The 138,931-nt window shown below is 53.2% G+C and overlaps 6 protein-coding genes across 10 annotated transcripts; 4 read left to right on the top strand and 2 right to left on the bottom strand.

Annotated features, from left to right (window-relative positions):
- Positions 1–38,875: 38,875 nt before the first annotated feature.
- On the top strand, positions 38,876–41,606 carry METTL27 (methyltransferase like 27). 3 transcript variants are annotated; one of them, XM_066201780.1, is made up of 6 exons: positions 38,876–39,101; positions 39,176–39,304; positions 39,384–39,519; positions 39,631–39,723; positions 40,217–40,474; positions 40,741–41,606. In XM_066201780.1, the coding sequence occupies exons 1-5, from the start codon at positions 38,931–38,933 to the stop codon at positions 40,453–40,455; spliced, it is 768 nt and encodes a 255-aa protein (XP_066057877.1). In that variant the 5' UTR covers positions 38,876–38,930; the 3' UTR covers positions 40,456–40,474; positions 40,741–41,606. The 3 variants fall into 3 exon arrangements, with proteins under 3 accessions (XP_066057877.1, XP_066057876.1, XP_066057878.1); XM_066201779.1 differs by having other exon boundaries at positions 40,602–41,606; XM_066201781.1 differs by lacking the exon at positions 39,176–39,304 and having other exon boundaries at positions 38,884–39,101; positions 40,602–41,606.
- A 486-nt stretch (positions 41,607–42,092) lies between these two features.
- On the bottom strand, positions 42,093–42,776 carry LOC136299891 (claudin-4-like). The gene has a single exon (XM_066201894.1). The coding sequence runs from the start codon at positions 42,774–42,776 to the stop codon at positions 42,132–42,134; it is 645 nt and encodes a 214-aa protein (XP_066057991.1). The 3' UTR covers positions 42,093–42,131.
- Positions 42,777–45,467: 2,691 nt separating this feature from the next.
- Positions 45,468–46,115, bottom strand: LOC136299879 (claudin-4-like). The gene has a single exon (XM_066201876.1). The coding sequence runs from the start codon at positions 46,095–46,097 to the stop codon at positions 45,468–45,470; it is 630 nt and encodes a 209-aa protein (XP_066057973.1). The 5' UTR covers positions 46,098–46,115.
- A 7,090-nt stretch (positions 46,116–53,205) lies between these two features.
- Positions 53,206–54,298, top strand: CLDN3 (claudin 3). The gene has a single exon (XM_066201828.1). It carries the CDS (start codon positions 53,275–53,277, stop codon positions 53,917–53,919), a length of 645 nt encoding a protein of 214 aa, XP_066057925.1. The 5' UTR covers positions 53,206–53,274; the 3' UTR covers positions 53,920–54,298.
- A 770-nt stretch (positions 54,299–55,068) lies between these two features.
- Positions 55,069–58,881, top strand: ABHD11 (abhydrolase domain containing 11). Of its 2 annotated transcripts, none has more exons than XM_066201809.1 (6): positions 55,069–55,169; positions 55,979–56,114; positions 56,213–56,386; positions 56,818–56,988; positions 57,094–57,275; positions 57,556–58,881. In XM_066201809.1, the coding sequence occupies exons 1-6, from the start codon at positions 55,069–55,071 to the stop codon at positions 57,692–57,694; spliced, it is 903 nt and encodes a 300-aa protein (XP_066057906.1). In that variant the 3' UTR covers positions 57,695–58,881. The 2 variants fall into 2 exon arrangements, with proteins under 2 accessions (XP_066057906.1, XP_066057907.1); XM_066201810.1 differs by having other exon boundaries at positions 55,096–55,169; positions 56,209–56,386.
- Positions 58,882–62,562: 3,681 nt separating this feature from the next.
- On the top strand, positions 62,563–124,727 carry MTMR4 (myotubularin related protein 4). Of its 2 annotated transcripts, none has more exons than XM_066202209.1 (19): positions 62,563–62,641; positions 83,333–83,409; positions 93,725–93,814; positions 96,342–96,437; positions 97,080–97,162; positions 97,361–97,527; positions 99,316–99,412; positions 110,221–110,334; positions 115,579–115,775; positions 115,997–116,125; positions 117,166–117,277; positions 117,700–117,895; positions 118,346–118,531; positions 119,326–119,496; positions 119,606–119,760; positions 120,096–121,305; positions 121,638–121,748; positions 122,003–122,091; positions 122,501–124,727. In XM_066202209.1, the coding sequence occupies exons 2-19, from the start codon at positions 83,407–83,409 to the stop codon at positions 122,676–122,678; spliced, it is 3,384 nt and encodes a 1,127-aa protein (XP_066058306.1). In that variant the 5' UTR covers positions 62,563–62,641; positions 83,333–83,406; the 3' UTR covers positions 122,679–124,727. The 2 variants fall into 2 exon arrangements, with proteins under 2 accessions (XP_066058306.1, XP_066058305.1); XM_066202208.1 differs by having other exon boundaries at positions 96,321–96,437.
- Positions 124,728–138,931: the final 14,204 nt, after the last annotated feature.

Here is a 138,931-nt window from a genome sequence, read left to right as displayed (position 1 = left end):
CCCAGTGAGCCGTGACATGTTCCCTGTGAGCCTCATGTTTCTGGGGAGCCTCACTGTGCTCCTGGTGAGCCCGGTGTTCCCAATGAGCCTCATGCTCCTGGTGAGCCTCACTGTGTTTCTGGTGAGCCTTGCCGTATTCCCAGTGAGCCTTGTATTCCTGATGAGCCTTGTGTTCCCAGTGAGCTTCACCATGTTCCCAATGAACCTCACCATGTTGCTGCTGAATCTCATGTTCCCAATGAGCCTCATGTTCCCAGCGAACCTCGCCACTCCACAGGACCATGTGCCTCTCTGATCAGCCCGATTATGATGGTGGAAGTGCCCTCCATGTGGGGACATCTTTCCTCCTGTCTAGGCATCCCACACTGGCAATGCCAAAGGGCTGGGACATGCCCTAGGAGGGTCCTGGCTGTCTCCTGCTCCCTGGTGTGGTTGGTGTGGGCAGGATCACCCCTTCCTGAGGTGAGAGACGCCTGTTCCAACAGATTCCGGACACCCAGACACCCTGTCCTGCTCTGCTGCCCAGGCCAGGAGTGACAACAGGGCTGAGGGACATCTCTGAAGAAGCAGCAAGAGTTTGAAGACCATTAGGAGCTCTCAGCAAAGGAATAAACTCCAAGCCTCTGATGTGGGTGCAGAGAAGTTGTCACTGCAGTGAGAGGCTGGGTACAAACACACCCCACCAGAGAAGACCCTGGCACCAAGAGCTGGGACATGTCTTGCTGTGGACAGGGCATCTTGTCCACTACATGTCCAGTGCACCTCAAGGCTGGGTCTCACCTGCAGCCAAGCATTACCTCAGTTCTTGGGCCATGTGCACACACTGAGCCCAACCTCAGGACTCCTCAGGCTTCACCTCACTGCAGGAAGGGCTGATGGGGCTGTTTGACTCCTGAGACACCCACCCCATGCTCCTCTCATCTCCAGTTAGGGGTCCTCAGGCCACCCAGCACTGGTAAGTGTTCTTCTGTCTCATCCGACCCCAGGGGAAGAATCTGGACCCAGGCTGAGACAGCACAGTCACACCTACAGCATCCCAAGCCAGGGCCGTGCCTTTGAAGTGTTTTTTCCTTCAGAAACACAGCCAGGAGGAAAAGTGAGAAAGCCGCCGCACGAGAGTTGGTCAGAAACATTTAGACAAGACATTTCTCCATTGGAATGTGCTGGCTCATGGAGATGTTTTGTGGAGACGGTTTGATTGCAGTTGAACACTGCCAAGAAACTGCCAGACCTGCTGCCTGGCAATGCTCCGCCTCCGGAGCAGCTGCCTGGGGCACGGGCAGGCACCCAAGAGCCTGCAGAGTCTGCGAGCCCCAGGTCTTCACTCACCGCTCCAGGAGAAGCTCAGCTCCCATGGCTGGCCCGGGTTTTGGCTGGAGGACAGAGCAGCAAGAGTAGTAGCATGAAGTCAGCGTTCCCAGGAATTCCCTGGACCTGGGCGTCAGGGCAGCCGACTTCGGATCCGGGCGCCCCCACCCTCCCAAAAAATCTGTGGACATGACAAACTGTGTATTGGGGTCATTCTATGTCCCAACAAAACCAAGGCTCCAAATGTCAGACTTCTGTGGGAAAAGAGACTTGGTTTGTGCACCAGACCCTGAGAGGGTCTCCCTTGACCCAGCTGCTCTGTTGGTACCATGTTCCAGCAGCTCCAGCAGCTCCAGGAGCTCCATCTCCAGGGAGAGCTGGGGGGACCTGACAGGAGAAAGCTGTGCCCTTGTCTCTCTGCCAAAGGAATGGCAGTCTTCTCCAGACAAGCTTTGGGTAAAAGGTGTGGAAAAGCTGTGCTAAGCACCACTATGTGCGGAAATCCTTCCTTCTGACATGAAAGGAAGGTCCACATGTGGCTGTGGCAGTGAAACAGGGACTGGATCCCCCTCCAAAAGTGCTTCTCAGCACAGGAGAAAGCTTTCCCTGCCCTTGGTAGGAAAACAGAGACTGCAGTTTGTGGCCAAGATTGGGGTGTTTGTTCCAGATGAAGTGTTGACTCTGGAAGGGCCCCAGCGTGGGGACAAGCACAAGAGGTGGGGGAGCGCTGATTCTGGAGGCTTTCAAACCTCAGGTAGACAAAGCCACAGCCACCGTGACTGAGTGCTGGCAACAGCCCTGATGTGAATCAGACTGGTCTGGAGCCCTCCAGGGGCCCTCTCCCACCAAATCTTGGGGGGTTCTGGAGAACTACCCCAAGGGATGCCTTCAAAGCTGGACCTTTCCTGCCAGGAGATGCAGGTGCTCTGCAAGCAGGATGAGGATCATGTCTCAGGCATCTGTTTCTCCACAGGCACAGTCCTGCCAGCTTGACTTCAGTCAGGGCAGCCCCAGACCAGGCAAAGGGATGGTGTTCCCTTCTAGAGGGACGGTGTTCCATGGGACAGGGGTGGATGTCTGAGAGCTGAGCATGATGACGGCGTGGGACAGTCTCCAGCAAACACGAGGGCTCCGTGATGTCATTGGAGAGGCAGTGGTTGTGTCAATGCACTGGGCTGTTGTGGGACAGGTAATTGAAGCCGGCCCCAGATTTCAATCAGAGACTAAACAATACAAAAGCCACATGGCACACGTGGAGAGGAGTGGAGCTCTGGCCAGCTGACAGCCCTCAGAAGCAGCTGAGCTGAGGCCCATCACTTGCAAGAGAGTTCCCGCAGTCCCAGTCCTCCGCTGTTCAACATGAAGACAACATGATTAATGTTAGAAATGATTAATGGCTGAAAAACATGATTAATGTTGGCTGCGGATGGCACAGGCTGCAGTGGGAGAGAGCAGCCACTGTGCCCTGGGAGCAGCAGCATTTTTCTAGCCACATGTGAAGCCACTCTGGAAGAAGCAGGGTACAGACTAGGGGCTCTGGCCCCATATTTGCAGACTGAGGGTCAAGTTTCCCCTTTCCACAGGCTGGGCCTCCATGCCTGGAGGCAGCTTGAGGGTCTGGTAGGTGATCACAGCCCCCAAAACAGCGACACAGAGGAGCTGGGGAAGAAGCAGGAAGGCTGTGAGTGTCCTGATGTGCCCCCACAGAGGGCTGGGCTCAGCTCCCACCCATCCCAGGGGAGAGGGCTGGATGGAAGGTCTGGGAAGAGCCATAGAACTGATTATAGAGAGAAGGAGAGAGAATCAGAAGCCACAGAACTACAGGGGACACTTTGTGATGTCCACAAATGTGTTTTGATGGGCAGAACATGAGGGTTCCATGTCTTCGTTTGCAGAGGGGTGTCTGCAATCCTTAAAGGACTGACTGCACCAGGCAGCCCCTCTTGAAGCCAAGGAAAAACTGGGTCCCTGGGAAGTGACAGGGAGGGAAGGTCGCAGGTACAGCAGGGTGAGCAGGAACTTGTGCCCCAGCAGGAATGTGGGAAGAAACAGCTCGCTGTGGTCAGATGTCAGTGCTGGAATCCCTCATGAGATAAACGGGTTACGAGGTCATGCAAAATCCTTTGGAGGACCAGCAGGACAAGGATTCAGAGCGCAACATCTGTCACGTGAAATGCAACAGCTTTTCTCCCAGCAGCGGTGCAAGGGCTGGAAACAAACAGCTCCTCCTTGGAGCACCGGCAGATCCCCAGAGGTCCCAGTGCCAGGGGAGCTGGGCTGGCACTGAGCTCCAGGACGGACCCTGTGGCTATCCTTGGAGCACAGACCCCTGCGGAGCAGCGGCCACCCACCATCCCCTCCGCCGGGCAGGGGGACATCCGAGTGCCGGCGTCGCCTCCCCGGAGAGCGACCGGGACCAAGTCGGGTCCCCCCAGGCCAGCGGTGACCGTTCCCGGGAGGTGGCCGTGGGGATTAGCCGCAAATCGCAGCCCGGAGCGACGGCCGGGTCAGCCCGGCGTGGATCAGCGAGGCTTTGCCGGCTGCCCCTCGGGGATTATCGGGACCCAGGGACGCGCTGTCAGAAATCGGGATTCCTCCCTGCAGGAGCGGCGAGCTCGGCCGAGCCGTGCCCCGCGGAGGGCTGCTCGGGGCAATGTCCGGAGGGATGTGCAGCTACCTGGGTGGGGAAGGTTCCCCCTCCCGGGGACGTGCAGGAGCCGTCGTGGCAGCGGTCCCCGAGGCCCCGGCTCCCCGGGGGTGGCCGGGCTGCCAGCGGGAAGCAGACGTGCGTGTGCGGGGAGGAATGTTTGCTCAGGCAGGTCCAGCCCCGGCGCTATTTCTGGTCCCAAGAGGCCCCGAGGGAGGGCTCTTTATCAGGGATAGACTGTACCAGATGGACTTGGCATCTCTAAAAAAAAAATAAAGCTCATTTTGGGGGATAGGTGGGGGTTTTTTTGGACAAGGCAACTGCGAGGAAGGCTGAAGGAGAAGGAGGTGACACGGGACCATTTGGGCTGTAAGGGACAGGACAGGGGGTGCTGGAAGGGCAGCACAACAGCCAGCAGAGCTCCCTGCAATACGTTTTTGGAGCCAGGTCATCAGAATCCCTGAAGAGCAAGAGGCACAACAAGGAATACGGTGGGTCAAGAGTTTCAGGAGAGCCAGGTGACACAGAGAGCTGGATTCAGGAAATAGGCCCTGTGTGATGCTGCAAGAAACTTTTGCACTTCAAGAGGTCCACGGGACTGTGCAGGAAGAGGAGACTTTGTCCTGGTGGAAGCCTCTGAGGCAAAGACTGGCTGCAGGTATCACCCCGAAGCCAGCAACGAGACATGGCTGTGTCAAAGGGTCAAGAGCATGCTGGGGTGACCAAGGCTGGGCTCCTGGATCCTGGGCGATGGGATTTGCCACCTCTGTGCTGCTGCTGGTCCACCATGTGCCTTTGTCCTCTCCCTCTCCTGGGAAGCATGGGGTGGAGCTGTCCACAGGCCTCCATGAAATCCCTTTGGGTCCTGGAGGCTGCTCACTATCTCATCTTCTGTCCAGCTATGTGCTGGAGTGGCTGCTAATGTTTGGTGGGAGGATCTGGAGCACTCAGAGGAGGGGACAGAAGTTCTACATGGCCTCAGGTCACTGGAGGCACTCCATGGTTGGGGATTTATCACAGTTTGCAAAGGAACAAGACCTAGGCCACTGCCATGGGAGGTCTCAGGCGGAGATTAGGTGCCTTTTAAGTGCCCCTGTGGAACTGGGGATGTCTCTGGCCCCTGGGGTGGGTTCCTGGAGGATTCACACTGGGCAACTCAAGCATGCGGTGGGGCTGAGACAAGCTGGACTGCTCCCAGGTCATGGGAAGGCTAAAACAGGAGACACCTACTTTTATCACTCTGGGAAGGAAGGGTGTGAGACCCCACCTTGCTGCTGTGAGGCCAAGAGGACACAAGGCACGAGAAGGAGCTACAGGGCTCCAAGTTATGTGACGTTATCAGCCACGGGATGTCCTGGCTGGCAGGTACCCGAGCCTGCGCCTGGGACGGACACCCAGGCAGGGAACGGGGCCAGAGAGGCACTGGGACAGTGATAACAGAGGTTCTGGACCACCCATCTGCAATAGCAAAGCCTGGGTGAGAGCTGGGTCTCCTTTGGGAGCTGAGCTCATGGCAGGGATTGTGGGAGCAAGTGGGGGATGTGCAGGGACAGCAGCCACCCCAGGACAGCCCATGGCAGGGCAAGAGCTGGCACAAGTCAGCTCCTTTCAGGAAGGTTCACCCGTGCAGCTCTCCAAGACTTGTTCTCTGGCACCAGGAACCAACTTCCAGGAACTCCTGGCTGCCTGAGAAAGCCTCAGCTGCCTGCATGTCCAGCCATTTAAGGAGTTTGTCCTCTCCAGCTGAACTCCCTCTGCCCTCCCCAAGCTGCCTGGATGGCGTGGGCACAGCCAGCAGTGCGCCAGCACAGCTCGGGCACAGGCTGTCTGCTCTGCCAGCACTGCTGGCACTGCTGGCACAGGCAGGGTGAGCCTACAGCACCTGGGCATCAGAGGGAGCAGAGTGGAAAACTTTGGACAGGGATTTGAAGGCTTCCAGTCCTGAGCACATGGAGAAGGAGTTGAGGTGCAGCGAGATGACACTTGGAGCACCACAGAGCCTCAGGACTGCCGGGTTGGGGCTCAGAGCAGGATAGCACTTGTGGGTGTGTGTGACCACCTTCTCCTCGTCACACATGGGTGGACACGGTCCCTCTGGTGCATGTCTGGATGCTGCCACGCCAGTCCTGGGGTGTGTCTGTGTCCTGAGAGAGGGCAGCACTCATACTCACACTAACGCAGATCCTTGTGCCTCTGTGTCTGTGTGTGCTGCATGGCTGCCAATGCTGGGCAGGTGTGTGTGAGCAGGGACGTGCTGCTCCCCTCCCGTGTAGGGCTCTGCCATGGCCACAGGAAGCTGGTTACACTCCTGTGGGATGCTGGCCAGGGTCACCTGCACCCTGCAGTGTGCCCAGCCAGCTCCCCAGCACACCTGAACCCTCCAGCAGCAGCTGGATTTGGGGCAGGGAAGGCACAGACCTGCTGTGCTGCCTGAGACCCTGCCAGTCCCCACGTGTGGCCTCATCCCCTGCCAGCCCTCCAAGCAGTTGTCACTTCCAGCAGAAATCTCAGGGTTTCTGTGGGACACGGCTTCCTCCAATTGTTCCTGAGCCACTGGGCTGGGCACGGGGCAGCCTTGGCACCGGGGACACCAGAGCCAGCACTGAGCGAGGTGGGGGAGAGAGATAAGGAAGGGGCCCAGACACAAAAAACCAGCAAGGCCAAGGCTGCCAAGGCACATTGGTGCATTCAAGACATACACCTTCCAAAGGGACACCTTGTCCTTACAGGGAGGTCAGGGCCAGAGAAGATCCTTGCTATGCCCTGGTGCTGTTGAAGACAAAGGGACAGTGGCCTTGTGTCCTGTTGGTGCTGTAGGGCTACACAGCAGGGTTAGGGTGGCACAAGAGGGTGGAGCTGAGAAGCAGGGACAAGCCATTCATGGAATCACAGAGTCATTGAGGTTGGAAACGCCCTTTAGCATCATTAAATCCAGCCATTCCCCAGCACTGGCCACCACTACACCAAGTCCCCAAGTGCCACATCCACATGGCTGTTAAATTCCTCCAGGAATGGTGACTGCACCACTGCCCTGGGCAGCTGTGCCAGGGCCTGACCACCCTTTCATGAAGAAATTTTCTCTAATACCCAACCTAAACCTCTCCTGGCAGAACTTGAGGTTTTTTCCTCCTACTTCTTGTTCCCTGGGAGCAGAGCCCGACCCCCCTGGCTGTCCCCTCCTGTCAGGGAGGTGTGCAGAGCCACAGGGTCCCCCCTGAGGCTCCTTTTCTCCAGGCTGAGCCCCTTGCCCAGCTCTCTCAGATGCTCCTGGGGCTCCAGACCCTTCCCCAGCTTCATTCCCTTCCCCGGACATGCTCCAGCCCCTCAATATCCTTTCTGTAGTATGGGGCCCAAAACTGCCCCCAGGACTGGAGATGCCTCAGCAGTGCCAGCACAGAGGGACAGTCATTGCCCTGGTCCTGCTGATCTCTGCTTCTCAGCTTGTGGCACAGATCTCAGGGCTTGGCCACCTCTCCCAGCTCCTTGTAGAAGTGACCTGAAGTAGTCTGACATTTGAGCAGTTGGATGGGAGGATCCTGTGCCATGAGGCTGCCTGGACCTCAGCCCCTGGCAGGAGTCACCACCCCATCCCAGGGGGCACTGCAAGGACAGCGAGTGCAAGGCTGTAGGGCAGCCCCCAGCACCAAGGGGGTTTGGAGGTGGGTTGAATCCATCCAGCCATGAGCCATTGGCACAAGCCAGGTGCAGGGAGTCCAGCCAGCAGAGACCGTATCCCCCATGTTTAGAGGCACAACTCATGGAAAAAGTGACCTGTGTGCTCCAGGTTTGTTTTGTCATTGTGTCTTGTACATTTTCTGAGGTTACTTTGGATTTTGATCAGCAGTTGGGAAAAAAAAGTTACTAAAAACCATTTCATTGAAAACTGCTTATTTTGCATGACTTGTTATAACTGAGCACCTGGGTCTTCAGCCCATGTGTGACTCGCTCCACGTGACAAGGTTTCAGTCGAAGTCACTCTGGGTCTCCCACTGGGATTTTCTGTCACCTTGAGCAGAAACCCAAGGGCAGCAGCAGCTCTCCAGCTTCCCAAAGGGCTCTCCAGCCCTGGCACAGCTTCCCAGGGTGGTGGTGGAGTCACCACCCCTGGAGGGAATTAACAGCCCTGGGGATGTGGCCCTTGGGGACATGGGTCAGTGGTGGCCTTGGCAGTGCTGGGGATGGTTGGACTCAGTGATCTTAGAGGTCTTTCCCAAAATAAATGTTTTTGTGATTCTGCTGCCCCACAAAATAAATTTGTCAGTGGCCAGGGATCCAGACTCTGGTATCCAAACCCTGGGATCCAAATTCTGGAATCCAAACCTGGAGATCCAAACCCTGTGCTGCCCCATCCCCAGAGAGCTGGGACCAGACACATCCCACAGTGCTTTCCCCAAGTATTTTCTGGGGAAGTATTTTCATTCCCATCTATTCCTTCACCACATTCCTGTTCAGCATCAGGAATGTGTCCTTTAGTACTTGCTCTTGTCTCAGCCCAACCTCTCCATGCTGCCAGAAGCTTCTTAGGGGGCTGGAGATGGCGCAGCAGTGCTTGGTCCTTCTGGCACAATTTGGGCATCCCATCCCATCCCATCCCATCCCATCCCATCCCATCCCATCCCATCCCATCCCATCCCATCCTATCCCATCCCATCCCACCTTCACTTTCTCTGAACACTGCCAATCCTGTCCTATTCATTGCTGGACAGTTTCTCATGCACAAACAACTCCTGATACTCGGGGTGACTTCTGGGCAAGGAGTCTGCTCTTCCTGCAGAGCCAGCCATGGGCTGTGGGAAGGTAGAAAGTCTGGAAAGACCCATCCTCTTCCAGGAAGTTGTGTTTCCTAGGCTGCTGGGCCCCAAGGTCCCCTCATGCAGGTAGTGGCCTCCTCACCCTGTGTGCCAACCCTGCTTCCCCAAAAGCACCAGAAGCTTCTTGGGAGGGTTGAGGTCCTGATCCTGCTTGTCAGAGGTCTGCAGGAACAGCCCTGGTGCAATGGTGTCCCCAGTGTGGGATCAGCCCCCGGGAACCTGCCAGTGCCTCCATCCCGGCCTGAGCTGGCCGAGGGCCCAGGCGGGCAGGGGGGAAAGGCTGCAGGAACTTGATAACGGTGTGGAGGGTGGGGACATGGGGCCGGCTCCAGGCTGCCCGAGGACAGCCCTGGTCACATCGGGGTCCCAGGGCTGGCAGCAGCTGAGGGGTGCTGGGCTGGGGGGTGGAGGCTGGGAATAGGCACAAGCCTGGCTCTGGTGCGGTGTCCTCGCTAAGCAGAGAAAGGATCCCTGCAGCCTGGGCTGCCTCAGGTGCACCTGCAGCAGTGCCCAGAGGGCAGCCTGTGCTCAAGAGACATGAAAGAGCTAGAGCAGAGGGGTCGTGCTCTGCCCAGGCACCACCTGCATGATTCCGTGTCCTGATCACAGGATCCCATGGTTTGAAGCTACAAGGGACTTTCTCTGGAGCATGATGGTCCCTGAGCTGTCTCAGACACCAGAGCTTCTTCCTGAGCCCCTCAGAACATGCCCCCCAAGATTATCCCCACCCTGGTGCTACACTGTCCATGGGCAATAGTTGGCCAAACAGCCCAGCAGCAGCTAGGTGCTTAGCCCTTCATGGGCAAGGGGATAGACTGACACCAGAGAATCGTGGAATCATGGTACGGTTTGTATTAGAACAGAACTTAAACTCATCCAGTTCTATGCCCTGCTCTGGAAGGGGCACCTTCCACTATCCCAGGTTGCTCCAAGCCCCATCCAGCTTGGCCTTGCACACCTCCAGGGATCCTGGGGCAGCCACAGCTGCTCTGGGCAGTCTGTGCCAGGGCCTGCCCAACTTCAAAGGGAAGAATTTCTCCCTGACATCTAATCCCAACCTCTCTTCTTTGGTCCCCCTAGTCCTCTTTCTCTCTGCCTGTGTTAAAATTCCTCTCCATCGTGCCCTCCATGCTCCATCCCTGCTAGGGCCATGGCTGGTGTACTCCTGCTGCCCTGTCCCGACAGCACATCCCCATCCCGGAGGGGTGCCCTGCCCGTGGTGCCGGACAGCGGCCGCGCTGTGTCCGTGGCTGCACGGCACAGCCTCTTATCCGCTCCAGCAGCCGCAACAGCCGCAGCTCCCGAGCCTGCCCGGCTCCTTCTGTGACCCAGACAGGCCCTGCTGCGAGGGAACAGGGGGTCAGGGGCCACAGGAACATCTGGAGGGAGGCGCAGCCCATTCCGCACCCGAGGGGCTCCCCATGGACAGGCAGCACTTGGAGGTCAGGAGTGCCAGGGCTGTGCCCCAGCCCCAGGCCGAGCTGGCCCGGGGCCGTGCTGGCAGCGTCCCTCGGACACAGCCGCTCGAAAGACTCCCGGCTGCAGCGCACAACTGCTCATCGACCACAGGCACATCTGGAGCCGCTCACGCAGGTCCGACAGCTGCCCGTGGAGCACCAGGCAGCAGAGGCAGGGGCTGTCATTCTGCAGGGGCAGGGCAGGCTGGGGTGTCACTGCACCTCACTAGAGACACCCCAGGACACACTGCTGTGCCCACCCACTCTCTCAGAGAGAAGCCACACGAGGAGTGGCTGAGGTCACTTGGAATGTTCAGCTGGAGAAAGAAGAGACTAAGGTCAGACCTCACCAGGTGCTGCAGTTTCGTGCCAAGGTGAAGCTCCAATTTCTGCTCCCTGTGAGCAGTGACAGAACCCAGGGAACGGCTGGAGCTGTGTCAGGGCTGGGTATCAGGTAAAAGTTCTTCCTCCAGAGGGTGCTGGGCACTGCCCAGGCTCCCCAGGGAATGGTAACGGCCCCAAGGCTGCCAGAGCTCCAGGAGTGTTTGGACACTGCTCCCAGGGATTCACAGGGTGGGATTGTTGGGGTGTCTGTGCAGGGCCAGGAGTTGGATTGGATGATCCTTGGGGGTCCCTTCCCACTCGGGATATTCTGTGATTCTCTGAATCTTTGGTTCTATGACTCACAGGATCTCTTCCCATTTCCCCAGGGCTGCAGAGTCTGGCTGAGCAGCATGGCAGGTCAGAGTGATGCCACGGCAGCCACCCAGGACAGGGGAACAGGCTGCCAGCACCCCCTCAGTGTCCACAGGTGTCTCCTGGAGGAACGCATGGGAGGGGTGGGCAGGAATGGAACAAGGGACTCAAGCAGACTGAGTAGGGAGGAAGCAAGGCATGGGCACGTGGCTGGGAAGGGTCAGCCTGAGTAGCCCAGCACTTGTTGGACCTGGATGTTTTGTTTCAGCCATCCCTCTGGAGCTCAGGATCCTCCTCCTCTCCTGCAGGCAAAGTGCACTTTTCATGGAATTCCTGCGTAGTCCCAAACAAGAAGCCCAGAAGATCCCAGGCAGGCTTTGGAGCATCTCCTGGAAATGGTGACCACAGGATGAGGGACACATGGGTGAGTGGGGCCACCAGCAGAAGGGCAACATGCCCCATCCCCACTCCTGCCCAGCAAATCCACCAGCAGACCAGTAGAGTCCCAGCACAGCCCTTCTCTCCACTACCCCTCTTTAGGCACCCTGCCCTTTCCCCTTGCCAAGATTCCCATCCAGGCAGGGTCTTCCCACACATGCCTCCATCAGGGAATGGAGCAGCCACCTGGATGCCCTCGTGGAGCCTGGAGGGTCCATCAGCTGCTCTTGTCAGTGCCACATGCAGGACTTCTGTGTTAGACCAGCAAAGACACCAGTTACACCTTGATGCAGACCCCAAGGTGAAACCAGCCCTGCCCCTGCATTTTTCTCTCCAAGGAATGTCTGTCTGCTTCAAAGCAAAGGTCCTCCATCCAGGTGCTTTCCCCAAGGCACTCTGGGCAATTTCTATCCGGCTCCAGCCCAGGGAGGCTCCTGTCTGTGCTCATGTTGGAGTTTGTGCTGTTCACAGCTGGATTATCTCCAGAGCATCTGCTGAGCACCAGCCCCTCCCCAGCCAGGGGTGACCACCACTGCCCACCAACACTCTGGTGAGGGAAGGGGAGAAAGGGAGTGGTGTCCCAGGGCTGGAGTCAAAAACATCACTAATGAAGCATCAGTAGCTCATCAGGGGAAAGCGAGGCTGTTTCCAATTAGTTCAGATCTAGATTAGGCAAGAGAGGTGAGTAACAGCGTGGGCTGGACCCATGTAAAGTTGTTGGCTCAACTAAACTAAAAAATAAACTGGGAAAAGGGAAAAAAAAAAAAAGGAAAGAGAAGAAATACCATATTCAGGTTTGGTTTGTTTATTCAGAAATAGAGAAAATTAAAACATAAGTACTAGGACAAAATACGCCAGCTCTAAATTCTGCCTGAGATGATGATTTTATTAGCAAAGAATCTGGATCTCAAGTTATGTCTCAAAACAACACAAAACCAGATGCAGAGGTCAGTACTCTCCTGTCTAATAACAATGCTTTCAGCGATATCCTTAAGGAAGAGATGGACTCATCGGCATTGCAAGAGACTTTTAAAACAAATTTGGAGAGCAAAACAACAAGATTTCACTCTTAGAATCTGAAGTTCAAGTTGAGACAGAGCATAATGGAAGCTCTGTTCCAAATACAATCTCATGACATCACAAAGACTCAACATTTAACATCAGCTGCTTCCCAAGTAGTTTGAAAAACGGAGATGAAGTCACAACTCATCAGCTAAAGCCATCTCATAGGAAAAACCAGCAATATTCTGAAAAAAAAGGGGGCTTGAAGTCTCAACCTAAAGCCATTTCCCAGGGAAATAATTTCAAAATTAGTAGGAAATAAAGTAGGTAGAGATAAGACAAATGTCAAAAAAAATAAAACTCTTGCAGCAAAATCAAGTCCTGTGGAGAAAACACTCTCGCTAGCCACCAAGGAAAAGATATCCTGAAGGTGAGCAGGGGCAGAGCTCAGCTTTCCAGGTCTGCAAGAGACTACCCAGCTCCAGAGAATGAAGAGCTGAATGAACAACATGACAACAGCAACCGACAAAACCCTGGGGAAGTGGTGAAGTTACCATCCCTGGAAATGTTCCAAAAAACGTGTCAGTGTGGCACTGGGGACATGGTAAGTGGTGGCCTTGGAAGTGCTCGGGGAAAGGTTGGGCTCAGTGATCTCAGAGGGCTTTCCCAACCTTAGCAACTCTACGATTTTATGATTGAAAGAAGGAACTCAAAAAATAAAGCACAAAGACTGTCACAGGAAAGGTTAAGAAATCCTGCAAAAAAAACCCCCAAGTATGGGGGCACTGGGACCAGCTGGCATCTCTTATTTGTCTGCAAATCTTGTCTTCATTGCCCTTGTTTGTGTGCAAACCCCAAGTGTTTTGCATTTAATTGGAAAACATTCCAGGAAGTCATACAAGGGGGTTGCAAAGTGACACCCAGGAACAAAAATGGAGACAGGGAAATGAGAGACTGTGTCCATGGAGAGCAGTGGCTCTAGACAGATGTGATGTGGACAACCCCATGATTATCCCGACGCATGTGAGTGGCCTGCAAGTGCTGTCAGTGTTTTACTGCAGCTTGCTTAACCCAAAATGACAATTCCAACCTGAAACTGCAGTCAGGACACAGCTCATGGCTGACAGAACATCTCCCAGGAGGACTCCTTGGCTTTTCGTGCTCTTGTCTGTCCTGGAGGAAATGTTGATGAGATTCCACCACAAAAAAATGCCATTATCAGTCCCTGGCATTTGAGATCCCAGAGCAACACACCACATACCGAGATACCAAGACCTTTTGGGGTTTGGAACAGACAAATACGGCACTAAAACCATGATAAAGGCTCCCAGAGGGAGTGGGAACAGAGTATCCAATGCCATGGGAAACCCTCTCTTATCTTTAGAGAAAGCTACAAGTACATGGCATTTGGCATTTTGGAAAGTGTTTATCAGAAATGCTGATGGCAGATAGAAGCTCCTTTAACTATTGAAAGAAAGAAGTTTAAAAAACCCCGATTTGGACACTTTGTATTTCCTGTCATGTTTTACATGCTCAGCTCTCCCAGTCCAGCCCCTGTCCCAGGGGTCTGGCTCTGACAATGACCTCTCTAATAGGAACCCACAGAAACCTTTTCCCAACTTAAAAATACCCCCACTTTGCCTGGAGAGGGAAGGAGCCCAGAAGATGGGAGGCGACCACTGTGCTGGAGGCACCAGGCAGCTGCAGGGTGGCGATCTGTGCTTGGCATCATTCAGATGCACCAAATTCAAGGCCATGAGACCTAAACATGACTTGGACATCAGGGGCCTGAGAGTGTTGTCCTATGACCATTGAGCCAGGAATGATCTCTTGGCTTAAGCCCCCCTGCTGGAAAGGCAGCCAGGCTTCCTACGGAGCAGAATCCAACCTCTGCTCTCTGCAATTAGTTCCAGTCATGGTCAGTGTTGAAATATGTGCTAATCCACACTTGAGCAGACCTTGCCTTAACTCCCAGCTTTTGGGTCTCGTTATTTTAATTCCTCTGCTGAATAAAAGAGCTCCCAAGTACTTACTTGGTGTTTGGATTTTGCGAGGCTGATGCAATCTTGTGTCTGTCCCTCACCCCTTCCTGATGTGTGAAGCAGGCAAATTTGAACGACAGCTAGTGGCTTTATGAAGGAGCTTGTAAGGATTTGGGCCAGGTCAGAAAGGGCCTGGAACAACTGGGCTAGTGGAAGGTGTCGCTGCCCATGGCAGGGGTTGTAATAAGTTCATCTTTGTTCGGGCACCGGCTGTGAGGTAAGGGTCTGAAGTGACGCAGAGTCCCCAGGAAGATGCAAAGGACAGCTGCTTTATTGTAAAAACCAGGCCTTTTTAAGCAGGTAGCCACTTATCAGTTACATACTTTTAAATCATAACAAATTATCATAAAATAATTCAACCAACCACCATACACCACGATGTGAATACACGATGGTTACATAACATTTTTCTACCCCTAAATCAGCTGAGTAACTTTCCCACAGTCCATTTCTACTTAGCTGAAGTAATAAGCCTGAGTCGTGATTTTACAAGGCCTTGCCTTTGTAAGATTTTATCTATACGCAACACATCTTTAAGGTTCCTCCCGACCCAAACTATTCGATGAGTCTGTAATTCTTAAATCTTTTTTAATTGGGCAAATATGTGTCAGGAATGAAGGTCTACTGGTTTCTCTTCCTACCCATAAAATTTCTCCAGAGAAGGATGTGTGAAAAGCTTTCATTGGTGCCCACAGCTTTATAGAAGAGATGATCCTGGAGGGGTTCCATTACTCAGACCTCCATTATCTCAGTTAAAATATTGACCCAGCAAGAGACATCCCCTTGGCACTTTGTGCATGGAACAGGACAGCCCTGTGAGTTCCTTATCACATTCTGATGCACCATCCTGCTTCTTCCACCCAGCCCGGGCACCCGAGATCCAGCTGCTGCCTCCTGCTTCTCTGTGCGTGGTCCCTCGTTCCTTTTCCATCATAGGAGCCACTTGTACCCCAGGGACAGTCACAGAACTCAGGGCCAGACTCTCTCCCTTCCCAGGACTCTGGTGCCAGTCTGCACTCCAGATCCGTGCATGCATCACTGCTTTTGCAGAGGGGATTTCCAGGATAAACAGTTGAGATGAACTCATGGAAATCTGGGGCTTGTTAACCCTGGTTAACGACCCCTGGCACGAGCCCGGGCACTGGGAAGCCCCTCAGGGACAGGGTGGGGTTGGGGAGGGCTGCTGGGCACAGGGGCGGTGCAGGTGACCGGGCAGAGGGGCTGGCAGGGCTGGACGTCCTGTTCTCCAGCCCAGTTAACAGCACCTCGGAGAATGAGGTCATTGGAGTGGCCAGACAGTCTGGGAAAACACTTTCACAGCTCCAGGAGGATTTCCTTTTTCCTCTTTTCAATTGTTTCTCTGTGCTGCCTCCCTCTGCTCCCCCCTCTCCATCCATGTCCTCAGGCCTCCTTTGCACTCAGGCAGAGGCAGCTGCTGGATGCTTCTCACGTTTTTTCCTCGGGGAGGCAGGAGAGGAAGAGCCCTGCAGAAAGGCCACCAGGGTGCTGGGGGACTCTAGCTGCTGCAATGGGCTCTGCTCTGCCTGTGCTCGCACGTGGCTGTGGGAAGGAGGGGGCCACAGAGCTGCTCCTGGAAGCCTCGGGCCAGCCCCAAGCCTGCCCCACCCCTGGGACTGATGGTGGGGTGGCAGGGATCTCAGCTCTGTCCTTTTCCTCCTCTTGGTCACCTGTTTGGGACAGTGAAGTCTGCTCAACATGGCAGGCAGAAGAACCTATATATTTTGCCACCAAAAATATGAAAGTCCATGAAGATGGGAGTCTTCAGAGTAAATATCAAAACAAATCTCTTGCACCAGCATTTGCCAGAATTGCAATTAGGTTCTCTTTGCTTCCCCACTGTAGCTCTAGACTTGTCCCTCCAGGTGCATCCGTGGATCCCTCCTGAAGTCACCTCAGGAATCCTGTGACCACAGCTGCTGTTGTCCCCTGTACCATACTCACCTTCCTGGCTCTCCACACACAGTGATGCTCCCACTCCTCTGACATCCCTCCAGCCCCAGCACAGCCCCGAGTCCTCCCTGCTCCATGAAAAACTCCTGGGAGGGACCTCAGAGTTCCTCTCCTGTGTACCACTGACCACCACGTCCCCCATCCACACAGGACAGGTGGCCCCTGCCCTGAGCAGGTGATCGGTGATGCAGGACCAGCCTAGAAGGGAAGCCCCATCTGGGAGGGAGATAAATTTATCTCCCTCCCAGGAGAGAAACTGAGTGTTGGGAAGGAGGGAGGAAGGGTCAGGGTGTGAGAGATGGACTGGGTTGCAGAGCAGTACAGTGAGGCTGCCTGCATCTCAAAGCAGGTTCCCTTTGCCCCAGCGGGCCAGGATTGGGCACTTGGGAAGAATCCTTGGCTGATCCATCACAAACTTGTCCCTCAGGTTTGGGACATGACACAGCACCCACAAGGTGTGGACTGGCTGGTTTTGGGCATGGGAAGGACAGTGTTTGGAGAGCCTGTGGCTTTCTCAGGGATCAGTCTGGCTTTGGGGCACATCTTCATTCAGACATTTAAAGGGAACATTGAATGAGCAAGACACCAAATGAGAGGCACCCTCAGGACTTGGTGTCTGACACTCACCCTGGGCAGAGAATGCCTGGACAGTCCTGGGCCAGACTGGCCTCAGAGGGGAGATGGGCCTGCAGGAAAATCCACACCCCGCAGTCACCATCTGATGCTCCATGAGGCATCCAGGGGAGGAAGGTCTCCAAATACACTTTTCCAAAGGAGCTGCCAGACTTGTCTGTGGCTTCACCATGGCCCCAGGCTTTTGCATTCCCAAGCCACTGCTGCCTTATCCATTCTGTGCCGCAGTGTTTATTCCTGTCAGCACCCACCATCCCTCCTGGCTTTGGAAACTGCTCCCATGTGCAGCGTCACCCTCCCTGGCCTGCTCCACGCAAGAATTCCAAAGGGACTTTGCCAGGCTGCCATAGACATGACCTCAGGCCAATGTGCAACTTGCTCCAGAGGTGCCTGTTTTCCTCTGTGGGGAATCCACAGAACAGGGATACACAAACCCATCTGATATGTTCAAAGAATTACTGAGCATCTGCAAGGAGAGGGAAAGAAAAACAAACACACGGATAAAAGGATTCCTAGAACATGACAAAAAGGAAAGAAAAGGAGACAGGGATGAAAAAGGCCACCCAGACAGGTCTCAGGCTTTTCTGGGAGCCCACCTCTTCCTTGATGAGAGGGACCTCAGCTCAACCTGTCCCAGCCTGCCTGTCCCCCTTGTTCCTCCTGCTGGGAACATGCACTCAGACAGGACACAGGGTACAACTTCACAGAATCATGGAATGGTTTTGGTTGGAAGGACCACAAAGGTCATCTCATTTTACCCCTGCCATGGGCAGAGATACCTTCCACTGTCCCAGGTTGCTCCAAGCCCCATCTAACCTGGCCTTGGACACTTCCAGGGACGGGACATCATCAGTGAAAAGCTCCTTTCTGCAAAGCATGGACACGGCTCCTTAACTCCCAACCTTTGCCCTAACCACTTGGAGCAGCTCATGGATCTACAGTTCTAAAATGTGCCCGTTTAGTATCCACCCTGAGCAATTCCCCTTTGCTTTCTTTCAATGAAATACTGCCCAGGGCAGGCTTTTCCTGCTGTCCTTGGCATCAATCACATCAGGCACATCCATCCATCTTCCAGTCCTCCAGGGCTCACTCCACTGACATTCAGAAGTCTTCTACATATTGTTCCTCAGCTCCTTTTCCTTGTCCCAATATCAAACATATGGTTTCATCCATCAAAAAAAAACCCAATGTGGACAACTTGTGATCTTCCAGAATAACCAGAGGAGCTACAGCTTTCACACTGCCCAGGGAGAGGATGCTGAGACCAGCTCAGATCCCTCGGGAGATGTTCAGAACTGGTGTACACACTCCATGCTGTAGTGCTGAGTGGCCAGGCAGGGATAACACCCAGTTCCTGAGCTGTGGGAACACCCATGGTCCCCAGGAAGGAGTAGGGCTGGGCCTGTTAGTCCCCAGGAAAGCTGTGTTTGGGAGCCTGAAGTCCTGCTTGCCCTGGTGGATCTCCCACTGCAACTCTGCCTTCCCAGGGAGCACAAACCCTGCTGAGGGAGGGATGGGTTGAGTGGCGTCACCTGCCCTCAGGTGTCCTTATCGCTGGGGGTGGAAGTCACTGCTGTTTGCTGCTGTGAGGGGGCAGAGAGGGATCTCTGGGTCACAGGAGAGAGGGATGAGGGAGGATGATCTCCTTGGTCCCTGAGACTGAAACAGCAGGAAGCTCTCAGGTCTGGTTTTCAGTCTGGATGTGGTGAGACAAGGAGGTGCAGTTGGGATGGATGGGAACCAGCAGGGAAATTAGGCTCTCCAGGGAAGGGAGAGAAACAGACCTTTCCATGGCTTCAGCCTTTGGACAGACAAATGACAACGGGCCTGAGAAGTGTCCATTTGGGATCAGGGATCCTAGGGCAGATGAAATTATAGGACCAGCACAGTGCAGGAATTAAAACAGGAAAGGAGCAGCACCAGAGGCTCTGGGATGTGTGGAGAGCTCAGATGCCCATGCACCACCCCAGGGCTAATGCCAGGTCCTGGTCCAGATCCAGGATCATGTCCATGCAAAACTCCCCACACCCAGTTCCCTAAGTCCAGGTCTCTGCCCAAAGCCAGATCCATGTGCGGGTTCAGATCCATGCCCAGGTCCATGACCAGGTCCCCATGTCCAGGTCTATGCTCATGTCCACCTACTTTGACCTCATGAAAGTGAGACCACCCGGAGCCCTCTCCTGGGAGGGAGGGCACGGGGAGGAATCCTGCCTTGATGTGCCAGCACAGGGCACCCTGAGCACACCAGCCCTGGCTGGAATCAGGGCACGGCTGGCACAGGACGGGGACTGAAGCTCGGTGGCTCTTGCTGGGTTCCACAAACATTGTTGCTGCTGAGTCCCAGGCTGAGCTCTGGAGTTAGCGAGTGCCAGGACCATTAATAGTGCAGTGACAGTGTTTAAATTGGAGCTGCCACCAGCGCAGACACAATAACTCCCGGTGCCCGAGGAACTGATTAGCCACAGCCCCGGGCTGCATTTTCCATCACCCTCTGCAGAGTGAGCGAGGGATTGGCTGGGGGGGGTGAAGGGTGAGAAATGGACCTCTGGGGCTTTGGTCCACCCTGCCATCACCAGGCCCTTCCCTGAGGCTGTGCCCTGTCCTCTCTCCCTCATGTCCAGCTGCTGAAGCTCCTTGTGCAGAGCTCCAGGGCTGCACTGACACTTATTGTCGAGTGTTTACTGTCATTGCCGGGGAGACATTAGTTCAGATTATGTCAAAACAAAGTTATTCCAAGCTCAATCCTAGAGAAAAATATTATTGTAAGCACTGATTGGCGAGGGGCAGCGTGTCCACCGCCAGCAGTCCCAAAGCCCAGGGGGTGGGGGGAGATAGGATCTTTGTTTTCCATCCAGGCTCCCAGCCAAGAGCAGCCAAAGCTGAGGTAGAAGAGAGATTTTGTGAGGCAGCCAGGAATTCAGGTCAAAGCTTCATTTTCTCCAGAAAAAAAAAAAAAAATCCTTTAAACTGTAAAGAGAAAGTCTTGTTCCAGTCCCAGCCTTGGCTAGAAAGTGTATGTGCCATATTGTCCAGGAATTGAATGTAAGGAATTCAGATATGCCATGTTATCCAAGAATCACATGTAGGAAATCCAGGGGTGACTTGTTATCTAGGAATCACATGCTGGGAAGCCAGACGCAGCCTGTTAGACAGAGATCGTATGCAAGGAATCCAGATGTGGCACATCAGATGGGGGCTGGATGCAAGGAATCCAGATGTGCTGCATTACCCCAGAGCTGCAGGGAGGGGTGAGAAACAGGCAAACACATAGAGGCTGCACCTACTTTGGGAGTTCAGGTACCCAGCCGGCCTTGGCCTTAGCTCAGGAGCAGATGAAAAGCCAAAAACAGGCTCAAAAGCAAGGGCTGCAGTTGGGGACAAATCAGGGAAAAGCCCACAGGATGGGGGACCTGGTGGCCAGCATGGAGCAGGGCAGGGAGGAACGGGCTGGGGGTGGAGGTGGGGTCAGAGGTCAGCTCAGGGGATGGGGTCAGCGGGGAGTGGGTCACACGGTGGATGGCCCTTCTCACCCGTGCTGGACAATGGCCCCAGGGCCACCAGGAGAGGACCAAGAGGCACCTTGAGCACAGCTGGCAGAGGGAAGGGGATGCACCAAGGGGAAGTTGAGATGTAAGGGTATAAATGAGCCCTAAGAGGTGCAAATAAGGACAGCAAAATGCAGACAAAGTCTCAGGAGAAATTCCCAGACAGTGAGATAGAGTGGTCAGTGGACACCTCTCCCAAGGCTGGAAGGGGATGGATGGGAGCTGTGGAGCAGCTCCCTGGGGAGGTGCAGGGTACAGAGCTGAGAGCCCTGCCTGGGCAGGGGCCCAGTGCTGAAGCCTGAACCTGGGAAGCTCAGTCTCAGTGGGTGTCACTGAGAGCACCCCGGGTCCCATCCCAAGCACAGCTCCCTCAGCCAGGGTCAAGGGCAGGTGGGAAGCTGCCTCCACACAGGTGAGCCAGCATGGGTGCCACCACCAACCCAGCACCCCAGGAACCCTTCACAAACCTGGGAAGTGCTAGGAGAAAAGGAATCTTCCCCAACACCTGTCCCCTGGGGCACCCCTGGTTTGGAACTCTTCAGAGACGCAGTCCCTTCCCATGCTGCCATGACATCTCCCCACGAGCTGGGCAGAGCTTCAAAGCAGCTGGTACCATCTCCTGGCAGTTGAGGCTCATCTGGTCTCATCCCCAAGGGATATAGGAAATAGGGAATAGGGAATGGGGAATGGGGAATACAGGTCCATGACCCCACTGCTGGGGTGATTCGGTGCCAGCCTGGCATCCAGTGCTGTGGATCCAATGCCTATGATCCAACGCTTCCCATAAAGTGTGCCCTGGGGCTCAGGTGCACGACTCTGACACATGCCCTCCCCTCCAGGATGCGGTTTCTCATCTGCTGACCTCTCAAGGTCTCTTTTCGTCCTGCCCATTGAACGACTGCCTCAGAAACAAAGCTCTGGGTGGCTCTGGGGACCGGCCAAAGCATGAGCTGTGCAAATGGCACCAGGCAACATGCCTGGCATTATTCCATCATGAAAATGGCCTCTTCAGAGCCCTCCCCTTCCCCAGAGTTCCTGCAGGAAGGGGCACCTACAGGGTGGAGGTGGAATGTGCCCCAGCCACAAGGGTGCACAGAATCAGCACATTCTCCCTTGGGTTTAGGGAGGATTGAGCAGACGAGGAGGGAGTGGGCAGTGGTGGGACCGCAAGGGTACCCCCAGGCACAAGGGCAGCAAGCATCCAACTTTACCCTGCGTGTCCTGGGAAAGATCCTGATCCTGCCCATGCCATCCTCTGGGTGATTCCAGGCAGGTGGGAGGACATTTCTCACACACAAAGTGAGCACCTTCTGCAGACGCACAGGTGGTGTCAGTGCCACCAGCTGTACCCTTGTCCCCAGCATCGTCTGCTGCCTGTCTGTACGGTCACCCTTGGTGGCTGAGATCTCTATCCCATAACAACCTCCATTCCTCTGCACTGCCTTGTCCATCTCCTGTATTATATCCAATGTCCACCCCCATCCAGGTTTCATGGTCCTCTGTGGTGGCCTGTGGTCTAAGCAGCTCTTTGCTGCTGGACATGGAACTGGACCCACTTTCCTGTGAGCACCTGCTCCTTTCTTAGCTTGGTGCCCCCTACCAAAGGGTTAAGCCCTGACCAGAGGGGGCAGTTGGGGGATGAGAGTCAGGTTCTGCTCCCAGGGAACAGGGACAGGACAAGAGGAAACAGCCCCAGGCTGTGCCAGGGGAGGGTCAGGCTGGATACTGGGGAAAACTTCTTCACAGAAACAGTGATCAGGCACTGGAACTGCCCAGGGCACTGGTGGAGTCACCACCCCTGAAGGGATTTAACAGATGTTTCAATGTGGCACTTGGGGACATGGGTTATGGTGACCTTGGCAGTGGTTGGGGAATGGTTGAACTTGATGATCTCAGAGAGCTTTTCCAACCTCAGTGATTCAGTGATTCTGAGATTCTAAGCAGCAGTACACACTCCAGCTGGTTCTCCACAAGGGCCACAGAAGAATGGGATGAACACCTTGATTTGGTCCTTGCCAGCAAAGCTTACCTGGAGAATTTCTCCACAACATGGCCCGGAGCCTGACTCACAGAAAAACCTTGTGCAGCAGAGCTCCAGGTGGTGGTGAATCCACCCAGGATCTAGAATCTCCTCCAGTGCCTGGTGACCCTCAAAGAGTAGGAAACTGCAGCTTGTTTCAAGGCTGAGCTTGTCTAAATTAGATTTGCAGCCAGTGGGCCGTGGTGTGCATTTGTCAACACTCCCCAAAGCGTCCCCCACCAGGAAATATCTTTATGTGCAAGTACCTATAAAAATGGTGACATCACCGCCTAGGCTCCTTCGAGCAAGTGGGACAAACCACGCCCTGCATCCTGCAGTTCATTCGCAGCCCCTGGGACCAGAGTCCATGACAAGTGGACAACCACGTCCGGCTGCAGGGCCCCCTCCCTGGGCCATCAAGTCCTAGCTCATGGCAGGTATCCAAGCCCTTGGAATTGTCTTTCCAAGACTTGTTCAATGTCAGTATCAGCATTTCAGGGACTCTTCCAGCAGCTCATTCCCAGCTCCAGGGTATCAGCGAACCAGGCCTGTTGGTCTGCGGTTGCACAGCCTCCCTTGTTACAGATGTAATTGCTTTGCCCTGGTCTCACTCATTACAGATTTAATTACTTTACCCTGCCAGGATCAAATGTGTCTCTCTGCTTTGCCCCAGCACAGGGTGGAGTCGTCTATTGAACACTGACCAGTTTTCTTGTCAGGATTAGGCCCCATTTGTCTTACGTAAGGCTGGGATTTGGGGTTGGCTTCACTTGGTTGTCCTAAATGTATGTTCTCAAAGGATTCTAACTGCCATCAGCCAGTGACAGCTCACTGATTTCTTTGGCTTTCCCCCCTACCACCAGCAGTTCTGTACATAGCTGGAGGCCTCCCTGTTCCTCATCCTCCTTGGGTTGCTCCTCCTTTTCCAGCCCATGCACTGGACTCCTGGGTTTTGACACGCACCAGGCTCTCAGCAGAAACCTCTGTGTTGGAGTTGTCTCTTCCAGGACAGATGGCAGTGTCCCATGGGCCAGATGGACTCTGCTTGAATTGCCAACCGAGGGTATTCCATCACCACTCCTGCAGCCTTTTCCTGCTTCTGTCCACAATCAATCTACTGAAGCTGCTCCCAGGTTGATGGAGTAGTCCAGCCAGGACATTGGTGCTCTGCTGGCTCTAAGGCAGATCCCTCTTGAGGCCTTCACCAGCTGCCATCATCCTGCTGTCCCAGGACATGCCACCAACATCTCTTTTCCCATCCAATGGCCACTCAGCTCCACGCCACCATCCTCCCCCCCATGTGACACTGCCTGTCAGCATAAGTCACCACTCCAGAAATCATGGCAGAGGCAGATGGATGAGGAAGAGGGGAAGGCACGCTGCCCTCTCCAAGGCAGCAAAACAAAGTCAACACTTTGGCCTTCATTCAGTTCCTTGCCTCTGCCCCAGATGCTGGCCAGGCCCCCGCCTGGTTCCCACCTGCTGCAGCACTCGGGTAGAGTGGTCCTCCCCCTGCAGCTGCAGGCCACCACACTTACACGTCCAAACCGCCTCTGACAGCTTCTTCCCTGGGAGAATTATTTTGGGCTATGAAATCATGGCTTTTGGGGCACTGTTGAGATGTCCTTGAATGAGTCCCAGTTTTTGCTAACACCTCCCACTCTAAATTTACAGTCCCAGTCGGTCACGCCAGCAATTGTTTCAAATTTTAGCAAATTGACCTTTTAGATGTCCAAATAAACACTCTGTTCATTGATGGCCAAGGCAAGCACAGTCGTGCTGCTCTCTGGTGCCTATGGATCCCCCATACCAAGCCCAGGAATTCACCTGTCATCAGCAAAGCCCCCTCACTCCTTAACCTGACAGTGCCCACAGCTCTGTGCAGAGACCAGTTCTTGTCTGATTTGTAGGAACTCTGGAGAAGTTGTGCTGCTGACTGCACAGTGTAGCCCTTAAGCCTCTACCCAGCATCTCCAGGGAATGACTTTCCCTCCTAGAGCCTTTTCTGCAAGCTCTAATCACCTGAACGACCCTGTCTGATGAGAGAAGGGCTGCCTGCAGGGCTGCCTTTGGAATCCAGGGCCATCAGCGATGTGTCAGCTCCTGTCCTGCCCCTGGGCTAAGCCAGCACATCTCCCTGAGCCGCTGCTGCCTGGGGGTCGCAGTGCTCATCCAGCCTCTCTTTCAGCTGTTTCAAGGCTTGAACAGACCCTCCTGGCAAGAGCGTTTCATTCATTCCTCCTCTCATTTTCCCTCCTTGTGAGGCACTTAAAAACTTTACCTTTGAGGCTGGGGTTTTTATTCATTATTCACCTCGGAATCCTTTCGGAATCCTTCGCCACATTTCTGGCAGCCTTGGGTCCCCAGTCCCTTCCAGCCACTTTCATTCCTGGAGCCGGTTTGTTTGCCGAAACTCGCACTGTTTCTGGCCGTAGTTTCACTGGACTGAGCTGCCACTACATTTGCAACAAGTGATGGGCAACAGCAGAAACAGACTTCGTGTTTCTAAATCCAGTTATTTTGGGGACTGATGCACGGTGCTGCTGTGGCTGAGGTCACTATCCCACCTTGTGCACACAAGGGACAGTCCCCTGCTCCATCCCGCCTCGTGCCCTGCTCCAACACTCAGATGCTCCAAACCTGTGCCAGGGGGCTCAGCTCATCAGCACAGGTCACTGACAGCAGGCACCACTCAGCCTAGGGTCAGCCCTCTGCCCATACCATGCTCCGGGGCCTCTGCGGTCTTCCATGGCGGGATCATTTGTGGGAGGACCATTGACAAGGTTTGAGTGCCACACTGGCACTGGGCACATTTTGGAGGTGATGTGGGTCATCCCTGCGTGTTGGTCATAATAAGATCTGCTGCTCCAGGAGGTGCCAGTCCAGCGCTGGCTGTGTCCCACCCCCAGGTGACCCAACTGGTGCATCAGCAGTGACATGAACTTCCAAGTGATATGTGCTCCAAGCACATTCCACAGACCATTCCCTCTCAACCCACCTCCCACAGCAATGGGATGTCTCCACGGGGATCAGGCAGAGCAAGGGTGTGGGCATGTCCTTCCCATGGAGCCACATGTCCAGAATGAGGGTCAACATTATACCAAGCTTCCTGCACCGTGTGGAAGGGGGCCAGATCCCACCACTCCAAATGGGTGTTGCTGACACATGTTCCCACAGGTGGAAGGACAGAGACCATAGCATCCCTTGGATCTCCTTCCCACCCGGCAGAGGGGATGGGAATTGCCACTGGCTTCAGCTGGTCTCCTCCCGGAGAGCCCCTGTCCCGTGGGACAACCCCTTCCCCTTGAAGATGCTGTCAGACTCGGGCCCTCGGGAGGAAGACACAGGTCCAGAGGACAGGGTGACCCGGGCTATCCAGGCTGCAGAGGTGTCCGGGGGACTCGTGGATCCCGACAGACACCGGTGCCAAGCTGAGCTCCCCATGGATGTGGAGCAGCTCTGCTCCAGGTGTCCACGGCACATCCGGCACGGCGCAGCCCCCGGGCACCGCACGGGATTTCGGAGGTGCCGCCAGGCGCCGGTGACTCATGGGATGAGAACAGGCAGTTCCGCGGGACGGGGGAGCCCGGGGAGACAACAACAGTCTGAGATTTATTCCACAAAGCAGCCTGAAAACAAACCCGAGGAATGTTTGTTCTTTTTCCTCTGTGGCAGGGAAATAAAGCCCGATTGTCTCCCGCCTGGAAATGCTGGCACCCCCACACACGGCTCCTCCGCGGAGATAGCGGCCGCAGCCGGACACTCCCAGCCCTGAGTCAGGGCTGCCCCGCCGTGGTGTGCGCGGCAGAGGAAGGCAGATTTATGGAGTGACTGAATCCCTGGGCCGGAGCCCACTGGGAGAGGTCACACCGAGCCACGGGAGCACCTGCCACAGCCGCGGACACATAGATTTTCCTTCCGCCCAGCACAGCCCCCGGGCTACGAGTGATGGACACACACGAGGAGGGAATCGCCACCCCCTGCCCAGAGCTGTTCGTCCCCTCCCCCTGGGGATGCATTGGTGGCAGAGGAGGGCGGGGACCTGCCGGGGTCCAGTCATGGTGGGTCCCCACCTTCCATACCAGCTGTGCTCTCCCTTGACATTCTCCCCCAGAACCCCACCCTGCACTCGCAGCATCCCCAAACACCCTCCTGGCTTTAGAGAGGCCAGGCAAGGTAACACTTGGGATCTCACTGATCAAAAAACACCCAGCCCAGCCCAGATCTTCCTTAAGAGCAGCCAGCAGTGCTGGAGTCACTGGGTGAGATGTCAGAAACCATGAGGACTTAGGACACACCCAGCACCGTGCCCAGTCACCCCACAGAGAGCATAGAGGCGCTCCAAAACCCAGCTGGTGTCACCCTACAGCTGGCGTTACCCTACAGCTGGTGTCATCCTACACCCCATCCAGATGCTCTCTTGTTCCTCCAATTCTCCACTTCCAAGGGCTGCCAGCCTCCCATCAGAACCAGTGCTGAACCATTCCCCACGGCTGCTCCCTTTCTGGGAGCAGGAACACCAGCCCTGAGACTGGTGCAGGTGGGACCGGTGTGGGGAGGGGGCAAACACCGCTGGGAGCAGGGGAAGGGCAGGGCTGGGCAGCATGCGGCCGAGCAGCTCCTCAGAATTCCAGCACATCTCGTGCAGCCTCAGCGGGCCCAGGCTGGGGAAGTGGGGGATGCGCTTCCCCCAAGGAGGAATTGGAGCCACTAAAAGCGGATGGCAGGAAGGTTGAGTCACAAAGCTCCCAGGTGAGGAGACAAAGGACTGTGAGCCCCCCAACAGCCTTAGGATTTCTAGGGGTGGACAGGGATGAAGGGGGTACTGTGGGCAGTGCCAGCCCATGGGCCCACTGCAGCCACCCCCAGCTCTTGTTTTCCACATGCCTGGCAGGGGCCCTGCTCTTTGATCCTGCCTTGCAAGTTTTTCCAGCTTTGACCTCAGTCCCACTGCAGAACACACAGCCTCTGCAGGCTTGGGAGGGCTGGAGCCCATCCCATTCCCTGCCCTGTCTCACAGGGCCCAGCCCTTTACAAATCAAGAATGTTTATTTAATTTTTTTTTTAATGAAACAAAAACCCCCTCACATACAGTTAGGGAAGCCCTGAGACAACAAACAAACATGAGTGTGATACTGAGCTTCAAAAGGGCAGGATGAACCAGTCTGTGCCTCATAAAATAATGAGTGAGTATTAGGAAAAGATCCCTAAATACCACAGATAAAAAAAGCAAAAGCATCTGGCACAGAACATTTGCAAAGAACATCTCTTGCCTGAGAAACTTAATTGTTTTGTCAGGAAGAATTACTGGAAAAGGCCAATTAGAGCTGGATTTTGGTTCAGTGCCTGGCCTGATGGCCCCAAAGATTAGCACCCACACGCATCTCGGTGTCCGGAGCGCTGTCACACCAGCTCTGGCCCAGCGTGTGGAGCAATGCCTGGGAACTGCCAGGGACACAGGGATGTTCCCGGTTTGTGTGACCACCAGCCATCCTAGGAGGGGGTCAGGGTCCATTCCCAAAACCCTGCGGACACTGGGACCAGAGAGGCTGGGCTGCTGCTGTTCAACAGGGAGGTGTGAGAGCAGCAAAGTGAAGCCCTTGAACCCGGGGTTCCCAAGGCTGGTCCATGGGGAACATCCTCTGAAGGGTCTGATCGAACTGTGGGGATTGACCCTGAGATGAGAAGAGGAAGAGGAGTCTTCACCACGATGGGGCAGTGGGACCATCCCAGGGGCACCAGGCACCGTGTCTGCGATCAGCCTGTCACGACCTGCTCTGGCACCTGTGAGAGGATGTGCAGCTCCATCAGCTCCATGAATCAGGACCATCCTGGTGCTGGGTCACATGCCAGAGCCAGATGAGGGTCACATCCCAGGGAAATGTCCCAGCTTTAACCGAGCCTGCAGTGAACAGCTCAGAGCTCAGCAGGGAGGTCAAGGTCCCACGGTAGACCCATTCTGCATCTTGTCCCCTCCTCTTCTGCAAACCTCCTTCATGATTTGGACCTTCTTTTACAGCCCTGCTTGGTGCCATCTCTCAGAGCCTTCAGCCCCTCAGGGGCTGTCACAAGCTTTGGTGTGCACAATCAGAAAATTCCAGAGTGGCTGAGGTGGGGGCACTGTGGAGGTGTCCAGCCCAGCCCCACTCACCCCAGCACAGCAGTTCCAAGGCAATGATGTTGCCTGGGGCTAGTTAAGTCCTGAACATGTTCACGAGCAAAGCCCTACCCTCTTCTGCATTCCCACATTTTGTGACCATCATAGGGAAAAAATATTCCGTCAGGACAACTGGCTTGTGTTGCAAGCCATGGCTGTCACCTCTGGTCCTGCTGCACCCCAGCGAGCCAAGATGAAACAGATCAACCTTCGGGGGCTCTTCCCTGCTGGACCCCAGCTCCTCCTTACCCCACGGTCCTGCTCATCATCCCAGCCAGTGTCCCGTGCCCTGCTGAGGGGACAGTGGCTGCTGGGACACTGAGGTTCAGGACTGCAGGTGCTTCCCAGGAACCCTTGCCCTGCAGGGCTTGGGGCTCGGGGCCAAGGGAAGTGCAGAGGTCAGTGAGGGCAGCATGGGAAGTGGGAGAGGGCAGAGGCTTTGGAACAGCCCTAAGGGAGACATCCATTCACTCACAGAGACCCCAAGCATGAGTGAAACCAGACCCTGAGAGAGAGATAACAGCACAACTACAGCCAAACTGGAATCCAGACCAGGGCTTGCCTGCTCTGCTGGGGAAAAAAGATGAAAAACTAACAAAATACCTACTACAGGCACCAGCTCCTGCCTGCTGGACACAGCTCTGGAGAGCTGGTCCATGGCAGGAGCCAGGGGCACGGGGTTGTACCTACAATTGGATGGGGCTGGTGCCACTCAGGGTGCTTTTGTGGGGTCCTTGCGGCACCCAAGCTCTGCAGAGCACGGCCAGCCTGGGGTGGATCCCGCAGACTGGGGAGACAGGGGCCTGGGATCCCAGACATCCCAGCATGTCCCAGAACAGCTTGGGATGGGATGAGATTTTATTGCAGCCGTGGAGCCCTGGCAAGATGCATCCCTGGTGCTTCCCAGCTCTGGTCACGGGAGGGGACCTGAGGCAATTCTCTCTCTTGGGCTGAGTCCCGTAAGTGCAGAGATTCCTGCATGAGCAAGAGGCTGAAGGCCCAGCCAGGAGGGAACAGGACACCAAGCCCCTGTCACCAGGGGCTGGCAGGATGGGATCTGGAGGCACACAGAGAAACACCCTGTCCCACATCCCACCCTCAGCCTCAAAGCACCCAGAGACACAGCCCTGCCTCCAGCCTGGCTTGGCCTTCCCGTGGGATGTCTGGGCATGAGGAAACCACTGCTCCCACCAGCTCAAAATACCAGCAAACGCAGTGGCCATCATGTCTGCAGTGCTCACCTTGCCCCCACTGCTGTGTCCATTTCCCACCAATATCAGCCAGACTCACTGAGGGCAACTGGGGACAAGCCCAGGGATGGCAAATCCCCTCAGCGACCGTGGTCCCAGAGGAGAAGCAGAGCAGCTGCTGGGCTGTGCTGCCCTGAGCTGCACATCCCGGGGGACTCAGGCTCTCAGGACATGCTCTGGGCCCTGCAGCCAAACCCAGCAGCCCCAGCTTAGCTCCAGCAGCAAAGGTGCTGAGCAATGGCCTGACACAGTCTGGCACCCCCTCCACAGGGCAGGACACCTCACACCTGGGAACAGGGTAGCAGGCGCTTCCAGTTTAGGATTATGGAGTGTAATCCTGGGAAGTTGGACCCCCGGCACTCTCATCATAAGACAGGAAACATAAAGAATCCCTGGGAAATGAGGAGGTCCCTCCTCACCCTGGACTCCACTGGCAGCATTGATGGGAGCTGCCCCTCTCTGCCAAGGTCAGGGCAGCTCCAGGGGACAGCCCCAGTCCCACTCTCCAGGCAGTGCAGGAGCACAGCATCCCAGGATGTGCCTGTCAGGAGCAGGAATGCAGGCCATAAATCACTCGGGCTGTGATGGGAGCTGGCTCCAGGCCACATCCATGGCAGCCCCTCGTGCTCCCCTTGCCAAAGGGAACAGGCAGGGCACTGGGTGCTGGTGGTGCTGCCACCACACGCAATCTGTCTGCAATGCTGCAGCCTGGATTTATATCAAACAGGGCCAAAGGTTGGATGATTTAATTTTTTCATTTTTCCTTGCAGTACAGCAGGAAATAGCTGGGATAGTTACATACCTGGCGAGATGGCTGAGGAGCATGGGGCCAAGAAACACAGAGGATCTGGCATGGCCCAGAGCATCTGGGCTGCACACAGAGCCTGCAGGCACTGGGGGCTGGGGGGTCTGCACACCTGACCAGGGAGTGGGAGGTCACAGCAAGGACCCCCACACTGGCCAAGGCTTCAGGAAGTGGTAGAGAGTGACCAGGATGACCTGAGTGGCTTAGAAGCACAGAACCATGGAATGGTTTGGGCTGGAAAAGACCTCAGAGCCCATCCAGGGACACCTTCTACTATCCCAGGCTGCTCCAAGCCCTGTCCAACCTGGCCTTGGACACTGCCAGGGATCCAGGGGCAGCCACAGCTTCTCTGTGCACCCTGTGCCAGGGTTTCACCACCATCCCAGAAACAATTTTTTCCCTATATCCCATCTAAGCATGCCCCCTGGCAGTGGGAAGCCATTCCCTGTGTCCTGGCATAGAAATCTTATCTGACACTGGTACATTGTGCCACCTTGACACCCAGATCCTTGCCCTACCAGCAGAGCAATTGTCCTTCCCTTGCTGAGGCTGATCAGACCAGTTTCCTCCTGCTCCTGCTCCTGCTCTCCAGCCTCTGTGGGGCTCCTCCAGCCCCTGCTCTCCGTCAGGGTCAGCCTGAAAGTCTCCTCTTACAGTATCTCCCTTAACAAGGTGGGCTGTGGGGTGTCTTTTTAAAAAAGATCATTTCTTCAACAAGTCAGGCTTACTTTGAGTTGGTCCTTCAAGACTTCTCACATGGCTGTGGATTCAAGAGTGTTGAGGACTGTGGGAACCACACCTGCACACACATTGTAACAGTCCCAGGAAAGTTGTGGTCCTGTGAAACAGCACCGAACCCCTTCCTGCAGTCAAGGGTCAGACAGGTGTTCTTGCCAGCTGCCTTTCCAAGTGCTGGAGGAGGAGGTTCCTGCCTTGCCCTGTTCTGAGGGGGTGGGGGGGCAGTGCCCAAAGTTCCCCTGCACTTCACCCCCAACAGCAGAAACACAGCACCCACACAGGGTGACACAGCCTCAAATACTTTCCCAGCTTACTGCAGTTTTCATGGACTTCCTGAGCCAGAGCTGAGCCTTTGGCTGTGGTAATCCCTGGGTTTTGGTTTTTTTTTTCTGTGAACTTGAGCTGAACCCACCCTCTGAACACACGTGAGCTCCCTGTTTAATTGTTACTTGAGATAATCCACAGATGAGATTTCTTCAGCCAGTGTTCAAAGTGCTGTAAGACAAAAGCCAATCATCAGGCTTTTGGAAATACAGGATTTATCCAAGCTCCCTGTGCCTCCAGCCCAGCCTAGGCTGAGCTTGGCCCTGTGGGAGTACTTTACCTGCACTCCCCACACAATGTAGAAAAGGAAGGTGACCAAGCAGCCACCCCAGACCTAGCTATGGTCGCACCTCCCCAGAGCCACAGGGACCACCATGAGTCAGCAGAACCACCAGGGGTCACCTTCACCTTCCCTTTGGACCCTGGGAAATCCATCAGTCACCCCCAGCAGACCGTGCTGCCTCTGCCCATGCACTCCTGTTCCCCTGTCTCAAATGATTTAAAGTTTCCGCTGTCTGGGCTCCTCATCCTTGTTATTGAGATTATTCCCAAGATTTCCATTTTGCCAGATTCTTGAACACTCCCTGAACTTACTCCCTTAATTCTGTTTCTGTGGGAGCGGGCGCTCCTGCAGGACCCTCCCTCACACGTGCTTCCCGGGAGCTGTGATGCAGCAGCTCCAGCCCGCAGCCTTCGCTTTGCTGCTCTGCCTCCCTCCTTTTCCAAGGCTCATTGCACACTCTCCTCCAGCTGCAACTGTCAGTTCAGAGAGACCCACCACTAGCCTGCCTAATCAGGTCATTTGGATCAACATAGGCTGGAGAGCATTCAGAGGAGCAGCTCCAGCTAGGAAATCCAAAGATGCAATGCTCCGGCAAAGTCCTTCAGAGCTGAAATGCTCAGCACAGGGAGGGCAAGACTCAACAGCCCAGAGTGATTGGTTGACATCATCTCAAAAACAAGCACAGATGTCATCGAGCTCTAGGATGGATGAACTCAGGGGCAAGGAACGAGCTGGACTTTGAGGTCCCTTCCAACCCAAACCTTTCTAGGATTCTAGGAACTCTCAGTCCATGGTCATCATCACCCAACCCGCTGACACCTTCCTACTCCATTGCTCTCACTCCAAATCACTTGTGTAACTTCTCAGCTTGCTTTCCCTGGATGTGTGACATGGTCCAAGTCTGGTGATTTTGTTCCAGCTGGAATTAGCAAAGCTCAGCTCAGGTTCAGCTCAGCTCAAGAAAGCGATAATGGTTTGACCTCTCTGGCTCCACTCCCAAAGGGACCCCCCCTCAAATCCTCATTTGGGCAGGATGGGCAGGGGATGAGGCAGCATAGGGATTCTCCATCCCTCCTGCTAATGGTAATCTGTTGGGCTCACAACAAGAGCTAGGATTCAGGAATGTCCCCGAGAAAGGAAGGACTGGACTCTAGGAAATACTGCAAGAGCCTGGGGATAAAATAAATAACAGCGATTGGACACAGCAGCCCATCCTCCTTCCTGAATATCCATAGAGTTGTGAGTTGGTGGAGGAAGTTACAAACTTCTTTTTAGGATTCAGACAGCCAAACACCACCTCAGCCCTAGACGGAGTTGAGGTGGCTTAACCTCACCAAAGGTCCAGAAGTGCTTTAGGATCATCAGGATGAACCTCAACAGGTAAGGTCCAGACTGCCCTGGTATCACTGAGATTGCTTGGAGAGCAGCCAGCCTTCCCGAAAGCACTGAGTCATCTTTTACAAGTCACAAGAAATCCTTTGTTTATTTATAGCCACTCATCCACTCATTAATTCCTGCTCCAGTGAAAGTTTGCACCTTATTACTGAGCTGGGCTTTATTGACTTATAATTCCACCTCCTGGATCTCACCCAAGCCTGTCCCTTGTTCTTCCCAAGAGGTGGCAATCACTTCCCAAGATGCAGGGACAAAACAGGAGAGTTCCGGGGAGGAGATCTGGAGTGGGGCTGAGTCTCACAAGAGTGCACTGGGTAGCCAGGCTGGTGGCAGGGCAGGTGATCTGGGGGATTTGGGGTCATGGTCGACTGGGCTTGCACCGAGCCAGGGGGCTGTGGTGCAGCCACACCTGGAATCCCAGGAGTGGCAGGGATGTGACCAGAGAGCCACATTGTGTCCCAGGGTGGGAACAGGGAGCTCCTGGGATGGGACCTGAGGATACTGAGTCACGAGCGTGCTGTTCCACAAAGGACTCTGAGTCATGAGGGTGCTGTTCCACGAAGGGTGATGAGTTCCAGAGGTGCTGTCCCAGGAGGGACGCTGAGTCACCAGCCTGAGGTGCGCCAAGGCCAGTGATGTCATGTGGGAATGGGAACAGGGAGGCAGCACTGGGGGGACTCACCTGGCTGCAGGAAGGGCTGTGAGGGATAGGAGGTGGGTCCGGGAAGTGACGGGGTGTGACAGAGCAACAGGGGACGTGTGGTGGGTGGGACCTGAGGTCTCTGGGTGTGTTGGATATGTCAGGGTGGGAAGTCCCCAGTCAGGGGAAAGGAGCAGGTGACAATGGGGACAAGAGGGAACAAGGGGGAAGGGGGACAAGGAGTGAGGTCCATGATCTGGGGGTGTGGTTGTGGTTTGTGGGGCTGCTCAGAGGTGAGGAAGAGGCTGAGCTCAGATGGGAACTGCAGCCAGAGCACACCCTGTGAATGAAGCCACTGGCTTTTGGGATGCAGATGAGGAGAAATGGGAATGTCACCAGTGTGGGAGCACCATGCCCCTGTGATGTGCTGGTGTGGGACTGCCGTGTCCCGGGGGGGCAGAGGGAGTGTGGAGTTCTGTGCACCAGGAGCACAAAGGGAGGGTGGAGTCCATACCCTGGGAGTTCAGGGAGAAGGAGCACCAATGACTGGGGATGCAAGAGGGGTGGAATCATCACGCACTGGGGATGCAGGATGGAGGGGAGCACCGTGGGATATGGGCACCATGGCCGCTGGAGACAGCATAGCCTTTCCCAGCCCTGTGAGGCTCCTGAATCAGCTCCGTGAGCTGCTCCGGCCGCGCCACCCACTCTGATCCCCGCCCAGCTCCGCGCCGGCAGCGCTGATTTACAGCTCAGCCCCTCCTTGTTACCTGGCCCGGAGCCGTGCTGGCGATGGGACCAGGGCAGGAGGGTTGGTGACAGCAGCCCCGGGCACCATCAGTCACAGGCAACGCCGAGATTTACAGATTCAGAAGTCGGACAGGAGCCCATGCGGCTGAGTGGGGTTCAGGGGGCAAAATCCACAGTCCTTGAACACCGGATGGATGGGGGTTAGGGGAGAAGTGGACAGATTCCAGTCATGTTTGGATGCTGGGAAAGGATGTCCTCTAAGGATGTGAGTGCAGAGCAATCCCACCCAGGGTGTGTGAAACCCCACCAGCCATCCCGGTGCTGTCCTGCTGTCTGTCACCTCCTCGGCCATGGAAAGATCACAGAATCGTTAAGGCTGGAAAAGCCCTTCAAGAACATCGAGTCAAACCATTCCCCCAGCACTGCCAAGGCCACCACTGACCCATGTCCCCAAGTTCCACATCCATATATCTCTTAAACCCCTCCAGGGATGGGGACACTGCCACTGCCCTGTGCAGCCTCTGCCAGGGCCTGACCACACTTTCTGTGAAGAAATGTTTCCTAATATCCAACCTGAATCTCCCTCCTGCCTCTGTCACCCCACAGGGGCTCTCCAGATGCCACCTGGCTGTCACCGCACAGGGTTTTCCTTCCCTGCTCTGCACAATTCTGATCCCAGCAGAGCATTCCACCTCTACCTTGTGGGGCTCAGTTGTCCCACAGGATGGTTGCCCATGCTTTCCCAGCTCAGGAAAGGCAGCAGAGAGCTCAGGGGACCATGAAGGGCTCTTCCCCAGAGCTGGGAATGTCTTGGGATGCCCTGAGGACACTCCTTGGTGCTGGTAGGCTCCTGCACCACCAAGAAACTGCAGTCAGGACAGATGTACAGACATAAACCCCATGACTCTGACAGCCTCCAATGACAGTTACCATGACTGCCCCCAAAGTCCTCTGAGCCAGAAGCTGCCAAGTACATGGTTGTCCCCCTCCAAGCCTCTGTCCCCTTGCCCCAGGGACATCCACACCACAGCTGGACCCAGAGGTTCTATGGGCCACCCAGAAAGTCTCTGAGGCACACAAGGCCGTGGGACTGATCATTCTGTCACTCTATTCTGTCACTCTCTCCTGTGAAGAAGCTTAGGGACATTCCAACATCACTGGGATGTGCAGGGGGACAGCATTAGTCCCACCCCAAGGGCCAAGGATGTGCCAGGGCTGCCCTGCACAGGCCCTGGGCCATGCAAGCGCACCTGCTCAGGGTACCAATGCCACCACACTTCACCTGGGGATCCAGGAAGGCTCAGAGGGGGAACCTGCTGACAGGTTTGGTGCCAGGTGACACTGCCCACTGTGGAGATGCCTGGCCCAAACCCAGCACGGCCCTGGGCTGTCCCAACTTGTGTCCCAATTCAGTGGCAGATTTGAAGATGAGGGACACACACCTAAGCTACCCTTCCACCCCTGCAGCAGATCCTCAGGGAGGGAGGGAAGGCGAGGTCCCAGCAGAGATCTCTGGGCTCGCAGGACTCAGCCCTGCCTTGGGGGCACATGGGCCTCCTAAGTCCCTTTGAAGGGTGGTGGGGACACTCCAACAGAGCAACTGACCTGAGCTCCAGAGTCCCAGCGCCCCATCAGGGCACAGACAGACCCCTGTCCCCAGGCAGGGTACAAGGACAGCACCCCAAGGAACTGCACCATCAGAGAGGAACGTCCTCTGACCCAGTGGGAGCCCGCCAGCACCAGGCCACATGTCAGGGCAAAGTCCAGCCTCACACCAGCACCGGCCACGGGACGCTCCAACCTGCCACAACCTGCTGCTACCTCTGTCCCCCGCCCTCAGCGGGGACAGCCCAGGGCACGCAATGCTTGGCAGCAGGTCTGGTGCTGACCCCACCTGGGCCGTGCTGGGTCCCAGCCAGCCCAGAGCCGTGGTGGTGGCACGGGGTGCAGATGTTTGCACAGCTGTGGTGTGATAGAGCCAGCCAACTGCGAGAAGGGGGTGCTTGGAAAAGCACCAGCAAATTCGGGGCTGGATACGTGTGGGTCAAGGCTGCAGAAGGCAAGGGCCAGTGGCCCTTGGGGCCAGCAGGGCAGGGACAGGGTGTGCTGGTCGTGCATCCTGGCACTGGTTTGTAGAGGAAGGTTCCATTAGTGGTGGGAACTCATGACGAGGCTGTGAGAGCCCTTGCTGGAGGCTACAGCCCTCGTGTACCTTCCTCCCCAAGCACGAGGAACAGGATTTGGCCCACCCTGGTAGCAGCAGAGGGGACAAAATGCACATGAACAGCGTCAGGAACTGTCACAGGACTGCAGCCCCCGCGGACGCCGCCCGGCAGACATCGCTGTATCCTCAGGTGGGTTCCTGCTGCCGAGCCCTCGCCGCTCCCCAGCCCCGCACTGTCCTCAGCCGCTCCACCAGGAATTCTCCGAGCGCGTCCCCGGGCGGGACTGCGGAGCCCGGCGGGGCGCGGGGTCCGTCCGCGGGTGGAGGGCTCCCTCTCGAGGGCCCCGGGCAGCACTGCCCAGCCGCGGGGCCGACCTGTCCCCGCGTGTCACCACGGGCGGGTCCCCACGGAGGGAAGGGCAGAGAAGCAGGAGGGCACGGGGACCACAGAGGAGGCGACGAGGCCACCAACGCTGCCTCGGGGCGGCCACCGTCTCTGTCGGGGCACCGATTTTCTTCCCGTCGTTAATTGGCAGCTGAATCCGTCACTAATTAGCGGCTGGATCCGTCTGTTTCGCTGCTGGAAACAGCCAGAGGCGATGGGCACAGCTGTGGCTTATCCCAGAGCTCGTCCCTCGTCCTCGCTGAGACACAAAAGGTTGGTTTAACGGGGGACTCCCGCAGTGACCTCCCAGGGAGAGCCCTTCGAGAGATAACGAAGCTGGACATGGAACGTCCCAAATGTTGGGCACCTGGATTCACAATCCAGAGAATTGTGGTCTGGAGGTGACATCCTGCCCCTCCCTGTGCATCGCGCTGTTTCTCAGGGGTGCTTCTTGCTTTGAGCAAAACCCGAATTTCACGTAGGTTATACGCTCATGGCACACCTCGAGCTGGAAGGGACCCAGTAGAGATCATTCGTTCCAACTCCCTGCTCCTCGCAGGAGCCAAGGTGTCCCTCCTCCATCCACTCCTCCTCCTCCGGACAGCCACTGCCCACTCCTGTCCGCTGTCCCTACGGGGCAGCGCAGAATGACCCCCGCCCCGAGGGGGCGGGATGGGCAGGTCAGGACAAGGAGGAGCTGCCCCGGTGGTGGGTGGCCTCCACCCCTGGGGCAGTCGCGGGCTGTCACTGCCACGCACAGTGGGACACGGCAGGCTCGGGTGGTGGCCGCACTGCGTGACGGTCGGAGTGGAGGAAGGAGATGGGGATGCAGGATGGAGGTGACAGCGCGGCATTGGGGCCGAGCAGGAGGCGACCTGTCCAGGGCACTTGTCCCCGCGCCTGGAACATGAGTGACGCAATGGGAACTGACCCCTACAGGTGACAAGAGCAGCAGAAACAGTGGACACTGCTGGGAAACAGTGGTAGCCCTGGGGCTCCTGGTGCCACTCCCCTTGGGGATTCGGTGTCACGCCCCCAGGGCATTTGATGTCACCATCCCTGGACTTGGTAATCTCCCCAGGGCACTGGGTCACCACTCAGACACTTGGTCAGCTCAGGACACCCGGCCCTTCCCCGCCCCCTTCCCGGCGCACTTGGTGGCTCCCAACACCCCGAGGGGCAGCTCCGGCGGCCAATGGAGCTCGGGGGCGTGGCCGGGGTGTGCTCGGAGCCAATGGAGCTCGGGGGCGTGGCCGGGGGGTGCTCGGAGCCAATGGAACGCGGGGGTGCGGCCGCGGCGGTGTCGCGTGTTCAGCGGAGCACGTCCTGGGCGGAGTCATTGAGGAAACGCGCGTGGGGGGCGAGTCCTGAGCGGGCCGAGAAGCCAATGAGGCGCTGGGGGCGCGTCGCGAGCGGAAGGCGGAGCCAATGGGCTTTTGGGGCGCGGCCGGGGCGGAGCCCTCGGATCCATGAGTGCGGGGGCGGGGCCCGGTGCGGGTCAATTGGCCCGGACAGTAGCGAGCGGTACCGGGATGGGCTTGCCGACGGCCGCCCGGGAGCGGGTGGCCGCGGTTCATCGGGGCTCGACGCTGCCCGAAAGGCTGCGGCTCTACGACGTCTGGGCCTCCCGCTACGAGCAGGTACCGGGGACACAGCGGGGACGGGAGCGCCGGGGGACCGCGGCCGTCCCCGCTGACCGCCGTGTCCCCCGCAGGATGTGGCGGCTCTGGAGTACCGGGCACCGCATCTCGCCGCCGCCTCCCTCGCCTTCGCCTTCCCGGCGCCGCTCGCGGGGGCGCGGCTGCTCGACGTGGCCTGTGGCACCGGGCTCGTAGCATGGGAGGTACCGGCGGGACGGGCGGGACGGGGAGGGCCGGGGGTAACGGGACGGGGCGAGGATGACGCTGCCTCTGTCCCCGCAGCTCCACCGGCGCGGGTTCCGCTGCCTGCATGGCGTGGACGGCAGCGCGGAGATGCTGGAACGGGCACGGAGCACCGGGCTCTACCAGGAGCTGCGGCTCTGCGTCTTGGGCAGGGAGCCGCTGCCCGCGCCCGCAGGTAACCGGACGGGACGGAACCCCGGCGACCCCTCGGTGACACCCACGTGTCCTGCAGGTGACGGGCCGGCCCGGGGCAGAGTTCCCCCGGTGACGCCCCGTGTCCTCGCAGAGCACTACGACGCCGTGACGGTGGTGGGGGCCCTGGGCGAGGGGCAGGTGCCGAGCACGGTGCTCCCGGAGTTGCTGCGGGTCACTAAGCCAGGTAAGGGGGGGGTTCATTTATCCTCCCCGCCGGGACCCCCGGGGTGGTGGGATGGGTCACCGAGCCCCGGTGGATGTGGATTCCCCGATGAACGCTGGACCCGTGGCACAGCTGGGACCTGGCCTTGTCCCTGCTGCCAGGGGCGGGCGGTGGCACGGGGTCCCTGACCCTGCCCACTGCCAGGTCTGGCTAGCGGGACAGGGTAGGAGGTGGCAGTAACAGTGCTGGTGTGTGACAGCCTGCGCTCTGGCGCGACATCCCGCCCGTTCCCTGTCCATCCCCTGCCCGCTGGCCCCTTGTCCTGCCCATCTCTGCCTGCTGTCCTGTCTATCCCCTGCCCACCGCCCTGTCCATGCCCTGTCTGTGCGCCCGTCCCCTGCCCGCTGACTCCTGGCAGGCTCTCAGTGCCTCCCTGTGTCCCCACCCTTTCCGGGGGATGCTGTCCCCAGTGAGGGACATCCTGTGTCAGTGTTACCTGTCTCCTGTCCCGCAGGCGGCTTCCTGTGCCTGACGACGAGGAGCAACCCCTCAAACCTGCGGTACAAGGCGGAACTGGAGGCGGCGCTGGGGCAGCTGGAGCGGAGCGGAGCCTGGCAGAAGCTGCTGGCCCAGGAGGTGGAGTACTGGGAGAGAGCCACCACCGAGGAGGAGAGCACCCAGGGCACCGGCTACATCTCCGGGGTGGTCTACATCTACCAGAAATGCCCTGTCCCCCAGCTCGAGGAGGGCTGAGAGCTAACATGGCTCTGGGGTGGGTGAGCACTTGACCCCTTATAAAACTGAGCCCAGTGAACCCCTCCTGCAGCAGGGCAGCTACTGGGGGTGGCAGTATTTTGGGGGAATTTCCCCATTCCCTTCCTTGATTCCTTCTCACCCAGGTCTGGGATTGGTGCCCTTGTTTGCTCCTCAGCATGGGAAGAGTCTCCTGGATTCACCAGGGTCTCCTGGGCACCACCTTTAGCTCTGACATTCAGGTATTGACCCCAACACCTCAATGGTCACCATGGTATCTCACAGACCCGCATGGCTGTTCCAAGGCGTGTCCAGTCTCGGATGTCTTCTCCCCACCTTGCCCACCTCAGTACTCATGGTCAAAATCTGGATCCTTCTTCATCTCCCACCCCCAGAGTCTTTACCTGGAGACTGTTGGAGGTGGGTGCCCATCGCTGCGTCCTGTGGCCTCCCGTCCTCAGACTCCCTGTGGACTGACCCAGCCCTGAGGTGCAAGGGCCTCCACATCCAGAGTCAAAGCAACAATGCCAAGGTGGCTCCCAGCTGAAGAGGCTTTCTAAGTGCCACATCTGCCTTTCATCCCACAACAGCTGCTTGAATCTCTCATTTTCCCAGAGCTTTCTAGTTAATGGTCTGGGTGGAGAAATGAGTTTGGAAGGGATTTGGGAAGCTGGTGGATGCTCCCCACCCAGGAGCCACCCAGCACTGCCTGCCCAGCCTGTTCCCCCAGCCCCTTGCTGGGCTGTCTCCTCCTCCACTGCTCCCTTGGGAAGATTTTTACCCAAATCTCGTGCTGGAATATTTGGGTTTTTTTCATTTTCCCCTTCCCTCAGGAGCTGTTCCTGCTCATCCTGTTCCCATGTTCCTGGAGAACAGGTTGCATCCTTCCCCTCAGGAGCTGTTCCTCAGTGTGAGACAATGGCTGTGTCTGTCCCTGTCCCTCAGCCAGGGCATCCCACATCTTCCACTCTCACCCTCCCCATGGCTCTTGTCACCCTTCTGCTTTGTCCCCCGTGTTTTGGGGTCCCTGTGCCTGTTAGTGCTGTAGCAACCTCCCCATTTGTCTCCAACACTGTCCCCTGGGCAGCTGGGAATTGTGGCTGTCCCCAGCCCTGCACTTGCCTGTTCAATAAAACCCTGTCTCTACTGTCTGCCTGTTGTGTGTTTTTCCCAGAGCAATGGGAATGTGCACCCTCCAGGGTGGGTGGTCAGGAGCCTGGGAGGGGGAATTCAGCCTTTCTCTGGGGTTCCCTCCCAGTCCATGGAGGCTCAGATCCCGGTGTCCCCCATGCCTCTCTTAGCTCTTCACATCCTCTCCCTGCCTCAGTTTCCTGCTGCAGGGAACTGCCAGGAGCACCCTGGCTGAGTACTGCTGATCCCCGTGGGAAGATGGGGATGTTCCAGATGCTGGAGCACAGCTCCTGGCAGGGCACAGCACCCTCAGGACGCGCCGCCATCCTCCCCGCACCGCGCTGTTCAAAATGAGCCTAGGCAGCCTTGGTGGCACCAGGATGTTTATAGTCCCTGCCCTGGGGAAGGGCACACCTGGGGACCATGCTGAGGGTCAGCCATATGGGGATGGGCAGGAGAAGGCAGTGCAGGAGCAGGGGGTTGCACAGGGATGCAGGACAGGGACAGTGGTGCTCTGCCTTGGGCTGGCACTTGGGTACAGTGGCTCACACATAGTCCTTCATGGCATAGCCCATTGGGCCACAGGTTTTCACTGCCCTGTACTTCTTGGGGTAGGGGTCCTGCTGGGACTGGGATCCCGAGCAGCACAGGACACCCCCACCAAAGAGCTGCAGGGCACTGGAGGCCCAGCCGATGTAGAGGGCAGCCCCCAGCTCTCTCTTGAGGGCCTCAGGCACCATAGGGTTGTAGAAGTTGCTGACAATGCTGTTGGCAGACCAGGAGACAGGGATGAGCAGCATGATGCTGGCCATGATGAAGATGACCCCTGCCACTGCAGAGATCCTGGTCTTGGTGCCACTGTCATCCACGCAGCGGGTGCAGTCAGCTCCCGAGAGGGCGATGAAGAAGGCAAGGAAGGCCACAAAGATGGAGGTGACCACCAGGGCACGAGCAGCTTGCAGGTCAGAGGTGAGCTCCAGCAGGGAGTCGTAGGCCTTGCACTGCATCTGCCCTGTGCTCTCGTAGACACAGTTCATCCACAGCCCTTCCCAGAACACCTGGGCCACCACGATGTTGGAGCCGATGAAGGCTGTCACCTTCCACATGGGCAGGGCACAGGTGAGGATGGAGCCCAGCCAGCCCAGTGTGGCCATCATCAGTCCTCCCATCTGCATTGTCATCATCGCCATCGACAGCTCCTGTGGGAACAGGTATGGGTGTCACAGGAACAGCCCTCAGCCAGGAACAGCATGGGCTTCATCTGCTATGTCCTGCTCCCCACCAGGGTGGGAATGGCTGCAGGACAGCACGGGGACGTGAGTGACATGGGGACTTGGAGGACATGGGGACATGAGTGGCATGGGGTGGTGCTGCGGGACAGGATGGGGACACATGTGGCACTGAGGACCCAGGCCTCAAGCAGGCCAAAGTGCAGGAGCCCCCATGTGTCACACTGGCCCCTACACTGTCCCCACAGAACAGCTCAGCCTCTGCCATCACCCCTTCCCAGGGCATGGCAAGTGTCAGGGAAGGGATGGCTTTTGGGGACCAGGAGAGGGAGCTCGATGTGCCCATCCCCCAGTGCTCCAGAGTGCAAACCCCCCTCCATTCACCTCATGTCCTGCCCTGGTGGCCATGCCCCAGTGCCCACCCCACGTCCCACTCCACCACGAGTGCTCAGCCTCCCTGGGCATGAGCCTCGTGCCAGGGGCACAGGCAGGGAAGGCAGCCCCACACACCGCTCAGCACTGCCTGCTCCTGGTTTGGCTTCGCCCTCACAGCCATGCTACAATGCCCTTTGGACCCAGGATCTCCTCTCCAGGAGAAAATGGAAACGGGTCAGAGCTCAGCTCTGCCATGATCCCAGGTCTGGGGCTCAGGACCTTCTGCGATACCATCCTGGAGCAGCCCCGGGAGCAGCCCAAAGAGGGCAAACCCCTGTGAGGAGCTATGGGGTCACCACAAGTGGTGTCCCTGCGAGAGGGGTGGTTGATACAAGCACACATGCTGGGCACCCTGGCAGCTCCACCATGGTCACGTGTGACTACTGTGGCCCTGGCTCAGCCCAAATCCAGCTCAGCCCCCCATGGAGCAGAGTTCACCCATGGGTGTCTGTACCACGCTTGGCGGCTGGGACCAGCGGGGTTTTATGGCCCTGAACTCAGTGGGTATCGATTGTGCCTGGCACACCCTGCAGCTCTTGACACAGGTTTCACCATCATTTCCCCTGTCCCAGTTTCAGTATCTCCGGTCTCTCCCATTGTATCCCCACTCCTTACCCAGCACCTTTTATCCCTCAGGAGCCTGATGGACACCCAGCACTGGGACTTTGCATCCCCTGAGCCATGGAAGACCCTTTGGGCTAAAATCTCAGCCCCTCTCCTCGTGCTTCAGGCAGGCAGGGGCCGGGATGGTGGGAGCCATCCCAGACACCCTTCCTCAGCCTGGGCCACATGAGACACCCAAAACAGGGTGTATGACTGCCTGCAGGGGGACAAGTGGTGGCTCCATGGATCCCCAGGGACGCTCAACAGAGAATTGTGCTCACGTTCCCACCTGGCCACCCACAACACAGGGTTACAGGCATATTTTCCACCATTGCCGTGCTCAGTGAAGGGACTGGGGATCTGGGAGCCCTCCAGCCCTCAGATCCAGATGAGACACCCAGAGCCAGGCAGAGTCACCCCTCATCCCCACAAGCCCCGAGGTAGGAAATAAGGATGTTCCCAAGCCAGAGGAGCATTTGGCGTGCCGGAAGCGAGATAGGCAAAACACCCAGCGCTGCCCACGCCGGCCCTGGGGCGCTCCCAGCCGGGCCTGTGGGGTGGACCCGGGGCCAGCACGCCCCGACCCGCCCCGGCCGGCGCCCGCCACCTTCTTCCTGCTCGAGTGGGAGATCGCCGTGGGTCAGGCGTGGGACAGCCCCGATGCCGATCTCTCAGGGGGACGGGAGCCCAAGGTACCGGAGCACCGGGCTGTCCCACCACCGAGGCGGGTGTTGGAGAGGGTAAAGAACACGAGGCACAGAGGGGTCTGAGCAGCTGCCGTTTAATGCGGGAAGGCTGAACACGGGCAGGGACGGCAGCACAACCGGGGTACCGTGAGAACCCACTCCCGACCCCCGGGCATCCCACTCTGCGGCGATGGATGGGGTCGGGTCCGGGAGTTGCCCCCCACCATGCGGGGGCACAGCCCCGCTCCGCTCCCGCCTCCCCGACCGGTTTTCCCAGCCCGGCCGCTGCCTTCCCACTCCCAGGATAATGATGCCCCCGCCCTGGGGAACTGCCGCGAGAAATCACTCCGTACGGTCGATCCGAGCCCTTAAAGTAGGTCAAAGTCAAAATTTAGGGAACAGGCAGGTGAGAGCCCCTGTCACCCCTCAAGACCCTGCTGAGGTTTGCAGAGCCACCACGCCCCTGTGACCACGTGGGACAGGTTCGCTGTCCCTACCAGCACCGACACCACCACCCACCCCGAGGGACAGACACGGCCCGGGGAGCTTCACGCGGGGAAAGAGAGCTCTGTGCCACCCGTGGGACGGGCTCTTGGGAGCTGTGTCACCACATGGCACACCCCGATACCGGGAGCCAGGAAATTCCCGAGGAGGAGATCAGGTGATGTCTCGGAGAAGATGCCTCAGCTGGATGCTCCGGGGGGAGCAGGACCCCCACCGCGGACAGCCAGGACAGGATCTCCTTGTCCTCTGTTTCAACCGAGATTAAAGAACCGGCTTCAATCCTATGGAACAAAGGCGGCTCTGTCTGCCCTCCCTCACACCGCCCCTGCGCCCGGCCAGTCCCAGCCCAGTCGGGGAGGTTGCGTGTCCCAGGAGGTTCCCGCTCCCTGGAGCGGCCGGGGGGTCCAGGCAGGCGCGGTGACTCCTACACGTAGTTGCTGGCTGGCAGCGAGCGAGCAGCCGTGAACTTGGCAGAGTAGGGCTTCTCTCCGCGGGGGGGGCAGGTGCAGCACAGGATCCCCCCACCCAGCAGCAGGAGCGCCGAGGCTGCCCAGCCCACGTAGAGGGACGAGCCCAGGTCCCGCTTCTGCGAGTCAGAGACCAGCGGGTTGTAGAAGTCCTGGATGATGCTGTTGGCTGACCAAGAGATAGGGATGAGGATGAAGATGCTGGCAACGATGAAGATGATGCCGGAGAGGATCATGACCTTGGCTTTGGCAGCGTCGTCCTCCACACAATTGGTGCATTTGCCACCGGTGACGGCCAGTAGAGTGCCCAGGATGGCCAGGATGATGGCCACCACCACCATGGCACGGGCGGCTTGCAGGTCCTGCGGCAGGGCCAGAAGCGAGTCGTACACCTTGCACTGCATCTGCCCCGTGCTCTGCACCACGCAGCTCATCCACAGCCCTTCCCAGACAATCTGCGCCACCACGATGTTGTTCCCGATGAAGGCTGTCTCCCGCCACATGGGCAGCGCACAGCAGAGAATGGAGGCCAACCAGCCGATGACAGAAAGGGCAATGCCCAGCACCTGCATCCCCATGGAGGCCATCACTCGCTGCCTGCTCCCCTGCCCTCCTCCTGCTCTGCAGTGTGGGCTGCCGGGACCATGGCAGGCATTATATGCCTTTGCCGAGGGAGGAGCACCGCCGCAGCCGCCGGCCTGCCGCCGGCACCAGACGGAGGGGTAGAACCAGTTTCCCGGGATTCTTCTACTTGTATTTCTTCCTGCAGCAATGACACTTAATATCCCGGTTGCTCTCACGGAGGAGGATGCAGGGGACTGGGATCAGGCCACCCAGGTGCAGGAGTGCATCCCACTGTTGCGGGCAGGCAGGACTTGCCCATGGCAGCACTGGGACTCAGCCAGGATGCTAAAGGGGAAAAGCCAGTGTCCAGGGACTGGGATATCTTTGCCATCACTGCCAGAACCCTCTTCTCCATCACTTGGATAGGGTACCTTCATGCCTTCATGCCCCAGTTTCCCCCCAGCTCATAGTGACTGCTCCAACATCAGCCCAACCTTTGGGCCCCCATGACTGCATGCCAGGGGAGCAGCACATTGTCCCCTCTGGCTGCTGGGCTCCATGCCCGGCAGGACACAAGTGGCTCTTGTTTGCTCCTTGGCATCCATTCCAGCCGTTCCCAGCCCTCTGTTAGGCCTTGGGCAGGAGGTGTCACTGCCCAGACCCACAAACTGGTTGGAGCGGCTGCCAGTTCCCCACAGAGACTGCCTGGGGCAACAGGGGGCCAGAGCCCAAACCCACCCCACCTGTGCTCCAGTGCCAAGCCAGGGTTCACACAGCCACCCTCAGCCCCAGCTCTGCCCATGTCCCACTACCTGCATGGTGGGATTGGCTGGATTGGGGCTGTGAGGGGCAGATGTGGCCTCAAGCTGTCCCAGTGCCATACCCACTGATCCTAGTGCTGATGCCAGCACCAATGCCAACACTGATGCCATACTGATGCTCGCCTGTCCTCCTTTAATCCATGACTTCCACACAGGCCCTGCTCCCTCCAAGTCCCTGCACAGGCGCAGCATAACACCAGACAGACGGCACAGACAGACGGACATTGCACTGTTTCATCACCCCAGCTTAATCCTGGGCCTCTGGAAAAGATAAGAGGCACTGAGATAATCTTCGTTTTCCTGAGCACTGGGGTTACGATCACAATCCAACCATTTGTGCTTATTGATTGGTGTGATGGCCTCTGGAGCTGCTACTGCTCATGCCAAGATGTTCCTGGGCATCATGTCCAAGTGTAGTGGGACAAGCCTGGTGGCCCATGCACTGCAGTGCCAGGAGGATGCCTGGGGTCACCCATGTCTCACAGCAGACCCCAGCCTAAGGGGATGGTCAGGGTCCTGCCTGCCTGACTTGTACTGGAGGAGCTGCCCAGGCTCTGTCCCTCTGTCCTGCTGGAACACCCGCATTGCTCACATACCAGTGTGTCCACCCTGCGGCCAGAGCCTTGTGGTCAAGGGCTCCCTTTAATCTACAAGGCTCCAGAGCATCCCCGCCGGGGCCAGACTCTGCCTGAGGCTTTCACATCCCAGCTGGCTGCTGTAACCACCACATTATTTGGGATTGGAGAGAGGCACATGCCCCTGTGTGTGGGTGGCTCACAGGGGCCGTGTCCCTGCAGGCACGTGGAGACATGTCTCTGGGCTGGGGACAAATGGCAAGGTGGGGATAGGGACTCCCCCACACACGGAGCATCAAAGCTTGAGCTGCTCATACTCCCTCTCAGACGCAGAGCAGGCACCAGCACGGCCTCTGACAGCCAATTACTGTAATTAATGCTGGAACGTGGCATATATTCCACCTGGCAGCTGCCACACGGGCAGCCCCTGTGCCCTTCCCCACGTTCCCCAGTGACACACCCACCTGGACATCATTGCCAGCCCTGTGTCCCCAGCACTGCCAGACAGCAGGACCGACAGACAGAGGAGCAGCAGCTGACCCCAGAGCCCTTGGAGCCCAAGGATGGTGGTGCAGCACAGATGGGACCACCAAGCACCTCAGGACATGCTATCCAGGACAACCACTCCATGGACACCAGCCCCACATGGACACCAGCCCCACATGGACACCAGCCCCACAGACCTGTCCCATTCCCAGTGCATCCTGCAGGACTCCAGTCCCAGATTTTCCCCAGTGCCACCTGAAAGGAGCCATGGCACAGGCACATGTCCTAGTGGGACAAAAGCCCACTTGCTCAGCAGCAAGCTCCTGCAGCCCAAAACAGGCTGCTCAACACACTCAAGCTATCCCAAGCCTTCACCACCCAGCATATGTCCCAGCACCCAGACAGGTGTGGATGCCCTGCCCCAAATCCAGTGGGATTGAAAGGACATCCAGGAGCCTGGGTTCCCATCCCTGTAACACTGCACTAAGAGGGTTGGTGAGGGCAGAGCTCCTGTCCTGGCACCTCTATCAGGAAACACCTTCTGACACTTGTCCTGGATTCACCAGCATGGGGACACCCTGCAGCCCCACGGCTGGGCAGTGAGGCCATTCCCAGGCAGGGAGGTGACATTAAACATAGTGTCACCACAATGCCAGGCACTGCTGGGTGCACAGCAGAGGCTGTGTCACCCCGACCTTGCTCAGGGCAGAGGACATCCCACAGAGAGAGGGCTTGGGACATGAATCTCCTGCCAAAAAGGGCTTGGGGACATCCCCACCCAGGACACAGGTGACAGTCCCACCTCATATACCCCACACCACTGAGCCAAGTGCTCCTCATCCCCCAGGACCCACACATGGACCCACCAACCTGGCTGCCTCAAGGTCCCAAAAACGCAGGTGAGACTTGCCAGCAAATGATGATCCACCGAAATCTCTGGCTTCACAAATGCCAAGCAAGGCACGGCCAGCAACGCTCCCACCTCGCCTGTGAGGAGTGGGGCAACCTCTCCCTGCCGGCGGCCGAGGATTAGTTACCGACAGCCCAGAGACTGAATGTTCCCAAAAAACATCCTTGCCCAACACAAACCCCTCCGACCGACTCAAATATGCACAGTCAGGTTGTTTCTCGCTATGGGAAAGCAAAGTCTTATCGGGAGGGGAGCCGTGCGCCGGGACCTGCAGAATCCCCGCGGGGAGAGAAGGCACCTTCGGCCTGAAGTCGCTCTGAAAGTCAAAATTCTGACCAGTTTCTGAGTAACAAGTGGCTCCCAACGGGGAAAACACCCCTAAGCGCTGCCAAGGTGGTTGGCGAAGGGATGGGGGAGATGATTAATCAGAAAGGGGGTCACGGGCGGTGCAATGGGGGTGTCCCCGCCGGTGATGCCTGGAGGAAGCGGGATGCCACGGCAAAGCCCTGGGGAAGCCGATCAGAGCTGTCGGTGTGGGGACGCCCCAGTCATGGCCCAGCAATCCCCAGCGAACCACCAGCCCCCAGCCACATCTCGCTGGTCCATGTCCCACGCCGTCCCCCGGCCCCGTGTGCCGCAGCCCCCTCCCCGCTCCGTCGGCAGACAGAGCTGCCATTGATGCTCGGAGCCGCCTCACCTGCTCCCGCCGCGCCGAAGGGGCTCCAACAATGGGCTGCCTGTGTGCCCTGGCCGGGGCAGAGCCAGCAGCCCCGCGCCTGAAATATAAGCAGCCGAGGCGGCATTTACCGCCCCGGCCCCGCTCCCCCGGGGGGGAACGCGCCGGCACTCCCGACCGCAGCGGCGGGGAACACCCCAAACCCGCCGCGCACGTGAGTGGGACGCGGCACCGCGGCGCCCGAGGCTGTTTCTGCGCACCCCCGGGTGCTGCCGGTGCCGGGTGCATGGATGGGGGATGCTGCAGTGGGTGTCCCCCCTGCCAGTGCAGGTGTCCTTCCTTTGGGGCCACCAAACCGCTGATGCTCCCGTGACCTTTGGGTGTGACATTTGTTTGGGATCTCTGCATCATAGTGGAGCAAACGTGCCCCTGTGTCACCACTGTGTTCTTGCAGCCACCACACTTTATCCCCATCCCGAGGGACTTGGATACTCCTCATCCCTCCCCAGCTGTGCGGGATTGCAGAGGGACTGCACCCCGGAGGGGAGATGCAGCAGTTGGGATGGGGGTGCTCCCAGGAATTCCCCAAGGACGCTGACCCTGCTCAGCTCCTCAGTAAACACCAGTGAGCTGGTTTGCTCACCACAAGAATGCATCCTGCCGGGGGTGGCCGGCACCCCGAAACCCCGGTGATTTGCCCCTTCATCCGTCATGAGTCAGACGATGGCAGCTGCCCCAGGCCGGCACGACACTGGACACAGCCTGTATTTTGGGCAATTTGGGATGACAAAGTGGGGACGCCGCGTGTGGGGCTCTGATTGCAGGGTCGGGGGCTGCGGTGTTTCACTGCCCCGTCCCACCCCAGCTCTGCCCCAGTAGCTCCTACCCCATACAACTGCCTCCAGTATCCCACTCTTGCCCTGCCCCACAGCCCTACTTGAAGTATCCTCCCTGTCCCATATCCCTATCGAGCGTTATCCCTCCCTCCTACCTCCCACTCCTGTGTGGGTTATCTCCCCTGCGCCATGCCTTGGTGTTGAGTATTCCCACTGTTCCACAGATATGGGGGTATAACCCTGCCCCTACTCCTGTGCCCCACAGCCCTGTCTGGGGTGCCACCCCCCTTCCCCAGAGCCCTGTCTGGGGTATAACCCTGCTCCAAAACCCTGCTTGGAATATTCCCACACCCTAAAGCCCTGCCTGGAGTCCCCTCCTGCCCCAGAGCCCTGCCAGGGGAACCCCTGCCCACAGCCCTGCAGCCATGTGTGCACTGGGGGAGGGTGTGTATGTGTGCACCTGTACCACTAGAATGTGCCTGTTCGCCTCCGCCTCTGTGTCAGTCTCTGTATGTGTGAGTATGCATCTCTGTGTGTACCTGTGAGTCCATCTGTGAGTCTCTGTGTGTGTGTGTGTGTGTGTGTATCTGTCAGTCTATCTGTCCATGGGTGTGTCTGGCTGCATGTCTGTCCGTGTGTCTGCCTGTCTCCATGCGTCTGTGTGTCCAAGTCTGCCACTGTGTGTCCGTGTGTCTGTCCACGCGTCCATGTGTTTGTGTGTGCGGCTGCATGCCGGGGCGTTGCTGCCGGCAGAGGGGGTGAGTACACACTCACCTGTGCCTGTACCTGTGTGTGTGGTTTGTGTGTGTTTGTGTGTACCTGTGTGTGTGTGCATGTGTACCTGTGTGTGTACACCTCTGTGTGTGTGTGTGGTTTGTGTGTGTTTGTGTGTGTCTGTGTACCTCTCTGTGTGTGTACCTGTGTGTGTGTGTGTGGTTTGTGGTTTGTGTGTGTCTGTGTACCTCTCTGTGTGTGTACCTGTGTATGTGTCTGTGGTTTGTGTACCTGTGTGTGTATATAAATGCGTGTGTACCTGTGTGTGTGTGGTTTGTGTTTGTGTGTGCCTGTGTACCTGCACGTGTGTTCACCTGTTCGCCTGTGCACTCCCGCACCCCGCGGCCGCGGGCACTCCCCTGCCGGCACACGTGGGGGCCCTCGGCAGCCCGGCCCCACCTCAGTTCAGTGCTGGCAGCCTAGCGGGCCTGTCCCTGTGCCCATCGTCACTGTGACAGCACTGGACTGTGGACACCCACCCCGAGATGTCCCCGAGGGCCAGGGCCCCCAGCACCCCCAGCAACAAGGGCACAGAACTCTGGGGGCTGCTTGCACGGGCTCCCCCCAGCAGCAAAGACACGGTCACCCCTGTGTACTCCCCAGCGCACTGTGGGGATTTTGGGTGCCCTTGGGGTGGTGATCACGGTATAGTGGGGTGGCAGAAGTTCACCCAGCCAAGTACAGGGTATTTTGAGGATGCCATGGGTTGGCAGAGGCTGGATACGGGGGTATTGGGGTGTCACAGCGTGGTGGAGGTCAGACGTGGGGTGCTGCAGGGGGCTGGAAGTCAAGCTGGGTGGATACGGGGTGCTGGGGTGACATGGGGTGACAACAGCTGACCCAGCCATATATGGGGTATAAGGGTGCTGTGGGGTGACCCCACTGGCTATGGAGGTTCAGAATGCTGCAGGGCAATCGAAGGTGACCCACCAGATACTGGGTATCAGGGCACGGTGGGGCACCCAAATAAAACCCCCCTGGCTGTTAGCTGTTGGGATACTGTGGGGGCACCCAACTCTGACCCCTCTGGCTGTGGGGTGTCAAGGTCCTGTGGGGTACAGCCAGGCAGTTGCAGGACTTCCCACCCCCCCCCCCCCCATCCTAGTTGCACTGCACCAGCTGCCAGCATCCCACCGCGCTCTTGAGTAGTTAATAAGTTGTAGAGGAGATTTTTGGAGCAGGCAGGGAACAGGTAGGAGCAAGCCTGTGTCCAGTAACCACATTCCTGGGGGAGGGGTCTGGAATCACTGGCACTACCCCCAGCATGCAAGGTTAGGTGGGAAAACATGCACCCCACAGCCATGGGGCTGATCCTGCCAGGTCTGAAGGGATTGCTCATGCCTTGGGATATTTTTCCCTTTGCCAGGTGCCAGCTCGGGTTGTCAGGGTGATGCTGCCAGAGTGGTTACGTGCATTATCTGCTTCCTTCAAGGTCACAAGACCCGTGCAAGATGAGTAAAGATATTTATCAGTCAGTCAGAGGACCTCTGACAGTGCTCCCAGCCCAGCAGGGTGGGAGCAGGAGAGGCCAGGCTGGAGGGGTTCCTGCTGGGCTGGGAGCACCCGCAGGTCCCGTGGAATGGTGACACAAACCTCACAGCATGGCAAAGGGGTTGCACTTTGCACGGTGATGTAAAAGTGCCCAACCCTCACCGAACCCCAGTTAAACGTGAGCACTGACAACACTACAGAAATCAACAAACCCTGACCTGCCAGCACCTCCATGGGGGAAAGGTGAACCCTTGGGACTTCCAGGTCCACAGAAGGAGTTTTGTGGGAATGAGCATGGTAGTAGTGCTTCCCAATACCCATCGGCCGAAACCAGGGGATGGCTGTGGCAGGTGGCATTTCTCCTCCTCCCGCCCTTCTCTGGTTACCCGGCGCCATCTCTGCAAACAAAGGGGAGGGTGTGGGACGCAGGTGACGGTGACGGAGGAGCAGAGAGGAGCGTCCAGCAGCCAGCAGCCAGCACTGAAACCCCACCCCGGGGCCAGCCCATATAAATAGCACTGCGCACAGGTGTAAGCCGATCCCCTGGCTGTGAGCGACGGGTGGTGGCGACGGTCTTGGTCCGTGGGTTCTTCTCCGCCATCGCCTGGAGCACGTCACTGAACCATCCACCATGTCGATGGGGCTGGAGATCGGCGGTGTGGCCTTGTCCGTGCTGGGTTGGTTGTGCAGCATTATCTGCTGTGCGTTGCCCATGTGGAAGGTGTCGGCCTTCATCGGCAACAACATTGTGACGGCCCAGATCCTCTGGGAAGGGCTGTGGATGAGCTGCGTGGTCCAGAGCACGGGGCAGATGCAGTGCAAGGTCTACGACTCCATGTTGGCACTGCCGCAGGACCTGCAAGCTGCCCGCGCCCTGCTGGTGGTGGCCATCATCTTGGCCGTCCTGGGCTTAATGGTGGCCATCGTGGGCGCCCAGTGCACCCGCTGCGTGGAGGACGAGAGCACCAAAGCCAAGATCACCATTGTCTCCGGTGTCATCTTCCTCCTCTCTGGAGTCATGACTCTCATCCCTGTCTGCTGGTCGGCCAACACCATCATCCGGGATTTCTACAACCCGCTGGTGATCGAAGCGCAGAAGCGGGAGCTGGGCACCTCACTCTACGTGGGCTGGGCAGCCTCTGCACTCCTGCTGCTGGGGGGGGGGCTGCTCTGCTGCTCCTGCCCCCCCAAAGACGACAGGTACCCCACAGGCAAGGTGGCCTACTCCGCCCCACGCTCTGCTGTCACCAGCTACGACAAGAGGAACTATGTCTGAAGCCCCCCCAGGGTCCCCCGGCACCCCTCGATATCCCACCCCCCCCCCCCACCCTGGGACCCTAATTGCTTTCCGTGGGGCCCGGGGGCGGCAGCGCCGGGGCGGGGGGGGACGCGAAGGAGGGGACGGGGACGGCCGCGGGGTCAGGGCCGGGCTGTGTAAATAGAGACAGTTTCGGTTAAACACGAGGCAGTTTCGGGTCGGCGGGAGAAGCGGCGCCCGGCGAGGTCCTGCCATGCCGATGGGGCGGGATAAGGACGGGATGGGGACGGTGCCCCCCTGCTGTGTTCCCCAATCGCTGCTGGCCCGGCACCGTCTGTCCCTGTTACGCGTGGTCTGTACCGGTTACATTTGTCAATAAACGTGTCCTGTTTTGGTACCCGAGTGTCCTTGGGATGTGCGGCACAATCAAGGTGGGCATAGGGAGGGGGAACACTGCAGTCCAGTCCCCCAAGGCACACCGTGCTACGGCAGCACCCGAGTGGTACCCGGCTGGGGACAGAGGGCTCAACCGCAGCCTCTCTCCCTCCCGCGCCGGGCGTCCCTGCTGGGGGTGGGGACCCGTTGTCCCCCTGCATTCCAGGGGCAGCCCTCCGGGAACGGTTGGGGCGGCAAGCAGCGGAGGAGCCGCTGGATGCCGCAGGGACACTCCCTGCCTGCAGTCCAAAGTCTGAGGCCGCCGGGGGGGCCGCAAGGCGCTTCCCCCGCCCGAGAGCCGCGCTGGGGCGAGGCCGCCCTGCTCGGCCGCTCCCTCCCGCCCGCCGCCACGCTCCAGCGGCCAGGGACAAAGGGGCAAGAGCCGCCGCAGGAGCGCGGGGCCGGTCCTGGGGGAAGCGCGGCCGAGGACGGCGAGTGCGGGTCTGAGCCGACCGGTGCCGCTGTGCCTGCGGGCGGCAGCAGGCAGAAGGGCGCTGCGGAACGCCCGCCGCCCGCAGGGAGCCGCCCCGCCCGGCTCATTTCCCCCGACCCCAACGCCCTGCCCCGCTGCCCGCTCCGGTGCCCGCGGGGGCAGCAGCGACACCGGCCCCGCCGTGACCCTGCCCGTGCGCGCGCTGCCGCCGTCCTGCCGCGGGGGGGCGCCCGCCGCCGCTGGGGCGGGGCCGCCCGCGCACGTCGCGTCACGGCCCGCGCGCCGCCGCCGCCGCCGCCATGATGCTCCGCCGGCTGCCCCGCGCCCCCGCCCCGCCGCCCCTCTGGCGTTCCCTCCCGCAGCCCACCGCCGCCGCCGCCGCCACCCGCTCCGCGGCCACGTAAGGGCCCGGCCGCGCCTGGGGTGGGGCGGGGGCGGCGGGAGCGATCCCGGGGGGGGATCCCGCGACCAGGGGCGTGGCTGTCACAAGGGGGCTGGCCACGCCCCCCGCACGCCGTGCCCCTTGCACCGCGGTGTCCCGCACGGGCGGGGCGCGGCTGTGATCATTCCTCCTGCAGTCACACCCCTTCCCCCGCCTCTCCTTGTTTGAGCCCCGGCCACGCTCTCACGGAAGCCCAGGCTGGGTCTGGCCTGAAGGAACCACAGAGGGTCACTGGTGCCAGTCCTGCTCAGGCAGGGCCATCCCAGAGCACAGGGCACAGGATTGTGTCCAGAGGGCTCTGCAATATCCCCGCTGAGGAGACTCCAGCCCCTCCCTGGGCAGCCTGTCGAGGGCTGGGCACTGCCCAGGGCAGAAGTTGTGCCTCCTGTGCAGGGGCAGTTGCTGGGCTCAGTCCCTGCCCGTTGCTCTGGTGCCACTGCTGGGCCCCCGGAGCTGAGCCTGGGCCCTGCTCTGCCCCTCCCTGCACACAGGGACACCCAGGGCTGAGGGCCCCTCTCAGCTGGGGCTCCTCTCCAGGCTCAACAGCCCCAGCTCCCTCAGCCTTTCCTGGCCATGGAGCTGCTCCAGTCCCTCCTCATCCTCACAGCCTGTGCTGGCCCCGCTACAGGCGCTCCGTGTCTCCTTTTTTCTGAGGGGCCCAGGATAGTACACAACACTCCAAATGTGCCTCACCAGGGCTGGGCAGAGGGGCAGGGCTCACTTCCTCCCTGCACCTCTGGCCATACCCCATGCCTGTCTCCCTACAGTGCAGTGCCCCTGGCCCATGTGGAGGTGGAGGGTCGCAGGGATCGGCCACCCCTCATCCTGCTCCATGGGCTCTTTGGCAGCCATGGCAACTTCCAGACAGTGGCCAAGACACTGGTGCGCCGTGGTAGCGGCAAGGTGAGACCCAGGGGGTGGGGGGAGGTGCAGCACACAGGGAGGGGTCTGGGGTCGTGGTGGGCAGTGCCTGGGGTGACACGCTGCCCCTGCCCAGGCAGGTGCTGACAGTGGATGCCCGGAACCATGGCAGCAGCCCCCACAGCCCCGTGATGACATATGAAGCGATGAGCCTGGACGTGCAGCACCTCCTGAGCCGCCTGGGCATCACCAAGTGCATCCTCGTGGGACACAGCATGGGGGGCAAGACGGCCATGACACTGGCCTTGCAGCGGGTCAGCAGGCATGGGGGTGGGAGTGGGGACACAGGAAGTTCCAGGGCGGGCTGAAGGAAGGGGATGGCACCTTCTGAGACTGTTCACTGGTGCCAGCCTTGCCCGCAGCTCCACTTGTCTGTATCAGGGACTTGTCTGTATCAGGGTGGGTGCTGTCCCACACAGAGCTGTAAGCCAGGCTATGGGAGCAGGAGCAAATCTATGTCCACCAGCCCATGCTCTGCCCTGTCCCTCCAGCACCGATTGTGAGGAAGCTTGGAGATCTGTGCAGAGCACAAGGACTCTGGGGAGGGCACATGTAGGTCTCTGCTGAGACAGGAGGGAGCTAAGAGCCTCCAGGGAATCTGACTGGGAGTGGAGCCCTGTGCCTACTCCCACTGGGGAGATCTTGGAAGATCCTGGTATCTGATCTGCCCTGCTTGTGTCTCCAGCCAGACCTGGTGGAGCGCCTCATCTCTGTAGACATTGGTCCTGGCTCAACCGCCCCCGTGTCCGCGTTCTCTGGCTACATCACGGCCATGAAGGAGGTGAAGGTCCCGGTGGGGCTGTCCCGTTCAGCAGCACGCCAGCTGGCAGATGACCAGCTGCAGCCTGTGGTCAAGGTAGGAAATCCTGTGGGAGATGGGGGAGGATGGGAGGATGGAGGGTGCCAGGACATCCTGCTTTGCTGCTCTGACTGAAGAGTGCGTGATCCCTTTCCATGGCAGCTCCCACAGCTGAGACAGTTCCTCCTCACCAACCTGGTAGAGGTGGAAGGCCGCTACGTGTGGCGAGTGAACCTGGAGGCTATTTCCCGGCACCTGGCAGATCTCATGAACTTCCCTGTCTTCCACAAGCCATATACTGGTCCTGCACTCTTCTTGGGAGGGTCCGACTCACCCTATATCAGGTGAGACTGCAGAGAAGTGGTTCCAGGTCTGTGGTTTGACCTTTTGTGCTCTTTGCAGCTGCCAAAGGTGGGAGGAGCCTCAGGAGGGGGAAGGTCCTGAGCAAGGGCTGTTCCTCCAGCAGCCGGTGACACCGACACACTGGAGCAAGGGGCAGCCTGGGGGCCCCCTGGGCTTTCCCAGCAGGGAAGGAGTCATACCTGGGATCACCCTCTCCTTGGGGAGAGTGAGAGAAGACACCAGGAGTGACCCCTGATCATGGCATGTTCCCTTGTCCTGCAGCTCCAGAGACTACCCAGAGATCCAACGCCTCTTCCCCAAGGCAGAAATCCAGTACATTAAAGGTGCAGGCCACATAGTCCATCAGGATAAATTTGAAGAATTCATCACTGCTGTCCTCAATTTCCTGCCACAGCTGTAGCACTGGGGACCAGGGTTTCTGCAAGGACCATGTGGGTCCTGAGGAGCTCTGGGCAGTGACACAGGGCTCAGGCTCTGAGGATGGGCTCAGCTGGGCCTGGCTACCCTCGCTGCAGTCTCATCCTGCCTGCAAGACCTTCTTCCATCCTGGTTCTCCTGCAGCCAGAGCAAAGAGGCACCTGCATCCTGCTGAGATCTCCTGCCACCTTGCAGGGACATGGGGTGGCACTGGCTCAGGACACTGTCCTCCCTGCATGGGGGTGTCAGGCACACAGAGTGGGCAGGAGAGCCCTCTTGTTTTTGTGCTGACAGACCCTTCCATGGATCTGGCTGTGACTTGGCAGAATGTGCAATAAAGCTGAATCCATGCCAAGGCAGAACAGGGGTTGCATGTGACCATGGAGAGCAGGGCATATGTGGAGGGCATAGGAGGGGGTTCTCCGTTGGCAGCAGGGATGCTGGTGGGAGGTGACAGCTGGACTGGGCCCTAATGTGACAATCTGTGGTAGCAGTGTGCATGAGACACGGGTTTGAGGATCTTTCTTGGCTCCCAGGGGAAATGCATCCTTGCTCTATGCCTGGGGCAGTGTGAGGACTGGGGAGTGGGGGAATCTGCCTCCTAAGCAAGGAGCATGTCTGCCCAGGCTGTCCCAAAGGCAGGTGTTGCTTCCTTTCTGAGCTCCTGTCAATTTCTCCCCTCCCACCTGCTCTGCATCCTCCTGAGGCAGCGTAATGTTCATCCACCGTGGGCTAGAGGCAGAGGAGCAGGGTGTCTGCTGCAAAAATCCCTTTATTGGACAACTGGTAAAGCCAAGGACAGATCAGAAGTGACTATGGGGGTGACAGATCATCTCTGTTACAACTGGGGACATGCTCTGTGTGTGGACAATAGAGAGACACTAACCATCTCTGCTTTTGCTGCTCCAGAGCCAGTTGTCTGCTGCTCCCTGGGATGAGTTTGCTTAGTTTGGGGTTGTTTGGAGACCCCAAAAGGGAGGGAGGGCAGAAGACTGAGGATGTTTTATTCCAGGTCTGGCTGTAGTTGCCTAGCAGAGTGAGCACCAGGGACTGCTTTGGAGATTTGCTGTGTTTCTACAGAGCTGTTCTTGTCCATTCCCCTTCCCTTCCCTTCCCTTCCCTTCCCTTCCCTTCCCTTCCCTTCCCTTCCCTTCCCTTCCCTTCCCTTCCCTTCCCTTCCCTTCCCTTCCCTTCCCTTCCCTTCCCTTCCCTTCCCTTCCCTTCCCTTCCCTTCCCTTCCCTTCCCTTCCCTTCCCTTCCCTTCCCTTCCCTTCCCTTCCCTTCCCTTCCCTTCCCTTCCCTCAGCTTCTCTCAGGAGTTCAGCTGCATTGGCCGTGAGTTCTCTGCTATATCACCCTCAAATTCAAACACTTTTGCTCTCTCTGTATTTTTTTTCCTGTGAAGAACATCAGACCAATAAACTCCAGAGTCACAAGTTACTGAAAGGAGCTCCTTGGGTGCCACCAGCCAGCTGGGGATGGGGTCTGGCCCCTGCTATCAGCACACAAGACCTTTGGACCGAGCCATGAGCACTGGAGCCCAGGATTGGTGGGGGATTTCTCCCCACTCCTTCCTGCTGGCCAGGTACCAGGTTTGGGGCGCAGACAAAGGGCAGCTACAAGGTGCAAGGTGAAGAGTCTCACCATGGCAGATCAGTGGCTTGAGAAGAGGTAGAGTGTCCAGAACAGTCCATTCTTGTGATGGCATCTGCTGAGGGAGCATAGGGAAGCATTGTCAGACCTGGGGTGAGAGACACAGCAGGGAGAATTGAGAGCAGCTCTCTTTCCTGCATGGGAAGTGTACAGGGAATCAAGAGACATCACAGGGGCACATCCAGGTATGTCTGGTGGCATGAGGGATGCCATGGGCTGCACCAACTCACTGGGCTCTATGCCTGTCAAGAGTCAGGGTGCTGATGCTTCCAGAGATCCAGCTTTGACCCCTTTTTGACAGCCTGCTCCCAAGTGGCCTGGCAAAAAATGACCTGTCCTGGCCTGAGCTCTGCTCCAAGCAGGACGTCTAATCCTTGGCACAGGTGCAATTAGTCACAAACCCCACCATTAGGAAGACCTCCATGTGGCTGTTGTTTCATGGTTTCAAAACTGCTCTATCAGGCATTGGGTAGAAATAGAGCCTGTGGATGACCTGGAGGACGTGGTATCTGGGGTGACAGGTGATGTCAAGTGTGACTTCACTGGTGTCCTTCTCTGCAACAGTGATTAATGCTGAGTGGTAGACCAGGAGACTGGGGCACCTTCTCCAAGATCATTCTATTTGGCCCATCTGATCAACAGCATGGAAAAGGGACCGGGCATCCTAGGAAAGATTTGATTCACAAGTGATGTGAATATTTTCTTCGAGCCTCTGATCTCCTGTTCTCCCAACTGCCATCCTGGCATGGCCTGGAGCCATCTGAGACCCAGCAGAAGCCAATTTCCTCTGCAGCGGATGGCGAGGGAGGTAAAATTGGCAGGAGAAGGAGTGCGGGCAGAGCCGTGGGGAGGGCGGGAGTCCCGCCTCCAGGGAGGCGCCAGGGAAGGCACTGACGAAGCTCCGGCCTTGGTGGTGCTAAGAGGGGTCTGCGGGTGTCCTGAGCAGCGGTGTAGCCTGGTGGTGGTGTTCCCTGCAGTAAAGGCTGGACTCAATGAGCTCAAAGGTATTTTCGAATCTAACTGATTCTGTGATCTCCTGCCCTGCTCCTTGGTTGGCAGGCCCCTGACTCCCCTCAGCCCCTGCCTGCTTCTATCAGGGTGGCTGGGCTATGCTCCAGCCCTCCTCTCATCTACTCTGCCCACAGCATGCGGGCTCCTTCTCTGTCCCTGATGTCACAGTACTCAATCAGGGAGGACTGCTGGAGCCACTGCTGGCCCTGGATGCCATCGGGGGCTGAGGGGGCACCTCAGTGTCAGACAAGGCCAGTGGCACAGCAGAGGGCCCTGCAAGCAGAAAATCCCTCAGTTACACTGGGAAGTGCCTGCAGCAAGAGGGGCTGTTACAGGGCAGGGCCCCTTGGGGCCCCCTGTTCAGGCCCACAGGGGACATCCACCCCTGAGCACTCTGTCATCACAGGGAGGCAGGGCAGTCTCAGGGCAGTGATACCCAACTGCCCCTTGCCTTTGAGCCTTGGACACCCCCCAGGGCTGGACCCTGCTCCAGCATCCCACTGGAGGCTCTGGCCAGGAGCGTACCACGGCCCTTCTCTCACCTGAGTCAGCTCAGACCCAGCTGCTCCACCATCCTGAGGCTGTCAGTGAAGATCTGGCTGGTCTTGGTGCCCTTTCTGGAGCACGTTTGAGGAGCCAAGCCTTATCCATGTGCATCCTGCATTGATCCTGGACCTCTTTCACCTCACCAAGTCTCAGAACCCCATGGGTCAGCAGGTTGTCCAGCATCCCAGAGATCAGTAGGTTGCCCACATGCTCAACAAACTCTTTCTTGCACATTCTGGAGTAGCTCCTCTTCAGGATGGCACCATATGCCCCAGGCCATAGCTCCAGCTGCCCCACCACTCCCTCCAGGTGCTGCCTCCTCCCCATCACCTCTCTACCTACTCTCCCTGCCCAATTGCCAACCCAAGGTGCTGCTCTCTCCTTCATTTTCCAGCCCAGAGGCTTTTCCTGCCATCACCCACCTCCCCCTTTCCCCACACATTTTTCCCAGAGAAATCGTCTGAAGCAATGCATTTGCAAAGATTCAGCATCTGCTGGACAAGGAGGAAGCTCCCTCCTGCACCTCTCAGAGCCAGGCCCGGGACAGCTCCACTCACAGCTGGCACCAGGCAGGGATGGTTGTCCTCTGTCGAGGACCAACATCCCTTTGTCCACACCCTCAAACCCTCCAGACTTCTTGGGGGCTGGGCTCAGCTCATGATTTCCAGGGACTGCAGAGAGATACTGCCTCGGGCAGTTGCACCTCATGCTGGCAGCTGGGAGCACTGGAACAGCTGCCCAGGGAGGGCGTGGAGTCTCCCTCTCTCAGAGACATTCCAAACCCACCCGGGCGTGTTCCAGTCACCTGCTCTGGGTGACCCTGCCTTGGCAGCGGGGGTTGGACTGAGTGATCTCCATAGGTTCCTTCCAGTTTCAACTATTCTGTGATGCAGCCCACAGGATCCTGGAATGTAGAACCTGGGCTGTGAGAAAGCCTGACATTGCTCCCTAACTACACTAGCGGGGCTGTTCTGGAGGGCAGGGTGAGGATGTGAAGGGCAGAAGTAACTCCAAAGATCAGGAAAGGCAGGGACGAGGCGAGGGCCAGTGGCTTTCCAGCCACATGGTGGGGGGCACATCCAGGCAGAGAGAAGGAGCAGCTGCCCGAGGCTGAGCGGGGCGATAGAACTGGGAAGGCCTCACGACCTCTTGATCATTCAGGTGGCTTCCATAGACCGCGCGGCCTGGCCCGGAGACAGCGACCCCGCGCCATCCTGCCCCGGCCCAGGCACCGGAGACGACCCCGCCCCACCGATGCCCAAGGGTTGTTCCCCTGGGCACTGCCTGGGACCGGGCTCCACCGGTCTCCGGGACCCCTCGGGCCGCCCCCGGCCCCAGCCAGGCCCAGGGGGGCGGTCTCTGCCACCGGGCGGTCACTCCCCCGTTCCCACCGCCCGCCCGCCCTTTCTGAGGGGCCGCGCTGTGCGGCCGCCGATTGGCTGCGGCGGGACGCGCTGTGATTTCTCATTGGCCATTGGACGCCGGGCACCGCCTCCTCTCGTGTCACGGGATAGGCCTGGAGGGGGCGTGGATAGGCGTGGCCTGGCGGCCGGTGGCGCTGGGCGGGGACGCGTTCTCTTCGCTGATTGGTCCGTATCTCCGGCGGTGCCGGGTGCTGATTGGCCGGGGCGCGCGGGCCGGCGGGGGGGGGCCGGGCGGGAGCTGCACGCGGCAGAGGCGGGAGCGGCGCGGCCGGAGCCGGGCGGGACCCGCCGGGACAGGTGAGGCCGGGGCTGCCCGCGACCCTCCGCTCCCGCTCCCCTCCCGCCTCCCCGGGCACCCAGCACCGCTCCTCAGGCCGCCGCCCGCCGCGGCCCCGCTCCTTCTCCCCGCCGCTCGGTGAGCGCGGCCTCCCCGGGGCCTGTCCGTGAGGGGCGGCACCGCCCGCTGGCAGCAGCGCAGAGGCGGCGGCGGCCCTGCCAAGCTGCACCGGGGGTTCCGCGGTGTCGCCGGCGGGTGGAGGCAGGGTCGCAGTCAGACCGAGGAACCGGGCGCGAGGCTCCCGCTGGGGCCGGCCCTGCCCGCTCCGGCCCTGCCGCGGGGCCTGAGCCCTTCCCCTGGCCGGGGCTGCGGGCGCGGCTCTCCTGCTCCTCCTGCCCACCCGCACTGGGGCCCTGCAGATCCTGCCCGGCGGGTGGGAGATTCTTGTGCCACAGAGATCCGGAGTCGCGGCACGGAGCTGGTTCTTTTTCGCATGCGGTGGGGTTTGCCCGGTGTCTCCGGGGAGGCCGCACACGGCTGTGTTTGGAGCAGCTGCCTCCCCTCCGTGTTGGGTAGGAGCTGGCTCTCTCCTGGTTTGGAACTGCGGGTGGCTGAAGTTTGATGTGGAGATGCTGATTTATTTAGAACCCCCTCAGCTAACTGTGTTGTAAACACTGACTTCCCTAAAGCAGCTGATGTGATGCCTTTGGGGTTTCCTGCTGAATTTATTGAAGTGAGATGAACTCAAAATAATCCAGGTTAAATTGGGGCTTCCTAGAATGTTATTGGCCACGTTAACCGTCTTGTAAGGATCCTGACGGTGATTTTGGTAATGACTTGAAGGAAGCTGACAGCTGAAAGCTAACGAGCTGCATGAGCAAGTCAGTGCTGAGCAGAAAATGGGAAATGAGAATCTGACACTGTGGCCTGGATAGTTTGACACTGGACTTTGGGGAAACCACACATGTTTTACCAGAGAAAGCAAACTTCAGGAAGAGTTCAAAATGGGAACAGAGAAACGAGGGAGGGATAAGTGGGATCTGTCCTGGGAAGCAGGAATTTTTGCCTGGGTTCATGAATATATTGGTCTTTGGTACCTCACTGAGCAGGAGGAGAAGAGGGAGTGTTAACTCAGCTCGCAGACTGGTGCAAAAGCTGCTGTGCCCAGGTTTGGTGCTTGTGTGTGGTTCAAAGCTGGTGGAAAGCTGACCAGAGTTTGGAGATGCATGAGGTGGGATTAAAGGTGGAAAAAGCTGTCATGTGGTGCTGAGAGAACTCCAATTGCTTCCTCCAGCAAGAACTTAGGAGAAGATCTGGCCAGTCTGCATCTGTTTGTGGGGAACAGGGGCTGGACACTGGGAATTCAGTCTGGCTGGTCAGGGTACGTGTACATGGAATCCAAAATGTTTATCTTTAGGTGATAGAGATGCAAGCATGAGAACAAACTTCCCTAAGTCAGTGATGACTTTGTATTGACTGCCAACTATTACATGGAGGCTCCATATTTTTCTTTTTTTAATAAAAGCAGCTGGGCTCACAGCCTCAGGAGTTTGGGGTCCACTCTGCTTGGGGGGGTCTCTGAGGTGGCTGTGGTGTCTTTCAGGGAGTTTGCTGGAAGATGGACATCTAAGTAAACTGGGAAATAAATGCAGAAGTTTCACATATAAATTTCTAGGAACATCTGGGTTCCCCTTTTCTTTGCAGCATTCTGAGGAATCTGTTTATCTGGCTGTGGCAGTTATTTAACCTTTCTGAGAGAGCCTTGACTGGGACATTTCCTCAGAGGTGTCATTGCTGTGGGTTTTGTGACAGGGTCCTTCCAGCTCATCTGTCCCAATAACAGATATATACTCTCAATAACAAATACCTTTGGTTGTAACAAGCTGAAAGGAAAAAAAAAAAACAAAACAAAACCCAAAACCCAAATCAAGGGAAGCCTTAGGGGCAGATCTTGCCACGGAGTCTTTGGAGAATGCTGCTGTGCCAGCTTTTATTGTGATCTCAATCTGCCAAATATGCACTGGCCTGCTTTTGTTTATTGTTTATGTGGGGCTTCTCAAAGTCTCTCTTGTGCCAGCACCGGGAGAGCATAGGGATGATACGAGCAGCCTTTCCTCAGCCTGGTGCCTGTGTCTCACTGAGCTTTGCTCACCTGGAGGCAGGTGTCAGGCCTGGATGACTCTAGTCTGCCCTGTTTGTGAGGATTACTCTGGGAATTGGGCCTGCTCCTCCAGGAGACATGGTTTTAGTCTGTGATGTTTGAGACAGAGCTAGTTCCATTCCTCTTCGCTGTTCAGTTTGTTTCAGAGGCTGCTGTCAGTGAAGGGAGAGGGTTGTTCTCAGTAATCCTTCGGTAGGTGAGGAAAAAGGAGGGTAGAGGGAACTGAGATTGTTCTGGGGTGTGTGTGGTTGCACTGAGTGTGTGCAGTGGTGTTGGAAATGACTGAGCATTGTTTCATGGGAAAATCCAGCAGTGTCATCTAACCCAGGTTATTTTTATCAGAGAAATGTGAATAGAAGGAAAGAAAAAATAAGTGTTGCATACTTGCACATCACACTCAACTTCCCAGGACAGGCATGCTCCCCCAAGGAATTAATAATTATCAAGGATTTTTGAAAGCTCATACCTTTCCCCTTCCAGGGCAGCTCCAGCCAGCCAGTTTCCTGTGTATTTTTTGATTTCAAGTGGGCTCTTACTGTGAGACTGGTCACTCTTTGCAGAACTAGTTCAGGGCCCTTTTTAGATAATGATGAATGGAGTTGAGAGCTATTAAAAAATTACTTTGCTCCCAGCAAATTAGCATAACAGATTAATCCCTGCTTGTAATCCCTGGCCTGTACTTCAGGAGGATGCTGGGGCTGTGATGGAGCAGGGAGGAATTTTGTCTGGTCACTCGGCACACTCTCCTGGCCGATGTAATCGCTTCCCTTCTGTTCCTCCCTGATGCTCCCGCAGTTCCACGAACTCCCAACAGCCCCAAAGGATAGGATTTCCCTCCGGAGGGATCAGATGATTAGCTTATAAATAGCAAATGCCTGCTCAGGCCTACTTTCCAGGGTGATTTGGTCCCTGTCCTGTTCAAATCAATGAGTACAAATGCATCCTCACCTTGTGGCCCAGAGCCAAATCCAAAGAAAGGAGGATGCTTTTCCCTGAGATGTTGAATTTCTGCCCGGAAGGAAACTGCCCTGGTGCGAGGTGCTTTGGCTTTGCAGCCAGAGCCTCAGAGGGGGGGATAGACTGGGAGGCTCTGGCAGCAGAGCTGTGCTGTGCTGCTGGATATGCCGGCGCCGCACTGGGAAACCAGCTCTTTTCTGGGAATGTGAACTGAAATGAATCCGAAACACGTTCAGTGGCTGAATCGTGTTTGAAATGAGCCTGTGTTCCTGCCAGGAACACAGGCTGGTAGTGGGGTACCCTTGTCTCAAAGGCTGAGCTCTTGGAGTCCTCTTTGAGTTGCACACATTCCCCCTTACCTATTTCCTTCAAACTTTCCTTCCTTTCTCTCTAGTTTGGTCAATCCTGGGCTGCTAAGAGATTCTGACACACGTGCTGAGGTTTGATGTGCAGCCTCTGGTCGTTCTGACATGCCTGGGTTTGCCTCGGAGATGAAGAAGCCCCTTCCTGGTAGGGTGGGAGTTGAATTTTGGGGATAGCTTTCTCTGGGTGTGTTTTGTGGTGTTGTTGCGCAGTGATCTGTGTGTGGTGGGTCTGGGAGCAGCCTCAACCTTTCCAGACAGAGGCACCTTCAGTGGGACAGAGCATCAGCGGAACTAAACTGACAGTTCCCCTCCTAACAGTGGTAAGGTCTTTGTTGTTACTTATTACTTTGTGTTGCTTTTTCTCAGTTGAGAGATGCCCTCAAATTTCTTGTTCAAGAGGGAGAAGCCTGCCCATGGCTTATCCCAAGAGAGGAGAGTTATGTGTCAGTATATTCTGTTTCAACGTGTGTCAAGTTTCTGGCCTCAGAGGTTTCCTTTTATGTTGTGAGCATTTGTAGGCGCTTTATTCCCTTTAGTCTCTGATGGAGAGCATTCCTGATCTGCCTTCCCTCGTGGATCCTATTGCTTCACTTCTAGGTGGAGTGTTTGCTCAGCAGTGTGTGTGATGCAGCTGATCTCAGGCACTGCACCCCCAGGAAGGTTGGCTGGCCCAGCCTTGCAGGATGGAGTTCTGCTTTTGCCAACACTTATTTTCCTGGGGGACAGAAACACTGCACTGTCTCTTGCAAGGGTACAGGTCTGATCCCACCGCAGAGATAGGCACAGCATTCACAGGAAGGATGGCAGTTGGGACTGAGGTTTTCCTAAGCCTTGGGAATGGGGTTTGCTAGAAATAAGATAGGTGGGAATGTCCTGGTAGCAAAGTACAGGTGACATTTTGGGTACCTCTGTCTGAGATGGAGCAAGAGCCAAATCTGGTGATTCTTGCTGAGGTTGCTGACCACTGTGGGCTCCTCCCCACTTCGGAGGAGCCTGTGCTGGCAGCAGGGACAGAGGTAGACATGGCTCACAACTTATCTGCTTGGGGGCAAAGTCTTGTAGCTGAACTTAAGCCCAGAATTGCAGTGGGGTATTCTCTGGAGCTCAGCTTTCTGCCGTTTCATGTTGTCAGAACAGCACTGGCTGGGAAGTGGAGTCCTTGTTCCTTTTCCAACCTGACCAGTTCTTCACTGCAAAATGAAATTGCGGAGCTGTGCTCAGAACATGCTTGGACATGGCACTGCCTGTGAGTAACAGCTTTGTGGTAAGGACCCTTAAAGCATTTCTACTCTACAGTCAGTTCAATTGCTTAGGCTCTGCCAGCCTTTCCCCGATGGTCCCTGCTGAAACTGAGGACCGCTCCGAGCGAGTGAGGGCTGCAGTTTGCATTGTTCCTTCTGGAAGCTTCAGAGGGTTTTGTTGGTTTGTTTTATTCTAGAAACTTGTTGAAGTAGACAGCTTCCCCTGAGTGGATGAATGCCTTGTGGCAATCCAGCTTGAATCTATTCAGTTGTCTCTGTTTCAGCTGTGCTGCCTGGATTCACAATCAGTTTTTTTAAAAAAATCTTTCAAAGGACTCGGCAGAAGTCTCCTTGTTGCAGAAGCATGACTGGCACGTAGCACTCAGGGCCACCAGTGTGACAGAGCCAGGTGGGACATGAGAGCAGCCATTGTCTTGTTTAGTATCTCGTTTATGAAGCACTTACAGCCCAGTTTGAAGAACGTCTCACCGAGGGTACCCCGGGTGAGTGTGGCTGGAGGCCAGCCTGGAGCCTGGGTTGTGCCCGTGCTTCCTGCAGCACCACCTGGCAGCTTCATCACTCTGCGGGTTCCTCGTGACCCAGGGTGCTCAGGAGGAGCTTTAGGAGGATGTGAGGAGCCCTGAAGTTGTTGCTTCTCACCCCAGTTAGCATCGTTTGGGCTTATACTCACTTCTGCTTTCCAGCCAGACGGCCCCCCCTTCTTCCTCCCCCAGGTCAGGGCTGCAGCTGCCCCCGTGCCAGAGGCACTTCTGCCTTCCTTCCCAAATGGCAAAAATGTACTTGCCAAAGGCTGAAATGTTCTGTTCTTGCTGAAAACTTTGGAGCAAGCCCATGGCATCCGGACACAGGCCAAAAAGCCTGTGCTGCCCTGGAGTTCAGGCTTGGGGCAGTGGAAGTGAGTTTCTTCAGGCATGAGGCCTGGGGAGGCTGAAGTTGGATGTGGGATGGGGCAGCCTGTTTGTGCAGGACAGAGTCTGTGTTTAGATAGTGGAAGAACAGCTGTGAGGTATTTGGGGTTTGGTGGGAAGAAACACACCAAAGTGGGAGTTGCTGAGCTCCTCTGGAAACATCAGAGATGTTTTTCAAGCTGCTTTATGTACGAGGATGCTGTGTCTGCAGTACATTCCCAGTGACCTGGGGTGTTAAACTTTCCTCGGGTTGTGCTGAAGTACAGTTTATGATTTGTGTCCTCTTGTCAGCTTTCCTGTGCCCTTGGGTAGGTCTGGACCCTTGTCAGCCATGCACTCCCCCTCCAGTGCTGCTTCGGGGTTTCTTACAGCCTGAGACTTTTATGTCCTCTGTATGTGGGATTTATTTCCTTTGATGCTATAGTTCAGTGCTGCTTTATTTTTTAAAAGCTGTGGCCCTTGTGACTTGGGGAACTGCTGCTTATTTCTGGTGTGATGAGTGTCTGTCTGTGTGCTCCAGGACAGCCATTTCCCTCCAATCCAAAGGGACACCAGACCGGATGGCTGGGAGCCCTGCAGAGGGATTAACTCTGGCTCCTCCTTCTGGGGTATCAGCTTTTTCTTCTATGTGTTTGGATCCTTTGTGCTCTTAAACAATGTGCTCACTTGTTCTCAGTCCTCTGCAAATGATCTGTCTCACCTGCACTGGGCTCTTCATCACCTGCCTGCTGTGGAGGGGAGATCTGCTGCTCCTGGAAAGTGCCAGTGCTTAATATTTTGCTGTCAGGAGGTCCTGGCTTGTGCTTTTCATATCCACCCCTTCACAAGAGGTAACTTCTCTAGGAGAAGAAGGTTCCCTGTGTCTACATACCTCCTCTGACAACCAGGTGATATCTCGAGGCCATGGATGCGTGTGCAAACCCAGCCAGGGAAAAGTGGATACAGTGAGAGGGAGTCTGGGCAACAAGAATTCTCGTCTTGCTTGCAGCAAGGAAACATCTCACCTAGACCTGGTTTCCACAAAGTGCCAGAGACTCTGCCTGCTGCCCCTTTCCCTTCTGCAGAAAGAGAGAATAACACCCTGTCTAGGGAGAGGGACAAGAGCTGAGGTTAGCAGTGGCTCTTCCCGAAGAAGTTGTAGCCTAGCTGAGCTGATTGGTTAGCAGCTGATTGGGAATTTTGGTACTGATGGCTCTGACACTGCCAGCCTTGGTTGATGCTACAAGCTCACAGGGTACAGTCCCTTTCAAAAGTAAATTTGTTACTACATTGAAGGAGTTTTATCATACCCAGGATAACCATATCCTTCCTGTTCCCATTCCAGCTCCTGCACTGCTGCCCTGCTCAAGGCCTTGCTGCCTCTTAACTCAGGTGAAATTGCATTGGCCTCTGAATGTTTATTATCACTGTGCCCTGAGCTTTCATGTTTGGATAGAGCTGCCTACGGGAAGAGAAAGTCCCTTGATTTTCAAGGAGAACTGCTTGTTTGTGCTGTGAAGTCCCTATTCTCTGGGGGTGTTGAACCTGTGGTAAAGGGCACGTAATGGCAAGAATAGAGGATCTTTCTTTAGAACTGCTGTGGTGAGGGAAGGGGCCGTGGTGGGAGACTCCCAGGCACTGGAGGTGGGTGCAGAAATTCCCTAGGGGACCCAAGAACAAGTCCCAGACGTACCATGCAGCTTTGCTGGATTGCACCATCTCTCAGGGCTGTGTCAACAGCTCCTGCCCCCGGGGGAATCGTTCCCTTCAGCAAAGCTGTTGCTACAGCAGCTTTGCTTTGTGACAGCTCCACTTCTGCTCCTCCTGGTACTTGGGATCCTTGGAGTGGGTGTTCACCGTGCCTGGTGAGAACACCGGGGAGTGTTTGGGGCAGTGTCTTTTGGAGGGGTGACCTGGGCACAGTTCATCTTTGCCATAAACATTCCACAGGGATGCTGGCTGTTTCTGTGTGATGTGATGATACTGGGGATTATTGCCCTGGTAATAAGGGCAAAGCAGATCCTTTGTGTCCCACAGCTGGTTGGGAGAACAAAGAACTGTGTTGGAGAGGAGCTTTGCAGCTGGCTGAAGGTGAGAGATGAGTCTTGGTGCAGGAAGGGGTAATTAGTAGAGCTGCCTCAGGCTGAGATTTGACGGATGTAGGGAGGAGCAGGGGCTGCAGGGAAACCTCTGCAGGACTTTGAGACCATGCATGATTAGAAGAACTGAATGAACGGGCCTGCTATGGCCTGAAGAATTGGTCACGTCCTTTCTGGTGCGGTGGCTGACTCATACCACTGAGTGTTCCTCGGGGAGCCGGTAGCTCCCAGCATCCAAGGTACTGTGCTCATTATAGGGCAGCCTGGAGACATATTGCAGGCAGCTGCCTGAGGGAATGCCACGTTACTGGCAGGCAGCCAGCACAGGCTGGATGCAGATCCACGGGGAGTGGATGCCAGGGCTGGGATGTGCCAACGAGCGACTCATATCCCTCCCTGCTGTCCTTTGCACTTGCTTGGGCTGACACGAGGTTATGTCTTCCTTACCCTGTTCTTTGCTCTTTCTCCTTTCTGGAATTGGAAAGTTAATCTACTGGCACTCTCCAGGGAGTGCCACCCTTCCCAGTATGCCAGTGAGCAGATGGATCCCTCTCTGCTGTCTCATGTCTACATTTCCAAATGAAAGTGGGTAGCTAAGCACCTTTGGATGCTGGATAAGATTATCCTAGATAGAGCCTGTTGTGTTCAGCAAGGAGAGCAAATTGAGATTCTTTTTTAAGTGAAACTCCTGAATGCAGAGGTTCTGTGCAGATTCGGCTCATTAGGAAACTCTGCAGAGGGCTTTTGTTGCCGTTGCTAAACGAGGCAAAAGAGGAAGTAAAAGTGGTTCTGTGCTGTGAAGTGGATTCATAGTTTTGTTTTATGATAAACCACAGACTTACTGACAAGTGAATCCCTCACCTCTCTTTCTCTTTGTTCCACTGCATCGTTCCTTCTTCAATAGGTGTTTTTACTAGAGGAATTCCCAGAAGTTTGAGAGGAACTGTTCTTCCTGTGAGCTTGTCTTTTATTGACATAGAAGAGGAAGTTTATTAGACTTCTGTGAAAAGGTTCAATAGGTCTCGTGGCAGAGGAAGTCACATTTTCAGCGTGTTTTACTAATGACAAAGTACTTAAAACTGAAGCCGGAATGAGCAGCCAGTTCCTCTGTTGGAATTCCCGGGGGAGCAGCAGCCCGGCGGGTGTGATCCCACTGCCCTTTGTGCTGCGCTCCTGCTTCCTCCCACCCCCCAAAATCCCACAGCAAAGGGTTCATACTGGAGCGATAGAAGCTGGGAAGTGGGAAGCACTGAGTGCTGTGACTCCAGCTTGCCCCATTGCTCTCCAGAGCTGTGGGGCTGGAGCTCAGCATGCTGGCCTGTGTGGCAGCGTGGGCTGGAGTGAAAACACGGTGCTGAGGAGAACCTGGATTCAGCTGGAATTGCTGATGGAGCTCCCATTGCTTTCAGTGACTGTGGGGTTTCATCAGTGTGTGTCAGCGATGCACTGTCAGGAGGAGGGGAGCTGCCTCATGTTTGGGCAAAGATGATAAAAATTCCAATGCTTCCTGAGATTTGTCTTTGTGTTAGATATAATAAGTCTGATGCATTGCAGTCTTGTCCTAAACCTTGTAGGGGTAGGAATTTGATCCTTAATGAGTTTTATTGTAGTCAGTTATTAAGGGGAAGAAAACCCAGGCTCTGTTCCCTGTGTGAATTGCAGCAGATGAGAATAAATCCTCTGGCTCCTCTCGGTACTGAGCTCAGCATGTGGCCACCTTCATCCCTCATCCTGCTGGAAGCTGCCAGCAGGGAAGGGACAGCATGTGTGAATTTGAGCAGCTCTTGCTGCTAGATAAGCTGGGGACTTGCTATATATATCAAATTGCCTTCTCTTCCCTTGTATTGATTGGCTGGGGATTTCCCTTTCTAAGAGTGCCTTTGGAGTGGCCGGCATGGCCAGCGCTGTTTTTAGAAGCAGTTAAGCTCGTGCTTAGAGAGAGCACGAGATGGGAGCACTTAAGCTCAGCTGAACTTGCTGACCCACCCACATCCTTTGAGGTGAGGTTATTAATGAAAGCAGGTCAGTGTGCAAGGCTTCATGGGATTTTCCATTGCTGGAGTGCTAGCCAGTTTTGAAGGATCCAGATATCTGGAAATTAAAGACCAAAGGCTCTGGTTTAACCTTCTTCAGCTTTGGGGGCTTGGGGTGGGAAAAGGGAATTGTTAAACAGCAGGTGAGGTATTGCTTGGTTTTGGGAGGGATACCACCTCCAGAAAAGCCTCATGAAGGCCAAGTTTCCGAGTTTGTTGCCTGGTTGCGAAGAACAGCTGTGGCAACACAAAGCCCTGATAGGGTTCCTTGTGAAGGAGGATGTCCAGACTGTCGACATAACAAACCATCAGGAGACAGTGCCTACAAAGTCAGGGTTTCCATGGGAGCCAACAGCTCTGACTGTGCTCAGGTTGGACATGCAATTGAAAGTGAGTTCTTAATTTATTAATAACTGCTATCAAGGGTTTTCATCTCCCCTTGTGGTTTTCTGTAGCTTGATGGTAAAAACCCTGAGATGTTTGTTGCTCTGTTTTAGAGGTTCTTCCTGTGAAAGAGGGAGCTGGGAACTTAATGTGATGATGGCACAGTTATTGCAACTTTCGGAGAGAAGCTAGCTTTCCCCCAGGAGCGAGGAGGAGCATTCAGCAGAGCTGTGTGTTCCCAGCCACGTTTCTAGAGTCACTGCTGCAGGGCCTGGCACAGGATCCTCCTCGTTGCTTGTGAGGAGTCTGCTGGGGAAACTGGGCTTGGTCTGGGTGAGTCAACAGAATAAATCCTGATGCTTCCTTGTCCTCTCAGACCTGCTGATGGTTTCGGTCATAGCTTTTTCACTTACGTGTTTATGTGGGTTATTAAAAGATGCTTCATTTTATTCCCATGGAAGAAAACTACCCTTGGAGAAAACAGGCCCTCCTCGAAATTTTGCCTGTTGTGAATGGTTGCACTTGAGCTCTGGCCTAGGGTCTGCCTCCCGCCAGCAGCACGTGGTTCCAGAGCTAAGGAGCCTCAGCTGGAGCTAGAAGCAAGGCTGTCACAGGGCTGTGAATCTCAGTAGTGTTACAGGACACGTGATCACCTGGAATAAAAGCAGTGTTTTCTGCTTTCCGACCCTGTTTCTATTGACTCCCAGGGGAGATTCCAGATCCTTGCAGGCAGGCACCACTTTAGGTGCCAAAGGTGTCCTGCCTGCCCTTTACCAGGGGCTATAGTTCCCCCATCCATCCTGTCCTCTGGCTGCAGGAACATGCCTCAGAGACCTTAGGACTTCTAAAAGTAATACCACGTGGGTATTGTTTATGCACCTGTATAAAAGAATAATAGTTATATTTGTAATAACAACAGGGCTGAAGTTGTGTTGCTGCTGTTTGGTTGAAATTATTTTAAAATACCCACATGTTGAATGCCAGGATATTAGACATGGGTGTGTGGGAAAGCCCTGAGCTTGGCTGGGAAAACCTGTAGTGGGGTAGGTAGGGCAAGTGGCACACTTCAGGACTTAATCTTTGGATTTCAGAGCCTTCTGGTGCGTTTGGTCACATATCTGAGGTTTTTTTCTGCAGTCACAAAGATTGCCTTTCAGAAAAAACTGTGGATGTCAGAGACTCCCCAAGCTGATGGGAGTTAAAGGTGGATTCTCCTGGTGCATAATGAGAGCTGAGTATTTGCACAGGGACCAGTTTAGACAGCAATTCTCTGGCCTGGAGACTTGGGATTGACTTCAGTAGTGCAGGCACCATTTCCTTGAAGCTGTTGCTGCTTCCTTCCTGAGATTGAGTTGATGTCAGTGCACGGTGTGAAGGGAGGTGCCAGGGCAGCATGAGAGGGATCCCAGGGCCCACACATCCCTCCCTCCAGAACTGCAGGATGAAGCCAGGAGCAGGCAGGAGCCTGGATTGAAGCTAGGATGGGTCCATCTGCAATGCTTTGGGTAGGGACCAGGCAATTGTTTGTATTTGAATAAAGGCTTAATTGTGACTTGAAATGTCCCAACTGCTTTTTTAAAGAAAAGCAAACAAAGCTGGAGAACAACAGGCTGGAGTTACAAGGGCACTTTGGAAATGTTTGCCAAAGCTGTGCTTCCTGTCTCTGTCAGTCCTACAGTTACAGAGTTCAGCTTGGAGCCTTGGCTTTGAATTCCTTTTCTGCCAGCTTGGGATGAAAGGCCTGTGGGGTGAGCTCTCAGTCTGTGGTTCCTCCACGTGCTCTTATGGAAATGACGGAGAGGTCTGTCCCTCTCTGCTCTGCGGCTGCCTCGGGCTGGCTGGGATGAGGAATGAATCAGTGTGGTGATGGCAGTGCCTCTGCCAAGGCCGTGCTCCCGTCCCTGCTCCCGCCAGCTCCTTCGGAACACCAAGGAGGAGGCAGACCCTGACCTGGCAGGGGACCATCCCCGGTGTGCTGCTGCCACCTGGTGCCGCCGGCAAAGCCACAGCCTCGGGAGGAGAGGGGAGATGAGCTGAGAAAGTCCTGCTCCTGGTCCTGACTCGGCTTCCTTCACCGTCACTGAGTTCCCCTTGAAACTCCGATTTCACTATCATTAATGTAAAGAGCAGAGTCAGCTGGCAGGCAGGCAGGCAGGCTGCTGAAATTAATAATGCTTAAAATCATTGCAGAGATGGATAGGAGTGCTTGTTAGGGATCTGGCAATGTGCTGGGCTCTGTTCTCTTCCCTCACTATCCCAAACACCTGGATGGCATCTGGGTGACACTGCTGGACCCTCCAGCTGGGTCTGTCAGAATCTGCCTGTGTACCCCCATCCCATAGATCACAGAATGCAAGGTCTGAAAAGGACCTTAAAGATCATTTTGTTCCATCTTGCACATGATATAAACTGTTCTTTGGCTCCTCTGTGAATCCATCTCTCCTGGCTCCTGGCTGAGCAAGATGTGTCAGAGGAAATGATGAGACAGACAAAATGCTGCTGGGGACATGGTCCTGCAGCTTGGATGCACCGTAAGGATCTCCCCCTCCCTGGTTTCTTCACTCTTCTGCAAAACAAGTTGTCATTAGACTGTTCTGACATTGTCCCCAGGCTAAGCTGTCCCCTGAGCCTGACACAGAAGTGCCTGGCAGGTCTTGGCTTCAGGTGTATCCCTGGCCCAGCCTATCCAGTTCAGCATTTTTTGAATTCTGGTGGTGTTTTCCTACCCCAAGCTCTAGTCTTGTTTGCCTGTTTCCCCCTCCAGCTCTTTCCACACCCTCTTCTACATTCCTGCATCCTTCCTTCCACAGCTTCCACTGTTCCTTCCACCCTCAGCAGTCCTCAGTTCCATACTGTCCAGCGGCACAAACCCCAAAACTGTACCCTAGTGCTGCTCCTACTCCAGTGACCTCTGCGCAGCTCAGTGACCCTTGTTCTCGCCAGCAACTCTGTCCCAGGGTCTGCATTGCTCTTCCCAAGCTCTGTGATCTCCAGCCTACCTCAGGTATTTCCTTTTCCAAAATTTCTCCTGTTCATTCTCCCTTTTGGCAGTGGTGCATCCGTGGCAACTCTTGGGTCCAGGCCTTCCCACAGCTGTGCAGGCTCAGGGCTCATGGCAGAGCTACTCTGGACTTTGCTAAACCAGAGCTTTGCTTTTGTTGGACATAAAGCCTCTGGTTGCTCCAGGCACCCCTCTGATTTCTCTAACCTTCTTTCCCCTTCTTTTTTACTGCAGAGGACCTTATTTCTTTAGAGGAGAAAGGACAAAATACGGTTTCAGCATGCCCTCCTGCCTCTCTGCATTCCTCCTGGCATCCTGCTCCTTTCCCTGCACCAGGCACAAGTTCTCTTCTGGTTTGTCCTCTCATCTCTTCCCCTGTGCTGTCTGTTCCTCCCTGTCGCACTATTCCTCTGCCCCCTCGCTCAGTTTCTCACCTGCTTCTGAATACCCCCATGCTGTGTCGTTTCTCCCCTGTTAAAACCAAAGCTCACCTCTGCTCCTGCTCACCTCCTGTGCCTAATTTTTTTCCCCCACTTCCATAAGTCCCTTGGACACAGCCCAGTCAAAGTGAAGCCCCTCATCTCAGCCTGGAACTGTTGCTGCAAAAACCCTGAGCTTGGCAAAATCTCCATGTTATTCTCCCTGCCTTCGCCATTTGGGAGATTTGACTCCGTGAGAGTTCTGCTCCTGAAATCCTGAACTCGCTCTGCCCGTTCTCTCCTTTGCTCTGCTGCTCCTCCCGCACTTCCTTGGGGATTTGCTGTCCCAGCAGGGCTTTGGTTTCTGTCCTATTGCTCTGTGTAACCTTATCCTCACACACATCTCCTGCCCTCCTTTGCAGCTGACACAGGCATATTCTGTCCCTCTCCCCCTGTGCCTGGCTGTCAGTTACAGGCCTGGATAATCTGTCCCTGTGTTCCCTGTGTCGCTCTGTGGCTGATCCTGGCCTCCAGCATCCTCCCTGTAGGCACTGTAGCACTCCCTCCAGCTGTCTGTGCCTGCCCGGGGAATGGACATGAGGACCAGCCCAGCACTTGCCACATGTGGGTGTGTTTTTGAGGGCTTTTCTCCTGTAGGATGGTGCTGTGCAGTCAGGAGTATTCCTGGCTATGTCAGCTTTCCCTAAACCCTGCAGTCCTGCAGAGAGCTGATTTATGTGTCCTGGCCTGAGCTCTTGGGAACAATCCCACGTTTGAAACCTAGATGTTCCCACTTGGAATGCAACTGGAGCCTCAGCAGCCTTCAGAGAGGTCATGATTACTTTTAAATATGAAGAAAAATGCTTTCAGGGTATTTTAATCATGACTTGACTCCTGGGTTGGATGAGCAGGAAGAGTTTGCAAGTCGGGACCTTCTCCTGGTGTCTGTGGGTGAGCTGGAGTGGGATGTGGTTCCGTGCCATGGGCTGAGTGAGGCAGTGGCTGTGTCTTGCTCTGTGTTGGCCTGGAACTCGGGCCCCTGGAACTCAGGACGGGCCATGCAGTGCAATGGCAGGTGGCCCCCTCCCCTGGGGTGATTCCTCTTGCCCGTCCCACATCTCCCAGGTAGGATAACTTTGAACATGAGACTCAGTCTGTGATCCCAAACCATTGATCCTGGGAAGAGTAACTGGAGTGGGCCCCGTGGGCAGCTCTGCATACCCAGAGCCTGTGAAGATTCATGTATTCAGACCTGGACTAAAAACAACTATTTAATGGAGTTTTAAATACTCCAAGCAACAAAAAGCACAACTTTTCCCATAAGCTTGATGGAATTTATTCCATTCTGAAACTTCATCTACCAGTAACTGGACTGAGATGTGTCCTTGTCAGCAGGGCTGATACTTGGCATAAATACTGCCGTATATTGAAGAATTCTTCTATTTTATAATCTTTGGGTTTTTAAGTTGCATAGGTGAGCTGATTTTGCTTTGGATCAGTACATGGGATTGACGTTCCTGCTCCAAGTGTGCTGGCTGAGCTCTGGCAGTTGTAGCTATGGTCCCAGCAGTACTGGGGAGCTGGGGACAGAAGTGCCACCAATCTGTCCCCTTTGCCATCACTGCTATTATGTATTTTTGCAGTGGACATTTTGCCAGTCCCCATTGAGCAGCTCCTATGGGAGATGGCTGTGAGATCCTCTAAGCTGCACTTCCAGCAGCCCTTCATCCATAGGTGCATCTTGGAAATAAGCCCTTCCCCTGGTTAGACCATAAATTAGGATCCCTTCACACTGCAGAGCAATCTGAATACTTGGCAACTTGTCACGATAATCTGGTATTGCTGTGACATTCCTGGGCTCTGGTAGCCCGATCTTTTCTTTTCAATAATTACTCAGCAGTAAAAGAGTTTTGTTGTTGAAGAGCAGCTGGTCATGGCCTTCATTAGAAACAACCCTCTGAGCCGTAATTTTGTTTAAAATAACAAAGACCGGGCCATACAGTCTGTTTTGCGTGTAACTGTGGGGTCTGACAATTATATTTTTAGCCTCTAATTAGTCCGGAGGCTTGAGATGGCTGTTTCTGTTTCATTTCGGATCACAGTAAAGCTAATAGGTTTCCGGGTTTTTTCCTTCTAACATTCCATATTTAATATTGGACTTGTTCTTCCCCTTTAAGCGCACCAGGACCAACTCTACAATTTTAGCTGAAATTAAAGGAAAAATCTCTGCCTGGGGCAGATGCTGAGCACAGAGAGCTCCGCTCCAACTGCAAACAATGGCTGGAGTTTTAAGAGCAATTAAAATCGAGTCTCCTAGCAGGGAGCGAGGAGCTGCCAGGGGCCACCCACCTCGCCTGGGGCACCCACGACACCCCTGCAGCCAGGAAGCCTTAGCTCTTGCTCCCTTTCCCAGCTTTCCAAAGCTCTGTGTGTGTATGTGCCCCAACAGGCACCCTCCCTCCCTCCCTCCTTCCCACAGGATCTCTGCTCTGTGCTGTGATGGCAGGGGGCGAGTGCTGTTCCTCTTTATTCTGTGTTCCCCATGCCTGGCTCACCATTCCTCATTATTCCGTGTTCCCTATGCCCAGCTCACCATTATTAGTCCCACTGTGCTGGAGGCAGGATGTTCAGCTTTTTTCAGAGGTCCCTGTAAATTCACAGCACTGTGCTTTCATGGCACCTCCATGAGACCTGGGGAGGCAGAGGGAGAGGAAGTGATTCTCCTGGGTTTTGACAGCCCAACTGTTTGTGGGGATTGCTGCGATTCCTAGTTCGTGTCACATCCTGGCTTGGGTTGCAGCTGAGAAGGGGACCTGGGTGTTGCAGTCCAGAGCTGCAGTTTGGAAAGGAGCAGTCCTTTCTTGGTGTGTGTGACAGTTTGGCCAGGGCTAGGATGAGCATCGTGGAGGATGCAGGCAGAGCTTGGTCCTGGCCAGGTGCTTCCAGCAGCCTCTTCCACCATCTGCAGGGAATGGGGACAGAGGTTTCCAGACACTGCTCCAGTCCCTGCCCGTTTCTTACCTGCAGGGACAAAGGTCCCTGGAGGCAGCAGTGTGGTTGCATAAGGAAGTGTGGTGTGAGTCACGCAAGCAGGAGACTACAGGAGAGCAAATGAAGGGTTTTACAAGTGTTCTCAACTCTGACAATGGCTTTATTATCTGAGGGTTTGTCTCCCAGACTGAGCGTTCAGGAGGAGGTTACAAGCTATAAAAATGCTTAAGAGAAGTGAGCTATTTTCTCTACTTCCCCCAGCCCAGGTGTGTCAGGTGATATCACCTCACCAGCCCCACCAGCAGCACCAGTACTGTCCTGTGCCTCCCTCCAGCGAGCAATAGGGAGGGCAGGCAGCTGCTGGCCCCATGCTCTGCCTGGGACTGCACAGCAGCAGAACAGCCTGAGGCTCTGGGCTTTGGGGTGACTTCGGGGTGAAATAACTCAACATGAGCTATCATTGTGCACTGGCACCCAGAAACCAGTGACAGGACAAGGAGGAATGGGTTCAAACTGAGAGAGGAAATTTAGGTTAGATGTATTGGGAAGGAATTCTTCTCTGTGAGGGTGGGCAGGCCCTGGCAGAGGTTGTTCAGAGCAGCTGTGGCTGCCCCTGGATCCCTGGAAGTGTCCAAGGCCAGGTTGGACACTGGGGCTTGGAGCAACCTGGTCTTGCCCATGGCAGGGGCTGGAACAAGATGAGCTTTAAGGTCCCTTTCAACCCAAAGCATTTTGTGATTCAGTGATTCCATCTGTGTGTGAAAGGCCATTGTTCTCTTTTATCTTCTTTCCAGTGCCATCCTTTTTGTCTTGGCTTTCTCTGACCCTCGTCCCATCTTCATTAAATTCTGGAGCCTCAGCGTCCACCTTGGCATAGCGGGTGGCCAACCCCAGCCCATCCCCTGGGACCAAGATTTTAAGGGGAGTGTCTGACCTGGATTTTGGGGTAATCCAGCCTCTTGCATGGGAAGCACCTCTTTGAGCAGGTGCCAAACCTGACTTCCACAGGAGAAATTGGTGAGTCCTGCCCTGAGAGGGGCTGGACAGCATTGCTGGGTGCAGTGGGCACCTACCACCTCTTTTTCAAGGGCTGGAGACCCTGGGCTGGAAGCCACAGGGGCAGAGCCAGCAGCCAGTGGGACACAGCAGCCTTTGAAAGGAGGAGGGCCATGGCCAGCCCTGAAACAGGGAGATGCATTTGAGATGCCAGCATAGGAGCACGTGGAACTGCACAAGTGCTCCAGCGAGACGGCCTGGTGGCCTGGGCTGACTGTCATTCAGAAACAGCTGGAGGTCCCCAGAGGTACAAGCAGCACTTGGGTTTTTGCAGTATCTCCTGGCTTTGTCTCACCCCATAAATTCTCAGGAGCCCCTTCAGCTTTGCCCCTGCTCCCACAGGAGGAGGAAGACCCTGGGCGTGCAGGAGCAGCAGCATTCTAGTAGACTGAGCTCATGGGGCCAGGAGTCCTGCCTTCCTCTTGGGCAACTGGCTGTCCAGAGAGCTGGGGGATGGGAGCCAGGAGGAGCCTCCTCACTCATGACGCAGCCAGAGTTTCAGTTTCTGGTCATTACTGACTTGCACAAGGAAGGAACTGAGAAACTGCACTGGCCATTAGCAGAGATTGGATACATTGGTACAAAGCACACTGCAGGAACAGTACTCCTGTTGTTCAGTGTTGTCAATAATTCAAGGACATTCAGATTTAGCGAAAAAAGCATATTTAACATTTTTCTTCCCTTTCTTGCCCACAAACTATGCTTCTCATGTCACTTGTATGTCACCGGTTGGCAGTGACTCCTGGTGCCTCCTGCTGGAGGCTCTTTCCTCTATGAAGTCTGATATGTGAGATCATTTGCTGAGTAGCGGGGAAAAGGCTTTTACAGTTCAAAAGAGCCAGACTGGTTTGGTTTGAAGGGTTGATAGTGCAGTATTTGGCCTTTTCTATTTTCATAGGAAATTTGATTCCCAGTGTGAGTGGTTTTTTTCATAGTTTCCTGGAACTTGGTGATCTGCTTTTAAATGTAAAGTAATATGACAGAATGGTTTGGGTTGGAAGAGACCTTACAGACCATCTTGTTCTGCCATGGGCAGAGACACGTTCTGCTATCCCAGGTTGCTCCAAGCCCCAGTGTCCAGCCTGGCCTTGGACACTGCCAAGGATCCAGGGGCAGCCACAGCTTCTCTGGGTACCCTGTGCCAGGGCATCCCCACCCTCACAGGGAATAATTCCTGCCCAATATCCCATCTAACCATGCCCTCTGGCAGTGGGAAACCATTCCTCCTTGTCCTGTCCCTCCATCCCTTGTCCCAAGTCTCTCTCCAGCTCTCTTGGAGCCCCCTCAGGCACTGGAAGTGGCTCTGAGGTCTCCCTTGAGCCCTCTCTTCTCCAGGTGAACACCCCCAGCTCTCCCAGTCTCGCTCCTGCACCGAGGGGCTCCAGCCGTCAGAGCAGCTCCATGGCCCCATAAAGATAAGAATTAAATGTAGAGATACATTGCACAAGTCTGGAGTCCTTTCTGACCTCCCATTCCTTTCTCCTGTCCTTTCCTGTCAAGTGCATGGCAGGATCTGAGAGATGACCTGAAAGGTCAAGGGTAAAGATTCCAACCTGGGCACAGCAGGAGCAGGGTGGGAGCAGCTGCCTCACTGTGGGAATCACATCTCAGCAATGACTTCTCGGTGCTGGCATTCAGCTTGGCCTTCTGATGTGTGGATGTCAAACCTGACTTCATTCTGGGCTGGGAAGGAAATCCCTGAGCAAAGGAAAGCCTTAGGCAGGTATTCAGAGCTCTTCTGTAGCCAACATAATTCCTGAGTGGCGGAAGGAGGGGGATTCCCAGTTGGGGTGTGTTGTGTGAGATGTTTAGGTAATCTCCGATTACGCATTTGTTGGCATTTGTATTTCACCTGAGGAGGAGAAAGGTTAAAATGAATGGTGGCAAAATTTACAGAAGATCTTGAGCATTCCCAGAGTTCTGACATGGTACAGGGGACTGGCAGAAATCAGGTTTGGTTGGTGAGCTCTGAGCCATCCTCAAACTACACTGAAATACTGAAGATCCCTGTTTAAAATATCATTGTATTTAAAAAACATTGGGACACACACATGCAGATTTCTGTGCTGCTTCACAGAACCCCAGAATGGTTTGGGTGGGAAGGGACCTTAAAGCCCATCCCACCCCCTGCCATGGGCAGGGACACCTTCCACTGTCCCAAGTTGCTCCAAGACTTGTCCAGCCTGGCCTTGGACACTGCCAGGGATGGGGCAGTGGGAGGCTGCTCAGGCAAGTGAGTGGTACCAGGACAGGAGTGCCCAGGGCTCAGCCTATCCCTGGTCCCAGTTTAATTGTGGATAATTCCATCCCTTCTGTGGGGCTGGAAGAGCAAAGCAAATGCAAAATGTGGGCAGATTAGAGAGATGTTGGTGAACAACTGATCTTGTATTGGAGATACCTGAAAACTTTGAGGAAGGGTCTTTCCTCCATGGAGCTCCCAGAATCACCTGTGGAAGCATCTGGTCCTGTTGGAAAAGATCTTCTTGGTGCAGGACCTTGTTCAAGTCATGCTGCTTTGCTTTTCCCTTCCTACAGATGCCTCCTGTGATGTCCTTCAAGCGGGGCAAAGCGGGCAGAAGAACCTGCTGGTTTTTCCTTGTACTTGGAATGTTTGCATCCTGCCCCACCTCCCAAGCAGGATTCAGTTGGGTTTAGAGAAGTTTTCCTCCCAGGACCACAGTGATCTTCTCCAAACACTCAAGTTCCCTGTGAAGGATCTTCCCCAGGTCCTTGAATCACAATGACCAAGTCTGTCTTCCTTCAGCTCCCTCCTGTGTTCCCCCAAAGTGTGGGTTTTGTACTTGTGGGGCACAGGCTGCTGTGTGTTTTTGTGACAAGTCCTGGGTGCTGTGTTAGTGAATGACCAAAAGGGTTTGGTGTTCCCCCCCCCGATGCTGAATCTGGTTTCCAGCAGCTCCTGGAAAAGGCACAAAACAGAGGTTGGCAGGGATAGGTACAGACTGGGCACTGGCCTTGGGGGTCTTGATTTTTTTCTCCTCTATGTTCACACTGGAGTACCATTCCTGTAAATTAAACTTTGTAACTAAAATCGTATAAGCTAAACTTCTGCTCTGGGTTGTCTCCCCTTCGCTGCAGGTGATACTTGTGGAAGAACAAGAAGAGACTGAACTGTGATTGAACCAGGAGGGTTTGGACGGTGGTCACTGAGGATGGTGAGTCCATGTCCTATTTCCTCTCTACAGGATGAACATTGAGGGGCTGGAGCGTGTCCAAGGAAGGGAACAGAGCTGGGAAGGGGCTGGAGCCCCAGGAGCAGCTGAGGGAGCTGGGCAAGGGGCTGAGCCTGGAGAAAAGGAGGCTCAGGGGGGACCTTGTGGCTCTGCACAACTCCCTGACAGGAGGGGACAGCCGGGGGGGTCGGGCTCTGCTCCAGGGAACAGGGACAGGAGGAGAGGGAACGGCCTCAGGCTGGGCCAGGGGAGGCTCAGGGTGGACATCAGGAGGAATTTCTTGGCTAAAAGTGTTGTCCAGCCCTGGCACAACTGCCCAGGGCAGGGGCAGAGTCCCCATCCCAGGAGGGGTTTTACAGCCCTGTGGATGTGGCACTTGGGAACATGGGTAAGTGGTGGCCTTGGCAGTGCTTTGGGGACGGCTGGACTCAATGATCTTAGAGAGCTTTTCCAAGCCTAATGATTCCATGGTTCTGGTCTGCCTCTCTCCTCTATGGGTGGTCTTCTTCTCTGTGTGTCCAAATCTTGTACTACTGCTAAATGTAGGAGAAGAAATACAAGAATGAGCAAGAAGAATGGAACAGTATTGTGTATTATATACAATAATATAATAGAGAGGATTTATCACTGTCATCAAGATGCTGTTAACAGGATACATTTATCCCTGAACCTCTCATTGGAATATATTGGAGAAAAAAAGTAAATAAGACTGGAACCCCCTTCTGTCTCCCTGGACTACTGACATACTCATCCAGTTCTTGTAGCTTACTGATTTATTTTTTCTTTAAAACTTACTGCTGGGGTTTCTCATTGTGTTCCTCTGTCACCTCACAGTGACGGATTTCACACCATGTTAATAACAGCTCCAGTGCCACCAAAGGAGCAAAAATTTCACAAGAATTAGTCTCAGAAAAATGTGGTAGCGAAGAATCTGAACCACAGCCAAAGCAGCCAGATTGCTGATAAACTCAGATAAAGGACCTCTAATGCCTCCAGCAAGAAATAACCCAAAATATAAGGGATCTGCTGGGAGGAAAAAAGCTGGAGACTGGAAATGTTAAAAGATATGCTGAGAGTGTCCTGAGGGGGGTAGTTTGAAGAGAGTTGATCTGCATGTGGGCAGAGCCTGAACTTGCTGCAGTGACATGGATCAGCACCAGCTTTGTGTTGTTGTGGGGGAAGGGGTGCTGAGGAGAGCTGCAGAGACAGACAAAGGGCTGGAAATTCAGATTGAGGACATGAAAATTTAGGTTAAACATGTTAGAAAAAATAAATTATAAACATCTGACAGAGTGCTCGAGGAAATGGTGATGTCTCCTGAGGGATTGTCCCCGATGTGTTTTGTTAACAACTGGAATAGGAAAGGAAACCTACTCTCTGCATTAGTTGAGCTCTCAGCTTCAGTAGTTACACACAGCATTCTTGCTGTAGTCCCTTTCCTCATGCTCCCTGGTGCCGCCTCAAGATCTCCCATGCTTCCTGCAGGAAGGGCTGTTCCCCCTACTGCAGGGTCTGGGGTGGGGAGGTGAAAGTCCTCGCCTGTCAAAACCTGATAAAGGACCTCACACTTAAGCTTGGAGCTGCCCTGGTGTCACATTGGAGGTGTGAAACCCAACAGCTTCTCTGGGTGGGATTGAGGTGAGAGGCATGCAGATGTATCCAGATACGAATGAAAAAAAAACAGGAATAAACACATGGAAAATGCATCAAGAATCCCCCCAGGAAACACGGAGAAGGCCAGGTTGGGCCCCCTGAGGACAAGGCTGGTCAGACACCTGAGTGACAGGGCCTAGTGAATGCTGCAGTGACTCAGGTGTGTGCCCTCACCTGGCAGGACCTGCAGCTCAGCGACTCGGTAATCCAGAAACAATTTATTGATGTTTTATGAGCCCTTGGTAGGTTTCCCTTCCATGAATTCATCAGGCTTTTAAAAACCAGGCGGAGATTTGCAGTGGTGTCAGAGCTGTGCTGCTGAGCAGCTCTTGCTATGTTTTGGAACCAGCCCTGTGTTGTTTTGGCTGGTTCTTATATTGGGAATAACAAAAAAGTGTGGTGCTGCCTGTGAGCATCTCCTGCCCTTCAGGATTTTGTCGACCTCCACACATTCCCCTTAGACATCTGAAAACTCTAGTCTTTTAAATTCTCTGTAACAAAGCCGCCTTTAGTTCTCATCACCCCTCTCTGGACCTGTTTTGGTTTTTGGTTTGGGGGTTTTTGGGGTTGTTTTTTTTTTTGTTCATTTTTTTGTTTGTTTGTTTTGTTTTTGAGTGCAGAGACTGGAATTTTGGATTTACTAAAACATGGAAGCTTTTCTTTTCCCTGAACTCCTTTCCTGTGTCTGGGCAGACCTTACCCTGACCTGTCTCTGCCCACCCTTAGGTGTAATCATTGTTTGGTTTCTTCTACAGGAGAGGGTTTCCTGCTCCTTATCAGTACCCAAAGATACCTTAACTGTTTCAAATTACCTTCTGAAAAGGGTTTTAAAATATTTTATTAAAATGCTTCTGTGATTATTTTGAAATTTTTTTTTTTTCATTTTGGAAAAAATAAACCAACCACCAAAAGGCCCTCCCATTTTACCCACTGTTTTGGGAAGAGACTACGGGCTTTTTGTCTCCCATGGCAAGGGAGAGAAAGCAAGTGGTAATTGCAGGCTGTAGGAAAAAGCACTTACCTCCACCCCCTTACCTGAGCTTCTGTCAGCAGCTGAAGGCAGAGAACTGATGGAAACTCCTGACAGCCTCCTTGGAGTCCTTCTGTGACCTCTCCGGAGAGCTGTGGCTCCTGAGTTAAACACAGGGAGGGCCAGAGGTGGGCTGTGGGTTAAGGGGTACCTCGGGGTGGGCTGGAGCCCTGTTCCCTGCAGGCATGCTGAGTGCTTCCCTAATTCCCTGTGCTCATGGCAGGCTGAGGCCACAGAACCAGTGCCCTGTGGTTAGCAAGGGCAGGCCCAAAAGCTCTGCCCTTAATCAGCAGCACCCCAGATGTGCCTCACCAGCTGCTCTCCCCTTTCTGCTGCTCCAGATGCCTGGTCTAGTGTTAACAGCTTGGATTGTACAACTCTTCCCACTTTTCCCCAAAACTAGCTGCTGATGGGAATGATTTTGAAGACAGCACTAGTGCTGGTTTAATACTTAACTCTGGCTAGTGGAGCCCTAAGGAGCACTTGGTGCCTTAATACATTACTTAAAACTAATCTGGCAGGTGGGTTGGTGCAGGTGCTGTGCTGGCAGCTCAGTGCTCAGCTCCCACAGCAACATTCCCTCTCCTGACTGCTGGGATACTGGCACTGTAGGCATCAGGTTCTTACCCTGCAGAGGGGCCCATGACTTATTTGAGGTGGGCATTTGCAGCCAGCCCTCGCCCCCTCGTGCTGGTGCATGGAGTTGACAGCCCATTACTTGTTCCCTTTTGTCCCTCTCCTTAAAGGTTTCTTGCTGCATATTCATTTCCATGCTCACCTCTGGGCACCTTTCTGAAAAAATACCAGATGCAGTATTAGAGATCTATAAGCTCTTCCATCATCCTGTTCAGATTAAAAGATGACACCCACCATCCCAGTTCTGATTTACGGGGTATAAAACATAACTTCTCTTTGCACAGATTTAAGGGTTTGTTTCCACCTCAGGCTCAGCAGCTTTCAGTTCACACTAAAACCTCCCTAGGCTTTGAGGAAATGAACTATTTACATAGGGGGACCTGAAACAAAGATGTCCTTTGTGCAACAGAAGTAGGGGAGGCAGAACAAGAAGTGCCTTTGGCCACAGCAAATCGGTCCCAGCATCAGCTTATGGAGAGAGAGAGAGAGAGAAAGAAATACTTGTCTGAGTGCAGCTCATCTCACCCAATGTAGGCATCTGCCAGGCAGAAAGAGAACAAATTTTAACTTCTAGAATGAGATAAATGATGCAAGTCTCTCCCTTCCCCATCTCACCTGGAAAAAAAGATCTAGATAACTAGTTCCTAGCTTGATCTTCACTGAAAATAAATATTCAGACCTGGAAGGATCTAAAGTAGAATATCCTGATGGCCCCTCTGCTGCTGGAGCCCCTGATGTCAGACAGAGCTTCCCTGGCTCCCGCTGACTTACTTCTCATGTCCTGGAATTCCCTTCCCAGGGCAGTCACCTCCTCCTGCCAATTTTTCTGTTGCTTTTCTCCAGCTGGAGGCGGATCAGGGCAGACTGTGCAGTGGATGTGCTACCAGGGACAGGGCTGTGCATGCAGATTTCTGCCAGCCCTTGCCTTCCCTCCTCGCCATCTGTGGGGTAATGCCCCGTGTTGGGGTGAGGAAAAGCCCACCCTTAATCTATACAAGGCATGGGTGTGGTGCCTTCTGCCTAAGGAGAGAGTAATTTTATCTGTGGTGCCAAAAAGAAATAGAGGATAAAGCTGTGCCAGGGTTGGGAAGGGTGTACGTGTCTGTGGAAGGCTGAGTCAGGTGTGCTGGCAGCTCCCTGCAGTGAATGGGACCAGTTTTTCTCTTAGAATCATGGAATGCTTTGGGTTAGAAGGGAACTGGCCAGGTGGGAATTAGCTGCTCCCTGGCCCACACTTTCCCAAACTTGCAGAAAGCTGGACCAGCCACTGGGCAAAATGATTAATTTCAGGATGCTGACTGGCTCCAGACCACGAGAGAGACTTCAGCTTTCTCATGCCTGTCCCGTGCTGCCAGTGCAGATTCCACGGGCATTGAGGGGCCAGGTGTTCCCTGTGAACCCTGTGCTGCAGGCTGGGCTCCTGGTGCATGCAGGCATGTCTCCATAGGAAATATCATCTCCTTTGGAGGCTGCAGTGCCTTGAGTGCCAGTCCTACCTTGCCAAACGCTGGGTCATCTCCAAGCCTCCAAATCCCTTTTGGGACCTTCAGGAGAAGGCTGCAAGCTGTTTACCTGCAGTGTGGATCCGGGGATATCTGGAGAGGTGGGAGGTGCAGTACAGGAACAGTGGGCAGTGCTAGGGGCAAATCACTGCCAGATGCCCTTCAGAACATGCTGCCCATTCAGCTCCTCTTCCTCAGAACTGAGAAACACTTGGAATGGTTGTTGGGAGATAATGAGGGAGACTTCTCTCTCTGCCTACATGAACACACACACTGAGAACACTCAGAGGACCCCAGTTCTGTGAAATAACCTTCTCTTCCTTGGTGGTTTGTGACAGTGGAGTAGAGCCCAGCTGGGGAGGCATCTGAGGTGGCATTTAGGAAATCCCTCTGACTAAGCCAGCTAAGGACTGTGGAGCACTTGGCAGTCCTGTGCTGGGCTGCCTGGCACCACTCCTGTCTTTGCCTGGGTCACTGGAGGGAAAGGAGGGCAGGTATTTTGGGAACTCTTGAAGGAAGTGAAAACAGAGTCGGAATCAAGTTCCTCTTTGAAAGTCTGTGAAGCCCCTGAACCTCAGAGCAAGGTTTCTGCTCTGCACCAGGCTCAGTGCTTGGGCAGAAGTTTCTAAGTCATCTGTGAGTCTTTTTCTGATACTAAAAGTGCAAAAATATTTCACTGAAAGCAGAAGTTCTATTTGTGGATGTTCAGGTCAGCTTAGGTTAGAAATTCAGAGTACTGATCTGACGAGCAGCCCTTTAACTCTGCACAGCTGCAGCTTAGAGGGGTTATAAAGGTCCTTCTGCAAACAATCCTTGTGCCATGCCCTGAACTGAGCCTTGGCCCTAAAAATCTCACTGTGGGTTGGAGCAAATCTCTTACCTACCTTATCTGTGGTTTTGTGTGTTATAAACTCTGGTTTTGTGCTGTGTGCACTTAACAGCAATGTATGCTCACACTCTGCCCGAGACTCACAGACTTCAGCTGTTCCTCAGACATGTTGCGTTGCTTTTCCCCTGCTACATGTCAGAAAAATAATAAATATTGGCTTTACAGTGTTTATAGCCACATTTTCTCTCCAGTATAAAAGGTTCCTTCAGCTTTAGCTGATCCGGTTTCTCAACATTCCCTCCAGTGACCCAGGCAAAAGTCACCTGCAGGGAGCAGGGCACCTCTCCGGCCACACTTTTGGCCAAGACAAATCCGTAAGTTCATCCATAACCCTCTGTCCTTATGTGTAACCCTCTGTTTGTGTCCATAACCATCTGTTCTTGTGTTTTGGTTTGTGGTTGCCAGCTGGTTCAGGTGCCCCAAGGATAGGCAATGCCTGACATCCACCCAGTGTGCTGTGTAAATGGTAGAGTGGGGCAGAGCAGGGATGAAATGGGATTTTATGGCTTATCTCCAGGTGTGGCTATGTGTTCTTCTAAGTCTTTTATTCCAAGTAGTAAAGCTGGTGTAACCACGTGAGTCCGTGGGATTGTTTTGTCAGCAAGGGAGCTCATGGAACTGAATTTTGCCCTGCAAGTGACAGCATGTCTGGGTGTCACAAAGCTGTCCCTTTAGCTGAGGCAGCTCTGAATAATCTAACCCTGAACAATTTTGCAGAGAAATGCTGAAATCTTTTATCTGACTTGAGAAAAACCCTTTGAGATCCCATTGGTATTGCTGGGGAGAGCTGTCTGTGGTATCTTTGGGTCAAACACTTCTAAGAGGAGCTCAGTGGCTACAGGCTGTGCTCTGTTCGGATTTGTGTTTTGGAAGCAAAAAAGTTGGTGTGATTTGAACCAGATAGTGGGGCCTTTGAGGATTGATGAAGAGTCAGGTTTTAATTTTGCATTTTAACAAAGATACTCTCCCTCTGACTCAGCAGTGGGGGCAGAACAGTAGCTGATGGTAGAAATGGAAATGGGTTTGCCCGGGAAGCTGCTCCTGTGGTTCCTGGGACAGCCTGTAACCTGGGAGCTGTTTGCTCCCAGGCTTGATATGAGCAGCAGGTAGTAAAGATGAGCTTTTAGGGGGCTAGGGTGGGGAGGTGGGTGCTCAACCACAGCACTTCCTGCACCCATGGCCTTACCCTGTGTCTGTGAGCATTGCCAGTGGGAGCTGAGGAAACTTCACATGGGAACTAAGTGTCCAAACGGTCAGCAAGAGGAGCCTTGTCCACTCCAGGGCCCTGGCTCCACCACACAGGTGCTGGTGGGAGCCAGGGACATCCAACTACTCCCTGTGCACGTGAAGCTCCTGGAAAGGAGGACTTAAAGTCTTGAGAGTGTTGAGTATTGAGATGCAGCAGGACAACCCCTTTATCCTCATCTCTCTGTCCAGGCACAAAGGGCTGCGGGAGGATTGCGGGCTCAGGGGTGCAGTGGCAGGTCTCCTGGCTGAGCTTCTGGGAGCAGGGCCGAGGCTGGGGACTCGGCACCAGGGCAGAGGGCTCAGCACTGGGGGGGAGGCCCGGGGGTCAGTGCTGGTGCAGAGGCTCCGGGGCAAAGCGCTTGATGCTGGGGTTGAGGGGTCGGTACAGGGTTGAAGGGCTCAGGGCAGAGGGCTCAGTGCCAGGGTGGAAGGCTCGGAGCAGAGGGTATGGAGCCGGGGCAGAGGCCTTAGAACAGAGGCCTCAGTGCTGGTGTGGAGGTGTAGGTGTGGGCTCAACGGGCTTCTGGCAGGAGGCTCCGTGCCGGGCTGGAGGGCTCGGGGCAGAGGGCGCCGTGCCGGGCCACGAAGCCGCCTTCCCGCTATTGTTCTCGGCGCTCCCACCGCCGCCATCAGTGCGGCGCCAGGCAAGTGCCGGCGGCTGCAGCGCCATGGGCCGGGAATGCCGCTCCCGGCCGAGGAACGGGCCGTGCCCGCGGTCCCGCCGCCCGCTCCATTTTCTGTCTCGCCCGTCACGGAGACGCTCAGATGGCAGGGCTGCGCTCGGCGGCCCTGGGAGGGAGGTGGAGTCTGCTCGTCCTCCGCCCGCCCTCCCTCCATTGTCAGCGGCGGCGGCGGCGGCGGTGGCACCTGCTCGGGCCGCCGGCGGCCGGGATGCTCCTGCCCTTCCCGGCGGAGCGGGGACGCTGCCGCAGTGCCGGGGCCGCAGCTCGCAGCCGGAGGGAGGAGATGCTGCTTGTGCCTGCCCGGCCCTGTTGCCGCCTCTGGAAATGAACATGAGTCTGCCAGGCCGCGTCTCCTGCTCCATGCTCAACTGCTTTGTAAGTGCTGCTTTTTATTCCCCTTGTCTCCTCCGTGGAAGCAGGGCCGTAAGCCAGCTGCGCTCTCCAGCTCACGTGTCGGTGGAGGCATCCTCTGGATCTGCCCGGGGAGAAGGGGGATCCCCTTCCCACATGCCGCCGGAGGACGCCGTGGCCCGTCCCCGCTGCCCTGGCTGGGCCCAAGGGCACAGTGGTGCCCGGCGCCGCGGGCTGAGCCCCGGCAGGCCCTGGACACTGTCCTGGGCCCCGCAGGCTCTGTGCCCGGCCTGGAGCTGGGAAATTACCGTGCTAGAGCAGCCGACCCCCGGGGAGCCCCACGCCCCTTCCCTGGTTGCAGCTGTGCAGGACCCCTCCGGTGCTGTGCTGTACTGAGACGGGGGCCTGCGCTCGGCGCCTTTTGTACCTTCAGCCGGAGGGGGTTTCCTGCTCTGACCCTTCCTACAGACCCACCCTCAACCCCCCAGGACACTCCTGGCCAGATGGGCCCCGAGGGCTTCAGGAGGCTTGTGAAGAGAGCAGGATGCTGACCCCCATCCTGCCGGTACCTGGGATAGGGTTGTGGCAGGAGGGGATGCTCAGCCTCTGCCCGCCCTGTGCTGCAGCCGAGGAGGGACTCAAGGACACCCAGGCGGGTGGAGAGCTCAAGCTGCCCTGTTCCAGTTCCTGCTGCTCCCTGGGATTTCTCTGCGAACTGCAAAATGACGATGGGAGAGGATCTCTGCTTCCTGGCTGCTGCATCGGCACATGGGCATACATCTTCCCTTTGTGCTCTCCTGGGCTGGTGCCTCAGCCTCGCAGTGAGCCACTGGCAGGAGGGGTGCCGAGCCTCCTGTGGTCTCCAGAGAGCATCGGCTGCTGCTGGAGCCGGTGCTGTGCCTTGCGTCCCTCACAGCATGGTGACAGGGGCAATGCCTTTGCCTCCAGCTGGGGATGATGCTAAGTTTTATGAAGGCTGTAAGAGCATGTTACATGTGTGCAGGTTCTTTGGATGTGGGGTGGGAGGGGTCTGGCTGCCCCTGTCTGAGGTCCAGGGAGCACCTCAGGCCAGACTGTTCCTGCAGGTGCTGAGGCTTCAGCCTCTGTCAGTAACACCAGAGGATTTAGCATCATTTTAAGTATTCCTGAGCCAAAAGGATTGGGATCTCCTTTCTTCAGGTTGAAATTGGGATTCTGGCTTGTCATATGTCATTTTAAAATATTACTCAGTGCTTACAGAAAACAGTGTTTCCTGGTAAATGCTAGAACTGGAGTTAGAAAGCAAGCAGTCTTCTGAAGAAAACATTCCCACACCAAATACGTGTGGAATTAGCACCATCCTGGATTCCCAACAGTGAGCATCTGCAGCTGAATGTCCGGGTGCCACTCCTTTGGGCAGCAGTTCAGTGATGTGACAGGGCCTGGGTGAGGGCTGGTGAAAATTGTCACCAAGAGTTCACACCAGAGCACAAGGAGCATTGGAACAATGCTCTGAGACACATGGTGGGATTTGATGTGTCCTGTTCAGGACCAGGAGTGGGACTTGATGATCCTTATCCCTTCCAGCTCAGGATACTCTGATTTTATGAAGATTCTCGTGTTCCAAACTGAGACATACATTCCACTTGTCAAGGATGGCATGTGCGGGTTCCGTGTGACCTCTCAGACCATCCTGAGGCCTCCATGAGTTTTCTGGGGTATCCGTCTGAGCAGGCTGGACATGTCCAGCTGCCCTGGGCTCAGTGCTGGCACCAGTCAGTAGAGCCTGTTGTGAATTATGTGCACTGGGGTGCAGTTGTTGTAGGGTTGTAGGTTGTTCATAGTTGTATCTTCTCCTCCAGAAGATTCAGGCTCTCCCAGATTTCTTTGATGTGAGAGTGAAAAAGAAAGCTCCCAAAACAAAGCAGTCCTTAAGAGGAGGAGGAGGAGGAGGCTGACACTGGACTGTAGGTGGAAACCCTCTGTGTCATGGTGTCTCTGCTCTGGTGCCATGGAGCAGGTAACGGGGACAGCTGATGTGACAGTTTACTGTCACATCAGTTCCCTGTGGCCAAGGTGTGTCTGCTTAGCTTTCCAAACATCATTCAGCTGAAGAGGCAGGGCTTGGACACTTCGGCATTTCATTGTGCTGTGGGCTCTCTGTTACAGCCAGAGGAGCTGCTGGGGTCTGGAGGCAGAACAGGCATTTCCATGCACTGGTATCCCCAAGCTCCTGCGGTGCCAAGAGTGTCCAGCAGCTTCAATTTTTGGCTTTCACAGCATGTGCTGTGAGGCTGTCTGACTGTGTGCTCTCTTTGCAATGCAGGGTGAGGAAGGCCCTCCCAGTTTGGAGTACATCCAGGCCAAGGACTTGTTCCCCCCGAAGGAGCTCATAAAGGAGGAGGAGTCACTGCAGGTAAGGAAGTAAAAACACCCAAACAGCTCTGGGAAATGGCAGGCTGGGCTCTGCAGAGCAGCTCTCCAGCCCAGCACATCCTGGAGGCCATGGGTGGGCCGGTGCTGGGGGCACATTTGAAGCAGCAGGTCCCTGTGCATAGGGGCCAGGCTGGCTGTTCCCAAGGCCCTGTTCCTGCCTACCCAGCCCTGCAGCCTGCATCCAGGGAGATTCCTGGGACAGGGGGAACATGGGGGCTGTGCTCTGGGCAGCCACAGCATGCAGCTGCATTGCCTGCCCTCCCCTCGAACGCCTTGCTCCTGGTGTTTTCCTGCTGCGTGGCAGCTGGAACAAGGAACCTCCATATGATTCCAGCCTCCTGCTGCAGAAAGCCCTGGGAAGAGCCCCAGGAGCTGTTGCTACTGTGCAGCAAGGGCAGCATTCCCTCCTGGGAATTGGTGCTTCCTTTGACATCATCTAGCGCTCATCGTCCTCCTCCTGGGGCTGAAGCCAGGCTCACCTTGTTCTTGCTGCAGTGTTTGAGTTTGTTCTGAGACTGTCACTGCCTTGGCAAACACTGCTGGGGAAAGCAAGGACTGAGAGCTAATGCCTTGAAGGAACAGCCACAGGCTGGGGACTCGCGCAGGGTCAGGGCTGCCAGGCTGTGTCTTTGGGGGCTGAAGCTGCTGGGGTGACTCTGAATTGAGACTTCTTGAGAAGAGCAGGCTCTGCCTTAGTTTACTGCGTGGGGACATAAAGTTCAACACTCCAAAGGGTAATTTGCCTTCAGTACATTGTTAATTTATTGTAAAGCTGAATGTTCAAGGCCAGCTTGGATGGGGCTTGGAACCTAGCCTAAGTGGATGGTGTCTCTGCCCATGGCAGGGCGTGGAACTGGATGAGCTTGGGTTGGGATATCACTCCCAGCCCAAACCATTCCAGGATTCTCTGACTTTAGAGGGATGCCATTAGTTGATAATAGGCTGAATTGGGGCACCTGCTGATTTATTCCAGGATTTCCCTCCATCGGTTCTTGCAGCCTTACCAGCCCCTCTCTGTTCTGTCTCCCTTCTGTTGCTGTGTGAAAGAGCCACATAAGCAGGAGAGACATGTGCCAGATAAAAACAGCTCTGGCAAGCATGCAGAAGTCAACTGCAGAAATAAAGAGAGGATATTCTCTTAGGCAATTAATTAATATTTTTCAAGAGTATTCGGACAGATGCCAGGCTAAAGTGGTTATTTTTGTACAAAGAAACGAGAAGTTCTTAGTACAGTTGTCACTTGAAGTCTGAAATCCAGGAAATTCAGGTTTTTATACCCAAGCCATAGAAACAACTTTGAAATAAAGACAAGGTGGTCTGACTTGTACTAATTACAGTGTAATGAATTGTATTATCAGCTGCCCTGTCTGGCAGGTTTCAGCTCTGTCTGAAATGATAAATTGTCGTGACATTTTTTGCATAATTGGTTACTGACATCACCTGGTGTAGGTGGCATTCAGGCGACAGGAGGAGCCTGATTAGCTAAGGACAAAGGGGCTTGGTGAATTTTAGGCTGTTCTGCCTTCTTTTTCTCTAATATGAGAAAAGTCAGACTTGACTGTCTGCCAGAATCCCGTGTTAAAAATAACTATGGCATGTCCAGACTGATGGGGAAAAACAGACAGTTGATTATGGAGATATTTAAAAAAATGGAATACAGGTAACTTTAATGAAGCTTTCTTGCTTAATCAGGACAAGCTTCCTCAGTCATATAAATAACTATACACAGAGAATCCCTGAGAGCCTTGTTAGCAGAAACTGGGTACAATTTTGGTTCATTTGCTTACCTGGATGGTACTGCTGAGTCGCACAGGGCTGCTGAGGGCCCTCCTTGTTTAAATGGCACAGCAGGATCACACAGGTGACACTGCCCTGGGACAGAGGCTTCTGATCAGTCACAGAATCCCAGAATTACTGAGGTTGGAAAAGACCCCCAAGACCATCAAGTTTCAACCTGTGGCTGATCCCCACGCTGTCACCCAGCCCAGAGCACTGAGTGCCACATCCAGTTGTTCCTCGGATGCCTCCAGGGATGGTGACACCACCACCTTCCTGGGCAGCCTCTTCCAGTGCTTCCCCATGGTGCTGGGCTCTTTCAGGAGCTGTGCAGAGCACTCTCCTCTTCTCTCTGGGCTGTTCTGTGGTCGTGTCCATCTCCACGCCTCTTGTGCCAGGGCTGGTTTCCCCTCTTTGAAGAGCAGGGACTGTCAGTCCCTTTGTCCCCAGGCCACCCCTCGCTGCCAGGTGTGCATGGCACACAGGTGATCCCTCAGGAGGTACTCGCTGGCTCCAGAGGCGTCCTTGGGAGAGCTCAGTGTGTGAGGCTGGGCAGTGGAACCAGTGCTGTCCATGCTGCTCTCAGGGGAACACCTTGCTAAGTATGGTTCCTTGGGAGATGCGCTGCACGGGCAATGGGAAGAGTGACTCTGGGAATTCCAATGCACAGAGTACCTGTGTGACCTGTCCTGGTGCTGTCTCCCTTCCAGGTGCCATTCACTGTGTTGCAGGGTGAGGGGGTGGAGTACCTGGGCCATGCCAACGACGCTGTGATCGCCATCTCCAACTACCGCCTGCATATCAAATTCAAGGATTCTGTGATCAATGTGAGTCTGGCTCTGCCTGCACCATCACCTCTTGCAGGGTTTCAGAGCAGGAGGGCTGGGAATACCCCTGGGGGTTGTGGCACAGGAAGATGCCTCTTGGAGGATGCCAGGCCTGGGTGTGTGGTTGCTGTTTTGCTGCTGTATTTAAGTGTGAGGATGGGGTTTTCCTTTGGATAGTAATTAGGTCTTTCCTTTGCTGTTTTCTTTAAATTCAAGCAATAATTTTGGTGGTTTTAAGGCTGTTGAGGTCTCTTGTAAGGCCAGTTTTAATGAGACTTCTCACCAACACAAAGTCGGGCAGTGGGAGCTTGAGACTTTCTCTCACTGCCTTGACTTGCCAGCTCTTACTGCAGCTGTTGTTTGGCTCAGTTACCTGTGCTTGGCTGGATGAGATTGAGTCAGGAACTGGCCCCAAGTGGGAGATTACCGAGGGAGAGAACAGGAATCAGAATAATAATCATGGAAGAGCTCTGTGCTGACTCATGGAGCTCCATAACCCTGCGAGTGGGACTGTAGTTCACAGAAGCAGCTCGTGACTGGAGGAGCTGTGCTGGAGCATGAGAAGCCTGCAGGCATGGCTGCTGAGGCTGCTCTGGCCTGTGGTGTGCCTCATCATGCCCTACATCTGTCCCTCCCTCATAGGTGCCTTTGAGGATGATGGAAAGTGTGGAGTGTCGGGATATGTTCCAGCTTCACATCATCTGCAAGGACTCCAAAGTGATCAGGTATCTGGTTTGTTGCTGTGGTACAGCTGCTGCTGCTGCTGCAGGCTGGGACCAGCTCTGGTGGCTCGCTCTGTGCTGCCATTGGAATTGAGCTACCTATGGTCAGGGTTCTACGGCTTGGGGCCGTGTTCCTTTTCCTAGCTCAGTCCTGGCTGGGTGAACATCCCCACTGAGGGTGATTTGCCTTTGGGTTTGCAGGTGCCATTTCTCCACCTTCAAGCAGTGCCAGGAGTGGCTGAAGAGGCTGACTCGAGCCATCGCCCGCCCTGCCAAGCCTGAGGATCTCTTTGCATTTGCCTACCACGCCTGGTGCTTGGGGGTGTGTGTGGATGAGGAGGATCAACATGCGCATCTCTGCCGTCCAGGTGAGCTCCTGGCCTGGCTCTTCCTGCTGCTCTGACCAGCAGCACTGCACTGCAGTTGAGCTCTTGTTCATAAACTCTGTCTAGTTTCAAATTTGCCTCGCTGGGTCATGTGTGCCTGGCCTAGAGATCCAGGTGATGGCCAGATGCTGCTGGATAAGAAGTACAGTGAAAGGAATTAGTTACAAACACAACAAAAAAACTTTATGACTCAGCAACACAGAAGCAGCTTTTGCCTTTCTCCTTGTGAGAAAACATCCCATACTTAAGTTCTCTCATCATAGTGATAGAGACCTCAGGCAGTCCTGTCCTGGAGGACAAACAACATCAGTTTTGAGGCAGCCTAATTAATGTGAGCCTATTTGCATCTCTTCTCCAACACCCAAAAATGCTGTGACATTCCCAGGATCAGGTCTTTGGAGAGCTCTGGCTCATCCTCACACAGACGCAAATTAAGTCTTTGAGTCCATGAAGAGAAAACCAGAGTTGTGCTGGTGCCCTCGTGTGGACTGGGAGTTTCCGTTCCCTGGGAACACAAAGTTCACTTGCAATTGCTTTGTCTTGTCGATGATGAAGCTTTTTAGAAACAGAATTAAAATGAGTGAGAAACCTGGCTTCAGACTGAAATGAGCTGATCCTAAAGGAGAACAGCAGTAACCTGAATGGAATGTCCAAAGACAAGCTAGATAGAGGGATGGCATTCAATAGCACAGCTATTCCAAGAGAAGCTGATAGGGGAAATGTAAGCTCTGTCACCTTACCATGCCCCAAACCCCAGCAATAAGAGATATTTGCTGTGTTTCCTTCAGGGAAAGTGTTTAGTATAAATAAACTCACCTGTGCAAGTTGTTGCTGCAGGATATGGCTGAGGTGAAGAGCTTTGCAGTATTTATTTATTAATAAGATTTGACACTGGAGCAACAAAGGCATCCAGAATTTGTGAGGCAAGGCTAAAACATGAGAGAGGAAACCCTAGTCAGCATCTGAAAGCAGCCTGGAGGAAGGAACTGCCTGGGGTGGATGCTCAGTGCTCCTTGCCATAGGGTTCCTGACATCCGCTTTGGAAGCTGTTTGCCAGACAGGCAGAAGTGGATTAAATTAACCCCCACACGCCCCCTTGACATGGAGAGGCTGTTTCTGTGCCCTGAGATGAGATCTGACTTGACAAAACAAGCAGGGGAACCCCTGTGAGGGACAAGTCTTTCTGGCTTCTGAAGCACAGTCCCTGCCGCTATCCAGTTGCCCTGGAGTTTCTCATTGCCAAAAAGATGCTCCCAGGGCTGGAGACCCTCTGCTCTACAGCCAGGCTGAGAGCTGGGAGTGTTCACCTGGAGAAGAGAAGGCTCAATGGAGACCTCAGAGCCCCTTCCAGTGCCTAAAGGAGCTTATAAAAAAGAGGCAGAGACTTCCTACACAGGTGGATAGTGACAGGACATGGGGGAACAGTGTTAAAGTGACAGAGGGCAGGGTAAGATGAGATGTTAAGATGAATTCTTTAATCATGGAATGGAGACGCCCTGGCAAAGGGTGCCCAGAGCAGGTGTGCCTGCCCCTGGATCCCTGGAAGTGTCCAAGGCCAAGTTGGACATGGCTTGGAGCAACCTGGGATAGTGGAAGGTGTCCCTGCCCATGGCAGGAGGTGGAACACAGGATGAGCTTCAGGTCCCTTTTGACGTAAACCTGTCTGTGGTTTTGTGACTGTCTCCAGCCTGTGACAGTTGCTGTGGAGTTGCACAAACACATTCAGATTTCCTCCGTGCTGTCAGTAACTCCCTGTACTCTGGTCCTCAGGGGACCACGTGAGGTTCCGGTTCGAGATGGAGCTGGTGAGGATGGGCTTTGACCTGCAGAACGCCTGGCGCGTCTCTGACATCAACAGCAACTACAAGTGAGTGTTTCGTCACCGGGCTCTCCCCACTCTCCTCTCGCCTTACCTTTCCTTGGGTAATTCCCATGCAGAACAGTGGGTGAGTCAGACTCCATCTAATCCTCCTTCCTGGCCTTGACAGCCCCCAGGCAGATCAGAGTATGGGCCAGATCCCTTTTCTTTCCGCCTTTGACATAGTGGAATTGGAGAGGGAATACAGCCCAAACATCAGAGCTAGCAGGAACTGTAAATGCTGACTCAGATGGTTTATACGTGGTGGTTCTAATTCTTCGAGAAAGACATTTGGGAGTCTGGAGGTCCATCCATTGTGGGTTTGTCTTTCTGTTCAGTCCTTCTCTCTAAAATGCTCAGTTTGACGTAACAGCCACAGTTTTTATATACTCAGGCAGCTGTTCAGCTCTGTGAGGAGCTTGGGTGATCCAGTGGAGAGCTGTCAGGAGGCTCAGGAGTCTGGGAATGAGCAAGGCTCATTCAGTCAGAGCAGGAGAAGCTGAAGAGTGATCTGCCTTCAGCTGCTGGCAGGGCATTCACAAAGGGCAAACTGTCGGTGGCACATGACAGAACAAGAGGTGACAGCCCCAGAGTGCAGCTTGGGAGGTTCACAATGTGGAAGGGAAAAGAGCATTCCCTGGGAATGTGGTGGTGTGCTGGGGACATTCCCAGCAGGGGCGTTCTCCATCCCTGTGGTGTGACATTTCAGGTGAGCCAGTGTTGGAGGTGGTCCCTGTGGGCATTGGGTTGGAGATCTCTAAAGGTTTTCCCACTCTCCCAGTGGAAGAGAGCTTTTGCCACCAATCAGTGTTTCCAGCCTGTCTTCTATTCCTGCAGGAGGACTCTTGGAGAAGGGCAGCTGCATTGTTTGCAGCAGGTGGCATTAAGCCAATGGGATTTCAAACTTTGATGGACATACTCATTTGGCATTCCCTTTAATCCTGTTCTTGAAACCAGTGGTATCCATCAGCCTTTCCTCTCTGTCCCAGCCAGTCCAGGCATCCCCATTACCTATGGATTGGACAGCTCCAGGTCACTGTTTCCTGTGGCAACCATGAGAAACCTCAGACACTGGACTGGGGAATTCCCAGTTTTGGATCTTGCTGCCTGTTGTCTTTTCCTGAAGAATCCAGGCCACAAGCACTACATTTGGGGATTGATTTCCATTTTACCTCTGCCCTACTCGCTACGTCGTTGCTTTGGAACTGTTCACATGACTTTGCTGGCATTTACACAGTTTATTCAAGGATGCCAAATAAAAGTTATTGTCCTGAACTGCTCAGTTTTGGAGTGCACAGCCTGTGGGTCCCTGCCCTAGGTAGAGTCTCTGTATGTCAAGCCTTTTTTCCTGCTGGATCTTGGGGTGTGGTTCCCTCTGACTATTTCAGGAAGTTCAACTTCCATTGACCATCTGTGCTTTGCTTCCTGGCCAGTAATCCACAGTCATTAGCCACCTTCTCTGAAGACAGGTGTTCAATTTCCAACCAAACCAGGGAAGAAAAGACTTAAAACAAACCTCAGCAAGCTGGGTGTAGGCCTGGCTTTGCTTCTCTCCACCTGCCGAGTTCCTCCCTGGGGATCCTCGCAGGTCCCAGCTTCCTGCAGAAATCCTGGGATCTCAGGGGTGGTGTAATTGCCTTGTGCAACTCAAACCAGTTCTCTCTTGCTGCTTTGGGAGTGTAGCTTTAACTCCTGCCTTGGCTTTTGATCATAACCACTTGCCTCTGTTCACAGGGATCAGGTTACTTTTTAACTGTTTATAGTCCTTTTATCTTTTATTTTCCTGCATTGGCAAAACAGTGTTGTTAAAGACAGGATACTCCAAGGTAATGGCTTTGTTCCGTGTCTTTCAAGTCTGTTCCGAGATGTCCTTATCTGGGAACTATTATCTCCTTCCTGGCGACAGCCATCGTAAACTGAGAGCAATGCAAGCTTATAATAACCACTCCTTCAGTCTTGATAAAAGTATACAGTGATAATAAAATTATTACACAGTCTCTCCCTGGCTCTCACATCTTCAGGGATCTTATACCCAGGGAAATGGGATCACTCCACCATTGCCCATCCAGTCCACACAGGCTCTTCAAGGTAGTTGTTTCATATCAGCCTTAGTACTGGTGCATTTGGTACACATGTAGTTCCTTCAAAAAAAAGGAAAAAAAAACCCAACGCTTTTCATCCAATGTTGATGCTCATTTTCAGGTTTTATCTTTTTACTGTTGTGGTTTTATTTAACTTTGAGTTTATGAGGAAAAAGTTGCCTGGAGTTCTGTTACTGGTTTAGCCAGATGGTATTTCCTACTGGTTTCTGAGAGTGCTCTTAATTCAAATTCTGTCTTTTTTACACTTCACTATAAATGTTAATACTATCCATACCTTTGGAAAGTAATTATTACTGTCCCTGCTTGGATTTGCCACAGGAACATGTGGGCAATAAGTCTGTGAGGACTGTTAGTGGTCCATGTGTTTGCCTTCTGTGAAGCAAGAGCTTGGACAAGGCTCTCAGGGACAAGATGGGATTGTTGGGGTGTCCTGTGCAGGGCCAGGAGCTGGACTCGATCCTCGTGGATCCCTTCCAAATCAGGGTATTTCACGATTTCTCTCCTTCATTGTTATCTCTGTGGCAAGAAGGTTCTCCATTGATCCTTGTTCTCAGGTGCTGATTCCTGTGTCTGTGTTGTTCCAGCCACCCTCCCCTGCCATCAAACCTCACAGTTCAAGGCTGTTTCCCTTGGTGGTCTGGCTCAGCCTGGTCCCCGGGGCTTTCCGGGCCATCCCACTGCAGGTGGTTCCCTTTCAGATTCCCGTTGTGGTGAAAAATGGTCGTTGAGGTTCTGAAGTACTTCTTATCTTCCTAAGAGCGGCTGTTTCCTAAGAGGAACATCCTTCAGCTCTGTGGGGACACGCCTGTTAAAAAACACGGGCACACAAAAAATCTCAGAAAACCTCTTCTGAAAATCCTAATCCTCCCTATCTGCTCATTCACTGATGTTTCAGGTAGGTCTCACACATGAGGGGTGACCTCTCTCCTAACAGCCCTGTTGACTCAAAACCCAAGTGCACTGAACTTACCCTTTTTGTTGTTGTTTATGTTGTGGGAGCCTTTTCTCCTCTAAAAACATTATTGAATCTACTGAGCGGTGAATGCTGTAACAAAGGGATTTTTCAGTTATTCTACTTTGGAGCAGCTTAGGTCCAAAGGAAAAGTCAGAGACTTTTGTATAATTTTGCTGGTAGCACCGAGAAACACCTGGGCGTGTCTGAAAATGTCACCTTTGGGTCAGATGCTTGTGTGTTCTGTGTGGAACAGCACAAATCTCCCATGGGAATTTCTGCCCTCTCAGCCTTTCTGCTTCTCTTCAGCCTCTGTGGATGTCACTTCTGTCACTCGAGAGGTTGGTGGTATTGCCTCAGTGCTGTGCTGTTTCTCTTTAGGCTTGGGATTTGATCCATGCACATTCTGGTGGATGCTGGTCACTCTAAGCATCAAACCTTTACCCTCACCTTCCCCTGGAAGTTGCCCACACTTTGTTCATAAGCTCAGCCTATTTCAGCCTTCCTACAAAGCTTGTACTCTGAAATTTAGGGTGCCACAGATATTCTTCCTTGTATCAGTTTATAAGATGCAGTTAAGCCAACAGAGTTACTTATCCTGGAATTTCACTTCCTGTACTGTATTCCTCTGGAATTCTAGCCTAGAAAGACATGTCTCTCTGTCTTGACCTTATTGCCTGTTTCGATGCACCCTGCTTGAATTTGGCTTCACTTCTTAAAGATGTCCTGTTTCCTACCTGAATTTTATTGATTTCTGTCTTACTGTTTTCCTAAGGCTACAGTTTTAGTGATTTAACTCTTGGAAGATACACTCCTGACCCTCTCCTGGACTACCTCTCCCCAGTCTGTACTTTTAAGATATCACCCATGTTTCATCTGAGGTGCCAGGGAACTGTTTGCACTTAAGTGAAGCCCATTCGTGTATAGACTCAACTACTGCAGAAGTTCCTCCAGACCTGAACAGGTGCTAACTCTCTCCCACATTCCTGCATCCTCAGTCACACTTCACTGCTTCTCTAATTTCCTGACCACCTTTACTTATGGAATCTGAGGCATTTCAGAGATGTCCAAGCCCAGACATCCTACCACAGGCAGCCTGGTCTTTACCTTCTTAACTGACAGCTTTAATTTTGCTTCCTGAATTCCTCATCCTCAGCCAGTTGTTTTTATCCTTTAGCCACCCTTGCCTTCTGCCTGGGGCTCTCAGAGGAGCTGTGTAGACACTGCAGTGCCATTTTCCCACGTGGCAGGCAGTTCTTCACTAGCACCATAAACTACTACTGGATTGTGCCTGTTGCCATCAGCTGGAATAGCCTGGGCTCAGGAACACCAGACCACCCTCTGGAGCTTACTGGCTGGATCCATTCACCCCCTCACTTTGCTCCCCATCTGCCCTGAAACATTTCTGCTAAATGTGGGATAGCCTTGAGCCAGAGCTGCTCTTTGATGTTCCCTGCCATCTACCCATGTGTGCCTGCCTGGGCTGTAGGGGCTCAGCTGGTCCAGCTCCCAGGCACTGATGTGTCTGAGCCTGTCACGGCTGCAGCTGGTCTGTAGCTACAAAGATAAATTTGGCCATAACAGACCCCCAAATTCAACCAGCCTAGAAGTAAACAAGTCGCTGGGTGAGCAATGATAGGATGGATTCGAACTCAAACAGGGACCCCAGCCAATCCCATTCAATCCTGAATGCAGACATATCACTGGCCAGGGAGCTGAGTGGTGCTGAGACCCTGACTAATCAGTTGTCTAAGCCCAGGAATTTTGAACCCCCTGTAAAAGGAGGCAGCCGTAATAAATCTCTGCTGTTTGTCTCATGACCATTGGTGTGTCCATTTGTGAATCTGTCTCCAGCCTACAACCTGTAATGTAGTAAGTGGTGACCCTGACGTGAGGACACAGCCATTTTCCATGAGCAGAGCGGGGGAGACAGAGGACAGCGCGTGCAGAGCCTGTCCACAGTGAAAAAGCTGCCAAAAAAGGCGAGAGGAGCATTTTTACAGCGAAAAAAGCTGGAAAAATACAATGAGTAGAGCTGTCTGTGGTAAAAAACCACTCAAATCCAGATTCCTTTTGTAAATACCCCTAAAACAGAAGAATGGTGCCAAGAAAATGGGAGGATGGTTTTCACTGGAAGAAAAGCCAGTCTTTAAGCTATGGACCCTCTTTTTACTTCAGCGGAGGGTAAACTATGAGCAACAGGCTCTGAAAGCCGCAATGGATATTCTAAAAGACAGGAGGCTTGTTTCAGACTAGCTGGGGTGGTTGGAAGCCGGGTGGGACGCAGGAACAGCAGTGGAGATGCTGCGGGCCAAGGACAGGAAAGCGGCGGGGGAGCAAATGCCATCCGCGCGCACGAGCAGAGAAGACAAGCGAGAAACCGAGGGGGGAGCGGCCCTTGTTCACCGGAGCTCCCCCGCCGCCGCTGGCATCCGCAACGTCTGCATCACGTCCAAGTTTGCCCGTGCCGCGACTGCCTGAGCTGCCGCCGCTGGGTGCATCCTCAGAATGCCCGGGGCCACCGTGCCCCAGCTGCAAGAACCATTGCTTTGCTACACGCCCCCAGTCCCCATGGACGCGCCTGGCATACCCACTGACAGCCTCGGAGTGCAGGCGGGAGCTGGAAGTCAAGAGGCGCACGATGCCAGAAATGCCAGTGCAGAACTGTGCGCGCCAAAACCCGGAAGCACCACTGAAAAGTTGCATCGGAACAGTGGAGCACTGTATCGTAACAAAGCCAAGGCTCGAGAAGCATGAAAGACACCGTGGCAGCCAGCACCCAAGGAGCTGGAAACCCCTGCCGGCCGCGAGCAGCCACAGGGAGCTGCGGAGCGGAGTCACCCAACGCCAGAAGTCATCCCAGGGCAGGTGCCCAATTACATCCCATAGCAACCACCACCTGCCGCCGGAGCCTGACACAACCTCTGAACCAACCACAGCCATGCCAAAACCCACTATCCCGGGGGGGGTCTCAAGCAGCCCCACCCCGAACTCCCGGGACCAGGGAGTCCTCCAGTGTCTGCCACAGGTCCCGGTCCTGCTTCCTACAGCGGCAGGGCGTGGGGTGTGGGGCATGGCAGTGCAACCGAGTGAGCACAGCCATGTTAAAGAGATGCTGAGAGGCAGCAGGCGGGGCTGTCCTGGCCGCTGCAGCCCACCACAGCCTGCCACAGCCCACTCGCCCCTGGTGATACAAGTGCCCAGCGTGCAGAGCAAGCCCAAAGGGACTACCCACAGAACTGAGACACATTAAAAAAGCTCTTTTGGTAAGGTTTTCAAAAATAGAACAGGACGAATGATTGCTATAAAGGCAAGCACCCATTCTAATGTTGGTTTCTATGTACCTTCGACAGCTGTAGTCCTCATGCTATGATGAACAATACTGGGCTCTTTTCTTTTCAAATGTCCAATGATGTTTCAGTATAATACTGTGTAATATTTAAGGATTTTAGTTTAATTTAATAATTTTCTTCTGTATATAACTCACAGTAATTTTCCAGGCTGTTTTTACCCTCCAGAGAAAAAGAAGCATCAAGATATTTATTTTCCTCTTCCAAAAATCTTGCCATTGCAGTTATGTGATTTCAAAATCTAAATTAAATTTTGTTCTCAGTCGTTTAAAATTGTGCAAACATTTTATTCAGGGATGAGAACTATGGACTATTTTTTGTTTATCTGGCAATTACAAATCTATAGCAAATCAGCCAGATTTACAATGTAAAGCTCTAAAGCTTAAAAGATTATTGAGACAACCCCAAAAAGAAACCTATTAAATATGTTTATAAAGAGAAAGCCTTATTATAAAGCATACTAAGCTTAGAATGTTTTTCCCTAGCTCTTCACAGTAAACTCTTTCTGAAATGAACTTATAAGTTATACAATATTCATAGTAATACTTATCTAGACTTCATCACCTTACTCTGTTGATGCTTACAAATGCAAATACAGATGATAAAACCCAATCTCTCTCTAACTGAACACACTTCATAATAACTCGAGAAAATAGCAATGTAACACTTATTAGAATTCTAAGACACGGTTTGTTTTAAAGGTCCTAAAGAGAACATTCCTAGTTCGTGAAAGCAAACATGGAAGTACTTATTTGGTGTAGCAGAGAAGTGTTTCATTAGCAAATTTCTGTTGCAGAGTTTTCTAACTGAGGATTTGCCATCTGTCATTTCTATTCACAATGTCTATAAAATCATTTTCAAGCTGAAAATAATTTTCAACTACCTTTTGTATTTTACTCATGCCAATTCTTGCTGAAGTCAATAACAGGTTTCTGAATATAGCAGGTCTGTCACTGCTATCACTAAAATACTCATTTACATATTTTCTTATTTTTGAACCAAAATTTAAACATGGCTTTTAATATTCAATTTTTGCAACTAAATATACAGATGCAATAATCACAGAACTGAGGTCATTTGAAATTACAGAAAAGTTAAAAACTATATATGAGAAAGTATTAACAAGAACTTCTAATTAACAAAAATAATTTGTAGTACAGGAAACATATTAATTAAAGATGCATAATCATCCCAAAAACATTTAAATTAATTAGAATTGTTGATTAGCCCATGTAGACTGTAAATTAACACCTTTCCTTTTTATTTTCACTGATTAATTCTGACTCAATTTCAAGACTCTTAACAAAAGGAAAAGGTTCATTATTTACACTGCTGCCGTTAAGCAATGATGTTACGTATACTGATGATAGTACAATAGCTGTATAAGTAAGTAACTTAATTCCCTCCAATGTCAAGAATTGAATATGTTAAGGATATTACTAACACAAAGATGTGTCATTTTTTATCATATACCAGGATATGACCTGTAAAACCTAACTGGAACAAAGAAATGTTTCCTGTGGTAGTTTTGAATTGGTTCATTTGTAACAAAAGGGTAAATAGTACTTTGAAAAGAGTTGTATATATATATGTATATAGTTATAGTTATGTACAAGTTATTTATAATATCATTGGTTATTTAGCTAAGAATAGATGACAAAGCCAGCTGTTATGTGAGTCATTACTGAAAGACTTCTTTTAAAGATATGATAAGGAAGCCCTCCCAGTCTAAGTCTTAGCTCTGGCCAAGCTATGGCCTTGACTGGCAGGAAAAGTGTACCATCGAACCTAGGTGTTTCTGTGCTAAAATTGAAAGCAAGTTGCTTTGACTAGCAGATTTGGCTTTGCAGAAGCTGAACCTCTTTCCTTTGAGGTAAACATGGAAGCCTCATCTGGAAAAGGCCTTCCAAGTCCTCAGTGTGAAAAGAAGGCTCCTTAGCAGACCCTTCGTGATAGCAAAGCATATAGGCAGTTGTAAGTTTCACTTAGTTCATTTCATTCAAAAGTGCATGTTTTGTTAGGACTGAATGATGCTCCTGTTAAGTTGTTTAAACAAAGAAAAGGGGAGAGTGTGGGGTGGATGTATACCCCCCTCAAAAGTCTTGAGAGTTCTCATGTTTTTCAGTCAATTCACAGCATAACCTAGCAAGCCGACAACTTTTCGGAAGCAGAAGATTGTCAATAGTAAGACAATCTACCCATCACCCTACTTGAACCCCAAGACTCAAATATTTTGGAGACATCAGTGGCAGAAGGATGTGTGTGTTCAATTGAAATGGTTTTGAGTTGAATTGTTTACTGTTCATAGTGTTAAGTTTTAAAGTTATAACTTCTAAGTAATGAGCCTGCAGCGTGCCATCTTGAAAACTTGTATTGCTGGTATTTCCGTTGGACAGCTCCTAGATGTGAATGTTGCAATTCCAAGGATACATGAGATACATCACAGGCTGGGGTAGACTAGCCTTGTTGAGTTGGGTGGAGGCTCCTATTCAAACTAAGTTTATTATCTGTGTCATCATGTTGTCTTTGTCGTCCGGTCTGCAGGGCACCTGGTGACGAGAAAGAACACTTTGCATTTTTTAATAAAACAGAAAGGGAGAATTGTCACGACTGTAGCTAGTCTGTAGCTACAAAGATAAATTTGGGCATAACAGATCCCCAAATTCGACCAGCCTAGAAGTAAACAAGTCACTGGATGAGCAATGATAGGATGGGTTCGAATTCAAACAGGGACCCCAGCCAATCCCATTCAGTCCTGAATGCAGACATATTACTGGCCAGGGAGCTGAGTGGTGCTGAGAGCCTGACTAATCAGTTGTCTAAGCCCAGGAATTTTGAACCCCCTGTAAAAGGTGGCAGCCAATGTGGTAGAGGGAATACAGGTCACCTCATCCCTGATAAGCAACAGCTGTTTTAATTACCTAATACAGCCTTGCCCCCGATGAGTCATAGCTATATCCAGTAAAGTTAAGTGTGATAAAAGGGAGTGGATTAGCTGGTGAGAGGAGGATCTTGAACCAGAGGATCATGGAGGAGGAGGATCTTGAGGAGAGAATCACAGCTGTGAGGTCAGTCTGGGTCTGCAGTTAGAGCCTGTTGTTGGAACTTGCGGTCAATGTCTAGTCAGGCAAAAGCCTGCAGTCACAGTCTAGCCAGGGAAAAGCCTGCAGTCAGAGTCTGCACACTAATACCTGCAGACAGAGTTTAGCAGGAAATAACCAGCAGTCAGAGGCTGCGAGGGAAACTCAGAGCAGGAGCTTGCTGCAGCCGGTGTCAGTGAACAGTTGGAGTCAGGATGGCTAAGCTGTAAAGAGGAATAAACCATGACCCTTTTCATGTTGTGATAAAAAAGAACTCTCTCTGTCTCGGCTCATTTCTACCCTCTAACAAGAGGGCTGCTGCAGCCGGCCATAATAAATCTCTGCTGTTTGTCTCATGATCATTGGTGTGTCCAGTCGTGAATCTGCCTCCAACCTACAACCTATAACATAATATGAGCCTGCCTTCAGCCTGTGCTGGGAGCAGCAGGGGCAGGGGAGGAACTGCAGGAGCTGGAAAGCCCCCCCTGCATTCCTGGAATTTTGTGTGTGCTACAATGCCAAAATAGTTTGGGCTGGAAGGGACCTTAAAGCCCATCCCATTATACCCCTGCCATGGCAGGGGCACCTTCCACTATTCCAGGCTGCTCCAAGCCCTGTCCAACCTGGCCTTGGGCACTACCAAGGATCCAGGGGCAGCCACAGCTTCTCTGTGCGCCCTGTGCCAGGCTTTCTCCACCCTCCCAGGGAACAATTTTTTCCCAATATCCCATCTAAACATGCCCCCTGGCAGTGCTCTCTGCTGTGAGTTCTCTCACTGCTGGTACTTGTTCAGGTATCTATAAGAATTTGATTTCTGGCACCCCACAAAACAAGGTATGATTTAGATCTCACTCCTGTCACTTTATTTGCATACCCCCAGTCCCCACTGCTAAATTTCTGTACAGATTTGTGTCCTCCTCACTGAACAATGTGTTGAGTTGAGCAGTGGTGTTGTGTTCTGCTGGGCAGAAAGTGGTAGGCCATTCTTTACCAGAAACTCTGTGTGTAGCTGCTACAAGAAAACAAAAACTCCTTGTAAATTGTTGACTGTTGCCCTAAACCCTCATGAATTCTCCAGAGGTTGTTCCAAAGGCATCCTGGGAAGTACTATGATACTTAGTATGAGCCCAGAGGTGAGGCCTGAGCTAAAAGGAGGTTGTCTTCACAGCTCATTCCTGTCAGCATGTTTTGGCTCACTTGTTGAGGCTGCTCCTCAGATATGAGGAGGAAGAGCCAAAGTCCTGCGTGTTGAGTTTGGGGAAATGTGAGCTGCTCTGGGGCAGATTTTTGATTGCTCATCCCCATCTTGCCTTTCATGCTTTCTCTTCTCCAGGCTTTGTTCCAGTTATCCCCAGAAGCTGCTGGTCCCTGTCTGGATCACTGACAAGGAGCTGGAGAATGTGGCTTCGTTCAGGTCATGGAAGAGGATCCCCGTGGTGGTGTACAGGTAAATGCAAACCCAAATTCCCTCTCCCAAGCCCATGACAGCTGCCATGCCCTTGTAGTCCTGCACGGGCTTTGGAACAGGGATGGCAGGAGAGCTGTTTATCCTTTTGCCTCCTGTCTGCAAACATGGTGCTCCCAGGGCTCCTTCTCCCAGCACCATCTGCAACAGGGTGTTTTCCAGAAGGGAGAAGCAGTGTTCTAGAACTGTCCTTTGCTGCTTTGTTAGATTTGAAGGTGTGGGTGAGTTTCCTCCTACGGGAGATGTTGCAAGATGAGGTCAAATTAAAGTTCTCTCAGAGTTTCAAAATCTTTCCACACATTGGTCCTTGTCTGGCTGCTACTTTTAAAAGAAATCTGAGCCAAAAGGAGCCTGCTGGATGCCCTTTTCTCAGCAGGGTGTGCAGGCCTGGATAGACCTGGGAATGCCCTAATCTACAGCTTCTCGTGAGGGGCAGTAGTGGGGCAGCTCTGATCTCTGCTCTTTGATGACTAGGGTCAGGACCCAAGGGAATGGCTGGAACTCTGTCAGGGAGGTTTAGGCTGAATTTTGGGAAAGGTTCCTTCCCTAGAGGGTGCTGGCCACTGCCCAGGCTCTCCAGGGAATGGGCACGGCCCTGAGGCTGCCAGAGCTCCAGGAGCTCCCAGGGATGCCCAGGGTGGGATTGTTGGGGTGTCTGTGCAGGGCCAGGGGTTGGACTGGATGATCCTTGTAGGTGCCTTCCAGTTTAGGATAATCTGTGATTCTGTGAAATACTCCCTGACTAGCCTCCCAGAAATAATCTAGAGGGGGATGCAGGAAGCCAGGCAGCCAATGAAGCAGGGCTCTGCAGGGTAGGGGCTGGTTCGTCATTAAATGTGTCTCCCAGGAGACTGATGTGTTTGAAACCAACTGGAGGCTGTTGGAAAGGGGAACCCCGGCAGTTGTGCTGTTGTAAAATGTACATTATGGTTTGTAGCCTTAGACTCTGTGTTAGCTGTTACCAAATCCAAATATAAAAACCATTAAAATATCAGAGCTGTATTGGAAAATACAAAAGTCAGGAAGCAAAACCAGTGAATTTACAGGTACCTTAACTCTGCATCTTCACACTTCATGGCTTGCTGTTGGATGTGGCAAAACACTGTGTGTTCCTTCTAGAACTCAGTTCTGCAGCAGAGTGGGAATGAGCACAGCTTATTGGGTGGAACCTTCCCCTCACTGTAGCCAACTCAGTTAAGAATTAATTGTATTTGTGATGCTTTTTGCTAAAAATGGCCTGGTGCTGGAGCCTGTCCCACTGTGCCTCCCCACCCGAGGGCAAAGCCATGTCTTTTTCCTACTCCAGCAATTATTTTGTTCCTTGCTTTATATCTCTGTAATGGTACCCAGTAATTTACAAGCTGAGTGCAACCTTTTGCAGCCTGGGATCAGATTAGAAGACGCTGACAAGTGGTGTTACAAGATGGGGCAAGTGCTTGCCCATGTGTCTCTGATTTTCATGCACATTTTTTAGTCCTTGCCCTCAAGATTGAAGTTTTTGGAGAAGGAGGGTCCTTGAGGGTCATGGCTGCTTCTGCAGTGCCTTGTGCTGTGTGGAAATGAAAAGCCTGACACTCAGCTCCTCCTCCTCACTTGGAGTTCAAGAGAGAATGGATGGGTGCCTGCATCCCAATGGACTCTGATAGACCTCAGAGCCTTTGGATAGGGCTGATCTCACTGGGTCACAGTCAAAGCTGTAAAACATGACACCAAAGGTACCCCATTATCAGATTTCTTTAAAAAAGTATAACTTAGCTATTAAGCAAAGCAGAAATTCAGGTCTCCATCTCAGTCCTCAGCGGAGATGTGCAGGAGAGATGCAGGAGCCTCCAGGCACAATCCACTTCTAAAACAAGGCAAAGGATGCAATTATTTAGCTGAGTAGAGAGGCAGACGGGCACACTGTGGCAGTTCTGGCTCTGTCTGCTCAGCCACCTTGAGGAGACCGTGGGCCTGTGGCAGCAGGAATGTCCCTTGTGATTCTCAGCATCCCCTGCCAGGGGACAGCGGGCACTGCTCCACCCCACAGCTGAGCCTCGCTCTTGGGCTCTCATATCCTGCCACAGTGAGACGGCAGTTTATCCCAAAGATCTGGGAAATGGAAGCACTTAGACACACACACACATCTCAGCTGGGAACCTTTAGGCTCGACTCAGTAAACCCTCTCCAAGCTTTTTCTTGTGCTTTAAGCCAAGCTCCTTGACTTGTCCAGGAAATAACAGAGAGGAGACTAGGGAGATCACAGAATCATGGAAAAGTATGGGTTGGAAGGGACCGTGAGAATCATCTACTTCCAACCCCCCTGCTACCTTCCACTAAACCAGGTATTAATCCATTGTGGAGGATTGTTCAGGGTTAAATGGCATGTGCTGACAGTATCAGATGTGCTCTAGCCTTGTAATCAGAATGAATCTGTGAGAAAAAAACTCAACTGATAAACTACAGAGGCACTTCATATTGCATCTTTGGATCATGAAAGGGTCTTCAGTCATTAAAACTAAACTGCGGATCCTTAAAGAATCATTTGATCCACGTAAATTAAAACACTCTGGCACTTTCTGCCATTCCAGTTTCAAGAAAGGAGCTTTTTTCTTTGAGGAAAACCTCCCCAAAACTCCCAGGTAAGAAAAGGCCTGAAATGGTTCCTGTGCTCGTGCTGGGGAGATGTGCAGGGAAGGCAGAGTCAGGCTCTGGTACTCCCCTGCCCTGGGGAGCTCCTTGCAAGCTCAGCTGTGGTGTGGTTCCTCTACTGGCACCTGCTGTATTTTCTGCTTGCTGGTGGCTTCACACTCATTGGTGCTGCCACATTTCCTCCTTGTTTATTGGCAGGTCACCATGTCTCTTGAAGGTCCCCAGCAGTTGTTCAGTGCTCAGAGGTTTGTGTTACCAAGAGTTTTGTGAGTTCAACGCGACCCTGGCAACACCAGTGGATTTGCCCGGAGCAGCTGCTGTGCCCCGCACCCTGTCCTGCCTGCTGTGAGCAGTCCCTGGCACAGCACCTGCCTTTCCCAAAAACATGCTCAGGCGCTGTCTGGGAAAGTGCTTCTTGGCACAGGCCTGGAGCTGTGGGTGGCTCACAAACAGGCTTGGATGATCACAGGCTGGTGCTTAAGTCCACACTTTGGCTCTGTTTCATTTACTACTATAAACAAAGCCTTTGCTGCTCTCTGTTATCCATCCTTGAGTGATCCTGAAGGCAGGAATAGATCTCCTGGGAGTGACTGCTCTGCAAGGCAACTTGCAGAACAGAGCAGCACTTAAAGTAAAGAGTCCCCATGGTGTTTTGACTTGGCCAAACATGAACATTATTTCTTTGGAAGGCTTCAGTTTAAAGTCTTCATTGTTATTATCTGTGAGATGTCATTAAGGAAGCTACATAAACTGACAGAGGGCAGGTTTAGATGGGATATTGGACAGGAATTGTTCCCTGGGAGGAAGGGCAGGCCCTGGCACAGGGTGCCCAGAGAAGCTGTGGCTGCCCCTGGATCCCTGGCAGTGCCCGAGGCCAGGCTGGACACTGGAACTTGGAGCAGCCTGGGACAGTAGAAGGTGTCCCTGCCCATGGAGGGGGTGTAATGGGATGGGCTTTAAGGTCCCTCCCAACACAAACCATTCCTTGACTCTGTGGTCTCCAGGTAAATGTTGCAGGTGGGGTGGTGGGATGGTTGAGCATGGTTGGTGTGTGGGTTTGGTTCAGGTCTGTTCAGTTCATTTTCCCATCTCCAAGAAGGACCAGGCAGCAGGAGCAGCACCTCAGGGAAACGTAACAAACAGTATAGGGATGCAGGTGATCTTTCCTTGTACATCTTTGGGTCATCTGCTATCTTAGATTTCCTACACCCATTTGGGAGAATGGGTGACTGTATCACTGTCCCTTGGTGAACCTGCCACCAAGTGTTGGAACCAGTTAGTAGTTCCACATTGCACCATGGCTGTGAGTCCACTCTTGGTTTTGTTTGTTGTCCAAGAAATACTTGTGTTTCTGAAACATGGCTTGACCATTACACTGTATCTGTAGGTACACTGTCTGTGCCACCCATCTCTGGAGCTTGGTTTGTCTGCAACGTGATCCTTTTTTAGAGGAGTTTGTGTCATTTTAGGATGGTTAAGATGTGAAGCCATAATATTTTATGTCTTATTCCTTTCCCAATAACTGTTAGCACATCCTTAACCTTTGTGCTTCTCTTGAGCACTGAGCTGAGGCTTTTGAGAGCTCCCCAGTGACTTCAAAGCCTTTGGGATTTGGCTGCTGATCCGCAACAAACTGCTTTGTGTCACGGCTGGGGTTATGCTTTGATCATCTGTAAATACTCTTCACTTATTAATACTAAATTTCACACTCTCTGGGTCATTCTTTATCACCTGGAGCTTTGTCACCTCACAGTCCCTTCCCTTCCCAGGCCAGTTGGGAATGACTTGACCAGTGTGTTCATGTGAGAAATGCACTGATTCCTACTTCAGGCCTCCTGCCAGGTGTCAGTAAGCACAGCCAGGGTATGGTTCACATTTAGGGGTTGTTGATAAACACCAGCTCAGGCCTCCACCCAGAAACTCCCTGGTCTGATGCCAAGGGAGCTCATCTTCCCAACTTGGAGATGATAAGTGAAATGGTTTAACAATGGGTCTGTAATTTAAGGGAGGAAAAAAAGAGAAGAAGAGAACAGAACAGCCTTAAAATTAAGTGGAATGTGTCCCTGCCCATGGCAAGGGGGGTTGAACAAGATGATCTTCCATGTCCCTTCCAATCCAAACCATTCCATGATTCTATGATGCAACTATTACTTTCCCAAAATACAACCATATGATTTTAAGTTCTTCTCTCTGTTTTAATATATAAATACTGTCCTATCTATATACAATAATATCTATTTTTTATATTACGTATTTATAGGTTACAGGATATATTAATATATGTAAATAGAAATCTGAGATCAGACTTGGGTATCTTAAAGGTCTTTTCCAACCTAAATGATTCTATATTAATATAAATAAAACTGTGACACTGGTTTAGCCTCTCTGTCAGTGCTGTGGTGGTGAGAAATGGTTATTTGAGATTCCCTACCCTCTTTCACTGCTTGGTGAGAGTCAGTGCTGTAGGTAGAGCAGTTGCTGCAGCAGACCCAGCAGCTGCAGCCAGGAGTAGCTCAGGTGTGGCTGTGCACAGGGAGCGTCTCCTGGGCCAGCCCCGTGCTCTCGGGGGCTCAGCCAGGCTCTTTGTTCCTGCAGACACGTGCGCAACGGGGCAGTGATCGCACGCTGCAGCCAGCCCGAGATCAGCTGGTGGGGCTGGCGGAACGCTGACGATGAGTACCTGGTGACATCCATTGCCAAAGCCTGTGCCTTGAACCCCGGAGCGAGAACATCGGGCACCGCGCCGCACACTGGGAGCAGTGACGGCAGCGAGCCCTGCGACGCTGACTTCGGTGAGATGGCTCCCACCAGCCCTCCTGAACAGGGGACACCACAGAGGGGCTGCCAGGGCTGTCCCAGGGCAGGGCTTTACCCTAGTGTCCAGGGGGAGACCCTGGGCCCCATCATGCCATGACTGCGGTGTGTGGGTGGCTCTCTGGGCTTACTTACAGTGGCACTGGGGTGGAGGGAGGGAGGGAGGCGCCAGGAGCTCAGGCCCTGTGTGTCCCTGCAGACTCATCCTTGACAGCGTGTTCGGGCGTGGAGAATGCGGGAACCCCTCAAAAGCTGCTGATCCTCGATGCCAGGTCCTACACGGCAGCTGTGGCCAACAGGGCCAAGGGAGGCGGCTGCGAATGTGAAGGTACCAAGGGCCAGGAAGTCCTAGAGCACCTCCTCTTTGGCCTGGGAGTGGCTCCTAGGGCACAGCTGGAGATCGGGGCAGCATTTCGGTGCTTAGTCTGTGGGAGCATGTTCCTACACAGGGATCTGGATGGGCTGGATCAACAGGCCAAGGCCAACTGGATAAAGTTCAGTAAGGCCAAGTTCTGGGTCCTGCATTTGGGTCACAACAGCCCCACTGGAATGCTCCAGGCTGGGGCAGAGTGGCTGGAAAGCTGCCTAGTGGAAAAGGACCAGGGAGTGCTGGTTGGCAGCAGCTGAACATGGGCCTAGGTGTGCCTAGGTGAGCAACAGATCAATGACACCTGAGCTGTACCAGCAATAGTATGGTCACAGGGCAGTGACCATCCCCCTTATCTGGCCACTGCTGAGGCATCTCCAATCCTGGGGTCAGTTTCGTGCCCATTGGGATAAGAAAGTCCATGAGGAGGGAGTGGAGCTAGGGAAGGGTCTGGAGCACAAGGAGTGCCTGGGGGAGCTCAGCCTGGAGAAAAGGAGGCTCAGGGAGGACCTTCTGCTTCTGCACAGCTCCCTGACAGGAGGGGGCAGCCAGGTGAGGGTTGGGCTCTTCTCCCAGGGAACAAGGCACAGGATGAGTGGAAGTGGCCTCAAGCTGTGCCAGGGGAGGTTTAGGTTGGGTATGGGGTAAAAAATCTACATTAAAGGGCACAAATCTACATCAGGCCCGGGCACAGCTGCCCAGGGCAGTGTTGGGAGTCCCCATCTCTGGAGGGGTTTAAGAGCCCTGTGGATGTGGCACTTGGGGACATGGGTTAGTGGTGGCCTTGGCAGTGGTGGGAAATGGTCGGACTCAATGACCTTGGAGATTTTTCCTAACCTTAGTGCCTCCCTGGACACCAGGACTGGTGTGTGAGGGGCGGCTGCACTGGAGTGTGGCGGCAGTAGCAGCAGAGTTAGATTCAGTGACCCATGTCAGAACCCAGTTCAGAGTGTTCTGTGCCTGCTGTAGCTCTCTCTAAATGTTCCTGTCTCTGATATCAGAATATTACCCCAACTGTGAAGTTGTGTTCATGGGCATGGCCAACATCCACTCCATCCGAAACAGCTTCCAATATCTGCGTGCTGTCTGCAGTCAAGTGCCAGACCCCAGCAAGTGAGTGACTTTTCTGTAGCTGAGTTTGATGCCATATCTGTCAGTGCCCTGGGGGGGTTTCACTCCTTTTTCCTTTTTTTATCCCAGGTTTCTACCTGAGAAAATAGAGGGATGGGAAAGTGCTTAGCTTGAATGCTGCTAATTTTGAATCATTAATCTAGAAGGGATTGTGGCACTGTCTCAGTGTCACTTGGTTGTCTGTGTCCTCTGGGGGTTTCTAAAATGTGGCTGTATTTGAGAAAAATTAAATTTGGGGTTGGATTCTTTGCCCTTTTTCCCAGGCTGCCTGGCTCTTCTGGGACATGTTTTAAAAAAGAATGATTTTCACTGAGGACTCCAAGAAAACTGAAGTTAAAATGTTGGGGTTTTTTCCTTCAGGGGAGAGCTAAGCAACCATTTTCTTGCCTTTTTCCCCCTTGCAGCTGGCTTTCAGCCCTGGAGAGCACCAAGTGGCTGCAGCACCTGTCTGTCATGCTGAAGGCAGCAGTGCTGGTCTCCAGTGCCGTGGACAGAGAGGGTCGTCCAGTGCTGGTTCACTGCTCCGACGGCTGGGACAGGACTCCACAGATCGTGGCACTGGCAAAGATTCTCCTGGACCCTTACTACAGGACCATGGAGGTAGGATTGTGCTCTGCTGCAGTTCATGTCTGTTCAAAGGCAGCTTTTGTCTTGGAAGCCCTGTGGAAAGGAGCAGGATTGTATTTGGGAATAAGCTTAGTGGTATTTCTGAGCTGCTGTGGTGGGCGTTGAGTTTTCTCTGTTCTCTTTCTGCCTGTTTTGGGTGAGCTGTTCCTCACTCCTCTGCCCAGCCTGGGGAAGTGCTGTGGGAAATACCATCTTGTGCTCGAAGTTCAGCTGCTTTCCTGCTCTAAATTCTCTGAGCTGGTTACTGCATAGACATAACAACTGAGAGTTTATATCTGGAAACCTCCAACTCTGGTGAGCTTTGCTCCCAAACCAGGCACCACAGCAGCCTCCTTCCCAGCCTTTCCTGTTGCATGGGGCTTGCTTTGTCCTGCCACGTGTCCTCAGCAAAGTCACTGCAATTGTTTTTTCTTTTATTCACAGGGCTTCCAGGTGCTGGTTGAATCAGAGTGGCTGGATTTTGGTCACAAGTTTGGAGATCGCTGTGGACACCAGGAAAAGGTGGAAGATCAGAACGAGCAGTGCCCAGTTTTTCTCCAGTGGCTGGATTCTGTTCATCAGCTTCTGAAGCAATTTCCCTGCCTCTTTGAATTTAATGAAGCTTTTCTGGTAAGAAATACATGTACATACATGTGAGCATAGACACATGGAAGATTGTGATGTTTTACAGTACTGGAGTTGAAAGAGAAGAGGTCTGCAGAACCTGGGGGATTGTGATGTGATCACGGAATCCCAGAATGGTTTGGGTTGGAAGGGAACTTAAAGCCCATCTCATTCCATCCATTCCCTGCTGTGGGTAGGGACACCTTTCACTACCCCAGAGTGATCTGTCCAACCTGGCCTTAGTCACTTTCAGGGATGGGACAGCCACAGCTCCTTTGGGCAGCCTGGTCCAGGGCCTCACCACTCTCACAGGGAACAAATTGTCCCTAACATCTCACCTAAATCTGGTTTCTTTTAGTTTAAAACTGTTCTCCCTTGAAGGGATGGTGGAAAGTTTATATACTCTGGTTTTTCTGAATCCCTTCTCCAGTCCTTTTCCAGCCCAGGGAATTCAGATGCCAGCAGTAGCACTGGTTTGATTTGCATATCTCAGAGCTATATGGGACTGAAACATTTAAAAAAAAAATAAAATAGGGAAAAAATTAATCTCTGTCCTACCAAAAAATGCAGGAGAGGGTTCTAGAGAGTCACTTGGTTCTAGAAGGATGAGTTTGGTATCAACTGAGTGTTGCTTTCCCTTCCATTTATGTGATCCCTGTCCTGCCCAGTGTGGAAGCAAGGACAGCAGTGAGGTCACCCAGGGTAGGCAGTGCATGAGCCATCCCAGAGGAGGGGATGATGTGTTCCCTGTAGGCCCTTTTGCCCGTGGCTCTGAGCATGGCTCTCCCTCCTTGCCACAGGTGAAGCTGGTGCAGCACACATATTCCTGCCTCTACGGGACCTTCCTGGGGAACAGCCCCTGCGAGCGCGAGATGCACAACATCTACAAGCGCACGTGCTCTGTGTGGTCCCTGCTGCGGGCTGGCAACAAGAACTTCCACAACCTGCTCTATATGCCTGGATCCGAGCAGGTCAGTAGAGCTCCTGGCCTAGCTTTCCAGGCTTCTCCCCTGGCAGGCACAGGGCAGGAGGCTGGAGGGCTTTCCATGGCTTTTGCCTCTGACATGGGTGGTGTTGCAGGTGCTGCATCCTGTGTGCCACGTGCGCGCCCTGCACCTCTGGACAGCCGTGTACCTCCCGGCCTCCTCACCACATCCTCTGGGACAGGAGGACATGGATATATACATGCCCCCTGGATCTCAGAGCCAGGACTTCAGTGGCAGGTGTTTGGACAGGTAAGAGCTTCAGGCTCAGGGTGTTGCCTACCCACAGATCTTCCTGCCTTCTTGTAGTTTCTTGTAGTTTCCCTGTTGTTCTCACCTTCCTTATGGGAACAAGAGCTCTGTAGCAGTGCCCCAGCCACTCAAAGAAGTTGAGGTCCCTGCTGCACCTCAAAGGCAGGAGGCCACACTGTGGTGTTGTGCATTTCAGTTCCTGCAGCAGCACTGCCCCTCTCCACCCACCCCTTGAGCTGTAATGGAGAATATTGCCCTGCCCTCATCTGTTTTGATGGAAACCAGGGAAGTTTCAGGAGGTTTATTGTGAGATTTGCTTTGCTTTTGGGTTCTAGATTACCAAAGACAAGATCTATGGACGACCTGCTCTCAGCCTGTGACTCCAGCAGCCCTCTGACCCGCACATCCAGTGACCCCAACCTGAACAACCACTGTCAGGAGGTGCGGGTGGGCTTGGAAGCCCGGCATGCCAGTACTGAGGGGGCTGAAGGTGCTGCAGTGGCCACAGGAGAGGCATGGCCCAGGGAGAAGGAGGAGGAGGAGAACCCTCCTCTGCAAGACAGCAGCTGTGCTGAGCATGAAGGGCCAAGCAGGCAGCTGGGCAACCAGGCTGCTGTGCCTGCCAGCAGTGTCCCTGTGGAGGTGGAAAAGGGAAATGGAACACTCACGGAGGAACTGGATGGCATAGGTCCAGATCCAAATCTTTCCGGACAGGAAAACGGTGACAAGGTTTCCACCAGTTCTGGAAAGCATTTGGAAATCTGTCCCCAGGAACCTTTGGAGGCTGCTGGCATGGTGTCCAACAGAGGAGGCTGTGCCAAAAGAATCACCACCCGCCAAGACATTCCCAGCCAGGAGTCACTGGCACCAGGCACCCCTTCTCAGGAGATCCCAGGCCCTGCCCTGGATATCCCGTGCCCAGATGGAGACAAGGCCAGAGGTGATGCTGGCCAGAGTATGCCCTTCGAGGTGCCTGGCCGGCCAGGGAGGCTTGGGCTGGAGCAATGGCGCAAGCCCATTTCTCAGAGCCAAAGCAGTGAGTTCTCCTTCTTGGGATCCAACTGGGACAGTTTTCAAGGTATGGTGACATCGCTCCCCGATGGGGAGCCCACACCCAGACACCTCCTCTCCTATGGCTGCTGCAGCAAGAGGCTGAACAGCAAACCCCTGCGGGCCCCAGGGCTGTGCCTCAGTGGCCCGTGGTCTGGCAGGGAAGGTGGGAAGCCCTCGGCCTGTGCTAGCCACGTGAACACATATTTTGGGAAGCCCAGCCATTTGTGGCTGCCCTGCCACCTGAAACAAGCCTCTGGTCCCAAGCACCTGCCGCCAAAATGTCCTTCTCCTGTGCCTCCTCTCTACCTGGATGATGACGGGCTGCCCTTCCCCACGGATGTGATCCAGCACCGGCTGCGGCAGATCGAGGCCAGCTACAAGCAGGAGGTGGAGCAGCTGCGCCGGCAGGTGCGGGAGCTGCAGCTCCGCCTGGACATTCGCCACTTTTGTGCCCCTCCAGCCGAGCCCCCCATGGACTATGAGGATGACTTTGTAAGTACAGGCTGCTCACACCCTGTGCCGGGTCCCTGTAACCCCTGCACACCTCCCTCTCCAGCCTACAGCTCTCCGTCCCTTTGGGAGGGGGTGGGAAAGGTTGTTCTTCTGTCAGTCGTGTCCTCGTCCTGGCCATGTCCTCATCCACCCAGAGAAATCTCTGCTGCTCGAGCACCAAACTCCTACAAACTCATGGATGCTTTGCCCTGTGTCTGGGGGCTTGGGAGCCACCCAGCTTCCCCTCACCAGCACAGAGTGTGTGGAGCAGAGCATGCCCTGAGTGTGTGCCCAGCAGCAGAGAGGATTAGTGATCTGGTCTCGTTTTGCAGACATGTCTGAAGGAATCAGATGGCAGCGACACGGAGGATTTCTGTTCTGACCACAGTGAGGACTGTTTGTCGGAAGCAAGCTGGGAGCCTGTGGATAAGAAGGAGACTGAGGTGTGTGTCCCATTGTGGAGCTGTGATGCAGTGGGAGGGAATGATGTTTTTTGCAGCTGACCTGGGTGGGCACAGCAGCAGAGTGGTCTGGAAGTGAGGCAGTGAACAGCCTCCCATGGTCACTGACACATCTGCTGCTGCTGCTGGCTTGGGTAGGGTAGGCTTACTGTGAGGTGTGGCCCAAAGCCCCCACCAGCCTGCCCAGAGCTGTCACTGTGGGATTACAGACAGGAACTGACTGGTGTCTGCCCTAGGTCACGCGGTGGGTCCCAGACCACATGGCCTCACACTGCTTCAACTGCGACTGTGAGTTCTGGCTGGCCAAACGGAGACACCACTGCAGGTAAAAACGTCAGTGGTCTGGGCCCCTCCTCTCCTCAGCCTGGTGTCACAAAATGCCCCTTTGCCAGGTCTGTTCCCTCCAGCTCCTAGGAGAAGGTTTTAGGTCTTTCCACTACATGCATGCATACATACGTACATACGTTCCTCATCGGTTCCCTGCAGAGATCCATTCTACATGGTCCTTGTTTCTATTTTTCCAAGGCCTTTGATCCCTCTATGGGACAGCAGTGAGTCCCTGTCAGCGCTAGCAGTTTGCTTGCACTGCTGACCACAGTATAAGAAACACGTTTACAATCCTCAGTCAGGCTGGTGCTATGCCCTGCCCTGGGCCCTTTGTTCAAGTTCTTTGGCTCAAGTTCTGCTGTGGTGGTCGCTGCCCTCTTCTCACTGTTTTTCTTGCTCCTTGACAGGAACTGTGGGAATGTGTTCTGTGCTACCTGCTGCCATCTGAAGCTGCCCATCCCTGATCAGCAGTTGTATGACCCTGTCCTCGTTTGTAACTCCTGTTATGACCATATCCAAGTGTCTCGTGCCAGGGAGCTAATGAGCCAACATATGAAGAAACCCATTGCCACAGCTTCCAGCTGAATGCCAGACAAGGGACCTGTCTAAGCCCAGCCTTTTCTCTCGTGGGTTTGAAGGGTGACTCTGCCTCCAGGGTAACTGTGAAGGCCTTTGGTGCAACACTTGAACACCAAGCTGGAATGCACTGTCTGCAGCAGCCTCACTGCCGGGCTGGAGCAGAGGAGCTCAGATCAGAGTTTGCTGTGTCCCCGCTCCAGAGCTGGTGGGCCCGTGTGTTGTAGCCCTGATGGCCTAGGGCTGAGAGAGGATCACAACCTCTTCCTTTTGTGGGCTGGAAAGCAATGTTTTCACAGCTCTTGCCTGTGCAAAGTCCCCCCAAAGCAATAGAAAGGCATGTTTAGAACCACCTCCCCCTCCAAAGGCAGGCTGCTGTGTGAGAAGGAAGAGGGCAAGCTCCCGCTGATGTTGGAAGGGCCTCAGCCTGGAGCAGATCTGTAGATTCTCTTTCCATGAGTGTGATTTGCGATCAACTTGGTGAACAAGACTTATTAGCCATCACTAATTGATTTTCTCTTGGCCTCTGAAGAGAAATTCATTCCAGCTGAAAAGGGCTGAGCAGATCGTACCCGTTTTCAGGCTCCGCTGGGATTGGTGTCACACTGGACTTTGTCCCTGTCCCCAGCACCATGGGGAGATGGGAGATTGGCTTTTCACTTCTGCTCTGCCCATCTGCTTTGTCTGCGGTCGTGTCACAGCCTGGTGCTAACACAGGAATGGCACCCTGATCCTCTCCTGGCATGGAAACAGAACTCGTGTTCCTGTGTTGCTCCTCCTCCCCTTTTCTGCCCTCAGCTCTCCACTTCCTACTGCTCTTTATCCTGAAAACTTGATACCTTGAGGGTATAGGCCATAATGTGTTGTTTTACCTCCTGGAATGTGCTGTCTGGTGTATGTGAGGGTTTCAGTCCAAATGCTGCTATATATTTCTGTGCACTTAATGTAACCCGAAGAAGGGAGAATGAAGCATCGATACCAAAATGGGGGTGGGAAAGGACACTGGCTGACATAGACACTATGGTCTGTGCTTTTCACTTTAGGATGTACAGCCAAGCTGCAGTAGTAACCATGACATGTGGCATCTGTTCAGTGGTGGAAACAATTGCCCCAGTGCTACCTGAAATGCCTCTTGAATTTGACTTCTTTTTTTGTCTCCTGTACAGTGGTCAGAGTTGCCAACTTGTAATTGCCTCTCTGCTTCTCCTTTAAACTAGAGAGCAGGAATCTCAACTCATCCTAAGGACAAGAAACTGGGTTTAGAAAGGAAGAAAGGTTTATAAAGTGGGCTTCAGTGGGCTTGTAATTCCTAGGTCCCTTGGGGAGCATCCATACTGCCTCCTCTGTAAGGCATCTGTGGATGCTAGTTAGGAGTTTCAAACTCAGAAGAGTTTGAAAATGGGGCATTTCTTTGCAGAAGTGTAGGTTTTCTTTCCAATGTGTTCTGCACTTCAGAAGCTGAGACTCGGTATGTGGCAGGGAGGACCTGTGAGGACATTGGTCTGCTAACAAGACAAAGGACTTGAGACTGTTGTGATCTCCCAGATCTTTCAGTAATGGTTTGTCATCTCTGTCAGAAGGAATTAAATAAGGACCATTTCCTGCACTTTGACTTGTCAGCCTCTGGTTTTGTAAACCTGATTGCGTGAGTGAAGCTCATCCTCTGAAGACCCTGTACTTAGATTCTGCTTCTTTTCCATACTGGGAACAACCAACATGGCTCTGGGAAGAGAAGGCACCTTGCTTCAGATTCTCCCCTGCCTTGTACCTTGCAGTCATTGCCAGGCATGGAAGCGTGACCATTGACCTGGCAGAAGAAACTGGATTTGCTCCTGTGTTGCACGTATTGGAATGACTGCAAGTGATGAGGAAGCCAGAAACCAGGTACTGCTGGCCCTCCCATTCAGGCCATTAGTCCAAACTGCTTTTAGCTCTTTTGAGTTTCAGCGTCACAATGTGCTGGCCAAAAACTCTCCAATCAGTTTGATGGCATTGTGACAAACAAAATGTGCTGTACAACTCAATACAGTCAAAATAAAATCTCTATATTAGTGCTGCTGGGTTTGGCCCCTTCTTTCCTCTGTGGGGAGTTCTGCTTGTACAGCGCGTTTCAGGCTGCTGTTACCACCTTTTCCCTTGATTAAGGTGTGTTAGGGATTTAATATCCTTTCTCACAATCAGAATCATAGGTAGGGCACAGAACACCTCTGCCCTCTTCCAAACAAACCTGCAGGATGTCCTTTCCAGGATAACCAGGGCCTTCCAGCCTCCCCTATAAGGACTCAAGGAGAAGTTTTCTTTCTAAGGAAGCATTGTTAGGCAGGATTCCCTGCTATGAGGAAAGGCTGAGAGAGCTGGAATTGTTTGCGTGGAGAAGACTCCAGGGAGACCTTGGAGCCCCTCCCAGTGTCTGAAGGATCTGCAGGAGAGCTGGAGAGGGATTTTGGACAAGGAATGGAGGGAGAGGACACAGAATGGCTTCCCACTGCCACGGGGCAGGGATGGACGGGATATTGGGAAGGAATTGTTGCCTGGGAGGGTGAGGGGGGCCTGGGACAGGGTGCCCAGAGTAGCTCTGGCCGCCCCTGGATCCCTGGGAGTGTTCAAAGCCAGGTTGGACATTGGGGTTTGGAGCAGCCTGGGACAGTGGAAGGTGTCCCTGCCCGTGGTAGGGAGTGGAACTGGATGATGGTGGAACTGGAGGCATGGCCAGACCAAGGCCGGCTCCCCTCCACAGGAGGCGGGGAGCAGCAGGGCCTGGGCAGCCTGGGCCACCCCTCAGAGCTGTGTTACTTTCTCTGGCTGGAAGTAAAGAGCTTGGCTTGGGCACACTCAGTTTTATATGGATATTGCCAAAAGTCGCCTTCCGTTTTCTCAGTGGACAAAATACATGTCAATCCAAGAACTGGCCCCTGATAGGTCCCTGTCCTTTCCAAAGAATTTTAAGGTCCTAGCAGAGCAATATTCTATTAACCAAAAAAACAAACTGTATTAACCTATGACAAGGTCCTTCCAACCAAACCATTCCTTGATTCTATGATCCCTTCACTCTACTGATGTTTTCCTAGCACCTGTTCCAGGTAGGTGTGTGGGTGGTTTCTCTGTGCAGGGTGGTGGGTGGGAGAGTTGTGCTTTGTCAGCTGGATGGTGCTGCAGGTCGGTCATAGTTTGTGATGGAGCCAGAGAGAATCTCCTGGAAAGCCTGTCCTCAAGTCAAAGATCCAGGATTATTGAAATTCAGTAGATCCCTGGTAAACTACTCCCGCAGTTCGGCTCAGATGTTCCTGACAGACAGGTGATACCCAAAGGCCTCATATCAGAAATGTGGGGAGCAGGACAGTTTGTCACATTTTAACGTGAGTCACTGTGAATGACAGGCACACAAGGTCAGCTCAGGAGGCTGCTTTTGCTAGAGGTTGTAAAACTGAGACAAGGTATTTTAAATGGGATTCTTTCTAGAAACCAGATAAATCAGTGAAATTATAGCCCTGCCAACACTTGAATACAGATTTGTGATGTGAAATGGAATTGGTACTACTCAACTGACATGAGAATTATGAAGAGTTCAGAGAGGTGGCCTCTCTATGAAATGTGCAGTCACTGCCCCAGTGAGGTGAGGGCTCAGCTTTGAGGAATTCCCTCAGGCAGCTGCTGACCTTCAGAGAATCCCTGACTCCCAAGGATGAGACTCCACTGACCCTCGGCAGGGCTCCGGCCTGGTCCAGTCTCATCTATGGTCAGACCAGTCACATTAACCATGGCTGGCTGGGGTCTGATCTGCTGCCCACCACAGCCACCACAGGTGTGACAGGCTGGTCACACTAGGACTGCCTGTGGCAGGACACTGACTGGAAGGGCTGGTCCCAGCTGTGGTGGATGCTCTACCACAGCAACACTGCTCAATATTAGTCATGACCAGCATTTTTACAAGAAAAGGCCATTTATTATTAACTTCCATCTCTAGCAGTTCCAATGTCATCTGGAGAGGCAGAGGAAGGCTGACTGCTGGGACATGGGTGTGACCTGTTGGCTTCTTATCCCCAGCAGGGAAAATACCACAGCAGAATTCCCCATGCACAGTTAAAAGATAAATCATTATTTATAAATAATATTTATTAAGTAACAAGCTGCTGGGACTCTAGTGCCACATCAGCCTGGCCACCCCAGTGGGGGCACTGAACTCTCCTAGTTATTAAGCATGGAGGAAAGCGTTATCACTACAAGAACATAAAGCCATCGTTGCCAACACGTTCAACCTGAGGTAATCGATACCTGCCGAAATGGGTCTGAACCCAGCACAAACAGGGACATCAAAGCCTTCCCGATCCATGCACCAACTGCCAGGAATCCTTGGTGAATTAACAACTGGGGCAGCGTGTGATGTGCCACGCTATCTCAGCAGCCACTGAACAAAATAAACACACATTTCTGTGTAGTGAGAAGCCATGTCAGACTGGCGAAGGCTGGGGCTACTCAGGTGTGTTAATGGATAACGCTGAAACGGCCAGTGATGTGGAGGAAGAAGAGGAAGAGGAAGGTGAATTGTGGCCTTGTTAACCCTGAGAGTGCTGCACAGACAGACAGGCAGGAAGGACTTCCTAGCTTTTTCAGGTGTGTGTCTGTCCGGTCCATTTTCAGTGATAGTTCACACATTTCTCTCCCAAGATCATGGGCTTCTGTAAAAGTGAACTTGGGGTGCTGCCATTTGTTTATGGGACGTCGGGTATCTCTGTGTGTCCTTAGGTAAAACAATTGTCTGTAGATGAAATATGCTGCACGCAGCCGCCAGTATGTTTAAAATCATCATAATTTGAAACAAAAAAAAAGTTGCCCAAAGCAGTGCACAGCTTTAGTCTCACCCAGCTTAGTCTGCTCATGCAGCTTTAGAATCACAGAATAATTAAGGCTGGAAAAACCCTTTGAAGTCACTGAGTCAAACCGTTCTCCGGCACTGCCAAGGACATCACTAACCCATGTCCCCAGTGCTACATCCACAGGGCTGTTAAACCCCTCCAGGGGTGGGGACTCCACCCCTGCCCTGGGCAGCTGTGCCAGGGCTGGACAACACTTTTAGCCAAGAAATTCCTCCTGATGTCCACCCTGAGCCTCCCCTGGCCCAGCCTGAGGCCGTTCCCTCTCCTCCTGTCCCTGTCACCTGGGAGCAGAGCCCGACCCCCCCCCGGCTGTCCCCTCCTGTCAGGGAGTTGTGCAGAGCCACAGGGTCCCCCTCAGTCCCATGGGAGCGATGTGGTTGAGGGGGATGGCGGGGCTGTGAGGACTGGGGGAGCTGAGGGAGCGGGGGGACCTGTCCTCTTGGCTGCTCAGGTCACCCGGGGTAGGGAAAGGGTTGTTCTCCATGAAGAGGGATGTGCTGTTTCCCGGGTCAGTCTGCCCGTACCCTACAGCTCCGTGTGCTGCTCTGACAGCCTCGCCCTGCTTCCTGCAGCACCATCCACCTTTAGGACAGGTCAGGGTATCCCAATCCTTATTTTTGCTTCCTGTTAAAGAACAGGAATTGCCATCTGATTCCTGAGGTATTTTCTGTGGTATATGTGCGACTTCACCTGTAATATCAAGAAAACAAAACTAAGAATTTGACAAGGCAAAAAACACCTCAACGCCAAGTTAGGAAGAACTTAAGATTTAACGCTGTGAAGATGAAGATGAGTTATTAGAGACTTCTTCAGTGCAGCCTGCTCTGACTGATGCACTGCAGGGCAGTGGTAGAGCAAACACGACGACATGGCCTTTTGATTTCTTTGGCATCGCTTTCTATGGGATGCAGTTTTAGGGAGCTTTTGTCCTCGGAGTCTCAGTTTCTAGAAAGACAGAACAAGGCAAACATAGGGTTTCATGCACAACCAAGTTCTGACAGGCTGACAATTCCCTGTCCTGATGATTTAGGCATGGCTTTGCTGTAAATGTGAGGTAATTTGAGAGATAAAAGATATTTTTGTTTGCAAAATGTCAGTCTGTTCCAAATGTCTTGCAACATGGAACTCTCTGTTAAACATCCAGGAACAACAACTGTCAAGCAACTGTACTTCCTAGCTTGGCTAGATGGTGTCTTGTTGATGTGTTAAGACTTGACAATCGTCATTTCCCTATCCAAAGGTAAAATATAAACAAGGGAATTCTCAGATGTCTGGTCATTCTCTGTAAATATATGGTAAAAATACTGATTGAAATAAAAATACTTACTTTCTGCTCTTTCTGAGTAGGAAATAGTCCTAAACGTTAACTCTTGATGAATTTTCAGGGCCAAGTTGTATTTATTTAGTGATTTTTAATGATTTAATGTGAACTTACAGAATGATGACTGTAAGTTGTCCATCTTGAGTTAGTTCCCATCATAGAATCATGGAATGGTTTGGGATGGAAGGAACCTTAAAGCCCATCCAATTCCACCCCTCTGCCCTGGGAAGGGACACCTTCCACTAGACCAGGTTGCTCCAAGCCCTGTCCAGCCTGGCCTGTCAGAGGACAGAAAGAGGTAAATGTGAGGCTTTTTAAAAAATTCCTTTAGAGTGAGAATTGGGAACTCCGGGGTGAGAAAGCCTGGCTGCTGGATGAACCATTTTGGTGTAAACTATCCTGAAATTTGTACTTGGCACGGGACATCTCTGCAGAAAAGGCACAAATGCAGGTGTGTTTGTACGAATTCAGTGAGCACAAGGATCCTCGCTGTTGCTGTCAGTGTCTGAACAAATTCACTACAGCCTCTAATAAGAATCAAACTGTCACAGCTTATGAGCTAATTTAATGAACTCATCAGCAAGAGAGGAAGCTAAGAGAAAAATAAAGAGAATATCTACAAGATGACAAAATAGCAAGGTTTGGGGTATTTTTGTCTAAACTGAACTAGTTGAACTGACTGGAAAAAAAGTTGACTTTGAATTTTTATTCTTGACAAAATGCCTTGTCATAAAGTGCCTTCAGGGTCACCTGGAGGATTTGGACATTGCTCTTCCCCAAGTTGTCCAGGAGCTGCTAACACTGGAGTTCTGGTGAAGCCTGGCTTTGTGATTTCCATGGATTGTTTACCAGATTGCCAGGTTTAATGCACGGCACTTTTAGGATGATTGCTTTGGTTTAGTGGCTCCTGCACACTGGGATTTCAAGCACATTTCTGAGCACTGGAGACTTGTTCCTGAGGTTGGAAGAGACTGAGCACTGCACAGAGGTGGGCTGGCACTGCCCTCCTGCCACTGCAGCAGCACCGTGTGCTCAGGGTGGGGTCACAGCCTGGTTCTGGGGCAGCTGTGGTGCAGCAAAGGTGGTCCTGCTCCCCCAAAACTTTGTGGAGCCTCAGCTCCTCATGCTGCCTTTCGCTGCCTGGGAAAAGTCCTCTCCCCAACACTCGTCTCACTTTCTCCTGTATCCCCTGCAGCACTGCAGGCTCTGGGCACTTTTATCACCAGGGCACTTTCTTTCCGTGCTTTTACTTAACAACCTCATCCCTGAGGCAAGAAGATTCCCAGACTTTTCCAGATAACGGAGTTTCCACTCCGGCTGCTTCAGCAGTGGGCTCAGCCCACCACCACTTCCATTCTCCAATCCTGTACATCCTCAGTGCAGGACTCAGGTCCATCAGGTATGAAAAGAATTTCTGCACTTGCTTGTCAAAAAGAGAGTTAAAAGTGTTACTTTGACATCTATTTCTGCAATGCTGTGTTGTGTGTATATCTCAAGTGAGAATTGGATAGAAAGTGGAAAGTCTAAACGGAAGAGAAACTTTTAAAGCCAAAAGATTCTGTTTGGTGTGCCTGTCTTTCCTCCAGATTTTGAGCATTCCCTGGTGATTTCCAGACAGTCCCTGCTGAAGTTAAAGGGCAAGGAGAAAAACATTTGACCACAACTAGTCACTGTTAGGCTAACATTCATGTATTTTTTTTAATTAAGCAGAATTCGGACAATAAAGAACTGATGACTTGTTGAAAAGTTCTCGGTCTCCTGTTTTCCCAGGTTATGTTTTTAAAGGCAAAAGACTAGTCAAAAATATTGTGTAGAATAGTTCATTCTCCTCATATTTTTTTTTCTTCCCTAACTTCTTTATGTTGTACTTTTTTATGCACTGAAGAGCAGAAAGTAGAAAAGTCTTGACTTTTTCCTTTCGTCCAAAATGGTTCTGCTAAAATTTTCGGTCTCACTGAAATATTATTATTCTTCAGAAGAGAAGCTGAAGCAAGCTCCTAGAAAAAAAATTCTTCCCTGTGAGGGTGGGGGGACCCTGGCACAGGGTGCCCAGAGCAGCTGTGGCTGCCCCTGGATCCCTGGCAGTGTCCAAGGCCAGGTTGGACACTGGGGCTTGGGGCAGCCTGGGATGGTGGAAGGTGTCCCTGTCCATGGCAGGGGTGGCACTAGATGGGTGTCAAGATTCCTTCCAACCCAAATCATTCTTTAATTCTGGGATTTCGTGGATCCCTTAATCTCTCCGGTCTCCTTCCTTCTCTACACTTTAACATACAGAATGCTGAAAGCTTATTTCTTCTCATGTCCGCATCTTAAGGGCACAGCTCCAAGATCAGCTTATTTGAACCCCCAACATTTGCAAAGTGATACTTCAAATACGTATTTCCTAAATGAGGGGACTAAAGAATTTATTTTCAATCTTATTCTTGACTCTTTTCATGTCACTGTTGAAGTCCCAGTAAATTAAGTCTTAGTAGAACTATGTTTAAAGGTTTCTTTGTGTGTGTGTTCAAACTTCTTTGTTGACTTCAGCAACAAGAAGTTTTCTCGATTTTTCACTGTGAGAGCAGTAAAAGAAGAGATGCCCACTTGGGTCTCTTGAACCATAATTATTTGAAGGATTTTTTTTTTTTTCCTGCTTGCTTTCTACTATTGGCAAAACCTTTGCTAGAGGTAGGGCTGGATCAGAGAAATGCAGTGAAGCTTTATGATCAGAGAATAATGAAAAATCAGTCAAGGAGGCTGTGTGAGAAATGGGAGTTATTGGTGCCACCTGACCTTGCAAGTCTAGTCATGCCTTCAAATGCATCAGTGGCCAAGGGTTCTTTTGCCCATGATCACCTTTATGGTGCGTGGTAACCTCAGAGCAGTCGTGGTGCTCTGAGTGATACACACTCGTTAAGATAAATAATTGTCTTTGTGTGCAGGGCTTAAAATTCACATGGCCAAAAGGGGATTCTCAAAATAAAAAGCAGCTGAAAACATCTGTTTTAACACAGCATGAAGAGCACCACATTTTCCCTTGAGAAAAGCAGAGTAGCTGCATTAGTAATGCACTTGTAAAACTCGTTGTAGGATTCATCTTGCCTAAGATTCATCTGAATGTGTAATAGTCAGTTGGATGTGCCTGGGCTTGCACAGAGATTGCACAGAGAGTCAGTGGAGAGAAACAGGCACCTCCCAGAGCTTGAGCCACTCCAACTTTCTTAGATGGATGCCTTTGGAAGACAATTAATTTCTTTCTGATGAGCCTATTAGTCCATCAAGTGTGCAGAGACTTGACAGCTGTCAGACCTCGGGGACTGTGGCAGGAAGGCATTAATCCCACCTGACTGTTGAAGTGCAGACAACACTGTCTCTCCCATTTTCCCTTCTTGAAGAGACTTTTTTTTATTTCAGTAAAGAGATAATTTTCATTTCCATCAGTCGTTTGGTTGATACAGGACCAGAGCTTGCGGATTTTGTATCCAGACCCATTCCAAGTGTTCAGTGATCAGGCAGGAACAGACACAGCTGCATTCCCTATTTTCCTGCATAGCTTTGAGTTCTCTTGACCCCAGATGAGTAACTAGCTCCCTTTAAGCATAACTTTTGGACCTGACTTTGTAAGTTCCCAGTGGAAGGATGGTCTTAAGTTGCTTCCTTGGTATTTCCCATTCCATGGGTGCTCAAGTGGGATTGGAGATGCTGGAGAGTGTCAGTCTCGTGTCCTTTGGCCCAGCTGAGCTGGTGATAACCACTTTTGATGTGATTCCTACCAACAGTGCCTGGAAATGATCCAGGCATTTCTTCAATTTCCAACAGATCTTTGGAGAAATTATGTAGCACGTGCTACTTTGAGCTTAGAACACATCTGATGCTGGTCATGTTGGATTTGCATTTATTCCATAGAACCATAAAAGCATCGAATGGATGGATTTGGAAGGGACCTTAAAGCTCATCCCATTCCACCCCTGACATGGGCAGCGACACCTTCCACTACCTCAGGGTGCTCCAAGCCCTGTCCAGCCTGGTTTTGGACACCTCCAGGCATCCAGGGGCAGCCACAGCTTCTCTAGGCACCCTAGAGGGCCTCCCCAACCTCACAGCCAAGAATTTCTTCCCAAAATCTCATCTATCCCTGCCCTCTGGCAGTGGGAAGCCATTACCCCCTGTTCTGTGACTCCAGGCTTTTGTAAGTAATCTCTCCTCATCTTGTTGGCTCCTTCAGGCACTGGAAAGTCACAGTGAGGTCACCCCAAAGCCTTCTCTTCTCCAGGCTGAACAGAGCTGCTCCATCCCTCTGATCATCCTGATGCCTCCTCTGGACTTGCTTGAACAGGTCCATGTCCTTGCTCCTCTGAGACCCCAGGGCTGGATTTTTGGGCTTTCTGATTTCCTGAGCTTGCAGGTAGCCCTGGGACCTGTGAAAAGCCCTCAATACCAATGTGAGCCCCTCCTGAGTGCAGACCCCACCAGGAAAAGTGCCCGGGGGTCTTGCTCAGCCCCATCATTGGACTGGCGAGAGCTGTCTCCAAAACTAAGCTGAGCTTAGTTCAGTGCTTGCCATGGGGCCTTTCCCACCAGGCCGTTTGGATGTGGCAGTTCTGAAATGGAAGAGTAAGAGATTTTCCCAGTATTAATAACCTCTGTGCCAGAGAGTGGAACTGGATAGTTGCTGGTAAAGCTGCAGCCTTTGTGCCTTCAGTTAAAGTGATGATTGATTTGATCTTTACTGGAACACTGAGAACCACAAAATAACATCATCTCAAGAGGAAGGTGTCTGTAATAATGTGGTGTTAGTGTTATCACCTCTCCAGCTAGATTTCACATGCTTATTTCTATCCAATTAATCCAAATTTTTCCAGTTTTGAGAAAGCAGGATTTAGTAAATGTCTGAATAATTCTCTAATGAACAGATCTCTGCTTTGAAGATAAGAACTGTAGTAGTTTGAAGGCAAAACAAATGAGAGGCTCCAAGTCAGAGATACAATTTAATAGGAAAAAAAAAAAGAAAGAAAGTAAAATAAAATAGATGCAATAATAAAAAAGACCACTGACAGAGTCAGAATACAACCTGAGCAGAGTGATGGAAGCAGTCCAGGTGAGGTGGTCTTCCTGAAGCAGTGATCCTGTAGAAAGGTCTGGTAGCTCGGGTCCTCTGGGAATCCAGTGGGTAAGCGCCCCTCTGGTGTTCAGAGTCTCAGCTTATATCCAGGCTGGAATGCTTGGTTCCTCCCTCTGGGTGGAGCATCTCACAATGGGATGGTGAGTCATGTGATAAGGCCTGATGGGCCCATTAACAGGAGGTAGCCCAGGAGGGGGTTATCTGTGAGCTGTGTAGCAAAGGTGCTGATGGGTCCATTAACAGAAGATAAGCCAGAGTGGAGGAGGCAGGGAGCACTGCCTCACCTGGTTTCAACAGTTCATGAATATGGTGATAGAATATGCTTCAACCCAGGATAAGAACACTGGCCTTGGTCAGACCAAAGTCCCATCCCAAAGCTCACTATCTCTTCTGACAGCAATGCCCAAGGAGGAGGTAGGAGCACAGCAAGCAGGGACTGATGCATTCCCAAAGTATTTCCAACAGAGTGTATTTCCTCACTGACAGGGTGGTCAAGCATTGGAAGGGGCTGCCTGGGGAGGTCTGGAGTCCCCATCCCTGGAGGTGCCCAAGGAAGGCCTGGACATGGCACTCAGTGCTCTGGGCTGGGGACAAGGTGGGGATTGGGCGCAGCTTAGACTTCATGGTCTGGGAGGGCTTTTCCAATCCCAATGATTCTGTGATTCCATGTGGGCTGAGGGAATTAATAAACCAGAAGTTGTATTTAATAGCCCTTGGTGGATTTCATTTCCATGAATTCATTTGTCCCAACTGATGCAGACAGTGGCACATGCATGACTGTGCCAAGGACTTCACCATAGGGCTGTTGTGCCCAGAGCCATCTTCTCCTGTCTCTTTTGAGCCTCCTGCATTCAATCTCCACTTGGCTTTGGTGTCATTGGGTCTCCATCCATGTCCCTCTCACTACCCATGACTTTAAACACTTCTGTCTCAGTTCCCTCAGCTGCATTTTCTCTGGAATGGAGAGTCTTGTCCCACTTCATTGTTCTTCAGGACAGTGCTCTGTCCACCATTCATGTGCCTTCCCTGGTATGTTCTTGCTGAGATGCAGAGTCCATCCAGAGCTTCTGTGGACCTGAGTACATCTCCTTTCTGACCCAAACCAAATTTATTTTAAGACTGATTTGTCTTGTTTGGGAGAAGGAAGGGGCTGTGGGTTTTTTCGTAATTCATCAGTAAATACTGATTTATTCCATAAAACACCATTCATCCCTGTTTCCACAGTACTCAAAGGAGATCATTGTTCCCAGTCAGCTATTTCATAACAGCCGGTGAGAGAATGGGCTGTAGCTGGTAATTTCTCCTGGGTAGGACTCGATCAACCATATCTTAGACAAAAGAGCTTAGAAACTTCTCTCCAATTAACAGGGCAGGATGAGAATGTGTGAGTGAAGTCTCCTGGGTCTGTTTGTTGACTCTTGATTCAATCTTGAAGTCTTAGAAATTAATCGCCACCTTCCCCTTTGATATCTCTGCCATCAGCAAACACTTCCTTCAGTGGTTTTGACTTTTTAGTTGTAGCTTTTAATAGCATATGATCTGGATTTGATGTCTTAAACTTACCTCCTATTCCACAAGCACTTTTCCCCTTCAGGTCTTTCCTTTTCTTTTCTTAGAAGATTGGGTTTTTCTGTAGTATCTGTTTTCCCTTGGAATCATTCCAACAAGCTACAAGAAATTTCTCCTTTGCCATTGCTCACTTACCTTGTCTTCACTGGAGCCCTTCAAAGGTTTCTTTTGTTGGTTTCTCAGATTTGCAAACACACTTTGGAGCTTGCAGTGAGAGATTCACAGATATCATTCAGGGGTTTTGGCAGTATCCAGAATTGGATTGTGTTCTGTTCACAGGTCACAGAATGTTCTCAAAGATGCCCAGATTTCATCATAAAGCTGCTCAGAATTGGCTTTTAGATAATGTGAGTCATTCCTACATCTGCTGCTTTGGAATGATGGCCACCAGCTCTTTCTGTATTGTTAAGCTCCCAGGTTTGTTGCTCCAAACAGCACAAAAATACAGCAACATCCTATTAAAAATGGCAATAGGCAGAGATATTAAAAACCTTCTCTTCTCTGTTATGATAGCAACAATCTCATGTAAAATCCCATGTAAGTGCCAGGTATTGCAAGTTAATTATCTGATTTGTTTGCCATCACAAGTTATACTTGTTACGTTTACTGATTATCAACATTGGATTAAATTTGATTTCATCAAGGATTTGTCTCTCGCTCAGAATCATTGCAGATTATAAAGACTGTCTGTCCTGCAAATAATGCCTTTGCTTTTAAATAATCTCTGTGTAACACCAAGTAATACCTGCAGAAAACTGCCTCATCTACAGAGTTGATTTTTAGAATAAAATCAGTGTTTAATTTCACTGTGAAATCCACATTCCTATGTGAATCCACTTTCTGTGGCTTACTGTGATGATAAAGACAAGAAGCCAAATCAAAAGGCTGGTAGTACAACACTAAAGACTGTGGTTACAGAGTTCCTACATGTCTGTAGATCAATATTCCAATGTACACTTCTAATATTTATTAGAACTTATAATAAATAAATACCATACATATACAATAATTAGAATATATAATACACATTAGAATAAATATTTTTGAAGACAAAGAAATCAGTCTTCCAATCACTTGGGTAAAAATACATTTCTGGAGTTTATTTTACTGTGTGACTCTTGAAATGTTCAATCAGAGTAAGCCATAGCACTCTGCAAACTGAGCACAAATTCTGGGATTCTTGGAATCTGTTTGGATCCTCGAGCCCCACCAGAGGGTTGTTCAGCTCCAAGCTCTCTCAGTGGCTGTGCTGGTTCTGCAGCTCCCCTGCCATGGCAGCAGCACCTTCCAGGGGGAGCCCAGGGAGCAGGGGAGAGCAGGGCAGACTGCAGGAGAGAACTGAGGCTTCTGGACTTCTGGAATGAAGGCTATAAATTTGAAAATTGATCCACTTGAGAAAGGGAAAGCATTATGTGTCACAAGTATCTATTTCAAAGAAGCCCTGAACATGAAACGAGCAGTTCTGTAATTCAAGTGAGGTTCCAGGGCAGCAGCATAGTGGGTGTCCTCATCAGTGCAGTGGTTTGTTCTTCAAAAGTTTTTTGCTTGACTTCACCAGAATTTATCTTAGTTAACGAGTGTATGTTTATCTTTGAAGAATGCCCTTGCCTGGACAAAAAAAAAAAAAAAAAAAAAAAAAAATTCTTTATTATTATGAAAAGACTGGGAAATAGCTCCACTTTTTTCTCCCAGACGGCTTTTTGCAACCCTGAGTTTCACTTGATGAATGAGAAAAACTACAGTGACTTTTGGAACCAGCCCCACCTCCAAGGTGCCTTATTAAAGAGAACTACAGAACTTACTCTAAATGCTTTATATCATTCCAGTGGAAAGTGCTCCTTACTTGGAGGGCTTGGCTTATCAGATATCAAAAGATCTGAAGTAAAAACGCAAGGGCTTCCTTTTCTACTACAGCATAATGCTTATCCTTTTTTCTCCCCCTCACAAAGGACAAGCAAAGCGAGTTATGCTTATGTGTGTTGAAAAAGGTTTGACCTACCCAAGCTTGATCATCCAGTTTCCTGCCTTGCAAATATCAACCTTTGTCTTTTATTCTTTTCTTTTTTTTTTTTAATATAAGCTTATCCAAGTTTATCCGACCATATCCAACTTGGCCAGGCTATGGCTAGGATAATGTGTTGGTGTGAGGATGGGAATAGCCAGCAGCCAGTCAGGCCACTGATATTCCAATATTTATTTTTCACCCAGTCCAGCTTTGCCCTCTCACGTTCACCATGAGCTTCTTTTAAAACTTAGCTCAGAATGGATGTTTGGGATAGAAAATTACTCCAAAGCTTTTGGTGTAGTCATGGCAGTCGCTGCAAAGGGCTGGTTGTCAATGAAATTCCCATCTTCCCCTTCACTACTTTGGCTGAATTTGGCCATTTTTCCTCTTGAGCTCAAGTGACCAGCAAACCATCAGTCCTGACTTCTCCATCTTTTGTCCTTCTTCGTTGTTTCACTGCTGTCCCATTCTTGTCTGTCCTACCTAGAGAAACTGAAAGGGTTTAAATTGCACTTTGGGCACTTTTCCTAGTTTGAAATGCCTGTGAGATCCTGTATTGCATCCCAGAAGACGAACTGTGTTACAGCAGACGCAAGCTGAGGTCCCTGAGAAGAGGCAGAAGAAGTTGCAGCGTGGATAGGATTATTGGTTTGGTTTTGGCAGGATTAGCTCATCCATCCCTGGGCAGTTGAATTGGGAACCACGATCTTACCTAAAATCCTGGCTGCATGAGACAGTAATCAACCAATGGAGCAAAAGTGAAGCACCTTGTTCATGGTTTAAAAAATACAGCTGAAAAAAAATTAAATTAAAGGAACTACGTTTAAACCCAGTTCACAAAAATATAAAGGTGGCTTGCCTTTAATGGAAAGGCTTTGCTTAACTTCACCCCCAAACTTCTCCAATTCCAGCTTTTCCCCTCCCTTGCCCCCACTCCACTGGTGATGGCTCTTTGCAGGCTGCCACATCTGCATGAGTCACAGCAGGATTTGACTCCCCTAGTAGGTGATCCTGTGGCTTCCTGTTTTCATTAATTCATCTGTGGAATTAGCTTTTTATTAATGATTATTTCAGCCAGAAAGTCTGAAGATAATCAGGCACTAAGGACTAACCCTTCATACCTAGATCTCTTCCAAAATAAACCTGTATTTTAAATATACCTGAGTTTCTCTTCATCATATTTATAAGACTCATCTTTGTCAAAAGAAATTACCTTTCCAGTGTCCTTTAGCTCTGATTTATCTCCAGAAGAAGGAGCAGGACAGACACTGGTTGTTAAAATGGGATTCATGGATTCCCTTGGGTAGGACTTGCTGGTTTTGAAACTTCTGCTTGTCCCCTTTCTGCTTTGAAGGTTGTTTGATCTATATGAATTCTACTAAAGAAAAA

Source organism: Chamaea fasciata, unplaced genomic scaffold, assembly GCF_029207755.1.
Source record: "Chamaea fasciata isolate MVZ Bird 193981 ecotype frontalis unplaced genomic scaffold, bChaFas1.0.hap1 SCAF_21, whole genome shotgun sequence".
Lineage (NCBI taxonomy): Eukaryota > Metazoa > Chordata > Aves > Passeriformes > Sylviidae > Chamaea > Chamaea fasciata.
The sequence above is the reverse complement of the archived record's forward strand: the minus strand, read 5'-3'. Positions and strand labels throughout refer to the sequence as shown.

Coding starts and splice junctions, on each gene's coding strand:
- METTL27 (XM_066201780.1), top strand. CDS start 38,931: ATGAGTGCGGGGGCGGGGCCCGGTGCGGGTCAATTGGCCCGGACAGTA. Junction 39,102..39,175: donor GGGCCTCCCGCTACGAGCAG/GTACCGGGGACA, acceptor TGTCCCCCGCAG/GATGTGGCGGCTCTGGAGTA. Junction 39,520..39,630: donor GCCGCTGCCCGCGCCCGCAG/GTAACCGGACGG, acceptor GTGTCCTCGCAG/AGCACTACGACGCCGTGACG.
- LOC136299891 (XM_066201894.1), bottom strand. CDS start 42,776: ATGGCGATGATGACAATGCAGATGGGAGGACTGATGATGGCCACACTG.
- LOC136299879 (XM_066201876.1), bottom strand. CDS start 46,097: ATGGCCTCCATGGGGATGCAGGTGCTGGGCATTGCCCTTTCTGTCATC.
- CLDN3 (XM_066201828.1), top strand. CDS start 53,275: ATGTCGATGGGGCTGGAGATCGGCGGTGTGGCCTTGTCCGTGCTGGGT.
- ABHD11 (XM_066201809.1), top strand. CDS start 55,069: ATGATGCTCCGCCGGCTGCCCCGCGCCCCCGCCCCGCCGCCCCTCTGG. Junction 56,115..56,212: donor TGCGCCGTGGTAGCGGCAAG/GTGAGACCCAGG, acceptor CTGCCCAGGCAG/GTGCTGACAGTGGATGCCCG. Junction 56,387..56,817: donor TGACACTGGCCTTGCAGCGG/GTCAGCAGGCAT, acceptor TTGTGTCTCCAG/CCAGACCTGGTGGAGCGCCT.
- MTMR4 (XM_066202208.1), top strand. Junction 97,528..99,315: donor TGCGCATCTCTGCCGTCCAG/GTGAGCTCCTGG, acceptor TCTGGTCCTCAG/GGGACCACGTGAGGTTCCGG. Junction 116,126..117,165: donor AGGCGGCTGCGAATGTGAAG/GTACCAAGGGCC, acceptor CTCTGATATCAG/AATATTACCCCAACTGTGAA.